The sequence below is a fragment of the Bubalus kerabau genome, chromosome 20 (assembly GCF_029407905.1).
Source record: "Bubalus kerabau isolate K-KA32 ecotype Philippines breed swamp buffalo chromosome 20, PCC_UOA_SB_1v2, whole genome shotgun sequence".
NCBI classification, from domain to species: Eukaryota; Metazoa; Chordata; class Mammalia; order Artiodactyla; family Bovidae; genus Bubalus; species Bubalus kerabau.
This window is the reverse complement of record NC_073643.1, coordinates 13812027-13948682: the sequence shown is the minus strand read 5'-3', so window position 1 is coordinate 13948682 and position 136656 is coordinate 13812027. Positions and strand designations below refer to the sequence as shown.

Sequence of the window (136656 nt, the reverse complement as noted above, 5' to 3'; positions counted from 1 at the left end):
GTGTGTGCAGTCACTCACCAGGTGGAGCCCAGGCATCTGTGCCATAGTGGGGCAGAGGAGTGCTTGTTCCCAGAGCTAGGGCACTTTTGAGACAGGGCCAGAGGGACTCCCAGGCAGGACTGCAAGTGCTGTGTGGAAATCACCAGTTCTAAAACCACAACCAGTCCTTCTTGAGGCCCTGGGGATTACCTACAGCTTCCTTAAAAGGGGCCTCCAATTATGAACTCTCGGTGTTTACAGATTCCTACCAAGTTTTCTGGAAAAAGATGGTTGGTCATGATTCTAATAGGGATACCACCTGGCTGGAGTCTGGAAGGATATGGTCTTGCCTATTCCATATTACAATTTAGGGGCTTGAGTATTATCTGTTCTGTGCAATGACTTGTGCCCTTGGCACACACAGCTGTCCATCCCCACATGGTCCCATGTCACTAGTGCTGGATTCCTGGAGCCAGCTCCTGGGGAGAGACAGGATCCCTCTGGCTTCTGCAAGAGGCTGAGCCTCACCTCCTCACTAGATGGCAGCAAATGCCCGACACGTTCTTTTCTAAAAGTAGCACAGCATCTCTCTGTATGAGCCTCCCGCTCAAAGAGCCAGAAGGTTAAAGAGGGGTGAAGGAAGTGGTGAATTAACCCTGGATGGATGCTAGAAAACTCACAGAGATGGCTGTCACTGTGCAAGGATCCAGGATACCCACAAGAGGCAGAGATGTTTGTCTGGATGTTGGTCTCCATGGTAGACAGTCCTGCAGACGCATGAAGGCAGCCCCCTGTCTTCTGAGACTTCTTTTCCCCAGGCAAATCAGTCCCTGCTCAGTTCAGTCGACAGACTGGAGGCCAGTGCAACACTGCCCTGTGCAGACTGCTTCTAACCAATGGGTCTTCACCTCAAGGGCATATGTGCTAACTGGGAGGGGCATTAGATACGTGTTTGTGTGATGATAAATAGAATGCAAAATAACAAGAGCATGGACACAGCTGTCGTCTCAAAGCTGAGTGGAGACAGGCTCACAGGAAGGCTTCGTAAGATAGAAGGGAGCATCTGAGATGAGCTGGGTAATGTGTGGGACTGTGATGGGTAGAGGTGGTTCAGGAGGGTGTTTTAAAGGGGAGGAGACAATAGAGGCAGCATCCTGGAGGGTAAGGAGTGTCAGAAGTGGAAGGGAGTATGAACTCCCCCATTGACTGGGCTCAGAGTATAGATAGTGGAGCAGCAGCAACTAAATCTAGAAATGGACTGTTTTGTGGAGAGCCTCCAATGCCACAGTGAAGAAATTCTAACATTTCAGAAATAAGGAAGAACTGATGGTGTTTGAGCAGGGGAGAAAATTAGCTGGACTGAGTGTTCAGGTGGAATGGAGGAGAAAAAGACCAGAATGCTGTTTCTGGTGTGGAAGAGGCACTGAGTGAGGATGGAGGGGTGGGGCGTGCAGTGAGATCCAGATTCTTGCACTGAGTGCCTGTCCATGGGGCGAAGCATCTAGAGAGGAACCTTAAGATTTGGGGCCAGAGTGACAAGATAACGTGACAGCGCAAGTTACCAAATTAATGCCTAGGAGGAACAAGGCATTTTTTCATTTATTTTTGTTTGTTGTCATGAAGGAAGAAGAAATCTAAAAGCCAGTTCAGTTTTGAATGTTTTGAAGATTTTAACGATGCCAGGTCCAAGTGACAGTGTTCAGCCAGGCCTGGAACTTGAGGACATGGCCTGGACAAGAGCCCTCAGAACAAGGGTGATATTTGAAAACCTGGGAGCAGATGAAATCATGGAGGAGTGAGAATATCCAGCTCTAGAAGGAGGCAGAGGACTCGCCCTGGGGGTCATGCTTTCAGAGAATGAAGGTGAGGAGTGAGATGGTTCAAAGAAGGGTGTGGGGAGGTAGGTGAAGGTCACACCACGATACACAGCGTGGGCACAGAGCAGGCTTCACAAGAAAGTTACAGATGACAGGATGAGCTACCTGGTCCTACCTTTACATCGCTCCCACCAGGAAGCATGCAGAAAGCCATGGCGCAGAGCCATGGTGTTCCAGGAAGGGATCCCTACCCTTTCATGGAACAAGTGTGAGAGCTTGCCTTATAAATAATCCAGACTCAGGAGTCAGCTCTTCCGGGGAGCTGTTTTGGAATGTCAGCTTCTGGCACCCAATGCCCTTAGGGAAGCTGAAAGCCTATACTGCTCCTCCTGCTCAAGGAGAGGGAGCCTCTGGTCCCTGAAGGTTGTTGCCTGGCAACTCAGATAGAACCTCCAGGTTCATTCAGTGGGCAATCCTGTCCTTCCCTGCCCAGGAGTCATCAAAGAGGCAGTGAGAAAACAAATGCTGACATTTACTGAACATTTATTCTGGACTCAGTAGCCACTTTCCCAGTATTACCTTGTTTAATCTTCACAACAGCTCTATTAAAGAGAAACTATTTTTGATCTTCATTATTCTGATGAGAAAACTGAGGCATGTGGGGGAAATAACAGGCTTGTCCAAGGCCACATAGCCAATAAGTGGCCCTGACAGAATTTAAGCCCAGGCTACTCCAGTGTTCTTGCCTGGAGAATCCCAGGGACGGGGGAGCCTGGTGGGCTGCCGTCTATGGGGTCGCACAGAGTCGGACACGCCTGAAATAACTTAGCAGCAGCAGCAGCAGCAATCTGGCTCCAGTGCTTAAGCTATCACTACCGTACCACACAGAGATGATGTGGTTGAAGTGAAGGGAGAGTGCAGAATTTTCCTGGTTATGTCTGTGCTTATGTCCATTTAGTCAAAGCTTTGGTTTTTCCAGTAGTCATGTACAGATGTGAGAGTTGGACCATAAAAAAGACTGAGCACCAAAGAATTGATGCTTTTGAACTGGAGAAGACTCTTGAGAGTCCCTTGGACAGCAAGGAGATGGAACCAGTCAGTCCTAAAGGAAATCAACCCTGAGTATTCTTTGGAAGGACTGATGCTGAAGCTCCAGTACTTTGACAACCTGATGTGAAGAGCCAACTCATTGGAAAAGCCCCTGATTCTGGGAAGGATTGAAGGCAAAAGGAGAAGGAGGTGGCAGAGGATGAGATGGTTAGATAGCATCATGGACATGAATTTGAGAGGACTCTGGGCGATAGTGAAGGACAGGGAAGCCTGGCATGCTGTAATTCACAGGGCCTTAAAGAGTCAAACAGAACTTAGCAACTGAACAGCAATGTCTGTGGATCTTTTACCATCCGTTTCTTCGCCTCTGGAGGCAATGCAGGTATTCAAAGTTCTTACATTGTGGAAACATGCTCTGCATGGGAGCTGCTATGCTCTGTCTCCAAAGTCAGCGTCCTCAGTTCTGTCCATGTACTCCATTTCCTAATACTTGGATTTCGCTTCAATCCTTTTATCATTTTCTCCCTCTTTTTCCAGGCAAACTGGTTAATCTATCTCCTCTAGCCCCTGGCACCCAGAGAGCCAGAAGGAACCTATCCCCCACTTTTGGACAATATACTTCTATTAATGTAAACTTCAGGTGTGCCAGTCAGACAATGGTGATATCAAGAGGTGTGACGGTGCCGACTGTTTTCCTTAATATCCATCAGTCCCCCAACCAAGCCGCCCTGAACAAGCATACAGTCTAACTAAAAGCACTGTATCTTCTGCATTTTTAGCTGCAGTTACAGCTTCAAGTCCCCTTACCTCCTTCCCATGTTCTAAGCTCTTTCTGTATTTTAAAATCACTTTTGGAGCCAAATCACAATGATAGCTTAAACTCTGTATTTTTCCCTAGCTTTATTGAGGTATAATTGACAAATGAAAGTTGTATATATTTACGGTGTATTTACAGCATGATGGTTTGAACTACATATACACTGTGAAATGATTCCCACAGTCAAGTTAATTCTCATATCGATCACCTCACATAGTTAACCTTTTTTTTTCCTTCTGCTGTGCTGAGAAAACTTAAGATCTACTCTCTTAGCTCACTTCTAGTGTACAAAACAGTATTAACCGCACTCGCTATACTGTATGTTAGACTTACAGAACTTATTCATCTTATAATGAAAGTTTGTACCCCTTGACCAACATCCCCCTAATTTTCCCACCCCATCCCCCCTGCCAGCTGCTGGTAACCACTCTTATGCTCCCTGGCTCTAAGGGTTTTGCTTTTTTAGTTTCCACATTTAAGTGCGATCATTCAGCATTTGGCTTTCTGTATCTGGCTTATTTCACTTAGCAAAATGTCCTCCAGGTTCAGTCACATTGTTGCAAATGACAGGATTTCCTTCTTTTTCATGGCTAAATGGCATTCCACTGCACACATATACATGGCAATTTCTTTATCTCTTCATCCATTGTGGACATTGAGGTTGTTTCCTTGCTTTGGCAACTGTGAATAATGCTGCAATGAACTCTGGAGTACAGATATGTCTTGGAGATTGTGATTTCATTTCCTTTGGATATATAATCTATAGAGGGCTTGCTGGATCACATGGTTATCTGTTTTGAAATTGAGGGACGTCCATATAGTTTTCCATCTTAACTATACCGTTTTGTTCCCACGAACAGTATGCAAGGGTTCCCTTTGCTCCTCACCCTCACCAACACTTGCTATGTCTTGTCTTTTTTATAATAGACATTCCAATAGATGTGAAGTGATATCTCACTGTGGCTTGATTTGCATTTCCCTGATGGTTAGTGATGATGAGCACTTTTTCATGTACCTGCTGGGCATATGTATGTCTTCTTTGGAAAATGTCTACTCACTTTTTTTTTGTCCATTTCTCAATGGGTTCTTTGGGTTTTTGGCTATTGAGCTGTGTGAGTTCTTTATCTATTTTGGACATTGGCACCTTATCTGATACATGGTTTGCAAATATTTTCTATCGTTCCGGAGGTTGCCTTTTCCTTTTGAAAGAAAATGTAACCTAGTGAACTGTTATGGCAGAAAGTAAGTCACGGGTAACCTGGGGGTGGGGAAGAGTTGGTAAAAAGGGAGGATAAAGGGGCATGAATAAATTTTGGGGGATGATAGATTCGTTTACCATCTTAATAGTGGTGATTTTCACTTGTGAAACTTGATGGTTTTACAAATGAATAGTATGTGTCAAAATTTATCAAATTGTACTCTTCAAATATGTGCAGTTTGTGGTATGTCAATTATACTTTAATAAGCCTGTTAAAATAAAACCCTTGAGTTTTTGAATTCTAATAGAAATCTCAATAAGCCTCTGGAACTATTATTTTAGTCCTGAAACTGAAGGAGGAGGCTGCTGGGAAGACACATCAAACAAAGGTGACATTTTGCCTGGGGGTTCAGAGTGGCTGCTTCAAGGTATTTGGAAAGAAACCTTAGGATAAGGATGGGGATATGCTAAGTCATTTCAGTTGTTTCCGACTGTTTGCATTCTATGGTCTGTAGCCTGCTAGGCTCCTCTGTCCGTGGGATTCTCCAGGCAAGAATGCTGGAGTGGATAGCCCTTCCCTTCTCTAGGGGATTTTCCCAACCCAGGCACTGAATCTACATCTCTCATCTCCTGCTTTGGTAGGTGGGTTCTTTACCACTAGCACCACCACTGGGGCTTCCCTGGTGGCTCAGGGTGAAGCATCCACCTGCAATCCAGGAGAGGCAGGTTTGATCCCTGGGTAGGGAAGATCCCCTGGAGAAGGAAATGTCAGGCCACTCCAATATTCTTGACTGGGAAATCCCATGGACAGAGGAGCCTGGAGGGCTATGTCCATGGGGTTGCAAACGAATCAGGCATGACTTAGTGACTAAACAACACCTCCTTCATTAAGGTAAAACATTTCAGGACATCATCCTTTCCAACTCCTCATTATACAGATGAGAAAACTGATGCCCAGAGGTTGGTCGTGATTTAAACCAGGTCCATCATGGGGCAGACTTAGGGACAAAAATGTGAGTGGACATGGTCAGGGGGCCATGTGAGAAGGGGGCATTCCCTGTGAGAAGGGACTGAGTCCTCTGTCTCTTCTCCCCGCCCCTACAGTAGACACATTGCACAGGAGGGCTACTGAGTGGGTGATCTTATCCCCAGCCCCCTACCCCCAGATTTAGTTAGAACCCGTTGGCCACTGAACACTCAGTATCTTGGCCTGCAGTCTCTTCATGGGCTTCACCCTTCTTCTGTCTCCCAGGGGAGGGCTCCATCCTGCAGCCTGGAGGATAGGCTTTTCTGCACCCCAGACGCTGCCCCAAGAGGCAGGAAATGCCAGGCACTCTCCTTCTCCCTACAGACCTTGTGAGCTCATCCTGGTAAAAGTTTAATGCCTAAAAGTCAATTACACTTAAGAACGCTCTATGGAGCCCCACAACAGTCTTTGCTCAGAGCCTTTGGGGCCTGCAGCTGCCTTCCCGCTCCCTAGACGAAATGCTGAGAAAACTTCACTGCCCTTCCTCACAGTGCAGCCGGTTACAGCTCTGCTTTGCCACCGAATTGCTATGACCTTGAGCAACACCCATGCCCTCTATGAGCCTAACTTTGATACTAACAGAAAGGAAGGGCTATCTTGGATGCCCTGAGATGTATGCTCATTGCGTTTACCCTTGCAGCCCCTCATGTCTGGGTGAGCAGAGAAAGAATAGGGAGACACATTCAAGACTGGAGGTCTGTAGGTGGTCTGCAGGAGGTCTGCAAAATGCCCCAAATCCCCTGAATGGGCTCTGAAATGGGTTGCGCAGCCCCCAAGTCTTGAGATGACTGTGGCCCCTATGAAAAGCTGGGTGGCAACCTCATCAGTCAGAATTAGTGAGAAGCACCCAGCTAAGGAGCTTACAGATTTTCATCCCTGAAAAACTACATGAAAACACAAATGTATATTGGTTTATGTAAAATGTTAAGGTAATTTTAGTGGTAAAGAATCTGCCTCCCAATGCAGGAGTTGTGGTTCAGTCCCTGGGTCGGGAAGATCCCCTGGAGAAGGAAATGGCAATCCACTCCAGTATTCTTGCCTGGGAAATCCCATGGACAAGGAACCTGGCAGCTACAGTCCATGGGGGTCGCAAAGAGCCAGGTACGGCTTAGGGACTAAACAACAACAACAATTTGTGACACAGCAGTAGGTAAGTGAAGCAATTGCATCCACACCTCTGTAGACAGTCCTTCATTCATGTTTCCTGAACCATCTGAGGTAGATTCTGCTTTCTGACTAGTACAGGGGCTCAAGGCAGCAGCCACTCAACAACTGGCATAGAATATTCAAAACTGATGGCTTCTTTTTTTCAAGAACAACAACAAAAAAATAACACAGGCCTTCTATTTGCTCTAGGCCCCGGCTGCTGTGGCTGTACTGATGTGTTCCATCTGAATATCTTCTGATCTGTGCATCACTGGAAGATCTGGGCATCTGGAGCAGAGCTGCTGTCCTTAGTAAGGGCCTTGGACCAGGCAAGCCTATGGATTGAGAAGGGAAAGGACCTGGGGAACAGGGGAGAAGGGGAAGGAGGAGAAAGGAAGTGAAAAAGAAACAGATAGGGAGCTAGATGGCAGAACAGAAGATTCAGGCCTGAGTCAATCCACAAGGAACCAGGAAGACATCTTTTGGGTTTCCATCAGCTCATCAAATGAGATCAAGATGAGAGCCAGAGCAAGTCCAGCAAAGGTAAGAGCCCCTGGACTGGCAGTTTTGTGTGGTTAATTTAGCATTATTTCTAGGTGAGTTTTCCTCAAGGTGCCAGACCTTGTAGAAGACCCTCAGCCTCACCACCAGCGCTCCAGCATCCCTGGGCCCTTCAGAGAGCCCCAGCCTAAAGAAGACAGCGACCCCCACCTCTTCCGTGGGCGGGGCACTCGCCTCCCGCAGTAGGTTGGTCAGCAGCCGCGCATTACTGCGCAGGGGGCCCCTTGGTACAGCTGAGTGGCCTCGGGGCGCCCTCTGTGAGTCATTTCCTGTTATTCTCCTCGGAGAAGTCCTGCCATTCTTTAAAGCAAGATTTGACATTTTTACAGGACTAACTTCTGGGGCCTTTTGGTCAAGAAAAAAAAAAGCAGGGATCCTTTCTTTTATATTTACAAAGCCATTAATTGGTTTCTTTATAAAATTAGACTCCATTATAAGCTCAATCTGAGTGGGAGCACAGCTTTATTTAGTCCAAAACATCCAGCAGTTTTAAAGGATTCTTTTTAATAACGCAGCGCCCAGGGGCAAGAAGACTGGTGAGGTAGGGCCCTGCCTCCTCCTCTTGCTGAAAGCTGGCAGCATTGACTCATGGTACATTCTCTGCTCACCTGTGTACCTCAGGTGTGCCCACCTCTGCCCTGGAGAAGGGAGAAGGGGAGGAAGGAGGTGTGGTCCAGAGCCATCCCCAGAGCACTCCCTGCAGCTGCACCTCTGGATCCAGGTACCCATCCGTCTCCACAGGAGAAATCCCTGATGAGGAAGCCCCAGCCTGATCCCAGCTCTAGACCTAGCCCAGGTACCCTTAGTACCAGCCTCATGGCTTGCCACCCTGTGCTCTGCCAGCCACTGCACTTTCAAAGGGAATTTGTCTCCACTCAGCCCAACCCAAGAAGCTCCAGGAGTCAGTGGTCTCCCATCATTCACAGTATAGGCTGGGACCCTGGTACCAGTTGCCTAAAATGACTTTGAATCCTCATTTTAGAGCACAGAGGGCCTCTAGGACAGGGTTTCTCCAACTGTAATGTACAGATGCCTCAGCTGGGGAGGCTGACAAAATGCAGACTCTTCTTTAGTCACTCTTCCTGGGCTGAATTTCTGCATCTCTACCAGGGCGATGCTGATGTAGTTGATCCAAGACCACACTTTGTGGAGCAAGGGTCCAGTGCAAACACCTTCTCTAACAGGTGGGAAGACTGAGCTCAGAGAGGGAGAGTGACTTTCCCAAGATACTTCATCATGCTGGAGGAAGTGTCTTAGGTGAGCTCACCTGTCTCCTGGACTCCCTTGTGATTCAGGCCTACTGCTTTAGAGCAGGGGTCCCCAGCCTCCAGGATCTATTGTCTGATGATCTGAGGTGGAGCTGATGTAATAAAAATAGAAATAAAATGCACAATAAGTGTAATATGCTTGAATCATCCTGAAACCATGGTAAAATTGCCTTCCACGAAACCGGTCTGTGGTGCCCAAAAGGTTGGGGACAGCTGCTAGAGGGAAATGCTTCCGAAACGTTAATGTACCTGAATCACCTGCAGCCTGATGAAAATACAGATGCAGCAGGGCTGCGGGGCGGTGGGGGTGGGGGTGGACTGAGAATCTTCATTTCTAGCAAGCTCTCAGATGATGCCAGTGCTGCTGGTTTAGTGGTGAGATCTTGGCCATCACAATCTATGAGGTACTGTTACATTCATCGGCTCCCCTGAGCTCACAGCAGCCACTGGACATAGTCAAGCCAAAGGTATTTACTCTCCCCCAACACAGGTGCTTTCCTAGCTGAGGCCAGTCCAGACAGGCTGTGCTACTGAGGCTGCTGCTGGGAAGATTTTAGAGCAGGGCCAGGCTCACCTCGGGTTTCTCATGGTCAAGTCACTTACAGCTTAGTCACTATGAAGGTGTGCCCCAGGGCTGTCCTTAAGCTACTGAGACCAAAGTAATTAAGGCAAAGTTGTAGCAGAATTGGTGAGCGGCTCACCCAAAATCCACTCTCCTCTTTTGTTAGTAAAAGAAATCTGATTATATTAGAGGTGTCAAAGTGCTCACCTTAAAAATACACAGTTTTATTTCTCCCTTGAAGCTAGGAATAGACTTGCTGTAAGTTCAGGCCAATAAGTTATGGTGGACATTGCTGAAAGAGGCTTCTAGACAAACTCCTTAAAAGAGGGGGCTAAATCAGTTGATATATGCCCTTTTTTTCCTTTACCACCTCCTCTTCCTTCCTGCCTGGAATACAGATGTGATAGCGGGGCTTTAATAGCCATAATGTGACCACGAGGCACACTAAAAATTAGCAGCTACACCCTCAGGATGGCAGAGGAGAAAGATGAGAGAGTGGGACCTGCCAGGATCATGGCTGTGCTGCACTAGCTCTGAAGCACCCGCTGCTGCGTTTCCAACTACATCAGAGAAAGAGAAATGCAGATTCTTTAAGCCAATTTTAAGCCTCTGTTTCAAGCAATTGTGGGGAATTTCTAACTGATGCAATGGTTCTGTCAACAACCTTGAAGGGTGACACAACACTTCCTATGTATTCCGTTCCCAGAATGAAATAATGGAATTCAAATTGGATTTAAAATGACCAGAAATAGATAAATTTGAACAGGGTGAGCCAGAGAGGGTGCCACTGGTTCTGTGATTACGATCTGCTCCCAACTCTGTACCAGCCTCATTGCAAGGACTCTGTTGCTCTCTCTGGGCCTAAAACATGTCACACGATGGCAGCTGCATGGCTCTCACATCAGTAACGACCATGCCTATTTCATGAGGCAACTATGAAACTTAAGTGAGATACAGTTCAATTAGTATTGGCATTACTATGTATTAAATATTTACTGAATGTGTATTGTTAGATTTTGAAGGGTCAGGATTGGGGTACAAAAATGACAAAAGAGTAGTCCTGTTCCCTCAAGGAACCCCAATCTCACTCCTTTACTCTTCATTCTTTGACTCTTGTTGCTTACCTTTCATTATTAGGAAATCATCTGGATGCTGCCAAAGAAACAACCCTGTGTGTGGGCCTGTATCCTGGGACCCAGCCCCGCAAGCCTCTGGATGGACATCCTCCTGGGAGTCCCTTTCCCAGGGTCCCTGGGGACTCTCCAAGGTGAGTTCTGAATGGGTATCTCTAGTGTCGTGAACGATGCAGAGGTCTTTAAAGAACTGGTCGCCTCAGTGTTGCGCCTGATCTTTCCGTTTTGACTTAGAAAATTTTGCCCCTAAGTCAGTTTGCCTGGTGTTAGAATGAGAAAGATAAAACCACTAGCCACTCGGGGCTGCTGCAACAGCCTCCGGAGCTTTGTAGGTGAGAGGCTGAGCGTGCTGCCCATCGTTTGGGGACAGTCAGTGTCCGTCCTACTTTCGGTGAGTCTGCTTGTGGGTGCGGCTCCCACATGGCCCTTCTTCTCTGGCAGAGAGGCCACCTGCCTGGCCCCCTGCTGCGGCTCAGAAGGCCGGTCATGGAGAAATTCAGTACCCCCCTTGGTGCCAGGCCTAGAGGAGCAGGAAGAAGGAGGGTCACATGAATAATTATGGCAAACTGACACCCAAGTAAATGAGTCACTCCCTGACAAGGCAGTGAAGGCAGCGCCTCGGCGCTTCTTCCCACAGAAATACCTGCGCAAGGGGACTCTCCAAGGTGAGCATGATTTGGGGGCCAGAATCAACCTCCTTCCCTTGCTCTTTCCACCCTGGTTATAGAGCTGTGGCCAGAAGGACACATACACACACTTGCTTTCCCAACCAGTAGAGGCTCACAGCTCATGGCTGAAGGGTTTTGAGGGTGAGTTCAGGGGAAGACCCAGAACTTGCTTGGAACATTTCATCAGAGGAACTTGGGGGCCGCTCACGCTCCTCCTGGCCCTCCCAGCCCCACCCCACCCCCATGTCACTCGCAGCCCCCTTCTCCTTACCTGCAGCTCCACCACCTTTGTCCCCACTTCATTCTGGGAATTAAGTGAGGTAACCATGTAAGGCTCTTGGCACGTAATGAGCAGTGTTGGCTGGTGTCACTATTAACGCTGGTGCTGTTCCCTCTGTTCCCACTGACCGTCGTGGCCTCAGCCTTCCTCGTTGGGTCTGAACAGCTCACTGCAGAGGTCAGTGCTGACTATATTCATGCCAAGGGCAGGACACATGGCTTTCCGGGTCTCAAAGAAATGCACAAATATGCTCCCCACTTTCCTAATGGCTCACAGATGAGGTCTCAGCTAAGCACTGTGGGTTTAACACTGCTAAGGGAGGGATCTATGGATCTTCTCCACTGCGTTCTGGTGGCCACCCATTCCCATTCTGAGCTTGATGGTGAGGGCTGGCTGCTGTGGTTCACACTTGTCGTTAGGGGAGAGGAAGTGCGACATTGCTCCCGTGGGCTGGGCACCAGGCCTCTGAACTGGGGATTTTCCCCCTGTCCTGGGAGAACAGGTTTCCCAGTGCTGACAGGGGTTACCTTGGAGTCTGGAAGTGTGTGCACATGTGTGTGTGTATATGGATGCATATAGTTTCCCTAGGGCTTTAGGATCTACTGCACATTTTCTGATGAAGTACATAGTAATTGTATGGTTAGTAGAACCAGGTAAATAATAAAATACAGTTGGAGCAGACGAACCAGGCCCACATCCATTGAGAATGAGAAAGGCAGAGCCAGTGTGGGACTCATGGATCTGGGGGATCTGTTCCTGTCCTGGAACCAGCCTGCTGTAAGACCTTGAGCAAGTCCCTTCCCCTCTCTGGGCTCTGTTTCCTCATCTGTAAAAGAAGGAAACTGATTCGATGAGCTCTCAGTTTTTGGCATTGGCATTCTAGAATCTTCTCATTCTGATGGACATGCTATCCATCTCTTTTGACCCCATTACTTTTCAGACAGGAAATATACCCTGTGGCCCTTTCCTGCTTTCCAGGGTTGGGCTGCTGCTGCAGTTGCTAAGTCGCTTCAGTCGTGTCCGACTCTGTGCAACCCCGTAGACAGCAGCCCACCAAGCTCCCCCGTTCCTGGGATTCTCCAGGCAAGAACACTGGAGTGTGTTGCCATTTCCTTCTCCAATGCATGAAAGTGATAAGTGAAAGTGAAGTCGCTCAGTCCAGGGTTGGGAGAGCCTGCATATTATGCATCATGTTCTGGAGACCTGAATACTCCAAGGGAGCTGATTGGGATAGGCCATTAAACTCTGCAAGGCAAGCTCTCAGCTTCCACCAGATCACCAGCTTTCACCTGTTCCTTCCAAGCCCCAACCAAGAACGAGGGACAGCATTGTTCCATCACAGACCTACTGGGCACAGATCATGGAAGTTCATGTGTCCCAGAGCAGAAGGCATGGAGTGGTGTAGGATCAATGACCTGGGACTGAGAATGAAGTGGATGTTCCCTGGAACCAGGAAGGGGATTTTGAGCGTTAGAGATGTCAGTGCTTTGTGCAGTCTCTTCAGTTTGGCTGGGAAGAAATTTTGAGCCAGAGGAGTAATGAGGCCGCTCAGGGGTCAAGGCAGAACCAGAGGAAAATCACCTTGTCATGTTAAAGGGAAGTTGCATTCCAGGTCCTGGGTGTCCCAGCCCTGGCAAAAGATGTCTTACGAAGCAGGACACCAAGGAGTCACTTGTCACCTTCAAGAGACCATGCAGGTTTAAACAGCACAGCCATGGTGACTGGTGTGGTGCGAGACTAGGGCAGCTTCTCCAGGTGCTCCAGACCTTGTAAGGAAGCCTAGAGAGATCACTCACCCCTGGGAGGAGGGAGAGAGAAGAATCACCCCAGGGATGACTGAAAGTTCTTATTCCTGGAGGGCTGGAGGATCACAGACATATGTCATTTAATATTAGAAAAATAAAGTCATATATAACATTACTTGTGTCATAGTGTAGTAAAACCCCTGCTTGCTATGTGCTGATCATCAAATGGTCTGAAAGAGGAGACAGATCTGATATCAGTCACCTCCCTGCAAAGGATCCTTTGCCAGAATCTTGGCCCATCTCACTGAACATCTTCCACCATCATCAACCAGGTAACCAGGCCCCACTCCTCTTCCACAGGAGTAGGTACCCTCTATGGACTGGTTTGTGTCCCCTGAAATTCATAACTAGGGCTTCCCAGGTGGCTCAGTGGCAAAGAACCTGCCTGCCAGTATAGGAGACACAGGTTCAATCCCTGGGTCGGGAAGATCCCTCGGAGGAAGAAATGGCTAATCTACTTCAGTATTCTTCCCTGGAAAATCCCATGGGCAGAGGAGTCTGGTAGGCTGGTAGGGACTGCAAAGAGCCTGACATGACTTAGCTACTGAGCATGCACCCACGCAAATTCATAGTTTGAAACTCTCAATGTGACTGTATTTGGAGATGGAAGATAATTAAGAAGATGACCAAAGTTACATGAAGCCACAGGATGAGGCCCTAACCTGATAGGACTGGGCTTCCTGGAAGAAGAGACCCCAGAGATCGCAAGTGCACAAAAGAAAGTCCGGGTGAGAACACTGCAGGAAGGTGTCCGTCGACAGCCAAGAGGAGAGCTCTCACCAGAAACCCAACGCTGCCAGGTTCCGTCTGAAACTTCCCAGCCTTCAGAACTGTGAGAAAATAAGCTGCTGTTGTTTAAGCCACCCAGCTTGTGGTATTTTGTCATGACAGCCCACGTTAACATAGTAGCCAAAGTCTAATGTTTGACACGCTGCAGTGGAATCATCCAGGGTACTTGTGAAAAATGCCGATTCTTGAAATCATCTCCAAATCTACAAAAGGAGAAGAAATCTCTAGGAATAGGGCTCTGGACTATGCATTTTAGGATCACTCCGGGGCTGCTGGACAGGATACTCCTGCCAATGACATTTGGTGGCCACTCCGCTGGTCCATTGCTGGGTCTCCATCCATCCCTGCTCTCCACCCTCCCCATCCAGAGGACCCTCAGATGCAGTCCTGCCCCTTCCAGGAAAGCTCCAGCCTGCTGTGACCTCTACTCCAGTGAAGTCCTTCGATGAATTTTCTGCTATGAGTTCCAGGAAGATTGGAGGGACTTACTCTAGGGAGATTTGAGCTGGTTTGTCAAATTCCAGTCATTTCTAACCGTGAGAGTAGTTGTGGGCCAGGACGTACCCTTCTCCTTTGCACTAAGAGCTGTTTCTCAACACAGTTCCCACCCATCTGCCAGCCATTCTTCTTTAGCTTAGATGCAGCTCTGCTGTTTTATTGGCCACAGACCCAGACAGATTGTTCTAGAATTACATGTAACAAGTGCATGAACCTTCACAGCCAAAACTGTGAGTGTGTTCAGGGAGAGGCCACCTGAGTGCCTCCCCTGGAACACCAGCTCCACGTACAACCCCTGACACAGAGAAACTCAGTCCCAGATGGTTCACCACTCCAGCCTTGCTGACCAGCGTTTGTCTTCATCTTTTCCCCATAGTTGGGTCAAAGGTCAGGAGGGCACCATCTCTGGCCTGGGAGAGTGAGTATCTCACTGGCCCCTCAGGAAGTTTTCCCCCAAGAGGACAGATTCCTAACCAGTCCCCAAGTCAATTCCAATCTTGTTCTATTGAAGTGATTTCTTTTCACTGTAGAAAACCTGGAAAGCACAGGAAATTAATTGCATTATTAAAAGTATAGTTTCAGAAACCTCCTCTGCCAATACTTCCCTGGTGGCTCAGTCAGTAAAGAGTCTGCCTGCAATGCAAGAGAGCCAGGTTCAATCCTTGGGTCAGGAAGATCCCCTGGAGAAGGAAATGGCAACCCACTCCAGTATTCTTGCCTGGAGAATTCCATGGACAGATGAGCCTGGTGAGCTACAGTCCATGGGGTCACAAAGAGTCAGAAACGACTGAGTGACAAACACTTCTGCCAATGCAACTTCATTCATTCCGCAAATACATGAGCCAGCAGTTCTCTCCCCAAATAAGCATTAAAGAGGGAGAAAATGAAGGTCACAGAGCAATTCTCATTCTGCATGGAATCACTAACATCATTTTTGATTTAAGATTTGTAGTTCATTTCAATTAAATATATATTATATTGAAATGCTCCTTGGAGTCATATTTCATCTTGGATTGAAATATCCATTAACATCCATTCTGTATTTCCTTTGTCCATTTAGATTAAGTCGTATTCCGAGCTCCCAATTCTCCAGGGCATGGCATAGCTCTTAGAGCACACCCTGCTTCTTCCAACCCAGCTCTCAGTCTTCCCTCCAGCCTGGGGCTAAGAGGTTCAAGATCCAAAATGTTTTCTCTTCTTATAAGAATTTCTCTGGCCAACTTCTGCTGAATCCACATCAGGTGATGCCTTTTCCTCTAAATAGTGTTTCGTGAAGTGTTTCTTCTGATTTCACTGCCCTTGCTGTTATAGGCATCTTTTCTTCCGCCTATTTTTTTTCTCTTACTTTAAAATTATGAAAGCAGGTATCAATTATGATTCTAAGACAATTGTCATTTTAATGAATGTGCCTCTATTTCAGAGATAATGTGAGCAAGAGCATACCTCTCCTGCCAGCACCGCCCCCATCCAATCCTATTGTAGCGAGGAGCTTGGGTACAAAATAAAATCACACCTCCTTTAGGATTCAAATTCATATAACTCCAAGCTCTGTTCTGTTCCCAGGGAGGGTGTCTTTCTTTTCTAGTGCCACTGGCTCATGCAGAGTTCAAGAATCTCAGTGGTGTGTTCACTGTACTTAGTCCATCCAATCAACTTGGAACCCCAGGGGAAAAGTCTTGGTATCAATCCATTTCTCCCCAGACAACTCCTAGACCCTAGGCCAAGTGTCCTTCTTTCATCCCATTGACCTTCCTGTCTCAGGAATTTGATTGGAAAGTGATTCAATGAATCTCAGGGCTGCAGAGCTCCAGACCTCCCAAACAAATATCCTGTTATACCTTCCCACAGAGCAGTGGGCATTCCAGGTCCTGAAGGGCCTCCTTAGTGCCTATGCCTTCTCCTCTTGGACCTCAGCTAAGCTCCAGTGTAAACTCTCAGACCATGTCTCTGATATCCAAGCTTATTCTCTATATTAAACTAATACAATTATGTAAAGTTTAAAAATAAAATAAAATTAAAAAAAAAAAATAAAGTTGGTGCAAAAAGCATATTGAAAATGGCAGCCACTCCCAGTCATGGCTCCTGGAGCAAGAGGGTCATTTCTCCCCTGCCTGAGTCAGCAGTGGCCAGCCCCAGGGAGGGGGCCCTGCTAGGGAAACTGATCTCGGAGTCTCAGAAAGGCAAACCAGTGCTCCTCATAGTAGGATTGGGATCTGCAGCATCAGCATCTCCTGCAATTATTAGAAATGGAGAATATGACCTGCCCCTGATCTCCCCTCCAGAGTCAGAACCTCTCGGGTGGAGCCCAGGAATCGAGTGAAACATGCTCTCCAGGTGATTCTAATGCACACTGAAGTTTGAGAACCATGTTCTAGACCATCTCATCTCATCTTTCCCCTACGACCGCCTCCTTGGCCATTTTATACCAAAGAGACTCAGCCACAGGAGACCAGGTTCCCTGAGTCCCCAGTGGGGTGTCATTCAGCAGTGCATTCTAAACCCGCTCTAAGACCCCCTGTATGGGTCACCAAGCCACTCATCTAGATGGCCCTTTGCCCACTCCTCCAAATCCCCTTCTCAAGATCCTGCTTCTGAAGCTCCCCTTGCTGTGGTTTCTGGAACAACCAGTCCCAACATTCCAGTGGCTCTGTGTGCCTTTCCTCTCCTTCCTGCTGTGGCCCACAAGACTACATCCTTCTCATTAGAGAAGTCCCCTTTACCTGAACCCAGTCTCGATCCCCTCAGCACCATGGGTGAGCAGATAGATTGGTTAGATTCAAGTCCTGTCTCACCATGGCTGTGTGACTCAGACGAGTGACTAAATGCATGTGGGGCTCGAGTCACCCCTCTGTGAAATGGGGAAGACAGCCTCCATCTCCCAAGGCTGTTGTGAAAGTGAGATGATGTCGGGGCATAAGCCTGGCCTGTCCTGGTTGCTCAGTAAACGGGGCCATCTTGCTAAGGAATCAGCTGTCAGGAGGTGGAGAGGGAGGAACAGAGTCCGCCTCATGGACGGTACTTACAAGGGGAGAGAAAGGGAATGCAGGCACTGGAGGAAGACTACCAAGTGAATTACATCTCAGGTTCTTAGTACTTGGCTCCCGACTCCTCCCCAACTCTGACAGAATAGATCTCTGCTCTAAACCCAACGAGTGCATTTCTCAACAAGGGCGGTATCCTTTCTCTTATATGTCACTGTCCCAGGCCCTTGCCCTGAAAGCTTGAGTTGGCAGTAGGCGGGTGAGGAAGCAGTTCTGTAAGCCTCCCCCTGTTACCTAGGGCTCCCGGCAGAGAGCAACAGCTTCCCGACTGGCGTGCACTTGTGTGATGGTCACATCATCATCCCCTAATCTTCGCATGCAGCTGTGGGAGCTGCTATGAGGAAGGAGAGCATTCCTCCTGGAGGTGAGACACGGTGCACAAGGGCCAGACTCTGCCACTGAGGGGCTGGGGACCTGGTCAGTTACCTCTCTGACCCCTGTAATCTCCTCTTCAGAGTGGGACAATAGGTTTGCCTGTCTCACAGGATGAAATGAGATGATGTAAGTAGAGTGTGAAGGCCTGTAGTCTGCCCTAGTGCTATCCGCACTCAATAACGATGGTTATTTTTTACTGTTATTAACATCTCCCTGACTTGGGAGGTACCAAGGACAAGAGGACTTTCTAGACCTCCTAGTCCAGGCCTATCCATTTTCCAGCTGGGAGAGCTACCCAGGGAGAAGCCATGAATGTGGATGAGGTCTGAAGGAGCCACAAATCCCCTTCAGTGAGAACCCACCACCCAGCTCCAGCAGCCCTGGAGGTGGATGCCGCTGTCAGCTCTTGGGACAGTCTTGGCAGCAGGCAGCTACTTCCAGGTCCTGCGTTCTGAGGATGACCCACCTCCAGGAACCCACTGAGGTGGGGGTATAAAGGCCCAGCCATGTGCCCCACGCAGGATGACTCCAAAGAGTATCTGAACTCCTGAGCTGCCCATGGGTCAGTCACAGCTGACCTCTCCTCCTGCCCACTCCTGCCACCGCCCCTTCCCTCACAGGTGCTGACCCAGGTGCTCTCCTCTGCAGGCTGACCTCCCTCTCTGAGTCTTCCTGACCTGTGGCAGGATGTGGGCAAGACATCTGTCAGCTGACAGCCAGATCTCCAGGCTTCAGGTTCCCACCATCTCCACATGAAGGTATAGAATAGATGCCCTTGAACACACCTGTGGGGCAGGAGGCCCCTGACACTAAGAGATTAGTCACCAGCCTCTGTCATCTCACCAGGATTTCTGCAGCCATCTCATTGTCTTCCCCACTGCTAATCTTCTCCTCCTTAAATCTGTCCTTTCATGGCATCCTTGGTGACCATTAAATCCAGCCACCCTGCTTTCCTGCATGAAATGACTCCTCTTTGTTGGACGGTGTTTCCCAGGTGGCGCAGCAGTAAAGAATCTACCTGCTAGTGTAGGAGACACAAGAGACCTGAGTTAGGAAGATTCCCTGGAGGAGGAAATGGCAATCCATTCTAGCATTCTTGCCTGGAAAATCCCATGGACAGAGGAGCCTGGCAGGCTACCGTCCATGGGATTGCAAAGAGTCGGGCACAACGAAGCACACACACACCGTCCCTGTAGGACAAAGCCAAGTCTCTCTTTTCCCAGCACTTGGAACTTTGGTATTTCACACAGCATATTCTTTCCTCTTACATTTTTGCAGGAGCTCCTGCCTGTGTTTGGAATACCTCCCACTCCCCTTCTTAAATTTTCCCCAGAGTTGAGCAATCCTTCTGGTTTCTTGTTCTTAGTCCCACTTTGCTGGGCCTCACTGCCCTGTGATTACTAGCTTGATGGACTGTCTTCCTTGTTCCTCTTGAGGGTGGGGACAGTGTCTCAGTCATCTTGGTGTCCCCAGGCCCTGGCACCGAGGGAATGCCCTGTACCTGGCACAGCCCCACAGTGCCAAGTTCTTATATCTATCTTTGGATGAAGAGTGGGTTAAAGGACCAAGGCATCTGAAACTCATTCTTTCTTTCAAAGTCTCTGAGCCCGAAGAAGAGCTGCCTGAATTGCAACGCAGTTCTGACCCGGTGATCTGACCGCAGGCAGTGTGTGCCCACAGCCGTCCCCATGGGAACCATGTCAGGCAAAACTCCAGCTCAGAATGAACAGCCTGCCTTGGGCCTGAACCCGGTGGGGGCCGACGTGGGCACAGGACTGGCTCAGGTCACCCACAGCCCCGCCTCAGGGGGCCAGAGAGGGGCTGCAGCTGCAGGGACCGGGTGGGAAGTCTCCATGGAAACCAAGCTGTTCTCCTTTCCCTGGTGCTTGGAGTTCTGACAGGGAGGCCAGACTCCACCGAGCGCCCTCGCCCCTGGGCTCCTCCTCGCCCTCTCAGCCTGTGTCCAGGGCACTTCACGGGCACAGAGATGGATGGTGGGGACTTGGAGGAGAAGGAAGAGCAGATGAACCAAGAAACTAGCAGGGATTCTTCCACTGTGTCTCACTGCTGCCATGATTCCCGGGGATGGCCACTGCCTGGAAGGAGTTGGTTTGTCTGTGCAGCAGTAATGGAAGGAAGCAAGAGTCACATCTGGAGAACTTGTGGTGTCAAGAGCCTTGGAGTGGGAGACCTTGTGCTCCCATCCTTGTCCTCAGGCTGCAGAGCTGGGAGTAGAGCTCTCCACACCCAGCCTCCCCACATATAAACAAGGACCATTTGATCCACCGGTTATCTATCAAGTATCATTATTCAAAGTAAAGGGCGAGCGACAGAGCCCTTGTATTATAAGGAATTGGTGCAATAGCAGGCTAAAAACATCATCTGTATTCAAAACAATTGGATAAATGAAAGCATGGCACCTCACTGATGGATTAAAAGGAGCAATTCCTTTACTCCTTCCGTTAGTCTGAGCTTAGTACCTCTCTATCCACTGGCAGGGTGCTGGAAGCTGGGGACCTGGCATAAGTCCTCGGACCTTGTCCTGGAGGGACTCTCAGCCTCACAGAAAGGGTCTTTGTTGACCTACTAAGGCGCTGTGAAGCATGCCAGAAGAGACGGTCCCACTTTTCTCAAGGAGCACAAATAAAACTTCTTAGGGAGATGAGCACAAGATATGTGAAACACAGAGGGAAGGTAGTATGGATTTGGGAAGAAGACCTTTGTAGGTGTCTACTCAGTACAGGAAGGTTCCTGAGATGAAGAGGAAATTGCCTTAGAGGGGGTGAAAATTCTCTGTTTGTCTAGAGCCAAAGAAATCTTTGCAAAATATGTTACTTTCCGGAAAATAATTCTTCTCCTTTGATATGCTAAAAGTGAGCACCCAGGTCCAATGTGTGTGTGGCAGGGGGAGGGGAAATTTTCCCTCGAATTCAACAAGCAAGTCTGTGTTTGACACCCAATAAACTGGGTGTCTCACAATTCAACTCAATTCTGACACCATTTACTCAGAGATAGCATCAGATTCTGCAAGCTAAGGGCTCAGAACTGCAACAGTGCCCTCTTCTTCAGAGGCCAATTGCAAGCCAGGTTGTCACTTGCCCTTCTGACCAACTGGCTATTGAGCAGAGGTTCCTACCACCCTCATCCTTGGGTTCAATTAATTTTCTAGAATGACTCATAGAACTTAGGGAACCCATTTGCTCACCAGATTGCCAGTTATTATGAAAGGATATAACTCAGGAACAGTCAGATGAAAGAGATACCCAGGGCAGGATATGAGGAAGGGGCACAGAGATTCCATGTCCTCTCCCAGCCTGACTCTCTTGAATCTCCATGTGTTCAACAGTAAAGAACCTCCCCAGTTCCCATCCTTTTGAGTTTATTTTTATTTTTATCGAGGCTTCATTACAGAGGCATGACTGATTAAATCGTTGGCCACTGGGGACTGATTCAACCTTTAGCCCTCTCTCCTCCCCAGAGGTTAGAAGTGAGACCAAAAGTTCCAATCCTCTAATCCATAGATGGTTCTCCCTGCAACCAGCCCCATCCCAAAAGTCACCTCATTAACATAACAGGAGACTCCTTTATGGCTCTCATCACTTAGGAAATGTCAAGGATTTTACGAGCTCTGTGCCAGAAACAGGGGGATGAAAATCAAATATTTATTATTATTATAAATCACTTGTTTACAAAGCAGAAACAGATTCACAGACATAGAAAACAAACTTATCGTTACCAAAGGGGAAAGGTATGAGGAGGGGATAAATTGGGAATTTGGGATTAACATATATACACTGTTACATATGCAATAAATAAACAAGGACCTGCTGATTGTCACAGGGAACTATACTCAGTAACTCGAAATAACCCAAAATGGAAAAGAATCTGAAAAAGAATATATATTTATAACTGAATCACTTTGCTGTACACTTGAGACTAACACAACATTGTAAATTAGCTATTGCTATTTAGTCGCTAAATTGTGTCTGACTCGTTGCGACTCCATGGACTGTAGCCCACCAGGCTCCTCTGTCCATGGGATTTTCCATACTAGAATACTGGAGTGGGTTGCCATTTCCTTCTCAGGGGATCTTCTTGACCCAGGGTTCAAACCTGCATCTTCTGCATTGCAGGTGGATTCTTTTCTGCTGAGTGACCAGGGAAGCCCGAATTAGCTATACTTCAATTTAAAGAATTTTTAAAAATCGCATCACATAATGCGTTCATTAATTTCTTAGTTTCTTAGTTTCTGTGCTCCCCCCTTTTAGAATATAAGATCCATGAGAGCAGAAATTCATCTTTTTGTTTCTACACAGCACTCAGCAAAGATGCATCGTAGGTTCCTTTGAAGCACTAAGTAAACACACAATGAGAGAAGAGAGATATTGAACAAATGACTTGAAATGTTTTATGTTCTCAGTGATATAAATTGGTCGCATAGTAAAATCTTGACATCATAAGTGAGGCTCCAAAAGTTCAGTCATGTAGACCATGTGTTGCATTATCATGTCTCGCCAAGCGACCAGGGTGAGCCAGCCGCTGCCAAGGAGGAGTACCAATAGCTGATTGCTGTCTGTCTGAATTTGCATTATCACAGGATATGTCTCCACAAGGAATATTATCATAACCATTTTCAGAATTATTTATTCAGTGTCTGTCTCCTGATTAGACTGTAGGTTCTTGGCACCTAGGTGGTACTCAATAAATATGTGTTGAGTAAATTAAAAAATTTGTATCAGGGTATAACATGAGTTTGGTTTGGAGAATCAAGGAGTGTATTTTCTCAAGGAAGTAATATTCTGTCTGAGGAATAAGGATCATTAGTAATGAGTAAGTGAAGGGAAGAGGAGGAAATACATGAGAAAACAAGGAAGAACAACATCTTCAGAGTCTCCAAGTTGAAAAGAGTGTGGTGTGTTGAAGCATTTGTAAGTGGTCCATTATCACTGGGGCGTGGGCATGGGGGTAAGGCAGGGAATTGTCAACCTGAGGCTAAGAGATCATGAGAGCTCATGAGCTGCTTCTAGGATCTGGGACTTCCTGGTACCAGTGATGGGCAGACATTAAGGGGTTTTCAGCAGAGGTGTCTTCTGATCAGATTCTGTTATAATGAACATCCCAGGTGCTGTGTGGAGAGTATGTTGGAGAGTGGTAAAGTGGCAGTGGGGAAAAGAGGTACAGAGAAATTAGGTGGCTGGTCCAAGGACACAAACATGCCAGCAGCAGAGCCCACCTTCCCTGATATCAACCCAGAGCGGTTTCCTCAGATGGTGCCACTTTTGAGAACTCTGAAGCCTGGGCTCTCTGCTCGGAGGAGGAGAGAAAGCAGGGAAAAGGGTGATTTCTAAAAGCAGAGAGCAGCCCTTTTCTCACTGTGCAGACTCTGTCACGTAGTGGTGATGGTCTTAACATACACCTGAGGGGCACTCACGGAATACCACCTGAAGAACAAACTCCCTTCTCCCACCAGAACTCTTACCCTCTTACTCACCAGACCAGGACTTGCAGAATAAAGATCCTGGGAGATGGAGCCCTAGCCATGGTCCTCAAATATTGTTTTAAGTACTATGTTTGTCCTAGAAAAAAATTAATATGAAGAGAGGTTAAAAAAATGAAAAAAGAAAATTACTCATAGTTCTACAATATACATACAAACACATAAACTTTTGGTGTCTTACCTCCCAGACAATATTCTCTGTAGTTAGCTAGAATAGTTTTTCATAAAGCTAGATCAGTATTGTGTCATAATCCACAAAATATAACTACTGTTAATACCTTTGTATGAATATGTTTTAAAAACTCCTTCCCTGGTAGCTCAGTTGGTAAAGGCTGCCTGCAATAAGAAGATCCGGTTCAATTCCTAGGTTGGGAAGATCTGCTGGAGAAGGGATAGGCTACCCACTCCACTATTCTTGGGCTTCCCTGGTGGCTCAGCTAGTAAAGAAACTGCCTGCAATGTGGGAGACCTGGCTTCAGTCCCTGAGTTGGGAAGATCCTCTGAAGAAGAAAAAAGCTACTCTCCATTATTCTGGCCTGGAGAATTCCATGGACTGTATAGCTTGAATCAAGATAGCCAGGAGAAATATCAATAACCTCAGATATGCAGATGACACCACCCTTATGGCAGAAAGTGAAGAGGAACTAAAAAGCTTCTTGATGAAAGTGAAAGAGGAGAGTGAAAAAGTTGGCTTAAAGCTCAACTTTCAGAAAACAAAGATCATGGCATCTGGTCCCATCACTTCATGGGAAATAGATGGGGAAACAGTGGAAACAGTGTCAGACTTTATTCTTTTGGGCTCCAAAATCACTGCAGATGGTGATTCCAGCCATGAAATTAAAAGACGTTTACTATGGGGTGGGAGGAGGGAGGAGGGTTCAGGATGGGGAACACATGTATGCCTGTGGAGGATTCATTTTGATATATGGCAGAACCAATACAATATTGTAAAGTTTAAAAATAAAATAAAATTAAAAAAAAATAAAAGATGTTTACTCCTTGGAAGGAAGGTTATGACCAACCTAGATAGCATATTCAAAAGCAGAGACATTACTTTGCCAACAAAGGTCCATCTAGTCTTTGGACTGCAAGGAGATCCAGCCAGTCCATTCTGAAGGAGATCAGTCCTGGTGTTCTTTGGAAGGACTGATGCTGAAGCTGAAATTCCAGTACCTTGGCCACCTCATGTGAAGAGTTGACTCATTGGAAAAGACTCTGATGCTGGGAGGGATTGGGGGCAGGAGGAGAAGGGGACGACAGAGGATGAGATGGCTGGATGGCATCACTGACTCGATGGACATGAGCCTGGGTGGACTCCAGGAGTTGGTGATGGACAGGGAGGCCTGGCGTGCTGTGATTCATGGGGTCGCAAAGAGTCGGACACGACTGAGCAACTGAACTGAACTGATAGTCCATGGGGTCACAGAGCTGCACACGACTGAGCAACTCTCACTTAGATACCTTTATATGAATATGTTTTAAAAACTTAGATTTTTTTAATTGAAATATAGATGATTACAATATTATGTATTACAGGTGTATAATACAGTGATTCACAATTTTCAAAGGTTATACTCCATTTATAGTTATCATAAAATTTTTGGCTATGTTCCCTGTATCATACAATATATCATATACTGTACAATGTAACTTATTTTCTATTAATAGTTTGTACCTTTTAACCCCTTACCCCTATATTGTCCCTTTCTCCTTCCCTCTTCCTACTGGTAGGTACCCTATATCTTTAAAAAAAAATTTTTTTTTAATTTATTTATTTGGCTGTGCCAAGTCTTAGTTATGGACATAGGATCTTCCATCTTTGTTGTGGCATGCAGAATCTAGTTTCCTGGGATTGAATCTGGGCCCTCTGCATTGGGATTGTGGAGTCTTAGCTACTGGACCACCAGGTAATTCCCTATCCTATATCTCTGAATCTTCTTCTTTAAAACATTTTGTCATAGAGACTCAAGCATATGCCGAACTGGAGAGAATAGTGTAATAAATACTTACCTCAATGCCACCATTATCTATTCATGGTCAGTCTTGTTTCATCTTCACCCTCCTCCTCTTAGGTTATTTTACAGCAAATCCCAGGCCTCATGTCATTCCACCCATAAATACTTTAGAAGCTTCATCTTTTTAGGCAGTCCAGATGCCACTGTCTGGATGGACCACAGGAGAAGCATCCTGAGGAGGTTGCCAAGGGCGAAGAAGCACCACCCTCCCTCCGTACACCCACAGAGCTGTTGTGATGCCCAAACCCACCAGCCTCCAATCTTTCTATGATGTATGCCTTAGAGCCAAGATGTTGGCCCTTCTTGGCCTGTTCCACTGAAAGTTTTGGTTCCTGCATGGAGAGACCAGCACTTCATCAGAACTGAATCCTGACCTGAAAAAGCCGCTTTTTGTTTGATTTGGGAAATTTTACATAAATGAAGTTATAATGCAATACAACATCCAGCCAGTTTTGCAATATAAACTAGCCTTGAGGGATGACTCCCACCCCAGCAGCCCAGGGTGAACCAGGCAGCCTCAGAGCAGTCCGGAGGGGCTGGGACCCCTCAGCTTCACTCTTGGTCCCATGGCCACATGGACAGGTTATTTTCTCCTGCTCTTTTACAAAATCTGAGGTCTCAGACCTTTTTGGCAATTTCATTTCAAACTGTTCTTTCACAAGATCTGGCCTATTACTGAATATACTTGAATAAGAAAACTACTTCAATTTAATGTTTTCAAAGTATGAAAAATAAAATGTTAAAGTTTTAGTGGGGAAGGGGCACAAAAACATTGAAATAAACGTGAGTGTTTGTCCTGGAAACAGAAGGTAAATACCCCTGTGAATGGGTGCAGCCCTGCTCTTTGTGGTCAATGGTGGGGTGTTGCCTGTCTGACTATTCAAGGCAGCCTTGCTCCAGGCTGGGCGTCTATCGTGGATGCCGGAGGCACTGCGATCTAAAGTGCAGCTTCTTGGCTTCCTCGGGTTTCAGCATTTCCCATGAGATCATTTAAAATCACATTTGTTACTTTACCATCTAATCACACATAAGCTTCCCCGCCCCCTCCCCACGCCCTGCTTCCATCCAAGGAGAGCACTTTCTGGAGCACCAGCAGCCAGGGTGGATCTTGTGATGGGAAATGGGAATGCCACCCAAGAAAGGAGGATTCCTTGCAGTTCCTGGTAAAGGACAGTGAGATTCCCAGCAGACGGACTGAACCACCTCCCTGAGGACATACAAGTGTAAGTCTTTGCAAAACTGGGGGTCCTGGACTTTTCTCCTTTCCCAGAGTTGCTTGTAGCCTCCGGGCAGAACAGACATCAGTCAGAGTGTCTTCTGGCCATGCTTGATGTTAAGCTGAGCATAGGTTTCAGGAACTCATGGTTTCCAGTGGAAGCGATCTGGGATAGAAGAGGTGACCTCTCCACCTAGAAGACAAACAAGATTGAGCAGCAAAGGTTTGACTGTGGGACTCGGGGGCCTGTCTGTGGCTAATGGTGTAAAGATTTAGGTTTGGGGTGATTTGGAAGAATTACAGGTTTTGTCCATGATCCCAAAATGAAACATGTTTTATGGGCTGTTGAATACATGACTGTCCCCAAACACCCATAGTTCTTAGAAAATAGTTTTACAATTGATCTGTTTGTATCAAAGACTCTCCTGCTTCCCTTCCTCTGAAGGATCAGGGGAAAATATAGCCAAATCCCAAACTATCAATTCTATATGCCTCATTAATGTTGAGTTTACACTCTTCAAAGAGTCACATTGATATAAAGATGTTTTATTAGCAAGCGTAATTTCAGAAATTTTACCAAAGCTGTGGTAACAGAGGCCAAATGTCCTAGTAGTGTTGATGAAAATTTAAATAAGAATGGACACAGAAAGCAGAGAATGCATGGTCTGTGGGTAGGAGGTGATACACTCCTTCAGAGATAAGTTTTGCCTCAAACTTAAGCAACAAGTACTCCTGTTAGAGAAACACAAGTAAGGTTAAAAGTAGTGGGTTCCTCTCTTGGTCACAAATTAGAATTATCTGGAGAGCTTTTTAGAAGCAGACTCCTGGGCCCCACTCGAGGCCTAGTTAATCTGGTGTAGGAGTGACTGCTAAGAATCTATAATTTTTTTCAGTGCTGTCGAGAATACTGTGATGGGCAACATGGTTGAGAAATTCTTATTTTAGAATGGTGGTGAAAAAAGACAAACACAGATGATCAAGGGTGTTTTGCAAGCTTCTGGGGAGCATTTATACATGCTCAGAAAGCTGACAACAGGTCGAACCAAAGTTACCTCTGCTTTGTTTTTAGTCCCAAATCTGCAATCCACAAGAATGACTCATTCAGAAGTCTCTATGGTTCTGGCTTTGTTTGGCTTTTCTTCCCCCTTCTTAGTTCAAGGGCACTTTGTGTACATTTGATTCTTGATCATGATTTGCTCTTTGAGAGTGCCTGTTGGGTCAGTGCCAGAAAAAGAAAACTCTTCTGTGATTTTAAAATGCAGTTTGAGTTGGCTTTCCTGGACTTGCAAAATGAAGCAGGTAGAAGCAACCCCACATATGTATTTTGAGTAACAGCAGCCTAAAGGTTGAGCTTTCCAGCCGCACGGCGTGGGAGGAAGGAGAAAATAACAGCATGAAATGAACTGCTTTTAGTTTGATGGAAGAATTTGTTTTGAAATGGCAGAAAGTTGGTTTCAAATGTTAGGAGGATTTTAGAATGGTCTTAAGAAATAATTTATGGGTTCCCTAGCCACTTACTTAGCAATCAAATCATGGTGATAAAAATAACAATAAGTAAGCATTTAATGTGAAACATCAGCATTTTTTTTTTTTTTTGCCCCAGATATATTTAAGAGTGGGTATTTGCAAGGATGGTTTTAAGAAAAGTGTCATCAAAAGGAAATGGAAAAAGAGAACAGCCTGTAATGATACATGGTGGATAAAAGTCTTTCACAAATAAATATTGCCAAGGAAATACTTTTCTAGGAGGAGAAAAAGCAGTGATCATTGATCTGGGTGTGCATTCCTTTGTGTCAGAACCCAATCACATCAAAAAGACTCCTGAGACCTCAGCTTTTTCATGAGCATCAGCCCATGGATTCCATTGGTCCCCTCTGTCTCAGAACAAACCCAGCCTGGGTCCCACATACAAACTAATATTGTGAGCTCAGAGTCCATGCCTCCTGAACCCATGAAAGAAATGCTATATCCCTTCCCTCTCTGCAATTTCTATGCCATTTCTGATACATTCCTTATTACTGGGCTCACCCTTTCTGCCTAATCACTTCCTGCCCAGATCTTACCTGCCCTTCCAAGTCTTGGATAGACCTCATTCTCCCACAAGGCATAATGCCCTCTCTTCCCTTCTCTGCTTCTGCCTCACCACTTCACTTAATGTTTCTTTGTATGACACATGTCCCTTCTACAGATCCCACCAGAGTGTCAGTTTCTGAATGGCAGGATCTCAGCCTGCTTGATTTGCATTCCCCCGTCACAACTTCGTACACACTGGCAGTTCAGCAAGTGCTTCCTGAGTTGAAAATCATGGCTTGGGGTTCTGGATCATATTGGGAAAAAGATTCAAACACAAAAGCATCCTCTCTCACACTCCCACTTCAACCAAATGTGTTGTCTCCCTTGCCTGCTGGCATCAATTCTGGGAGCTTAGAACTGTTTGTCCTTGGGGAAGATGTCACTGTGGTCCATCTTGCTCATTAGACTCCCGTGGTCACTCCTCTTTCCTTACTACTCATTGTCATGCTTTCCCCTGGGGCTCCAGAGAGGACAAGAGTCATGTTTCACAAACTGGATCAGAAGAGTGAGAAGAGGTCACGGTGACCACAGGTGGGTAGAGAGTACAGGGGCTAAGAGCACAGGCCTGCTGATGGAGCCAGACCTTGGGTAGTGTCCCAGCTTTATTTTATTAAGCTTTTTATTTTATTTAGCTTTTATTAAGCTAGCTTTGTATATGATAAAACTGAGGACAGAGTAGTCTAGTAACTTTCCCTATGTCCCACAGCTAGTAATTTGTAGACTAGGGATTTAAACCTAGATAGTGTGGCTCCAGAATTTAAGAACTTAATCATTACACATTGCCTCTCTACATATTGGTTTCTTAACAGTGGAAAATATTTCCATCAGGCAAACTCTCCCTGCTTTCTTTTGTTTCCTCAACTATGAAATGGACATAATAGTACCTATTTCACAAGATGATGGTGAAATTTAAACAGCAGAATGTATAAAGGACTTAGCCTAGCCTATTAGCTACTATTCCTAGAATCATTTAGTCCAGCACCCTCATTTTATAGATAAAATTCCAGGTCTCCAGTGGGACCTGGAATTTCAGTTTTAGTGACTTCTTCTGAAAGCCCACCCATTAGTCAAGTTTGCATAGCTGGTTACTGGCATGAAGAGCAGGGACCCAGGTTCCCTGCCGTAGGCAAGGAATTCCCCCTGCCATGTGGCACTGATTACCTTTGAGATGACAAGAAGGGAGCCCTCGTAGAGATACTTTGTTCATGTTCTATAGGGAGGGGCCAAGGCATTCAAAGCCCAGCATGCATGCATCAGCAGGTGTAAGTCTGACCTTGCTTTAGACAGAGTGAGTCATGGTGTTATTATTATTTGAAGGGCTCACAGAGCTGACAGGCAGGACAAGTTACGGATGCTACCTGAAGAGGAAGGCCTTGAATAGTGGGTGGGCTTTAGATAGATGGAGAAGGGGGCGGTTACCGAGCATGGGGGAAAGGAGGGAGCAGCAAAGACATAAGCAAAGAATCAGAGAAACCTGGAAAGTGCTGACACTGGCGACAGAAGTCAGAGTAGTGGTTACATGGGGAGTCTTCTGGGGTCCCAGAAGTGTTCTCCATATTGGTCTCGGTGCTAGTTACACAGGTGTTCACATATGGTAAAAAAAAAAAAGCATCAAACTGTAAAGTTAAGATCAGTGCCTCTTATTTCCTTTGTATGCTTGTTATCCCTCTATTTTAAAGAAATCAACAAAAATAATACCCCCCAAAAGAATCCATGTTGAGACTTCCCTGAAGGTCCAGTGGTTAAAACTCCATGCTTCTAATGCAGGGGTCATGGGTTTGATTTCCAGTCAGGGAACTAAGATCCTACATGTCATGCAGTATGGACAAAAAAAGAAAACAGAAAGAAACAGTGTTAATACTTCTATTCTTCACCTTCTGGGCAGAACAGATAAGAATAATGACTTAGGTCTCCAATAAGCTCTGATCTTGGCTATGTCAGCCTCAAGGCTTTAGTGCCTTATCTATCGAAATGGGTTAATAATGGGGTCAGCTTAGAATGTCCTGGTTGGCCTGCTAGTTCAGTGCTCGTCCAGACGCTGCACATCTCTTGTTCCATCTATTCCAATCCTAGCTCTGGTGAGCATCAGTATGAGGGCAGGAGAGAGTCTCCTGGGGAGACTGACAGCATGATTGGTGGATATCTGGGTTGTTGTCCCAACACTGCTTCTTTCTAGCTGGAGGACTTGGGCAAGATCTGTTATCCACCTGAGTCTCAGAGTCTTCACCTGTCGACTAGAGATAGTTGTCCTTCAGGGAGATTGTACAGTTTGATATGAAATCAGATGGATTGGGTAGCACTTCTGGGTCAGCTACTTAATAATTATGTTCCCTTGGGGAATACTGATTTTAACAGCAAAATTAATATATGCTTCCTATGTTCTAGTCATTGCTCTAAGCAAGTGTAGATAAGTGTTGTTCTAAGCATGTATTTAATTCTCATGATAACCTCATAGTGTTTTTATTAAGCTAGCTTTGTAGATGATAAAACTGAGGACAGAGTAGTTGAGTAACTTTCCCTATGTCCCACAGCTAGTAATTTGTAGACTAGGGATTTAAACCTAGATAGTGTGGCTCCAGAATTTAAGAACTTAATCATTACACATTGCCTCTCTACATATTGGTTTCTTAACCAATGGAAAATATTTCATTATATTGAAGGAGAAGTAAAAATATGTTAAAAATTTTAGAGAAATCAAGTATTAGATGAAGTAACATAGTGCATTTTGAAATATCTGAAATACTAACCATGTGCGATATAGGTTTTAAAAGTGACAATTCACTGAGATCTTGTTTTTGTCCAGTGACAATACTTCATGCTGTATACTGTGCCAGGCACTGGGGGGCACAGAACCATGGATGGAATAAATTTGTGTCTGTCCTCACAGGAGTTACTTGTGTCTGTCCTCACAGGAGTTAGAGTCGACTAGGGCAGACAGATAGTAAACAAACACATTAATAAATATAATTATAAGCTATGATAAATGTCAGAAAAGAATAAGATTCTTTGAGAGATCACCTTGAAGGTATCTAATTTAGAAAGGCAACATCACAGAAGGCCTCCCCGAGGGAGTGACATTTAAGCAGTGGCCTAAAAGGAGACATGCCATTTATGTCAGAATTTGACTTTTGAAAGCAGAATTTGAGGACCAAATCAGAATGTGATTTGTGGACAAAAGACGGATTCATTCAATGTCAAGAGCCACGCAGCAGCACCGGATTTTCTGAACACCTTTTGCTTCCCTGGAATAAACCAATGGGCTGCATTATATTGGTTGGCATTTACATAATATTCACAGTTCTCTTGCCGTAGAAACTTGTCCAAAATCCATTTCTACCTGTCAGCATTTGCATATATTTTCTTTAGAAACTCAGCAAAGAAAAAAGGGGATTATTGTTCATGAGAAACATATTTGACTCTAAAATAATTAATGTTTAAGAAGAAGATTAACAGCCATAGAATTGCCTCATGGAAAGGGGCCTCATATAGGTGCCACTGTTTTTAGGAGGTGTTCAACCAAGGCCAGACAAAGGGAGAAAATACTCCAGTGGGGGCTGTCAGCTTGGGTGTGAATTTGCATATTCTTTAGGGTCCCTTAGCCCAGTGTGCACTTGTACCTCTCCCAGCTAGAATATGTGACATTCATATTATAATACAGTCATAAAATTTCTAAAAACAGTAAGCCTTCACCAACTTCTCTCATCTAGGTTTGTCCTGCTCTTTTTCAATACCTTCAGGCGCTTGTCTTTATGATTTAAAACTCCATGGCCAGAACCATATAATTTAGCGCCCCGCCTTTTTTTTTACAATCATCTCCTAATTGTTAGGATTCTTTTCTCCCTGAAAATACTCAAAGGCACCCAAAGCAAGAAACATGACTTTTTGTTAAATGGGAAGGTCTGAGTGTACACTTAGACCAATTACCTCATTGTACAGAGGAGAAAACTGAAATCCAGAGAGAGAAAATACCCCAAGAATGAACAAGGTTTATTATAGACCTGTGACTGGGGCTCCAGTCTTCTAACTTTTGGCCCAGTGGTCTTTCCTCTGTACCACTGTATCATCCTTGACACCTTATAGGGCTAAATACACATTAAGCCTTAGCAGTTAGCAGTTACTGAGAAAGGAAGAATTTTTGAGTATTTGACAGAATGAGAAAGAGCAAAATCTTCCAGGCTCACCCTGAAGCCAGCAGTTCAGTTGAGCACTTCCAGGCTATGGCAATTTCAAGAGAACCCTTGAACCTTGAAGGCACAGGGCCATGTTCATATTTGACGATAGCCAAGGGAACACAGATGTGTTGCTTCTCATTCCCTAGAGAGTCAAGAAGCAAAATAAATACGAAGGACCATCATCTTATTCCTCAAACAGTTGCATCCAGAAGGCAACTAAACAGATCAGTCATGTCAGGGAGAAATACTTCTTCCAGGTGCTTGATCAAGCCAATTCCTGATGTTTTCTGCTGCAAAGTTAATCTGTCCTTAACTAGACAAAACCTTAGTTTCCTCACAAGATCACCCTCAGAATGAGTCAAAGCCATATTCCAGATTCATAAGACACCAGCACTCACAAAATCTCTAGCTTACTTAAATGTGCCTGGGCATGTTTTAAAAACTATAAGAACTCACAGTGCTTGCCAATCTCCCTCACCCAAGAATTCTGAAGGTCTGTTAATGATATACTCTGATAGGGACCTGTTGAATAGGATAGGAATTCTGTTGAGGAGAAAAATAGATTCTATATGTTTTTAATAAAAATTCTTATCCACAGCACGAATTCCCTTCAAATTCTTGACTATATTGTAATATATATTATCTCAGTAAATAAACACTTTCATTTTGGGCAGCTGAACCATATTCAAAAGTATCCATTCACTAAAGGTGGCAGATGGAGAAATAAAGTGGAAACATTATGAGTTTTTAATACTGTGTTTAATTGTAAATGACCTCAAATGTTTATTTAAATTGTATGCAGAGAACTAGTGGTGCAGAATTGAAATAGACTAAGTGGCTACTGGCTATTAAACCACATGTGTAATGGGAAATATTAAAGTTACATTGTACATTTGCATAGCACTTAGCTTACAAAATGCTTTCACATATATTATTCGATTCTCCCAACAGTGGCATCAGATTAGCAGGGCAGATGTTAGCATCTTCAGTTCACAAATTGTAGAAATGAGGGTAAGAACAATTCAAAAAAACCTAGTTAGTGTCAGAATTCAAACTTCCTTTCTCCAATTCCAGTGCTGTTTTAACAAAACCGCACTACTTCTCTCTCTCTCTCTCTCTCTCTCTCTCTCTCTCTCTCTCTCTCTTAGTAATTATAACTTGGAATCTCTAGAACTGACCAAATCCACCACCCTGAGTTTCTGGTTCCATAATACTCCAGATCATGTGATGAGGAACTTGATTTCTTCCTTACTGAAAAAAATATTTCCCCCATCCTTATTTTATTTTCAATGGGTTCGGGTTGGAAAATGAAGGCTCATAAGGAAAGAATATTTTCCTCCTCTTGACTTCATTTGGATCTCTGTTCTAGTGGGCAGAGATGTTTTGATTAAATGCTTATTAGGCACTTTCCCCAAAACTTTCAGATTTCTTTCTTCCTTGAATTACTCCTTTCTTCCACTTTATCTCCCACAGAAATTTGATTATTCTCAGCACTATAGCCAGACACACTCACATTGAGCGCTATAAACAGGGCAGTTATTCACCAAGCCTCATAGAAAACCATTCTCACTCAGCTCTCACCCATCCCCACAGTTCTTTTTCAGCACCACGGACAGCTCAAGGACGTACTAGGCATTACTTTGCTCTTTCAGCACCAAAGATGGTACACACCATTTTCTCCACACTGTAAGTAGTTTTTGTTGTTCTCCATCCCTGGACAACAGGTCACCTAGCTATTATCTCTGAATCATTCAGAGGTAAATTATACTCAGCAAGAATTCCCATAGCCCTATTCCTTTAGCACCAGGAGCAACTTAGGACCATTCAAGTTCAAAGACGATTCTGATATTTTTTCTGATGTCCCGGATATCTGAGGCTCAATCTCTGACTATTGAGCAAGAGCATTCATAATGTGGTCTCACTTTCATTACCACAAACAGCTTATTGCACTTTCCCAGTGACATCGCTACTTCAAATTGTATCTCTTCTCTGGATACCTTACTGGCATGTCCTGTTTCCTTGTCACTCCAATCAGATGCCTAACAATTAAATTTTTCAGGTCAATGGACATCTCAGATAGACACTTACCAGTATCACAACTATCTAAAATGCTGACACTTTAGAGACCACTTTAAATCTTGACTAGTCTGGCCACATCCCTTGAAACAGGAGACATTTAATTCCATGTTCCCATTAGTATGGAGACCCCAGCAATATCTGCAGTGCTAAAGTTAGCTAGGTTGCTCATGACACTAACAAAGAGCCCAAACACACTCTCAGCACCATGCACAATACAGTTTCACTCAGATGTGTCAATGGCTTAGTTACTACTTCGGAGCACCAGCCTAGTCACATTCACAATCTATCCATGAAATGTCCGACCATATTTTCTATTTTAGTGACATCCTGATAATATTCTTGTTGTTCTACCAGGCAGCCAAGTCATGGAAGCAGAACCTGAAGCAGCTTATTATCATGGGCCTACTCTTTGGGTAACCTCATAGTTAGTTTAATCATGCTTGTAGTTATACCCATACCCAACTACTCTCAGCAAATCAAGCAATCTAGTCCCATCTTTTCTACTCCACTGTACTTATTCATGCTCCCCCCGAATCCCCATGATTAAAACCATTCCCATCCCTAAAATAAGGTTCAACAGTTCTTCAAACTTCTCTTCCTGCTTTTCTATGACACTGACAGATCCTTGTTCTTCTCCCTTTCTGGCTGTAGCATCTCTGTAATGTTCAACACCTCTTTGCCCTCACAGCCCTCCAGTTTTCAGTCCTCACTGTTTTCCTTCCACCTTGGAGAACAAATTTAATCCAAATCAGGATGGACTCTGGGAATGCCTGCCTTAAGTTGTTAATGAACAGAAAAACCCTCGCACCACCACCACCACCACCCCCCCCACCACCACCGCCACCAGTAACATGGGATATGGTAAAAGTCTACCCATCCTGATCTTACTGTCCAAGTCCTGGTGCTTTCTCTTCCCTGTTTTCCTAAAACTCAAACCCACTATTAATTTAATAAATATCTACTGAGTATTTACTAAATGCCAGACACTATGCTACAGGCTGGAGAATCAATACTGAACAGGATAAATGTATTCCCTCACTGAGCTTACAATTTAGTGAGAGAAATAGAAAAGCAAATAGCAATTATGAATCAGAGGTTTATAGAGAAAATGCAGCAAGTTAGGCAGCATGAAATGGAAAAACTAACACAGATTTCATATAGGATCAGAAATAGAGGATTTATCCCAAGAGTCAAAGGAGGAGGGGTGGAGGAGTGATTTTAGGCAAAAGGAATAGAACGTGGAAAGGTCATAAAATGAAAAAGAATGTGTTAGGTTTAAGGGGAAAATAATAAAAATGGTATGCTTGTCAACCACAGTGATGGAGAGGTAAATACACAGTGAGGATCACCTTGAGTGTTGTAGGGAGCTTTAGAAGGAGTTTAAATAAGAATGTAGTATAGCCAGATTTTCATTTTAGAAAGATCATTTGGATACAGTTGGAAAATAGATGAAAAAGGACTAAAGGGGAAGAAAAAGGGATACATAGAAGGTCAGGAATTGGATGACAGTGATTTAACCACAGGTATGATGGAGAGGTCAAGGCTATGGTTTTTCCTGTGGTCATCTATGGATGTGAGAGTTGGACTGTGAAGAAGGCTGAGTGCCGAAGAATTGATGCTTTTGAACTGTGGTGTTGGAGAAGACTCTTGAGAGTCCCTTGGACTGCAAGGAGATCCAACCAGTCCATTCTGAAGGAGATCAGCCCTGGGATTTCTTTGGAAGGAATGATGCTAAAGCTGAAACTTCAGTACTTTGGCCACCTCATGCAAAGAGTTGACTCATTGGAAAAGACTCTGATGCTGGGAGGGATTGGGGGCAGGAGGAGAAGGGGATGACAGAGGATGAGATGGCTGGATGGCATCACTGACTCGATGGACATGAGTCTGAGTGAACTCTGGGAGTTGGTGATGGACAGGGAGGCCTGGCGTGCTGCGATTCATGGGGTCTCAAAGAGTCGGACACGACTGAGCGACTGATCTGATCTGATCTGATGATGGACAGGCTAAAGAGAATGGAGAGAAGATACTAGGCAGATGGAATTTATAGCACTCGATGTCTGATTGGATGTGGGAATAAAATAGAAAGGACATTATGATGATAGCTAAGTTGTGGACAGGCACTGCTGCTGCTGGTAAGTCATTTCAGTCATGTCCAACTCTGTGCAACCACCTAGGTGGCAGCCCACCAGGCTCCCCCATCCCTGGGATTCTCCAGGCAAGAACACTGGAGTGGGTTGCCATTTCCTTCTCCAATGCATGAAAGTGAAAAGTGAAAGTGAAGTCGCTCAGTCGTGTCCGACTCTTAGCGACAACATGGACTGCAGTCCACCAGGCTCCTCCGTCCATGGGATTCTCCAGGCAAGAGTACTAGAGTGGGGTGCCATTGCCTTCTCCGTGGACAGGCACAGAAACAGGCTATTGGTACCGTTCACAGAGGGAGAGAGCTTTGAGGAGAGGCAGATACTAGAAGGGGTGAAGAGATGATAATTTCAGTTTGGGTCATGTTGAGTTTGAGGTGTCCAGTATACATTCAGTTGGAGAAGGAAATGGCAACCCACTTTAGTATTCTTGCCTGGGGAATCCCAAGGACAGAGGAGCCTAGTGGGCTGCCGTCTATGGGGTTGCACAGAGTCAGACATGACTGAACCGACTTAGCAGCAGCAGCAGCAGCAGTATACATTCAAGTAGAAATACCAAATTAGAGTGATCCCCATGGACATAATAAGAGCTGGAGATAAAGACTCAGGAGTCATCTGCCTACAGACGAGAACTGAAGCCATAAGTATGGTTGAGACGCTCTCAGGAGGTGGTGTCAAACAGACCTGGGACTGAGTGCCTGTCCTGCCACTTATTAGAAATGTGGTCCTGGAAAAGTGAACTTTGCCACTCTGGTTTCTCATTTACATATTAGCGATAATACCTCATAGGGTACAGTGATGGTTAATATGTTAATGCATGCAAATTGCTTAGTTCGGAATCTGAAATATAGTGAATCTCTGTAAATGCTATTCTCATTATTATTATCACTATGCAAAAATTTTAAAAGCATAACATAGAGCCTCTAGAGTCACAGTCACATATGGAAGAAAGTGTGGAAAAGGAGACTGTGTCACAACAGCTGAGGAGAGACTGTGTTTCAAGAAGGAGGAAGTAGGCAAAATAGCCAATAGCCTCATCAAGATAAGAACTGAGAAGTTCTCCCTGAATATAGCTATAAGAAGGTCTCTGCTGTCCTTACAAGGAGGCATTTTAGTCAGGTAGTGGACATACAGCTTCTAAAACTGAAGAATGACTGGAGATAGTGAGCAGAACTCAGCAGAGAATGGGAGGAGAGAAGAGGGAAGTATTGGATGGGCTCTGTACCAGGTAAAAAGTTTTAAAGTTGAAAGAGGCTTGAGCATCTCCAAATGCTGATAGGAAGGAACCAGCCAACAAGTCAGGAGAGAGAAATAAGGTAGTAAGGGAATAAGGTCCAAAGTAGAAGGAAGACTGGTCTTAGCCAGAATGAGAGGTGATGTTCTCCTGATTGTGACAGGAGGGAAGATAGAAGGGTTCAGATGGTAGGTAAGTCAGAGGTTTGGGGGTATGAAGTTGAAGGAGTTCTGTGTTCTTAATGAGGGAGGGAATGTGGTTATTGTCTTACTGGAAGGGGAAGTAGGAGAAAGCAGTCAGGAAAGACAAACAGTATTTGAAATATCAGACTAGGAGAAACTGTTGCCCTGAGAAACCATATGATTCCTAAGTGGCATTGCTGTTCCTCATCACTCCTCAACAGTCCTGATTCACGGAAACCTGAGTTAGAGTCATCTAAGTTGACCTAGGCTGGATATTTAGAATAGGGACAGGGGAGTGGTTGTTCATGGAATTCTTATCTGGATATGGAGAGAACTGTTCAGTCATGGACAAAAAGAGAAAGCAGTCTGGAGGTCCAAATGGAGTTCAGAGAAGGGGAGAAGCATCAAAATTGTCAGCAGATAAAAGGTGGTGATTAGGACGTAGGATAAGACTCAAGATAAAGTAGATCATAAACCAAAGTCTTTGATGAATGCAGCAAAGTGCCTGTACTCAGTGGTCATAGAAATGGGGAGAGAGGGCAGTATGGCTGGATCTGGTGGTGGTGGGATACAAAAATGATAAACGAACAGTGGCTAGAAGCTCATGGACAGCACAGAGACTACTCTGAGGTACTGGCTTAGAGTGGACTGAACACTGCTGGGTAGTGGAATCCTAGGAGAGCTCAGTGTGAATTAAGGAAAGAACTAGAGAGGTGGGGGGAGGGTAGCTGTTCTAGCAAGCAGGGTTGGAGGGGTGAGCTAATAGGCAGGCTGTTACCTCTCTGTGGTTGTGTTCACTCTCATAAGAATATTCTTCCTAAAGAAGAATGAGAAGATGGAATTCCCTTTTGCGTCCCTGGAAACTACCAACTTCCGACGATTCACCCCGGAGTCCCTGCTGGAGATTGAAAAAAGAATTGCTGCTAAGCAAAAGACAAAGACACCCAAAGAGAAGTTCAGGAAGCGGAAGGACCAGAAAGAGAAGCCTCGGCCCCAGCTAGACTTGAAAGCCTGCAACCAGTTGCCCAAGTTCTATGGTACGCTCCCGCCTGAGCTGATTGGGGAGCCGCTGGAGGATCTGGACCCCTTCTACAGCACACACCGGGTAAGGGCTACTGGTGGGAATGGCCATTCTCAGCTCTGGGAGAAGAAGCCTCTGTCCCACCCAGTCCAGGAGTCGTCCTGCACCCTGGGTGTTGTGACTGTCAGCTGGACTCAGTTAGTGAAAAATACCTCTAACTCACCTCCTCAATGCTTTCTTTGAATCTCTATGGTATTCATGGTGGAGGTTAATTAAATTCAGATCCTCTAAAGACAACTGTTGTGGAGTTTTCAGATAAAGTTGGCCATTCCCTTGGTTGAGTTCTAGCCTCAGATCTCTAGAGGTGTTGGATCTCTATGCAAGTAGGGAGCAGAGATCTTCAGGCTGGAGGTGGGGCAGTGGGTAGAATAAGGAAGGGGAACCAAAATCAGGATGATTTAAACCAGTGGTCCTCAAAGTAGGGTCTCAAAACCCCTGGGGTTCCCAAAACCCTTCTAGTGAGTTTGGGAGTTCAGAACTTTGGCTTAAAGATCCTTAGATGTCATTTGTCTTTTCCACTCACATTCTCTTGTGAATATACAATAGTGAAAGTAGAGCCTATTAATAGAGGATCACATCAGTCTAACAGCTACAGGAATGTATGTTTATATACTCTTGTGTTTTAAAAGGCCCTTTTTTATTTCTGATATTGTATATAAATATATATATATATACACTTATATGCATGCATATATACAGACATATGCGTGCTTGCTAAATCACTTCAGTCATATACAACTCTTGTGACCCTATGGACCATAGCCTACCAGGCTCCTCTGTCCATGAGATTCTCCAGACAAGAATACTGGAGTGGATTGACATGCCCTCCTCCAGGGGATCTTCCCAACCCAGGGATCAAACGCATGTCTCTTATGTCTCCTGCATTGCCAGGCAGGTTCTTTACCACTAGTGCCAGCTGGGAAGCCCGTACCCACACACACACACACACACACATATACGTTCACACACGTAGTGTAAGAAAAAGGTATAAACATTAACAAAATATTTGTAAGGTTCTCAGTAATTTTTGAGAATATAAAAGGGCCCTAAAATTAAAGTTTGAGAACATCCAGTTTAAACTAGAACTATCTCGGACATTCTACACAGCTTAAAAAGGGGTGTGCGTTTGGGAGCTGGGAAGGGCAGGAACCAGCCATCTTAAATATGGTTTGTAGAGAAAAATAAGAAGGCACTGGAATGCCTTTCTCTCTCCTCTCACTTGCCAAGAACCCACATCCTCCCTAGATGTTCAGAGGAGTGAACCAGTAGAAGGTTTGAAAGGGGAGACCTAGGAGGTAGAGAACAGAAGGACCATTCCAGGGATGTTCCACTAATCAGAAGAGGAAATAAATGCAACCAGAACTCCACCTCCCTGCTGCCAGAATCCTCCCCCTTGTATGATATATCTCACCAGCCCTGGGTCAGTTTCCTATTCACTGGGCCGCCTCAGGGGCCCATCTGATGTACAGTCAGCCACGGGGGTCTGGGGTCTTTCTGGGAGTGAGGACATGGCTTTTAGTTCTTGATCCTCTCTGTCTGCCCCTCCATTTGCCTCTCATTGACTCATGGGTTTCAGAGCACTTCTCACTCATGAGCCTGAGATGATCTCACTTATGTTCAAATCCATGGTTGGGTGAGGATGCGTGTTTCTCACTGGAGGTCCGCTTTCTGTTGTGTTTTGTTTTAGACATTTATGGTGCTGAACAAAGGGAGGACCATTTCCCGGTTTAGCGCCACTCGGGCCCTGTGGTTATTCAGTCCTTTCAACCGGATCAGAAGAATAGCCATCAAAGTGTCCGTCCACTCATATCCTTTGCACAGTTGCTTCTTCCACATGTTAGAATCAGATGCTGCCATCTGTGTCCTGTACCTTCTTCAGGGGTTAACAACGGGGCCTTCCTCCAATTGAATCCTAAAACAATAGGATCATTAAATTGAAAAAAATGTTTGTGGTTTTAATGTGCTCAACACCTGAAAGCTGTCCCAAGACAGAGGAGGTATTCATGTAACCCACAGGTGGGTTGGGGTTCATATAGACCAGTCTGGGTCCACCTGTGGACATACAACTTGTAAAGGGCACCCAGGCACATTCTCACCATATGTGGCCTGCTCTTCCACAACATAATAACCAGGAAGGCTTTATGGTTTGGGCAGATGAGACAGGGGTAGGTTAGTTCTCTGTGGTCTAACCATGCTGGACAGTGACTGCTTATTTGGCAAAAAAGCAGCCCTTCCTAGTGGGTGAAGAGAACAGACTGTAATGGGCAGAGCGAAGATTGTCTCACTGGGATCCCACTGGTCATGAGGCACTGTCTAGAGCATTAGTTACCGCCCAAACTACCAGCAGGTTAAAAATGTCAATAGTCTGAGGTTCATGCCATTGGGGAATGCAGTAGTGATTCAAAACACACTGCTCAAATGTCTGTAATATATTAATTGCTTTAGGTAGCTTCAGAAGCTGTCTCCAGCTTTTGTTTTCTTTTTTTTTTTTTTTTTTTCAAGGCAAGCCAAACTAGGACAAACAAGAGACTTTGGCTTGGTTTCTAAGGCTCTTCCCTGGTGACTGTCCAAACTGGAAGCTCCTAATAAGGAATTCAGCTGTGGCTCCTAGGAGGTTGATTTGCAAGAACATCCTTGCCTTGACTGGCCTGGCAGATGGCAGCCAGCCTCCTCTGAGTTGAGGGAGGACAGTAAAAGAGCTCTCGTCTCCTACTCTGGGGCAGCTTGTTGGACTGCTGGCTGGCATTCAGTGAGCTTGTAGCTCACTCCATTACATTTAGCCTTTACGTGTTTTGCCTTTATGGCCAACCTGTGGGAATAACTTTCTTAATTCAGTCTTGTTGTTGTTTAGTTGCTAAGTCATGTCCAACTCTTTGTGACCCCATGGACCGTAGCCCACCAGGCTCCTCTGTCCATGGGATTTCCCAGGCAAGGATATTGTATTGGGTTGCCATGCCCTCCTCCAGGGGATCTTCCCTATCCGAGGACCGAACCTACATCTCCTGCACTGGCAGGTGATTCTTTGCTACTGAGCCACTAGGGAAACCCAATTCATTCTTAACTTTCCTAATACTACGGAAGGGCTTCCCAGGTGGTGCTAGTGGTAAAGAACCTGCCTGCCAATGCAGTAGACATAAGAGACACAGGTTCAATCTCTGGGTTGGGAAAATCCCCTAGAGGAGGGCACAGCAACCCATTCCAGTGTTCTTGCCTGGAGAATCCCATGAATAGAGGAGCCTGGCAGGCTACAGTCCATGGGGGTTGCAGAGTTGGACATGACTGAAGCGACTTAGCACAGCACAGCACACAATGCTATGAAAGAGTATTTACTGATAATAACAGCCTCCCACTGCTAAATACTTGCTAAGCATGAACACTGTCATAGGTACAAGAACCTTGAAGAAGGAATTAGCATCTCTGTCTTATATATGATGAAACTGATACTGGGGCGTTAAATTAATTGTGCAAGGCCATATAGCAAGTTAAAAAATCCAGACTACATCCTGCTTAGAGTAGTGTCAGCAATAAGGAAGTAGGAAGTTAATGGAAATGAATTACAGTAATTTTTTCTCTAAGTATGTCATCTCTATATAGGTGTTTTTAAAAACATAAATTACATAAAAATTACAAATAAAAACAGCAAATATGCAAACTCCTTTTCATCCATTCTGGTTGATTTACATCTATTTAAGTAGGCAATGGCACCCCACTCCAGTGCTCTTGCCTGGAGAATCCCATGGACGGAGGAGCCTGGTGGACTGCAGTCGCTAAGAGTCGGACACGACTGAGCGACTTCACTTTCACTTTCCACTTTCATGCATTGGAGAAGGAAATGGCAACCCACTCCAGTGTTCTTGCCTGGAGAATCCCAGGGATGGCGGAGCCTGATGGGCTGCCGTCTATGGGGTCGCACAGAGTCAGACACAACTGAAGCGACTTAGCAGCAGCAGCAGCAAGTAAGAAACAGCTATTTAGAAGTAAAATCCCGTTAAAGAACCAATAACAATATTTACTAGTAAATATTCTTTTTATCTTGAGATTTGATGAATTGCTGGGTGGAGTCACAGCTGGACAGAAAAGCTGTTAAGGGTCTCTTTCTCACTAAAGACTGCATTGATATATTTAAATCTCATGAACTTGGTAGCTCCAGCCCCCAGAATATTCTTCCAGATATGGAATTCTCAATCTCCTATTACTAATATTTCACCAAAATTATAATTCTAATCAAATTTGCTGTGAACATTTTCACAAGTAATATTATCAGAATATATCATCATTCTTTTAAAGGTTTGTGGAGTTGGAGATATAATTTTAATTTAATCCTTGGGTTAACATTTTCCCCCCACATGAACACATTTCTTAATTTAATTGCAAGTCAACAGGAAAATGTGGTTTAATTAGTAGAATTTCCTTTTTCAAAATAGATGGGTTCCGAAGTAACTGTAAAACAGAGTACATTAAAGGCATTTACAGAAAACTAAAATTGTTATAGATATTTCTGCTCAAATTGAAATTATGGAAGAAGAGTGATTCTCTCGCTCTCTGTAGGTCAAGCTTCTCTTCAGGTGTTGTTAGTCTTTAGGAAGTAACTGTTAGGAACCCTGCTAGTCCCCAGAAAAACGTCCAATGGGAGACATTTATCTTTGGACTTTGCCACCAATATTTCTGCCCCATCTATTTACCCTCATCCACTCACCTTCCTGTTCAGTATCTCTGTCCCCTTCTTGCAATTTATTTGCCCCTTTAATATTCTTTAAAGGGACAAAGATATTTTCTTTGCCTTTAATATTCTTCCCTCTTACTCACCAGAGTTCTCCTTGACAGCCTAATCCTGTTTGGAATCTTCTCCTTAAGCAAACATTTTACCCACCTGTGCCTGCCTCCACCATTCCTAACCAGATGTCCACTTCCTCAGTGTGACTGACCTCAGCTAAGTTAGAAACACAATCTGACTACCCTAATCCCATGAAAGCATGTGGCCCTCCCCTTATCTCTAACTTCCTCAGAGTACAGGTGTCTCCCCTGCCCCTGATCCATAGGACATACATTCCAAGACCCCCCAGGGGGTGCCTGAAGCCACAGATAGTACTGAACCCTCTGTGTTTTTTCCTATACATACCTACCTATGATAAAGTTTGATTTATAAATTAGACACAGTAAGAGTAACCACAGTAAGAAAGTAGGAAAATTATAACAAAGTACTGTAATAAAAGGTGAATGTGGTCTCTCTCTAAAAATGTCGTACTGTGCTGTACTCATCCTTCTTGTGATGGTGTGAGATTGAACACCTACAATGATGACATAAAGTGAGGCAAATGATGTAGCCCTTGGGACATAGCATTAGGCTACTATTGACTTCCTGATGATAAGTCAGAGGGAGGCACGTCTGCTTTGGGTGACCCTGGATCATGGAGCCATAATGATGTCAATGGTTGGGTGTCGGAAGCAGACAATGTTGATGGTTGGGGATCCCTGGCAAGATGAAGTTAGAAGGCTGAGATGTCACCACGCTAACTGAGAATGGTGGGTAATTTCACGCCTATTTTCAGACTGCCATTGACCACAGGTAACTGAAACTGCAGAAAATGAAACCGTGGTTAACGGAGGGTTAACTGCATTCTCTTTGTCTTTTAGGGAAAAAGAGACATTTGCAGGATGAAATTTCAAGCCGTACTCCATAGTTAAATGCAGGTGTCAGGGAAGAAGGACATTTTGGAGAAGGGATTCTGTTTCCTTTCATCTTGCTCAGTTGTTTTCAGACAATTTGAGGACACATCTCAGCACCATCATTGAGTAACTGTATGACTTTGGAAAAATATTTAAGCTTTGTCAGCCTATTTTCTTAGCTCCAATGTATAGATAATAATATCCGCCTATAGGTTAGTTGTATTAGAAATAATGTGGACGAAGTATTCAGCGAGAGTAGGCACTCAGTGTTAGCTGTTATTATGTGACAAGACCATAAAGTTGATCCTAGCGAAAGAGTTATTAATTTAATCAACTCAGTGTCAAGGTGATCAGTGGTGACCTCAGGAAGACATGGTGACTTTCAGCTTCTCCTTAACACAGCCCTCTCAGGTGGTTCAGTTTATTTATAACCATCACTATTTTGGTCAATTGTGTGGGCATGACCCAAACAGAACTTCCGGAGAGAATGGAGTGAGTAGATTTGCTGCCATTCTTGTGCCTTTCCTTTCTGTCCTCTCTTTCTCTTCCTTCACTGGGTGGCTTCTCTCTCTTATTCATCCTACTGGGTCTCATTTGGGTAATGTGGAATCCTATTGCCTATCTGACTTTGCCATGGATAAATATCTTCTTCTCTACGGACTCTGTTTCATAAACACACGTATGATTTTCAGCTTCAAAGAGCAATAGATGAGTGGTTCTCCCTGGGGAGATTTTAAAAATTCTAATACCTGGGTCCAAGCCCCAGAAGGTCTGATTTCATTGGTCTGGGGTGGCCTGGGTATATGAGCCTCCGCTTCCCCCTGCCACTGCCACACAGACACTTACCTGCTAGGTGTACATCTGAATGAAACTGAGGGAAGTCCTACTTGGAGAGAGAGGATGGAGCATAATGAGGCAGAGCTAAGAACAAATGGTCCTGCAACATATTCTAAAAATAACCCATGAATAAAACTGTTTAAGTTATCATGGGTCATATACCTCAAAGTGACTATAATATTCCTGAGATTATTCTATCTCCCTAGGTTAATGATGGAATCTGTAGTTTCAGATTTGGGGGCCTTTCTAAAAACATCCTGCACCAACATATCTAGGACAGTTGCCCCTCACCCAGTTCAAACATAACCAAAAAACATATTTTTGGTATAATAACAGGAGCTCTGTAGAGTGTTCTCTTTTTCCAACTTTTAGATTTTTGCCTTTTGCTGACTATAACATTAAATCATGCTGCAGTTGGAAATAAATTCTATTTCTATTTATCAATTGAAGAAGAAAAATCAAGTGGTCATCTTAATTGATGCTAAAAAGAATTTTATATAGTTTGACATCTGTTTATGATTAAAAACTCTTAGAAAAGTAGAAGTATAAGGGAATTGCTATACTCTGATAAAGGGAAACCACTTTAAAGAAAGAAGCAAACATCATACTTGATGTGAAACATGGCAAGCTTTCTCTTTATGATCAGAAAGGAAAAAAGCAAAGATGTCTTTTTCATCAGTTTTATGCAGCTTTGTAAAGGAGATCCTAATCAGTGTAGTAAAGCAAGAAAAAGAAATAAAAAGTATAAGAATAAGAAAAGAAGTATCAAAGATGCCATGATTTATAGATAATATAATTATGAACATAAAATAGCCCTTGTAATCTACAGGTAAATTATTAGAATTAATAAGAAATATAGAAAAGTAGTTAAGTACAAACTGACACATAAATCAATTGTATATCTATATATTGCAACAAAGAATAAAGTAGTTTTTAAAAATACCATTTACACTGGCAGCTAAAAATAACAAGTTTCAAGAAATAAGATTATCAAAGTATGAGTAAAATCCCTACAAAGAAAATTATAAAAATGTTAAGTAATATTACAGAAAACCCAATAAATGGAGAGATATATTGTAATCTTAGATTCAGAGTCACAATACTGTAAGACTCCCCAGAATGTTAAATTTAATGTGATTCCAATCAAAACCCCCAACAAGTTTTTTTTATATAACTTAACAAACTGACTCCAAGATTTATATGAAAATACAAAGAGCAAATTCCAGCCAAGACACTTTTGAGACAGAAAAATGAGGTGGGAGAAAATAACTGGCTCTACTGGATATCAAGATTTGCTATAAAGCTCCAATAATTGAAACAGAGTGCCATTGGCATAGGATTAGTCAGACCAGTGGAAGAGAATAGTTGGCCCATAAACAAACAGCGCACATACAGACCTTGAATTGGTGACAAAAACGGCATTGCAGAACAGCAGGGAAAGGGCATCTGGTAAATGATGATGAGGAATTAGGAATCCCAACAGAATAATTATATTGAACATCCAGTTCAGTTCAGTTCAGTCGCTCGGTCGTGTCCGACTCTTTGTGACCCCATGAATCGCAGCACGCCAGGCCTCCCTGTCCATCACCAACTCCCGGAGTTCACTCAGACTCACGTCCATCGAGTCAGTGATGCCATCCAGCCATCTCATCCTGTGTCGTCCCCTTCTCCTCCTGCCCCCAATCCCTCCCAGCATCAGAGTCTTTTCCAATGAGTCAACTCTTCGCATGAGGTGGCCAAAGTACTGGAGTTTCTCTACACCAAATACAAGAATCAATTCTAGGTGGATTAAGGTCTAAATTTCTTTGTGAAAGACAAAGACATCAAGCTTTTAGAAGGTTGAGAAAACCCCCAAAGAAGCAAAAACAAAACCACAGAGAAGTCTTCATGGCTTCAGGTTAGGGAAAGATTTACTACATGTAATACAAGGCTCACTAGCCACAGAGGAAAAAAACAGATACGTTTTAGGATGTTAAAGAATTTATGTTCATCAGAAGACAACTTTATGAAAGTGAAAAAACAAGCCTAGTAAGTAGAAGATGCAACACATATACCTCAAAAGTGTTTATATCCAGAATAATGTGCCCTTACAAATCAATTAGAAACATGTCAGAGCAACCAACTGGAAAAATGAGAAGATAAAGTAGATATTTCATAAAAGTAGAAATCCAAAATGGTCAGTAAGCATATGAAAATATTCTTAACCTTTTTCTTAATCAAGGAGTTGTGAATAAAATAAAATCATACAGAGAGATTCTAAATTGTGACTGTACCAAATATTGAGAAAGATATGGAGCAGCAGAAACTCCTATCTTGCTGGTGGGAATGTAAATTTGTACAACCCCTTTGGATGGCAGTGAATATAGCAAATAAAGGTGAAAACACATAACAGAAATATGTACTTATGACACCAGGATACAGCTGCAAGAACGTTCATGAACATTCCCCACAAAAATCAAAAATTGGAAATGACCAAAATGTCTATACATTTTTTTAATGTGGACCACTTTTTTTAAAGTCTACTAAATTTGTAACAATATTGCTTCTGTTTTATGTTTTCATTTTTTGGCCACAAGCTCTTAGTTCCCTGACCAGGGATTGAACATTCACCCCTGGCACTGGAAGGCAAAGTCTTAACCACTAGACTGTCAGGGAAGTGCCATATATAATTTTTAATGTATTAATTATCTCTGTTATTTTCTTAAAAGGGGATAATGTATAGCAATGGATATGAATAAATTATAATTCCATACAACAGTCTTAAGAACATCCGTCAATTCACTCGCTCAGTCTTGTCTGACTCTGCGACCCCATGGACTACAGCCTGCCAGGCTTCCTGGTCCATCACCAACTTCTGGAGCTTGCTCAGACTCGTGACCATTGAGTTGGTGATGCCATCCAACCATCCCATCCTCTGTCGTCCCCTTCTCCTCCTTTCTTCAATCTTTCCCAGCATCAGGGTCTTAAGAACATAATATTGAACAAAAAAAGCCAGACACAAAAGATTCAAAAATATGATTCCATTTATACAAAATTCAAAAACAAGCACAAGTTAACTACGTTGGATGTGTACTCAGGAGATAAAAATATAAACTAAAAACACAAGAAAACAGTACCAAAAGTTAGGGTAGTAGTAACCCCTAGGGCAGAAGAGGGAGGGAACTTGTGGGTGTTCAAAATGTTCCGTTTTGTGACATGAATAGTTGTCATAAGCTGCTATGGACTGAAGTGTCCGCCACCCGCATTCATATATTGAAGCCCTAATTGCCCCCGCCATGTGCCTATAAAGGAGAAGGGGCCTTTAAGGAAGTGATAAAGGTTAAATGAGGTTATAACGGCAGAGCTTTGACCCTGGTACCTTTGTAAGAGAGGAGTGGATACCACAGCCCTCTCTACCATGTGAAGACACAGTAAGAAATTTCCATTAGCAAGTCAGGAAGAGGACTCTCACCTGACCACACTGGCACCAGCCCCTTGAACTGTGAGAAAATAAATATTTGTCATTTAACCATTCGATCTATAGTATTTTCTTGTGGCAGCCTAAGCTGACAGATACACAAGCATTCATTTTACAGCTAATTTATATTTCATGTGCGTTTTCATTCTGTATGTTACATATTGGGCTTCCCAGGTGGCATAGTGGTAAAGAATTCACCTGCCAGTGCAGGAGACACAAGAGACTTGGGTTTGATGTCTTGGTCAGGAAGATCCCCTCAAGTAGGAAATGTCAACCCACACCAGTATTGGTGTCTGGGAAATCCCATGGACAAAGGAGCCTGGAGGGCGACAGAGCATGGGGTCGCAACGAGTCAGACACATATCATAATGAAAAGCTTTCAAACAAAATAAATTTAAAATAAATGACTGTTGCATTAAATGCAGAATACTGAAAAATAGTCAGAAGATAGTAGTTTGGTAGATAAATTGCTGTTAGAATTTTAGTTTATTCTTTCTCTTTATATAAAGTATATATACACATATACAGAGATGACATAGCATTATAGCATGTAAAATTTCTATCCTTTTTAACTTTTAATGCAAAAGCATTTTCTATCAAAAGTAAGAGTTATTTGGGGATTCTGGATAAATGTGGACGATAGCATGAATATGTTTTACCCCAGCCCCCTGAAAATGCCAATGGAATGACAGCATGGGAACAGTATAAATGTACAAGAACAAAAAGAAGTAGAAAAGAAAGCACAGAGGACAAAAGATGTCAAAACACTCTCAGGAAACCAAAAGTGGATGGAGGACGGTGAATGACTCAGCAGACCAGGGCTTGTTAAATGACAGTGCCTGCAGAGAAGGATAAAAATGAAGACCAAGGCATTTTACCCTCTAAAACGCCAGAGCCCTGAAAATGTTGATGTGGTACAGGTGGCAAAAACTGAGACTGGAATGAGGGAAGAACATGGGAGCAGAGAATGTTCACTTGTTGTTTTTCTAACAGCAAGAAATTAAAGAGCATTCTTTAAAGTTGATACATAGGAATGAAAAATAACTATATTAAACAGTGCAAAAGTAAGCAGGAAAAAAATGTTATTAACTACAGTCAGATGATGGATAAAAAGGAAGGGAAAGAGAATTAATGAGAGAACATAGTAAAGGCAATGTATTGTATAGCTTTATTATAATTATAAATGTATATTTTCAAGCAAGTACTAGAACTGAAATAAAAACTTCTAAATTCAGAATCATACAGAAAAATAAAGCAAATAAAACACATCAGACAATGAAATATTTTAAAAACTATTAAAAATGTAACAAAGTAATATAAGTAAACTGAGATCAAATCTATCATGTCAAGAAATATAAATGTATTTGACTCATCTGTTTAAAAAAGTCATATTATATAACAAAGCAGTACTGAATTCTATGCTGACTAAAAATATACCACTCAAAATGACACAGAAAGGTCAAAATTAAAAAATGGGCAAAGATATAGTGAAGGTAGGTAGAACAGGAAGCAAGATCTTAATATCAGAGAAGGTTTAATTTAGCCCCAAACTTAATAAACAGGATAAAAATGACCCTGCTGCTGCTGCTGCTGCTGCTAAGTCGCTTCAGTCGTGTCTGACTCTGTGCGACCCCATAGACAGAAGCCCACCAGGCTCCCCCGTCCCTGGGATTCTCCAGGCAAGAACACTGGAGTGGGGTGCCATTGCCTTCTACATAATGCTAAATAATCCATAAACAATAATGTATATTTTTGCAACAAATAATGTGGCAACAATGTTCGTAAATCAAAAATTATAAGAGTATTAGGGTAAATAGACAAGAACATTGGAAGGGGCATTCCCTGGTGGTCCAGTGGTGAGGATTACATGCTTCCACTGCAGGGGGGTATGGGTTTGATCCCTGTTCAGGGAACTAAGATCACACATGCAGTGCAGAGCTGCCAAACAAACAAACACAAAATCCACATTGTAGGGGATTCCAGTTCCAGTTCAGTCGTTCGGTCATGTCCGACTCTTTGTGACCCGAGGGACTGCAGCATGCCAGGCCTCCCTGTCCATCACCAACTCCCAGAGTTTACTCAAACTCATGTCCATTGAGTCAGTGATGCCATCCAACCATCTCATCCTCTGTCATCCCCTTCTCCTGCCTTCATCTTTCCCAGAATCAGGGTCTTTTCAAATGAGTTACTTCTTCGCATCAGGTGGCCAAAGTATTGGAGTTTCAGCTTCAGCATCAGTCCTTCCAATGAATATTCAGGACTGATTTCCTTTAGGATTGACTGGTTGGATCTCCTTGCAGTTCAAGGGACTTTCAAGAGTCCTCTCAACACCACAGTTCAAAAGCATCAATTCTTCATCCCATAGCTTTCTTTATAGTCCAACACTCACATCCCTACATGACTACTGGAAAAACCATAGCTTTGACTAGACAGACCTTTGTCCACAGAGTAATGTCTCTGCTTTTAATATGCTTGGCTGCAGTCACCATCTGTAGTGATTTTGGAGCCCCCAAAAATGAAGTCTCTGTTTCCATTGTTTCCCCACAGAAACAATGAAGTTTGCCATGAAGTGGTGGGACCAGATGCCATGATCTTAGTTTTATGAATGTTGAGCTTTAAGCCAACTTTTTCACTCTCCTCTTTCACTTTTATCAAAAGCTCTTTACTTCTTCTTCACTTGCTGCCATAAGGGTGGTGTTATCTGCATATCTGAGGTTATTGATATTTCTCCCGGCAATCTTGATTCCAGCTTGTGCTTCATCCAGACCAGCATTTCTCATGATGTACTCTGCATATAAGTTAAATAAGCAGGGTGACAATATACAGCCTTGATGTACTCCTTTCCAAATTTGGAGCCAGTCTGTTGTTCCACATCCAGTTCTAACTGTTGCTTCTTGACCTGCATACAGATTTCTCAGGAGGCAGGTCAGGTGGTCTGGTATCCCCATCTCTTTATGTATTTTCCACAGTTTATTGTGATCCACACAGTCAAAGGCTTTGGCATAGTCAATAAAGCAGAAGTAGATGTTTTTCTGGTATTCTCTTGATTTACGATGATCCAGCAGATATCGGCAATTTGATTTCTGGTTCCTCTGCCTTTTCTAAATAAGTCCAGCTTGAACATCTGGAAGTTCATGGTTCACGTATTGCTGAAGCCTGGCTTGGAGAATTTTGAGCAGTACTTTGCTAATGTGAGATGACTGCAATTGTGTGGTAGTTTGAGCATTCTTTGGCATTGCCTTTCTTTGGGATTGGAATGAAAACTGACCTTTTCCAGTCCTGTGGCCACTGCTGAGTTTTCCAAATTTGCTGGCATATTGAGTGCAGCACTTTCACAGAATCATCTTTCAGGATTTGAAATAGCTCAACTGGAATTCCATCACCTCCACTAGCTTTGTTCGTAGTAGTGTTTCCTAAGACCCACTTGACTTCACATTCTAGGATGTCTGGCTGTAGGTGAGTGATCACACCATCGTGATTATCTTGGTAGTGAAGATCTTTTTTGTCTAGTTCTTCTGTGTATTCTTGCCACCTCTTCTTAATATCTGCTGCTTCTGTTAGGTCCATACCATTTCTGTCCTTTATCGAGCCCATCTTTGCATGAAATGTTCCCTTGGTATCTCTAATTTTCTTGAAGAGATCTCTAGTCTTTCCCATTCTGTTTCTTTCCTCTTTTTCTTTGCAGTGATCACTGAGGAGGGCTTTCTTATCTCTCCTTGCTATTCTTGGAAACTCTGCATTCAAATGTGCATATTTTTTCTTTTCTCCTTTGCTTTTCACTTCTCTTCTTTTCAAAGCTATTTCTAAGGCCTCCTCAGACAACCATTTTGCCTTTTTGCATTTGTTTTTCTTGGGGATGGTCTTGATCACTGCCTCCTATACAATGTCACAAACCTCTGTCCATAGTTCTTCAGGTTATCTATCAGATCTAATCCCTTGAATCTATTTGTCACTTCCACTGTATAATCATAAGGGATTTGATCAAGGTCATACCTGAATGGTCTAGTGGTTTTCCCTACTTTCTTCAAATAGTGAAATTTAAGTCTGAATTTGGCAATAAGGAGTTCATGATCTGAGCCACAGTCAGCTCCCAGTCTTGTTTTTGCTGATGTAGAGAGCTTCTCCATCTTTGGCTGCAAAGAATATAATCAACCTGATTTCAGTATTGACCACCTGATGATGTCCATGTGTAGAGTCTTGTGTTTTTGGAAGAGGGTGTTTGATATGACCAGTGCGTTCTCTTGGCAAAACTCTATTAGCCTTTGCCCTGCTTCATTCCGTACTCCAAAGCCAAATTTGCCTGCTACTCCAGGTATTTCTTGACTTCCTACTTTTGCATTCCCGTCCCCAATAATGAAAAGGACATCTTTTTTGGGTATTAGTTCTAGAAGGCCTTGTAGGTCTTCAAGGAACCATTCAACTTCAGCTTCTTCAGCATTACTGGTTGGGGAATAGACTTGGGTTACTGTACTGCTGAATGTTTTGCCTTGGAAACGAACAGAGATCATTCTGTCCTTTTTGAGATTGCATCCAAATACTGCATTTCGGACTCTTGTTAACTATGATGGCTACTCCATTTCTTCTCAGGGATTCTTGCCCACAGTAGTACATATAATGGTCATCTGAGTTAAATTCACCCATTCCAGTCTATTTTAGTTCGCTGATTCCTAAAATGTTGATATTCACTCTTGCCATCTCCTGTCTGACCACTTCCAATTTGCCTTGATTTATGGACCTAGCATTCCAGGTCCCTATGCAATATTGCTCTTTACAGCATCGGGCTTTACTTCCATCACCAGTCACATCCACAACTATGTGTTGTTTTTACTTTGGCTCCGTCTCTTCATTCTTTCTGTAGTTATTTCTCCACTGATCTTTAGTAGCATATTGGGCACCTACCGACCTGGGGAGTTCATCTTTCAGTGTCCTATATTTTTGCCTTTTCATACTGTTCATGGAGTTCTCAAGGCAAGAACAGTGAAGTGATTTGCCATTCCCTTCTCCAGTGGACCATGTTTTGTCAGAACTCTCCACCATGACCTGTCCATCTTGGGTGGCCCTACACGGCATGCCTCATAGTTTCATTGAGTTAGACAAGGCTGTGATCCACGTGATCAGATTGGTCAGTTTTCTGTGATTGTGGTTTTCATTCTGTTTGCCTTCTGATGGAGAAGGATAAGAGGCTTATGGAGGCTTCCTGATGAAAGAGACTGACTTGAGGGGGAAACTGGGACTTTTTCTGATGGGTGGGGCCATGCTCAGTTCAGTTCTGTCACTCAGTCCGACTCTTTGTGACCCCATGAAGAGCAACACACCAGGCCTCCCTGTCCATCACCAACTCCTGGTGTTCACCCAAACTCACGTCCATCAAGTCAGTGATGCCAACCAGCCATCTCATCCTCTCTCGCCCCCTTCTCCTCCTGCCCTCAATCCCTCCCAGCATCAGAGTCTTTTCCAATGAGTCGACTCTTTGCATGAGGTGGCCTAAGTATTGGAGTTTCAGCTTTAGCATCGTTCCTTCCAAAAAACACCCAGGACTGATCTCCTTTAGAATGGACTGGTTGGATCTCCTTGCAGTCCAAGGGACTCTCAAGAGTCTTCTCCAACACCACAGTTCAAAAGCATCAATTCTTCGGCGCTCAGCTTTCTTCACAGTCCAACTCTCACATCCATACATACTACTGGAAAAACCATAGCCTTGACTAGATGGACCTTTTTTTGACAAAGTAATGTCTCTGCTTTTGAATATGCTATCTAGGTTGGTCATAACTTTCCTTCCAAGGAGTAAGTGTCTTTTAATTTCATGGCTGCAATCACCATCTGCAGTGATTTTGGAGCCCCCCAAAATAAAGTCTGACACTGTTTCCACTATTTCCCCATCTATTTCCCATGAAGTGATGGGACCAGATGCCATGATCTTAGTTTTATGAATGTTGAGCTTTAAGCCAACTTTTTCACTCTCCTCTTTCACTTTCATCAAGAGGCTTTTTAGTTCCTCTTCACTTTCTGCCATAAGGGTGGTGTCATCTGCATATCTGAGGTTATTGCTATTTCTCCCGGCAATCTTGATTCCAGCTTGTGTTTCTTCCAGTCCAGCATTTCTCATGATGTACTCTGCATATAAGTTAAATAAGCAGGGTGACAATATACAGCCTTGACGAACTCCTTTTCCTATTTGGAACCAGTCTGTTGTTCCATGTCCAGTTCTAACTGTTGCTTCCTGACCTGCTTATAGGTTTCTCAAGAGGCAGGTCAGGTGGTCTGGTATTCCCATCTCTTTCAGAATTTTCCGCAGTTTATTGTGATCCACACAGTCAAAGGCTTTGGCATAGTCAATAAAGCAGAAATAGATGTTTTTCTGGAACTCTCTTGCTTTTTCCATGATCCAGCGGATGTTGGCAATTTGATCTCTGGTTCCTCTGCCTTTTCTAAAACCAGCTTGAACATCTGGAAGTTCATGGTTCATGTATTGCTGAAGCCTGGCTTGGAGAATTTTGAGCATTACTTTACTAGCGTGTGAGATGAGTGCAATTGTGCGGTAGTCTGAGCATTCTTTGGCATTACCTTTCTTTGGGATTGGAATGAAAACTGACCTTTTCCAGTCCTGTGGCCACTGCTGAGTTTTCCAAATTTGCTGGCATATTGAGTGCAGCACTTTCACAGAATCATCTTTCAGGATTTGAAATAGCTCAACTGGAATTCCATCACCTCCACTAGCTTTGTTCGTAGTGATGCTTTCTAAGGCCCACTTGACTTCACATTCCAGGATGTCTGGCTCTAGGTCAGTGATCACACCATTGTGGTTATCTTGGTCGTGAAGATCTTTTTTGTACAGTTCTTCTGTGTATTCTTGCCACCTCTTCTTGATATCTTCTGCTTCTGTTAGGTCCATACCATTTCTGTCCTTTATCGAGCCCATCTTTGCATGAAATGTTCCCTTGGTATCTCTAATTTTCTTGAAGAGATCTCTAGTCTTTCCCATTCTGTTTCTTTCCTCTATTTCTTTGCATTGATTGCTGAGGAAGTCTTTCTTATCTTTTCTTGCTATTCTTTGGAACTCTGTATTCAGATGCTTATATCTTTCCTTTTCTCCTTTGTTTTTTGCTTCTCTTCTTTTCATAGCTATCTGTAAGCCCTCCCCAGAAAGCCATTTTGCTTTTTGGTATTTCTTTTCCATGGGGATGGTCTTGATCCCTGTCCCCTGTACAATGCCACGAACCTCCGTCCATAGTTCATCAGGCACTCTATCTATCAGATCCAGTCCCTTAAATCTATTTGTCACTTCCACTGTATAATCATAAGGGATTTGATCAAGGTCATACCTGAATGGTCTAGTGGTTTTCCCTACTTTCTTCAAGTAGGGAAATTTAAGTCTGAATTTGGCAATAAGGAGTTCACGATCTGAGCCACAGTCAGCTCCCGGTCTTGTTTTTGCTGACTGTATAGAGCTTCTCCATCTTTGGCTGCAAAGAATATAATCAATCTGATTTTGGTGTTGACCATCTGGTGATGTCCATGTGTAGAGTCTTCTCTTGTGTTGTTGGAAGAGGGTGTTTGCTATGACCAGTGCATTCTCTTGGCAAAACTGTATTCTATGCTCAGTAAATCTTTAATCTAATTTTCTGTTGAAGGGCAGGTCTGTGTTCCCTCCTTGTTATTTGACCTGAGGCCAAACTTGTAGGGGATAGGGAAGTGTAATTAATTTCTTTCAGCCCTATGACAGATCAAATATATAAAAAACTATGTAGGGATACAGATAACCAGAGTAGCATAATTAATAAGATAGATCTAATTAATATATTTCAAACTATATTCCTTGAAAAATAACTGTATAAATTGGCCAAATATTAAACAAAAAAATCTAGACAAGGTCCAAAAAGTATAAATAATAAAGAAAGTATTCTCTGATCACACTGCAATAAAATGAGAAAATAATAACAAAATCAGGGGGAAAAAATGATCCCTCCATTTGATAATTTTAAAAACCTTTCTTGGAGAACTCTTAGATGGAAAAAAAAAAACAAGCCAAAATCATATAATTTCTAGGGAAGAAAAAAATTTTTAAATAGCACTTTGTATGTATGTATGTATCCATATCATAATTTGTACTGCTATACAATATTCTGTACTGTATTCACCTGTATTTCCTTCTTAAAGTCATCATATTTCTTCTGTATTTAGATAATTCATTCCCTCAGATGCATGTGTGTGCGTGTGTGAGATATGTGATAGGCTTCTAATATTTTCCCATAAAGATTATTCCAGCACCATTCTTAGTAGGTTATCATTTCTCCAGTGATTCCTCCTACCACCTCTGTCATACACCCAATTCCCATGCACACTCAAGTCTGTCTCTCTGACTGATCTGTTTGTCACTCCTTAAGTCAACACCACATAATCTAAATGCTTTATGGTAGGATTTAATCTGGTTGATCATTTGACCCCTCCTTACTTGTTTTTGTAAAAATTATCTTGGTTCTTCCCCTTTCTTTACTTTTCCATATCAATTTAAGGGTCAGATTTTCAAGCTCTTTTCTTACAACTCTTAAAACTTCATTTGTAAGTGCATTGAATTTATCTGTTACCACAGGGATTCCCTGGTAGCTCAGATGGTAAAGTGTCTGCCTGCAACGCAGAAGACCCAGGTTCAATCCCTGGGTTGGGAAGGCCCCCTGGAAAAGGAAATGGCAACCCACTCCAGTACTCTTGCCTGGAAAATGCTATGGATGGAGGAGCCTGGTAGGCTACTGTCCATGGGGTCACAAAAAGTCAGACATGACTGAGCGACTTTACTCTACAGGAAAAATTGCCACTTTTATAACATATATAACTGTATCTCCCAATTTATATAAGCTTTCTTTTATATTCTTCCATAAGAGTTGACATCTTCTGTAAAATTCTTACGTATCTTGTCTCTAGATACATTACCATTTTGTTACTCTTTTGAATATTTCTATTGCTAAAATAAATTGATGTTATTAAATTTATGTATATTGGTTTTGCATTCAGCAACCTTGCAGAACTCCTTAACAATTATTATTCAAACAGTTATATCATCTGCAAATAATGAGGAAATTGCTTCTTTCTTTATGATTCTTATACCACTTGTTTATTTTTCCTGTCTTATTAAACTGGCCAGGACTTTCAGGACAATGCTGAATTGATGCTATAATAGTGACCATATTTCTTTTGTTCTTGGTTTTAAAGAATATGCATCTAATATTTCACTATTATCATGATGACTATGGGATTCTTATAAGATACTTCCCTTATCAAGTTATGGAAATTCCTGTTCACTTCTGGTTTAAGAGTTTCATTTTGAATGAGTATTGATTTTTATCAATATTTCTATTCTTATTATCATATAGTCTTTTATTTATTAATATAGTAGGTTACAGTAATAAATTTGCTAATCTCTTTTAATGCTTCTAGCTCGATCAATGCTGGATTCAGTTTGCCAACATTTCATTTGATCTGTCTAGGTAAATGAGGCTGACTTATAATCTTCTCTCATGAGCCAACCCTTTGGGTTGCTTTTCCATCTCTGCTTCACTGTCTTCCTTCTATATTGGCCCTGAGAACTCCAAATTCTCACTCTGCTCTGCAGAACAATTCAGCTCTCCATCCCCCCCATGGCATTTCTCAATAAGTGATCAAAGAATTTTCACTAAAAATCTCTCAGTAGCTTCTAAAACATTTGACAGATTCAGAAGAAAAAGCAATGTAATCATTTTACGCACAGATCATTTAAAAATCTGAAATGTAAAATTAATTGTCATTTACATAGAATTTCTGACTTTTCATGTTTTTTAGAGCAGTGTATGAACTTCAAGGACTGCCTTAGTTCATACTGGTTAACATGGAGTTAGTTATGGAATTAATCCTCTATCTTAATTAATGTATTTTATTGTCCTATTTCATTACGTTTACATTTGTCATTTACTTTTGTTAAACTTGCATTTTTTCATCATTACCATTGCATAGTATCACAATTCAAAGAATGAACTATCATTGTAAAAGTGATTTGCAAAAATATAATAGTGACGAAAATAGAAAAATAAATCCTATAAGTAATAAATGGACTTCGTCAAAGCAAAAAAGCTTGACTCTGTATGTCATAAGTGGACAATCAATGTGGATAATCACACAAAAGCAGACAAAAATAAATAAGAAAACAGGGAGATGACAATGAATAATGATAAATTTTATTGGATCAATGATCCTTTTGGTCAAGTGTGTGTGTATTAGTTGCTCGGTCATGTCTGACTCTTTGCGACCCCATGGACTGTAGCCCTCCAGACTCCTCTGTCCCTGGAATTCTCCAGGCAAGAATACTGGAGTGGGTTGCCATTTCCTTCTCCAGGGAATCTTCCCAACTCAGGGGTCAAACCTAGGTCTCCTGTATTGCAGGCAGATTCTTTATTGTCTGAGCCACCAGGGAAGCCCCTTTGTTCTAATACCTAATTTATTATCTCTTAACATTTTATCAAATAATAATAGAAGACTTCCCAAAACTTCCTTGCTATATTCTAATTTATCAACCTCACTTTTAAACCAACTGACTGTCCCTAGTACAAACGCAAAAAAAAGGATTTCCAGTACAATATTGTCAAAATTCCATGTTAAATGTTGAAAGATATAAAAACTATAGAGTTATCATTTGCCTTCATAGCAAAAATAAGTACAATTATACCTTTGCTGATAAGATATAAAACTAGCTTCAAAAATAACAAATATTGTAGTTGGAAAGAAAGCAAGAAATAATCAGTACAATTCCTTTATCAGAGCTATTGGATTTCTTATAATGTGACTGGCATTTAAAAATCAATGACTGTTATGTATGTAAACAAGCAGACACTGTACTTCATAGTTGAGTAAAATGATTGAATAAATCAGTTGTCAGTATAGATTCACCATATATGTGAGAGAGAAGTATTCGATAGCTTTTTGTCCTATTTATCATGAAGCCTGATTTTAAAAGAAGAGATTTCTGGTTTAATTAAACTTAGTTTATCAATTATGAAATAGACTTTAAAAAGTAGATTAACTCCTACACCAGTGTTCATAGAGGCATTATTCACAATACTTGAAAGGTGGTTTCCAAATGTCCCATCAACAGATAAATGGACAAATGTCCAAGAAATAAATGGTAAACAAAATGTGGTATGTATATATGATGAAATATTGTTCAGCCTTAAAAATGAATGAGATTCTGATATTTGCCACAACATGGATGAAGCTTTAAAATACTATGCTAAGTTAAATTTGCCAGATACGAAAAAGGACCAGTATTGTATTGATATGATTCCTCTTATACTAGGTACCTAGAATAGGCAAATTTATGGAGACAGGGAAGGTAGAATAGTGGTTGTCAGGGAACAGGGGAAGGAGAAGTGGGGAGTTGCCTAATGAGTTTCTGTTTGAGATGATGAAAAAGTTTTAGAGATGGATATACTTTGGTGATGTTTGCACAATTTTATGAATGTATTTAATGCTGCTGAATTGTATACTTAAAAATGGTTATTTAAAGTAGTAAGTTTTTTATTATATGTATTTTACCACAATGGAAAGAAAAGATAGTTAAATTGATATTAAGGAAGCTCTAGCTACATGAGCAGCAAGGAAAGGCATCACTATACCAATGGAAGATGTTGCTTCTAGATGCAGTATGGCGCTTATTGGTGAAAATAGTGGAGGTCTGTCTATAGCATGCCTCCAGACCCTGATTTGCTGTTGAGGGACATCATGGAAGTTGTGATTATAAACTGATTGTGGTCACTTAGTATATGTCTCCTCAGCCAATAGGACTGAAACAAAAAGTGAGTACAGGATACTTTTGCACAGTGAATTGCAAACAACAACAACAAAAAAAGGTTTTGCAGTGTTTTCTAATAAGAAATCAAATCTTTTAAAATGAGTATGTCTGTGGCTATGCATAGCATGTCTCAGTAATATATTTAGGATGTTGAATAGTCTGGATCTTTGACTTCAGGGTCTAAATACCAGAGTTTTTGAACGATTAAATATCACAACTTCTTAAAACTGAACAGTGGTGCAAACAGCTCAGTGGCTGAGAGTTCGACACTTTCCCAGTACCAATGATTTTCTTCACTCATCAGGAAAAACACTTAAGGTGTGTTTTTGCATATTAAAAATCACATCCAAATGCTGCATCTGAACATGCAAAGATACCCTGTGAGGCTAATGTCACCAGAGAGAGGATGTAACTCCATCAGCTGCTGTCTCCCCAGCTGAGACCTTTTACCTAGCTTGCAGTGGCACTAAGCCGGGGCTCTTCTCCTCTGGTGAAACTCTGAAAATAGTCTTTAGAGAGAACTCTCTCCATAATTTCTAAATCTGCATTTGATGTGAAAGGCCAGAAATAATCCGTCAAAGCTTCCCAACAACCTATAATTCTGAGTTAAGATTTTCTAATTTAGAAAACATAAAGAGCGGGGGGAAACCCAACAAGCTATGGGAGTTGACAGCTCAAGCAGCTCCCCAGCCAGATATAGATTCTTCATGAATGATTTTAAACAGCATTTCTTCTCTCACAGATAGGAAAAAACGTTACTGCTATTTGCTTTTTAATCTGATTTTTACTTTTAGTTAAGATACACAGATACAAGGTTTAAAAGGTCACATAGCTCCATAAAGATTCAAACAAAAACAGCAATTTCATGTTTCTCATCTTCTCACACCTAATCTGTATTTTTAGAGGCAGCCACTCTGTTTGTGTTTTTTTCCTACTGCTTTCTTTGATACCTCTCATTCTCTAATAATATGCTCAGACTACTATTTAAAAACATTTTTCCACATTAGATATTATCTACTGGCTTTCTGTTATAGAAAAGAAAGGAATTAAGTCCACATATAAACACTTATTTTCTCTTTCTTAAAAGAGAAAATATTTACACTTATTTTTTCTCTTTCAAAAATTATAGCTATAATTTTTGGTTAGAGAATCAGACAATATGGACACTGCCTGACTATATATATGATGATAGAATAGTATTGCTAAGCAAATACTACTCACAACTGTATCATGCAGTATATTTTGCTTATATATATATATATATACACACACACACACACACACACACACACACACATATTGCTTTCTCTGGAATTAATAAGGACTTCATTTCTTCCTTTGCTCAGTTTTCTATATATTTATCACTAATTTGTACCCAAAGTCTTCTCCAGAGGTTTAATTATTGCTTAAGTTTACTTGAATGTATCAGATTATCCATCGATTTCTATTTTTCTTGGGAAAATTCCTCTTAGAGTCCTTCAACTGCTGCTTCAGTTTGGTCTAGATGTTCCCTCAATGTGATGAACAGATCTTTTCCAGAGATTTTTCTTTCTCCATCCTCTTTTGGATCCCATTTGTCACTTCCCTGCATCCCATATCCTCCTCTTTATTGATTACTTCCTTGTTTTGGTGGGACATATTATCTAAGCAATGGTACCCCACTCCAGTACTCTTGCCTGGAAAATCCCATGGGCAGAGGAGCCTGGTAGGCTGCAGTCCATGGGGTTATGAAGAGTCGGACACAACTGAGCGACTTCACTTTCACTTTTCACTTTCATGCATTGGAGAAGGAAATGGCAACCCACTCCAGTGTTCTTGCCTGGAGAATCCCAGGGACGGGGGAGCCTGGTGGGCTGCCGTCTATGGGGTCACACAGAGTCGGACAGGACTGATGCGACTTAGCAGCAGCAGCAGCAGCAGCAGCATCTAGTAACTTTTTTAGATGGGTTGGTGGGAAATAAATTTTCTGAGACTTGGCATATCTTCATTCTACCCTCATCGAAACAGTTTAGTTGGAGAAGCAATTCTATATTAAAAATTATTTTCCTCAAAAATTTAAGGCATTGTTCCTTTGTCTTATAACCTCCAATTTTTGCTCTGAAGAAATCTGGCGCTATTTTGATTCTCAGTCCTTTGTATGTGACCTCTGATTTTCACTCCTTCAGAAAAACTTAGGCTCTTTTGTTTGTGTAATATGTTCTCAAATTTTGTGATGTTGTGCCTTGTTATGAACATTTTTCGTTCATTTTCCTGAACACTCATGGATATTTTAACTGACTAGATCCTTCAGTTAAGGGAAATTTTCTTATATTATTTGTTTGATAATTTTTTCCTGTATATTTCCTTCTCTATTTCTTTTTGGATCTCCCTTTAATCAGACATTGTACCTATTGGTCTAATTCTCTAATTTTCATATTTTTAATCACCTGTTATTTATTTCTTTTTGTTCCACTTTCTGTGAGATTTCAACTGTATTTCTAGCCCTTCTATTAATGTTTTAATTTTGCTATCATATTTTTGCTTTCAAAGTGTTCACATTTGTCCTTTGAATGTTCTAGTTTGTAGCCTTCTGTTTGTACCCAATGTCTTCTCATCTCCTAACTCTCTAAAAATATTAATGATCGGGATATTTCCTAAATCTACTTCTATCTGCATTCTCTCTTTTTCTTTTTCTTTCCTGTTTCGTTCCTTTAGTCTTTAGTGTTAGAAGTATCCTTCAGATTCCTGATGCTCAATGGCTGCCTGAATATATTAAAAGGGCAGCATCTTCCTGAGCTATTAACCTGACTGCCAAGCTTGTAGGAACTTACTGAGGGGAAGAAGTGGGTGGGTGGCAGGGTTGCTGCCTTTTAGTACATATGTAAATTTTTCTTTCATAACCCTGTGTCAGGATGCAGCTCTCTCCCTCCTATTCAGTTGGTCTATTTCCAGATCAGAGGAGGCAGTTCCTCTCTGAATGGGTGGTGTGCGGTGGTATTTAGAAAGTCCAATTGCTTGTTAATAAAGACTTTCAAGCTCTCTTTACAAACCCACTTGCCCCTGTCTCCCTGGGCTCCACTTTCAGAGACATTTAGCATCCCTAAGTCCTAAGCAGCTCTGCTATCTGGGTTGGCTTGCTTCTGGGAACTCCCTGCTTCCAGCTTTCTAGGGTCTGCTCTGCCAGTTACCATTCATCCATCTTCACTCTAATTTCCAAAATGCTGTTGTGTTCTCCATTATCATTGCCCTAGTGAATGTATACTTTTTTAAAAGTTCCTTTTACTACCATTTAAGAAGAATTTCCAAAAGGTTGGAGGTAAATACATGTTCAATCTGCCATATTCAATCAAAAGTCTTTTCATTTTTCATACCAGTGTTTCTGCTGATGTATGGCAAAACCAATATAATATTGTAAAGTAATTAGCCTCCAATTAAAATAAATAAATTTAAATTTAAAAAAAATTAAAAAAAGAATCTTATAATTAAAAAAAAGTAGGGTATCTAAAATTAGGTGTGATTTATGCATGCATCTATGTCCCTTTGGGCAGTAGTTCTCAAAGGGTAGTTCCTCAGGCCAGCAGCATTAGGCTCAGCTGGGAACTTGTTAGAAATGCAAATTCTTGGGCTCTACCCCAGACTTACCGAATCAGAAACTCTGGGCTGACAACCTGGAAATCTGTGCTTGAACAAGCTTTCCATGGGGTCAGTCAGATCAGTGCTGGAGTCTGAGAACCACCGCTGTTGGTGAGTGAGGCATTCTGAACACTAGAGAAACACTCCCCTACTCTCAACCTCAGCTTCAGAGCCTTCTCCTCAAATCCAGACCCAAAATGTGTCCAACAGAATAAAAAGGCTCTTTTGAGATGACTTCCTCTAACAGGACCCATCCTCCTGAGAAAATGTGTATGAATTCAGATGCTTTTCTCTTCCATGACACCTAGTTATTTACTGCTTTAGATAGTAAACAGACCAGGATCCCTGAGGCCAGAAATGCCAGCAGGCCAAGCATGGCATTAGAAGAAAAGACAGTGGGAAGCAGAGAGGTCTGGAGAGGGGGGATGCAGTCAGATCTCCTCCCTCTTCCATATTTTCAGTCAAGTTGAGGGAGGAACTGCCAGCTTCCCTCAGGGCAGGGAGCCTTGAGGAACCTCATGGAACAGGAAGAGCTTTGTTTGGAACCCTGCGGTGGTTTCGTGCCCTCACCCTCTGCCCACCTTCAGAGCAGCAGAGGCTGCTAGTCATCCCAGCCACACACGTCCCTCCCCACCCCAGCCATCTCTGCGACTCCTCTGAGTTCCTCCATCTGTGGCTCATCTCCCTAGCTTCCCCTCATCTCCTTCCCCACCTTGGTGATGCTCTTTGCATGCTCTCCTTTGGAACAATCACAACCACTCTCCCTCTGAGCTCTCTCCAAGGTGCAGTTAACACTCCCTTTCCATCTTCCCCCCCAGATATGTCTTCACTGTCATCTATACCTTTGAAGCCTTGATAAAGATATTGGCAAGAGGATTTTGTCTAAATGAGTTCACTTACTTGAGAGATCCTTGGAACTGGCTGGATTTCAGTGTCATCACTCTGGCGTGAGTATTTCTCCACATTGATCTGTGTATGACATTATAGGTGTGTCCAGAAAAACATCTACTTCTGCTTTATTGATTATGCCAAAGCCTTTGACTGTGTGGATCACAACAAACTGTGGAAAATTCTTTAAGAGATGACAATAGCAGACCACCTTACCTGCCTCCTGAGAAACCTGTATGCAGGTCAAGAAGGAACAGTTAGAACCAGATATGGAACAACAGACTGGTTCCAAATTGGGAAAAAAAAATACTCCAAGGCTGTATATTGTCATCCTGCTTATTTAACTTATTTGCAGAGTACATCGTGAAGTGCTGGGCTGGATGAAGCACAAGCTGGAATCAAGATTGCCAGGAGAAATATCAATAATCTCAGATACGCAGATGACACCACCCTTATGGCAGAAAGTGAAGAAGAACTAAAGAGCCTCTTGATGAAAGTGAAAGAGGAGAATGAAAAAGCTGGCTTAAAGCTCAACATTCAGAAAACTAAGATCATGGCATCTGGTCCCATCACTTCATGGTAAATAGATGGGGAAACAATGGAAACAGTGACATACTTGTGTTTTGGGGGCTCCAAAATCACTGCAGATGGTGATTGGAGCCGTGAAATTAAAAGATGCTTTTAGTTTTTGCTCCTTGGAAGAAAAGCTATGACCAACCTAGACAGCATATTAAAAAGCAGAGACATGACTTTGCCAACAATGGTCCATCTAGTCAAAGCTATGGCTTTTCCAGTAGTCATGTATGGATGTGAGAGTTGGACTATAAAGAAAGCTGAGGGATGAAGAATTGATGCTTTTGAACTGTGGTGTTGGAGAGGACTCTTGAGAGTCCCTTGAACTGCAAGGAGATCCAACTAGTCAATCCTAAAGAAAATCGGTCCTGAATATTCATTGGAAGGACTGATGCTGAAGCTGAAACTCCGATACTTTGGCCACCTGATGCGAAGAAGTGACTCATTTGAAAAGTGACTCATTTGCTGGGAAAGATTGAAGGCAGGAGGAGAAGCGGATGACAGAGGATGAGATGGTTGGATGGCATCACCGACTCAATGGACATGAGTTTGAGTAAACTCTGGGAGTTGGTGATGGACAGGGAGGCCTGGCGTGCTGCAGTCCATGAGGTCGCAAAGAGTTGGACATGATGACTGAGTGACTGAAGTGAAACAGGCTGTCATTCTGGGGGTGTTATCCTTATCTCTTTCCAGCTTCCTCATTTGGGACTCTGTGGCCCAGGGTCTCTTTGCCAAAGACTCTTGCTTTGGGAGTCATTTTCCAGGGTTAGTCCCATACCCTCAGGGAGAAGTTGGAGACCTTAAATCTGAGCTGATAATTGGCCTGTCAAAGTGGATCAGCTTCGTACCTCCTGAACATGAAGATCTTTCCCTGAGGAACCAGTGCCCAAGGAGATGGGTTGGCCACACACCATCTGCATGGTAGTACACAGAATCTTCTAGATCACAATGGTGTGGTGGTGGTTTAGCTGCTAAGTCATGTCCAACTCTTGTTATCCCATGGACTGTAGCCCACCAGGCTCCTCTGTCCATGGGATTTCCCAGATAAGAATATTGGAGTGGGTTGCTGTTTCCTTCTCCAGGGAATCTTCCTGACCCAGGGATTGAACCCAGGTGTCCTGCATTGCAGGCGGATTCTTTACCACTGAGCCACCAGGGAAGTTTTTGCATCTTCTCAAAGAGGCCACTCTGAAAAATATTGCCATAATTAAATCAGGGTTCATGTCAGTCCATGGATGCAAGTGCCAGTAGATTCTCAGAGTCTGTTCTGGGTACTTCCTAGGCTTGGGTTGCCCAAAATTGTCCGTGTTTATGCTGCATAAATTCCCAAGACCCTCTTCATGCAGAGATGCTGACTGATTTCTGGTCCTACAGCTACGCTGGTGAAGTGACAGATCTCCGCGGGATCTCAGGCCTGCGGACGTTCAGAGTCCTTAGAGCTTTAAAAACCGTGTCTGTGATCCCGGGTGAGTGGCTTTAACCAGCATATTTACTCATAGAGCTTATATTGGTTTCTACAGCCTAACATCCCACTTTGATTTTCACAAACGGCCTATAAATTGCCAGAATATGGACTATTGTCCTCATTTAAGAGAGAAACTGAGGCCCAGAGAGTAGAAAACACAATCCCAAATCCTCATCACTAGAGGCAGTTGTGACCTGGAAACCTCGTGTCCTGATTCTTAGCCAGCGCTCTATCCAGAGTAACTCATGCTGTCCATAACAGACAAAAAGGTCAGGTCTTTGTTTTACATTCTCATTGTGGGATTCAGGCAAGCCTCCAGTCAGATTCTCATTTATACTTGAAACCCAAATGTAAGCTTGGAAACAGAGAAGAAGGGAAAAGGCAGTCCCAGGCTCTGGTGGTTGTCTTCCCCATTTTCATGAATCTGAACATTTAAGCCTCAGCCCTGCCTTCAGACCCACAGAAGAGAAAATAATTAGACAATTCTTGATTACAGACAATTCAGAAATGGAAATAGTCCCCCAGGGCTGATCTTATTGGGCCTCCAATATCTCTGTTACCACATGATACTCCTCAACCCCCTCTGGGTTGATGGAGGGGATGGTGAGGCCTGAGACCAGGTAATGGCCTTGAGATGGGACTCAAGGCTTCCCCCTTGTGGCCTAATGGGTTGTCTCCCCTCCCTCACCCAAAAACCCCTGCCCTCACCTGGAAACAGAAATACTTATGCTAGAGTAGAAGTCCCTTTCCACAGTTCTGCGTCTGGCTCTGCAGGAAATGACTGGAAAGTCTTTGCCAACTTCCACTGAACGAAGAAAATCATGAAGAATCATTTTCTTCATGAAGAGAATCACAGCAATAAGTAGTCAGTTCTTCCCCTTAGTATGTCTCTCACCTACTCAGCCAGGAAGACCCTGAGTTTTGTGTACAACACCTGGCCTATGGAGACTCCCCTCCTGCCTCATCTCTCTCCTGTACCCACCTCCAGAAGCTTCCTGTGGTTCCACAGATACTCATAGCTTTTGCTCATCACGCAGCCCCAGGCCACATTGCTCCTCTGTTAGGAAAGTCCCTTCTCCTCTTCACTCAATTCATACGCATCCTCAGGGTTCTGCCATGCTCTGACTTCCTCAAAGAGACTCCCTGGTCCTTCCCATCTTCCTCAACCCCCAACCCAACCCTACTCCCACCCCCAGGCTTCTGTGATGGACTGTTTCTCTGTGTGCCCACCTACTCACTAATGCTATCGAGTTCTCTCTCACTCGTCAGACAGCCCCACAACAGACCAGTGCCTTAACCATTGCTTGGCTCCTGAGAGGGAACCAAGCAGGGCAGAGGGTGCTCAGTGGATTATTTGGCCAAAAAGACAAGGCAAGGCTAGATCGCAGCTTGCTTCTCTGCTTAGAGCTCTTTCTGTTACTTAGAAATCTGCTTTTCCAAAGAAGGTGATTTCCTTTGCCAGAGCAATAAATTATCCTTCCTTAAACAAGCAGGGGCCCCATCTGAGCAGCTATGCAGCTATGCTGCTCAGATTCTCTGTTTCTTCCTCAGTGGCTCTCAGTGTCTCTCATGGCCTCACTCTATTGCTGTGCTCATCCCTCTGTCTTTCTGTCCCTGTCTTGTTCTATCTCCCTTGTATCTCTCCCTCCCTCCCTCCATTTCGTCTTCTTCCTTTTCTTCCACCTCCTCCTCTTTCTTTCCTTTTCCTCCTCTTCCTCTTTTCCTCCTTTCTTCTTTTCTTCTTCTCCTCCTTTCTCTTGCTCTCTCTCACACACCAATGTTCCTATGGCCCTAAGCCTCAAGCTGCCTCCCAGGACTGAGATAAGGACAGACTAATAGATACCAAATGACTGGAGTGAAATTGGCAGCCTCATGCTAGGGCTAGTACCTGGAGCACAGCAGGTACTCAATAATTATTTTTTCATCAAATTGCTACTGTCTGGAATTTATTCACTTTAAGAAGATTTTAATAATGCATAGTCTGGGTCTCAGTTGCCTCATCTTTACAATTGGACAATATTCTCTTCCTATCTGCCTCTCAGGCTTATGGCAAGGTTCAAATGAGGAACTGGGCTTGAAACTGCCCTAGAGTTTGTAAAATATCTCACACCTGTGTGTAATGAAAGGGTAGGAAGGCTAAGATGCAAGCGTGCCAGGCACACGTGTGTGCTCTGTGTGTGCGACGTCATCCACGTAGAAGTATCACTGTCATCTTCCCACAGGGCTGAAGGTCATCGTGGGGGCCCTGATCCACTCGGTGAAGAAGCTGGCTGACGTGACCATTCTCACTGTCTTCTGCCTGAGTGTCTTTGCCCTGGTGGGCCTGCAGCTCTTCAAGGGCAACCTCAAGAACAAATGTGTCAAGAACTGCACAGTCGTCAATGAGACAGCCAGTTACTCCTCTCACAAAAATCGGGAGTGGAATTACTGCCAAGAGGACCAAGGTCTGGTTGGTGGGGAGTTTGACGCCTCTTCATACCTGTGCAGACATATATTTTGATTGAAATTCTTCGCATGAGTTGTGTTTTACTTTGGGGCCCCCCCATTCTCGGTTGTCCAGTGTCCCTTTCACAAGGAAATGAGTCCAGAGGCAAGTCATTCTGCCTCTGCTGGAGGATTCTGCCTCTGCACAAGGTTGAGGCCACAGCTCAGCTTCTCTCTTCCCAGATGAGACATTTCCCCTTCCCAGCTCTCAGCATACCCACGGAGGGCGCGCAGTCAAGAATATCCTCCTTGCTCAGGCAGAAGTCTCAGCAGGTGTTGCTTTCACCACTCAAGGCTTGAGTTGAGGGTTGAGAACCATATGTGAGACTTCTGCTTCTTCCTTTATTTTGCAGATTACTATACCAACAAGGAAGGCACTTCTGACCCCTTACTCTGTGGCAATGGATCTGATGCAGGGTGAGTGTTCAAGCCATAACAAAACACCAGTGCCCAGCAGCCCTTTCTCCTTTTTGTCATCAGTTCTTTCTGGGTGAAGCCTACGTTGAAAGTCCCGAGGAAAATGTGGAAATTAATAAGCCATGGCCTCTGCCATCCCAGGTTCATGAGAAGAGAGTATATGAGTAAGCTCTTGTTATGAAACAAACATTCCCCAAGATTTTTGTGACTTAAAACACCAGCCATTTATTTAGCTCAGTATTCTGTGCATCTGCACCTTGGGCTGAAATCAGCCTGGTGTTCCTCTGACATTGACTGGACTCATTCATGCATCTGCAGACAGTGGACAGATTAGCAGGGGTCCAGCTGATCCAGGATGGCCTCAGCTTGGGTGTCTTGTCTCTGTTCCTCATGGTTTCTCACCCCCCAGCAGACTAGCCCAGGCTTTTTCTCCTATTGGAGGCAGGATTCCAAGAGAGAGAATGGAAATGTGCAAGGTCTCTTGAGGCCTAGGCTTACAACTGGCATAATGTCACTTCTACTGCATCCTGTTGACCCAAGTTGCAAGGCACAAGTGAGTCCAGATCCAAGAAATGGAGGAACAGACTCACCTCTTGATGGGAAAACTTGCAACATCATATTGAAAGGGGTATGGAGACAGGAAAGGGAATAATTGTGGTCATTTTTGCAAACAATCTGCCCAAGAAAGGAAGTAATATTTATTAAATATGTTTTGTGTCAAATGCTCTTCATTTAGTTGTCACAACTCCATCACATGGGTTTCATTATCCTCATACAATTGAGGAAGAGACACATGCCTCAGACTGGGCAATTTCAAATTCTTTCAGCGGCCAGACACAAAACAACATGTGTCTAGAATGTGAGGAATGGGCTGGGTGGGTACCAAGACCATGAGAGTTCACGCGCCAGCCAAAGTGGCAGCCACTTCCCAGTTCAGCTTTTGGTTATCATGTGGAAACATGGATCCACTGCTTCCAGATGATCCAGGTTTTTAAAAGAGAGACAGGAAATTTCGATTTTTATGTAAACTTTCTTAACTATAAACATTGACTACAAATTCCAAAAAATATCTACATATGGTGGGCCAAACACAATATTTTAGCAATGCAAATTCAGCCAGCAATCTGCCAGTTTGTGAGCTCTGATGCATATACATAAAGATGCTGTGCTCTGGAGAACCAGTACTGTCCTAGAGGCTCCCTGGGCTGGAAAAACACAGCAAGATGATGGTGTGAGGCAGGGAGGATGTCAAGGAAGGTTTCCCAGAGGTGGTGAGGTTGAAGGGCAAACAGGATGTCTCCAGGCTGGATGAACAAGAGATGGTTTGGATGGTACCATTCCAGGTGGCAGAATAGAATGTGAGACAAAGCAAAGGCACATGGGACTCCTTAGGTCTGCCTGCTGCTTTGTGGAGCAGGTATGAGTAGAAAGAGATTAGGCAACAGATGAGAAAGGCTCATCCCTGCCCATCTCCATGGCAGGGGTGTCTGGAAGCCCAGGCCCACACAACCCCTTCCCCGAATGGCTAACAGCCCTATATTGCGTAAGTAGCACAGGGTGGGGCATGTTGGAGTTCAGCCTTCATCAGTTCCCTAAGAAAACAATCTCATCAAGAGCCGAGGGGTGGGACTAACAGAAGAATTTGAGCAACACAGGCCCCCTGGCCTCTTTCTTCATAAATGCACTTGGCATTTCGTTCTAGAGCTCAGGAAGAGGGTTGTTCTGATGTCAGTTTTCATTTGCCCTTGACTTAATTGAAACCGAGGATCTGTCAATGTCCTTTTCCCATCTGGTAATGACATTTCTCACGAGGATGGTTCCATAGTAACCCATACACTGACTGTGGTAAAGCTGTGAGGTCCGCCCGTGGGGCCCCGCTCTGACTCCGAGAGAGACCAGCTATCCTGACGGGTAGGTCCTGGCCAGGCGGGAAGAAGTGGAAAGGGCTGGGAAAGGCCTGGGGTGTCAAGTAGAGGCCAGCTTAGGTGACGAGCAGAGAGAACCTTGGTGGGCATGCTGTGAACACCAAGCCTGGGTTCTGTGCTGAGCCACAGAGAAGTCAGAGACCTGAGCAAAAGCCCATACTGACCAATGGCACTGCAGGGAGAAAGTCTGAGGTCTCAAGGTGGAGAACAAGTACCAGGAAATACTTGATGGTTTTCAGCATTCTTTCACATGTATTATTCTAGTCCATGTTTTTGGTAGCTTCTGGTTAAAAACAGCAAGAATTTTAATTCTGCATTTTACATATAATATTTACTATGCTGAAGGTACCTTGCAAGAGCCTTTGCACCATGGTCTCATTTAATTCTCTTGAGCAGTTAGCTGTTGATGCATAGCAGCTATAGTGGGGTTCTACAGGAGGCAGAGATAGGCTGCCTTAGCATTAAGTAGCAAACCTACAGGTAATGGGTTAACTAGCTCCTTGGGAAAGTGAAACCAAGAGAGTGTCCTTATATGTGGGTCTACAGAGCCTGGGAACTTGCAAATCTCCAACCAAAGTTGGAGATAGATAGAACTGGGATTGGGTTACAATCAAGTTGTCAGGCCCTAATCAATTGTATGGGTTCCTGCCTGTGTGTCTGCATGAATGTCTGGAGTAAGAAGATCCCTCAGAGACGGGTGTTGGTGGAGGAATCCTAAAGTAGAATCCCTAATTAAGAAAAAAAGCATTACCGTCTCCTCAGCCAGGTCATCCCACACAGGTGGAAAGGATCACTCACATGCCTTGAGCTTAGAGATGCTTCCCGACATCAGCTTAGCTGCTTATAATGAGAAAGAGGGACGTGGAGCCTTCCCCACCCCAGGACTCAGCAGGCAGTCATCTTCAGTTTGGCCTTTCTTCATAGATCAGTCTTCATAAGCTACTTGACAATTTTATTTCTCCTTTGAAATAAATCCATTGGCATCTGTGTGGTTTTAGACTACTGACTTCTTCTTTCTGAACCCCAGCTTCTGCATCTGTTTTTTTTTTTAAAGGATTATTGAGATGATTAAATTATAGCATTTGTGAAACACTTAGGAGAGGGAGAGGCTCAGTTATTCGGAAGTGGTGTCTTTATTGTTACATCTAATTGGTCAGTGAACTTGGCTAATGTGTGTCCTCCTTTGAAAGACAACTCTGCAAGTGATGCCAACTGACTCAGGTTTTACTGACTGTCCCTCTTGCAGTGTGAATTTGCAAAAAGCTTATGAGGTCTTGTCTGGGCCAGCTAGTCTTCTCCAGGCCATTTCTCTCTGCATGAAACTCTGAATTGAAGGTATTATGTTACTGGGGCAAGGCCAGGCTGTGTGTGTGCGGTGGGGAGTCGGGGAGACAGGGGCAGAATCCCCTACTAGGCCCAGAAAAGTGGACTTTTGTCTAACACGCAGACATAAATTTTCTGAGGAGATACACACATACTGACAAAATGAAAGACTTTTTTTTGTAAACGAGTGCTTGAGCAGAGCATTTTTTTTTTCAGCAGAGCATTTTTTTTTTTTTGTAGATGGGTGTTCTTCCTATGGCTTCCAGTCTCAGGGTTTATGCAGGTGGTGCTGGTTTTCCAGGTTGCCTCTGGCCAATCATTTTGCTCATGCCCATATTTGGTCTGCCTCAGGGCCCTTCCTGGTGGTGCACACATCTCTCAATCAAGACGGATTCCAGAGCAAGGGTTTCTGGGAGGTTTGCAGGATTATTAGGGGTTGGTGTCTGCTCCCTCCTTTTGGTCCCTCCTGAATTCTTCCAGTTGGTTTTGGAGGCAGTTTGTAGTTTCCTTAGTGTGACTTCTTGTCGTAACTCATGTAACAAGTTATTTTTGTGTCTGGCCATGGTGGGCAGTTTTGGTGAGTGGTTTCCTAACATTATTATCCCACTTAATGGGCAAAAGAAACTGAAGCCTAAAGAGGCTGAATGTCCAAGGTGACTCAGCTAATGAGAATAAGGCTAGGCCTTGAGCTCCAGTCTTTGACTTCAAACCCTCAGGCCTTCTGGCAGCCCTGGACTGTCTTGGCCCCAATAAACAGAAGTCTGTGTGATTGACAGCCTTATCTGTTCCTGCCGCAGCCACTGCCCTGAAGGTTACTTCTGCCTTAAGACATCTGACAACCCAGATTTTAACTATACCAGCTTTGATTCCTTCGCTTGGGCTTTTCTCTCACTGTTTCGCCTCATGACACAGGATTCCTGGGAACGCCTCTACCAGCAGGTATTGATCTGCATGTCTCCATACACACTCGGTTGGCATTTGGAGCGTTTGTTGCATGGCTACGTTTTTTCCTGGAGGGCTCTGACCACGTCAGGGGGCCATGTTATCTGCGTACACATTTCTCTTTTTTTTCTCTTGAATCTGCAGACCCTGAGGGCTTCTGGGAAAATCTATATGGTTTTTTTCGTGCTTGTTATCTTCCTGGGGTCTTTCTACCTGGTCAATTTGATCTTGGCTGTGGTCACTATGGCATATGAGGAGCAGAACCGGGCAACCATTGATGAAATTGAAGCCAAGGAGAAGACGTTCCAGGAGGCCCTGAAGATGCTCCGGACAGAGCAGGAGGTCAGTGAGGGCTGGACCTTTGTGAAGTCTGTTGTAGGCCTTTCACAGTTGGGCAGACATCTGGACCAGTGTCTTACATTAAGGCTGTCATTTTAGGGAACCATGGCAAGATTCATCTTATCTCAGGGACTATATTAGGTTAGATTTTCTCAAAAAAGAACCTAAATGAAGAGCCTGTGCAAGTGATTCACTGAGGGGTGCGCTTAGGCGGAGATCAAAGTTAGCAGGATGGAACAAGGGAAGAATTAAATAAGGCAGTGGCCTCAGCTAGAGACTGCTTTGACCTGATCCCACGGGGAACTCCAGGGTATGACTTGTTCCACAGAGGTAGCCCTACCTGGAGGCAAGAGGACTGGCCCTTCATACCTCCATGCTTGCTCAAGCCAAATGTACAGTCAAAGGAAATTTTCTGCAGAATCCTGCAGCTGTAACCCATTTACTAATGGGTTACTAAATTAGTAATGTTTACTAACATTCAAGCAGCTGGAGATGAGGGTACTGACCTGGTAAAGGAAACCTGGGCAGGGCATCAACAGAGTTTACTACAAGGGCATGAATGAGGGAAGTGACCTAGAGGTGGCTCTTGCTGCTATGTCTCAATCCAACCACCGCTCCGGTCCTGAACAGGCCTCCTCTGTTGAGAAGCCCTCACCCACCGTCTGGGGGACATGCGTTTATGCTGAGCACATCCAGATACTGTCGGCTACAGCTGCTATTCTCTCCCCTCAGGTGCTGGCAGCGCTGGGGGTCGACACAGCCTCTCTCCAGTCTCACAATGGATCCCCCTTGGCCTCCAAAACTGCCAGTGAAGGAAAACACAGAATGAAGTCAAGGGTGTCAGAGGGCTCCACAGACGACAACAAGTCACTCCGGTCTGAGTCTTACAACCAGCACCGAACGGTAAGGCACTCAGGCTTGTGCCTGAAAGATAACCCACTTTTGCAGCTTCCATGCACAATACACTGAAGTGGAAAGAGGTTGGTAGCAGAGAGATAACTGGAGGCACAGAGCCTAGGAGGATGTTTTGATAATCCACCCCCTATCCCCCCACCACCACCAACAGTGGCCTAAACTAGGGCAGGGATATTATGGATGGGGAAAAGTGTGGATTAGAAAGACTTTTATGGAAGCTAGAGGGAATCAACCAGACTAGGACTGTGGAATGTTGCAAAAGAAGGGAGAAGTCCAAAATGACTCGCAGGTTTCCAGGTTGGCCACTTAAGTAGGTGGTGATTCTAAGAGAGGCACACCAGAGGAAGAACTCTGGATTATAGATAGGCCAGGTGGTTTGAACATGCTGACCATGAGGTGTCTGCGAACCTGCTGGGCGTCAAGGGTCAGCTTCCTTCTGACACTCTCATCTGCAGTTCTGGAGCAGGAGAGGGGTCCTTGTGCATGGTGCTGAAATCATTTAAAAGCTTCTTTCTAACCTCATGCCTCAGCTCCTCCAGCTCAAGTTCTCACCTACTGTTGGCCCAGGAGATTCTGGCACCTGTCTCATGGTAACAATCCAGCCTGGGAATACCTTCAGGACCTCGTTTCAGACCCAGTAGCAATTTTCCCTCTCATCATCACCTGCTACCTCCCACTCCAAGAGTCGCGGTACTCACCTGGTTTCCTCCCATCAGCTCCCTCTCCCTTGAAAGTCTCGTGTACCCTAGATGTACCCTTTCCACAGGCCTGAGAGATAATAACCCCTTTGTGGTAGAGCAGGCCCCACACTAGCAGTATGCGAAAGGGGCTTGACATGGTTATTTTTCAGAGCTGCTGGATCTCGCTTCCCTCTTGATCTCTTGTCCTGGTGCTCCTCTGAAAGATGCGTCATTTTTGGAATAGGATCTCGACAACCCCCAGACTTCTGTGTGCATGTCCACACGCAGACACGCTCCCACGCACTCTGGCCTCGGTGACACCCACACACCAGCATTTATGAGGGTCTGCTCTGCCTCTTTTGTGCAACACCTGGCATGAACAGGGCACAGTTCAGAAGCTGTTTCAAACTGGGGTTTGTCTGGAGCTCTGACAACCTCAGGGCAGGATGAATCCCAGCTTCTGTGGACATGTCAGTGACACTCTGAACTGGGCTTTAATTTCTGGCAGTCAACTCCACATAGATTAGCACTTGGATGTCCAATAATTGTCTGGTGTATGTGTGTGCTTGTCTCTCTAGCTAGATTTACCTTCAAAGGGCAAAAGAGGAAACATCCCTTTCTAATTCAACAACACTAGGTGCTTGGTATAAAGAGTTGACTAAAACATGGCCCATTTTTCAAGAACTTCCACTTGGGTGGAGGAGGCAGATATAAAAACAGCTATGTGTTGAATACTATATTAGGGACAGATAAATGTTGTTTGGGGAATAGGAGCAGGAACATCTATTCTTATGAGGGTGAGAGTGTATCAGGAAAGGCTTCATGAAGTAGGGGATAATTGAAGTTCTTAGTAAATAGTAAGTCCTCCAGTAACTGAGGACTGGGAGGGTTTGAGAAAGAGTGTTTTCCAGGCAGAAAGATCATGTTTGTTCTAAGGACAGGGAGATGTTGTTTGGGTACTTCCTTAGTGCTAACTGGTTGGAGTTTCTGTTTGTTAAGGCATTCCCTTCCTTCTTTCCCAGGTGCGTTATTGTAGTAAATAGACCATAGGCAGTTTTAATAAAAAGCCATTTTCTGATCAGCAGTAATGAGAGGGAGATTGGGGTAGCACTTAGCAGAGAGATGCAGCAGGGCTTTCAGGGAACACACAGGAGACCAGTTGATCTGCTTGAATGATTTTAAGGCAAGTCCAGTATTTAGATTCAGAGGCCATTGTCCACCATTTGCCAAATAGGTTAATTCTGAAATATTAGGTTGTGGCCAAGGAGACACGGCTTGATAAATACAGGACCAAAATTTTCTTCTTAGTTTCTTGGTTTGCTTAGTGCCCAAGTGCATATGACTCAGTTGTCCCATCTTTAATAAGGACTTGCCAATTTTGCTCCTTTGCTTCAAAAGTAGGAAGGATACATAGATTTTATGAGTTCACAGTCCTTGGACATATATTCTAGACAAAGAGTGCTATATTTTTAATACTGAATTATAATGAAGATTGTTGTGCAGGACTAGGCTCCATCTCATCAAGAAAGCAAACTTCAATTCTGAGGGAGATGGGGATAGGTCAAGAGGGCTTTAAGTGACAAAGTGTCCCAACTTTAATAATTTAGTAAGTAAAAGAAATTAAGTAAGGGAGGGGAAATTCAGCAATATGATCTGAGTTTGATAGGAAGTCAACGTTTAGATTTTAGAAACACTTTCCATGAAGAGAAAACCAAATATTATATATTAATGCATATATGTGGAATCTAGAAAAATGTTATAGGTGATCTTATTTGCAAAGCAGAAATAGAGATACAGACGTAGAGAACAAACCAGTTCAGAAGGGTGGTGGGAGGAACTGGGAGGTTGGGATTGACATATATACACTACTATATATAAAATAGATAACTAATGAGAACCTACTATGTAGCACAGGGAACTCTCCTCAAGGCTCTGTGGTGACCCTAAATGGGACGGAAATCCAAGAAAGAGGAGATACATGTACATGTATAGTTAACCCTGGTGACTCAGACAGTAAAGAATCCGCCTGTGATGCAGGAGACCTAGGCTCAATCTCTGGGTTGGGAAGATCCCCTGGAGAAGGGAATGGCAACCCACTCCAGTATTCTTGCCTGGAGAATCCCATGGACAGAGGAGTCTGGCGGGCTACAGTCCATGGAAAGAGTTGGATGCAACTGATAACTAACACTTTTTCTTTCACAGTTGATTCACTTTGCTGTATAGTAGAAAGGAACACAACATTGTAAAGCAACTATACTTCAATAGAAATTAGTTTAAAAAAAGAAAGAAGCACTTTCTATGAGCTGAGGACAGAACTGATAAGTTGTCTGGTCAGGTTCATGGTTGTGGGAACCAGCCAACCCAGCATACTAACCCTCCAGGGGCTCGAGGCCTATGAATTAGCTCCTTTCCTCTGGCAACTGTACACCATACGATTCCCTGGGAAGAAGATTTTGATGGGAAATGTTTATTGATTTGGAGGAATGGCACTATTCTTCCAGGAAATTAGACTGCAACTCTCCCTTCAATCTCCCCATTGTTGACTGTTCAACGCTTGCCTCGAGGGATCCTGGAAGCTCATTATATTACAAAGCTCTTGTCTCCTCCTTTGCAACACAAACTCTCACACCCTTATAGGCTGAATCTAATGAATTGTCAGACCTAATTTTCAGAAAATAAAGAGCGCTCGTTCATTCAACAACCATTTACCAAGCTTGTTTCTGTATTGGTGTACATAACTGTCTCCTGAGGTCACAACTTTGCACTGAAGCGGGGAACTTAAGATACCTTTGTCCAGCCCCATGGCCAAAGATTGGCAAATAACTGACCCACCTGGGTGACAAGTTTGTCCTCTGACATAGCCTTGGCCATGATGGCCTATTTGCTGATCTTGAGCACCTTGCAGTCTCTTTTCAGTGTTGGCCTTTTCCCAGACTGAGTTAAGAATATTCTTTTCCTCTCTTCCTTCTCTGCGTACACCTAGAGCACTCCATAGATCTGTGTCTTTAATTTTGCATAGGAGGGTCATGAGGCTGAAGGCAGGGAAGTGGGAGTGGGTGGAGGGAAGTGTTGAGTTCCAGATTTGCCTGCAGGATGATCTTCCAGGCTACCTTCTTTCCTGCTTTTTTGGGGCAATGCCCAGTCTTTCCTAGGCCTCACCACTGGGAGACGCCGGGCTAGCCATGGCAGTGTGTTCCATTTCCAGGCCCCTGGCCGAGACATCTCATTCCCTGATGGGGTCACAGATGATGGAGTCTTTCCTGGAGACCATGAAAGCCATCATGGCTCTCTGCTGATGCTTAGGGGTGCAAGCCAGCAAGGCCCCCTCCCTAGGAGTCCACTGCCTCAAACCCTCAACCATGGCTCAGGGCGTGGAGAAGATGGAGCTCCCAAAATGACCACTGGAGAGCTTGCCCCTGGAGTCGTCGAAGTCTCGGTGAGTTTGTGAATGCTCCAGGCTCTCTGGGGCTGCTCTGCAGCTAGAGGCCTCAGGCCAAAAAGCCTTGTGTGTTACCCATGGAAGGATCATTTAGACATCGCTCTGCCCAACTCCTCCCAGTTACCCTCATTCTACAGGCAGGACAGGTGAGACCCAGAGGGAGTGATTGGATTTACCTGAAATCAAACCTGTCTTCTGGTTTACTCTGTAAAGAATCTGCCTGCAATGCAGGAGACCCAGGCTTGATCCCTGGGTTGGGAAGATTCCCCTGGAGAAGGAAATGGCAACCTACTCCAGTATTCTTGCCTGGGAAATCCCATGGATGAGGAGCCTGGTGGGCTACAGTCCATGGGGTCGCAAAAGAGTCAGCCATGACTTAGTGACTAAACAACAAGTGATACAGACTATTTTCCAACTGCTCTAATTTCTTTCCCCCTGGAGTTTCTCTGTCCCTCTTCCCTATCACTGCTTTAGAGATAGGCCTATTTGCTCCCTGGATGAGTATGAAAAAAAAAATGAAATGTTCTTCTTTTCTTGCCTGCAACTCTGTGCAAACTATCTTGGGCTTGACAATTAAGACTCAGAGAAATCCTGGGAGGAGCCCTGGACAGATCTTAGCAGAAGCAGAGTATCCCTAACTTGACTTGGAGAAGAAAGAACTTGGCAAAATGCACAAATTAAGCAACAGTGACTAACTGGCCAACACTCTTAATAGAATAATCACAGAGTTTAATGGCAAATGAGAGACTCCTGCTCTGATTGGAGCTGTGATTTAATTAAACTCTCCCTCCAGCTTCAACACTTGCTTGTCTGTTTTTCTTTTGCCCTCTGGCCAGTCCAGGACACAGGGTGGTTTGCACACAGACTTCTGAGCTGACCATTATATGGCTCTAGTGACTCGGCTAAGTCTCACAGAGTTACCTTAGCTCCAACCCTGACTGGATGTATGGGATTCAGAGTCCCAGCAAGAAACAGATAAGCCACTGCAGTGGGCAACTGGAGTTTATGGAAGTTTATTGAAGAGGTGTGCTCTGGACTCAAGAACAAAGAAGGGGCAGTGAAGCACTGAGAGGCTAGCCACAGTGGGAAGCTGTAACCCACCTAGGCTGCAGGAATGAGGGGAAGAACCAGAGCCCAGCAAGTGCTGCCACTTTATGTGAGAGGCGGCCTAACAGAAGGTGGCCCAGCAACAGCCCAGCAGAGAAGTAGCCAGCTGGCAGATAGTGACTCCTCCCTCCTCTCAGCCTCTGATCTCCTATCTGTGCCTCCCACTGGCCAGACCTGACCAGAACCAGAGGGTGAGGGTGATTCAGTTTGCCCAGGTCACCCTCCCCAAGTATGGAGCAGGGCAGAGATGGTGGAGGGTAGGTCCTCTGAGGATCAACCGAGAATCGCCAACCCGGAGCCCTCAGGTCAGCTCCAGGCTGTGGGAGGTACTTTAACACTCTGGAAAATGCCTCATTCAAGAAACCTGGTTGTTATTCTGTGGATTGCCACTTTCCTAGATATTCCAGCCTTGATTCATTTTAGTGAAATTATCAACTAGTGCAAGATGAACTCCTTAAGCCCTTCCACGTCACATGGACCTGAACTTCATTCACAGTTGTGCCATTAGCAAGTCCCTTAAATTCTTCAAGCCTCCATATTTCCTCTTGTAAAAACCTTATTAAAAGGTTTCTAAATGGCTAGAGGGTTAAGTGGAGTCACAGAGCCCTTTCATTTATATATTTATATATATATATATGTCTGATCAATAATAGCAGTAGATGCTAGAACCTTCTGTTGAGTCCTCATGGTTGAGAACTTTCCAAACTTTCTTTGTATGTATGAAGTACTTACTATGAGCTTCACCTACAGCAGGTGCTCAGTAAACACTTGTTGAATTTGTATTCTGAATGGTTTGTGCAGTGCTGAGTCAGCATCTATGAACCTGGGACTCCCCACATCTAGGGTATGTGTGTGACTAGAGTTAGGGGCCTGGCACAGAACCCAGACAGAACTTCCAACAAAGGCCCAGAGAGGGAAGAATCAAAAGGATTGTGTCAGAAACGAAGAACTGGACAATCAAGACACATAAGCATTCCCTCAGAAAGAGACCATGTAGAATTGGAACCAGGTCATGTACTGGGGAGAGATACGGGCCTCTTAGGAGGGAGGTCAAGGAGCCCTATTGTGGTGTAGGAGTTCTGTGTGGATGTCACATACACATCCCAGCAGAAGTCCAATAATGACTGCCTGGCCCGATGCCTCTGATTGCCCACCTCCCTTTGGTAAACACCTCAGAGACCCTTGAAGCATCTCTATCTCTGCTCTGGTGCTCAGGTACCTATCCTAGAACAAGAGTCAGCAAAGCCTCAGGTGAGCCCAGGTCATCTGTCAACTCGAACCCAGGCTCCAGTTGGATCCCAGCTCTGTGTCCTATTCTTCATGCCTGAGCTCTTATCCCAAGTTCATGCAGCAGACCCTTTACTCCAGGCGTGACTGCAGAGGATCATAGCTTCACTGGGCAGCTTGCAACCATCCAAGATAGGCCAATAAGAGGCTGAGTGATCAGTCTTTGCCACTCTATTTCTGTCCCAGCAGGCATCTGATGCAGGACAGAAGACTTTCCTAACAGCAGACTACTTGAATGAACCTTTCCGAGTCCAAAGGGCAATGAGCGTTGTCAGTATCATGACCTCTGTCCTCGAGGGTAAGTATTGCTCATTGGAACTTCTTTTCAGTATGCCATGATAAGGCCCCTTATATGCAGAAGATGGGATGCCCCAAACTTGTGTCGAAGGGCACTCATCTCTGTGTCCTGGGATCATAACTATTACTCTTTTTATGCTCTCATTCCATTACCCTTTATCAGTGTTTTTTTTTTTCAAATTTATTTTTAATTGGAGGATAATTGCTTTACAATGTTGTGTTGGATTTCTGCCCTACAACAACATGAATCAGCCTATCAGTGTGGTTTTTTAAATGTGGATAAATTTTCAAAAATAATAGAATCCTGTGAATGAAATCCTCTAGTTCCTTTCATATTCAAATTAACATCTGCTTTATTTTGTTTTTGTTCAGTTCCTAAGTTGTGTTTGACTCTTTGTGACCCCATGGAATGCAAGATGCCAGGCTCCTCTGTCCTCCACTATTCCCTGGAGTTTGCTCAAATTCATGTCCATTGAGTTTGTGATGCTATCTAACCATCTCATTCTCTGCCACCCCCTTCTCCTTCTGCCTTCAATCTTTCCAAGCAACCAGGTCTTTTCCAATGAGTCAGCTGTTCGCATCATGTGGCCAAATTATTGGAGCTTCAGCTTCAGCATCAGTTCTTCCAATGAATACTCAGGGTTGATTTCCTTTAGGATTGACTGGTTTGATCTTGCTGTCCAGGGAATCTGAAGAGTCTTCTCCAGCACTACACTTCGTAAGCATCAATTCTTTGGTGCTCAGTCTTCTTTATAGTCCAACTCTCACATCTGTACATGACTACTGGAAAAACAATAGCTTTGACTATATGGCCCTTTGTCAGCAAAGTGATGTCTCTGCTTTTTAATACGCTGTCTAGTTTTGTTATAGCGTTTCTTCCAAGGAGCAAGCATCTTTTAATTTCGTGGATGCAGTCACCATCTGCAGTGATTTTGGAACCCAAGAAAATAAAGTCACTGTTTCCACTGTTTCCCCATCTATTTGCCCTGAAGTGATGGGACTGGATGCCATGATCTTAGTTTTCTCAATGTTGAGTTTTAAGCCAGCTTTTTCACTCTCCTCTTTCACTTTCATCAAGAGGCTCTTTGGTTCCTCTTAACTTTCTGCCATTACAGTGGTATCATCTGCATATCTGAGGTTGTTGATATTTTTCCCAACAATCTTGATTCCAGTTTGTGATTCATCCAGCCCAGCATTTTGCATGATGTACTCTACATGTAAGTTAAATAAGCCTCGATGTACTCCTTTCCCAATTTGGAACTAGTCAGTTGCTCCATGCCCAGTTCTAGCTGTCACTTTTCTTGACCCACATACAGGTTTCCCAGGAGACAGGTAAGATGGTCTGGTATTCCATCTCTTTAAGAATTTTCTACAATTTGTTATTATCCATATAGTCAAAGACTTTAGCATAGTCAACAAAGCAGAAGTACATGCTTTTCTGGAATTCTCCTGCTTTCTTCATGATCCAGCAAATATTGACGATTTGATCTCTGCCTTTTCTAAACCCAGATTGCACATCTGGAAGTTCTTGGTTCATGTACTGCTAAAGCCTAACTTGAAGGATTCTGAGCATAACCTTGCTAGCACTGAAGTGAGTGCAATTGTATGGTAGTTGGAACATTCTTTGGCATTGCCTTTCTTTGGGATTGGAATGAAAACCGACCTTTTCCCATCCTGGGGCCACTGTTGAGTTTTCCAAAGTTGCTGCCATATTGCAACACTTTAACAGCATCATCATTTAGGATTTTAAATAGCTCAACTGGAATTCCATCACCTCCACTAGCTTTGTTTGTAGTAACACTTCCTAAGGCCCACTTAACTTCACATTCCAGGATGAGCTCTAGGTGAGTGACCACACCATCATGGTTATCCAGGTCTTAACACCTTTTTGGTATAGTTCTTCTGTGTATTCTTGCCACCTCTTCTTAACCTCTTCTGCTTCTGTTATGTCCTTGCCATTTCTGTCCTTTATCATGCCCTTTATTGCATGAAATGTTCCCTTGATATCTCCAGTTTTCTTGACAAGATCTCTAGTCTTTCCCATTCTGTTGTTTTCCTCTATTTCTTTGCATTGCTCATTTAAGAAGGCCGCCTTATCTCTCCTTGCTGTTCTCTGGAACTCTGCATTCAATTGGGTATATCTTTGCATTTCTCCCTTGCCTTTCACTTCCCTTCTTCCCTCAACTATTTGTAAAGCCTCTTTAGACAACCACTTTGCCTTCTTGCCTTTCATTTTCTTTGGGATGGTTTTGGACACTGCCCCTTGTACAATGTTACGAACCTCCGTCCATAGTTATTCAGACACTCTGTCTACCAGATCTAATCCCTTGAATCTATTTGCCACCTTCACTGTATAATTATAAGGGACTTGATTTAGGTCATACCTGAGTGGCCTGGTGGTTTTCATACTTTCTTCAACTTAAGCCTGAATTTTGCAATAAGGAGCTCATGATTTGAGCCGCAGTCAGCTCCAGGTCTCATATAGAGCTTCTCCATCTTCAGCTGCAAAGAACGCAATCAATCTGACTTTGGTATTGACCATCTGGTGATGTCCATGTGTAGAGTCATTTCTTGGTTTGTTGGGAAGGATGTTTGCTATGACTAGCATGTTCTGTTGACAAAACTCTGTTAGCCTTTGCCCTGCTTCATTTTGTACTTCAAGGCCAAACTTGCCTGTTTTTCTGGGCATCTCTTGACTTCTTATTTTGCATTTTAACCCCCTATGTTGAAAAGGGCATCTTTTTTTGGGTATTAGTTCTATAAGGTGTTGTAGGTCTTCATAAAACTGGTCAACTTCAGCTTCTTTGGCATCAGTGTTTGGGGTATCAACTTGGATTTTTGTGATGTTGAGTGTTTGCCTTAGAAACAGAATAAGATCATTCTGTCTTTTTTGGGGTGACACCCAAGTACTGTGTTTTGGACTCTTTTGTTGACAATGAGGGCTGCTCCATTTCTTCTAAGGGATTCTTGCCCACAGTAGTAGATAGAATGGTCATCTGAATTAAATTCTCCCATTCCCATCCATTTTAGTTCACTGATTGCTAAGATGCTGATGTTCAATCTTGTCATCTCCTATTTGACCACGTCCAATTTACCTTGATTTATGAATCTAACATTCCAGGTTCCTATGCAATATTGTTCTTTATCTGCTTCATATGTATTCACAAATTAAATTTTTTAAAGTGATGCAGAACTTCCCTGGTGGTCCAGTGGTTGAGACTCCATACTGCCACTGCATGGGAAGGAGGGGCATGGGTTCAATTTTTGGTTGGGGAATTTCCACATACCATGCAGTGTGGGGGAAAAAAGTGATCTAACATGCACTGGAGAATTTCAAGCTACCACTCAGGTTTGCAATAAATTTAACAGTCTTGAGTTTTCAAACATGGAAAAATTGTTCCAGTATATTTCATGGCTGTAACTTTTACATCTTATAACCTAATTTCTGTCTCAGGCTCATGCTGAGTGTTAGAAGGCAATTTCAGTAAATTAATTGTTAAGTTTACTAAATCCTTATTAATTCAGGGTTCCATCAATCAGGTAGGAATCCACTCAGTCTCCCCAAGGATGGATCCAAGTTCTAATTGCTGACAGCAAACCAAGAGATGGAGGAAGAGAGTGGCTACCTGGCACTTGAGTTCCCAAAGAGTATGGCCGTATCTTTCTTGCCCTGAGTATAAGACCTGTCTTCTTATCCAGCCTTTGTTTTGCCTCAGGGTGTGGAAAGCATGGCCTTAGTCATATCCAGTTATTTATCCCCTCTGGACAATTTTAAAATGTCCTATGCTGGAGGAGGGAGAAGGGAGCTTGGATGTTGGTGTGTCCCTGAGAAGGGGCCCTGGCTCTCCACCCAGTCCTGGGCTGAATTCTCACTGCAGGGGAGGACATGGTGGACAATAGACACCCAAAAAAGAAAGAAAGAAAAAAATCTGAGGGACTTGAAAACGGAGCCGATCAGTGCCTTACTTTCTAGGTGAACCCAGAGGTAGCAAGTCTTAGAGAGAGACTTGCATACCTGGCACAGCATATCTGTAGGGTAGAATGGGCCAAAAACATATCTGCATAGAGAGGGCATGAGGCAACCTCACAGGTTGCCGTGTGGCCCTGGCATTACAGGAGAGTATTTGGATGATCCCTTTGTTCCCACTTAAGGCTACAGAAGGAGATGAGTGAGAGTTAAACAGGGAGTAGCCATTTCCGTGGCTCTCCCACCAGCTACCAGATGGGAACATTGATGACTCATGTGAAATACACTTGGCAATGACTAAGGACCAGCTCAACCCTCCGCCAACCTTGAGATCCCCAGAACTCAGACACAACATTAGATAATGAGTAGTAACAGACTTTGAATTAACCAAAATTAAGTCCCCTAGTTGGGGACTTGACGCATAAATTGAATTCAGTTACAGGGGAAAAAAACCCTTAAGTCACATTTTTTGCCTACCTGTGTTTGTGTTTTGAAAAATGTGTACCTTTTCCAGTAACAACGGTGTGTATGCACTCTCATGTTATCTTTCCTCATAGATAACTATTTAATAATTACTCTTCAGCAGAGAGTGAGAATTAGAGAGGAGGAGGGAGAAGTTGGAGGAGAGGGGAGGTAGTGAGAAATGCAGGTCTGGAAGACTGAAGGACTGAAATGGAGAAACACGGCAGGATTCTGGGCGGTGACAAGCTGGGAGCAGTCAACATAGTTTTGTTGTTTTTTTCTAACCCAGTTTAGTAGGTTGGGTGCAGGTACAGAGTTGTCTGCATGTTGGGTTTGTTCAGAGTTGGGGTTTTGCCAGGAAAGTACGATGGAGGAGGAGCTGGCAAGGGAACTCAGAGTTGCAAGGGAGTATAAGGAGGGATAGACATGAAATCTGATCTGGGTAAGTTGAGAAGCAAAGACATGACCTCTATGAAGCAAAGCAGTTAAAAAGTGTACAGTCCATGGTTTGAAGGACCAAATGGGGACAGAGGTTGGGGTGCACTTGCTAGACTACAGGAAACGGCAATCAGAGCGAAAGAGGGTGAGCGCTGAAGTGGAGGTGGGAGGTGGTAGTTATTAGTAATTACAAGGTCTGGGGGCTGGCCATGGTGTGGGGTTCTGAGTCCAAGCCTGGCTGATAGTTATCACTGACCACACCTGTGATGCAGAACTGGAGGAGTCTAAACAGAGGTGCCCACCCTGCTTGACCAGCTTGGCTCAGAAGTATCTTATCTGGGATTGCTGCCCCACATGGGTGAAGCTCAAGACGCTTCTCTTCGCAATTGTGATGGACCCCTTTGCAGAGCTCACCATCACCCTGTGCATCGTGGTGAACACCGTCTTCATGGCCATGGAGCACTATGGCATGAGCCCCGCCTTCGAAGCCATGCTCCAGATTGGCAACATTGTGAGTGAGTGCCCTGGCAGCCGCTGCCCACGCTGTCAGGGCTGGGGCGGCTCTGGGTAGGGTGGTGGCATGCCCTCAGTCCCTGGAGTGTTGATCTAGCTGGCTGAGAGCAAGGGAACAGTGTGGGAGATGTGTAGACACTGAGCACAGAAAGTCAAGTCTGGAGGACCAGGCTACGCTGGTGGGAATTGCTTTCAGATAAACAGTCCAGGGAGGTGGACTGCGAGAGCCCTGACTGAGGGGCAGCAGCTCCCCCTCCCCCCTTTACAGAACTTAGGAAACCCCACCCCCACCCCGCTGAATTCTCGGGATTGCAGCTGCCTCTACCTTGAAATGACGATAAATGCCACTTTCCCATCTAGAGGCAGCCTACGGACTTGCAAATTTCCTTCCAACTCTATGGCTTTTGTGACTGCAAAACACAGTGGCTGCTGTTTTTCAGTTCTGTCCTTTAAGAGCCAAAAGGGGCCGGGAGGGAGGGAAAAATAAAGAGAGGGCGGGGACCTGGGACTGTGGTTGCTGCCATCATGTAAGCGTCAGGGCGTCCAAACTTTTTTTTAATCTGGTTTAGACAGGACTCTCCTTTAAATTTTCCTCCGTAACTTTTTAGTATTATTTCCTTTTAACAAGATAAAATCCGTACCAGATTTCCCTACATGCTGAGTAAAGTATCAGACTCAAGTATCAGCCCGTGTCCCCACAGTAATAATAGCCAACTTTATTTGACCACCTACTTCAGACTCCACATAACCTCAGATGCTTCTCATGGGTTATCTCATTTTATTTTCAGAAAAAAACCCGATATAGTAGGTGCTATTATTATGCCCTTTCACAGATGGAAGAACCGAGGTGCGGGAGGTTAAATAATTTGCCCAAGGTCCTAGAGGTGAGCAAGTGGTAGCATCAAGATTTGAACCCAGGCCAACTGGCTCTGAAGCTCACACTTCTCAACTCTTGAGTGTTAATCCCCTTTACAGGACTGCGTGTGTGTGTGTGTGTGTGTGTGTGTGTGTGTGTGTGTGTGAGGGAGCGATTGTGCATGTGAGTGTACGTGTGTGTATGTGAGTATATGAGAATTGCACCAGAGCAAAGGGCCACACACATGCACACAAGGAAAGCGGAAGCTGAGAGGTCGGGGTCCTGCCTCCATGTCCCCCACAGTGTCCACTCCACTCGGTGGCTGACTAGGTCCACCAGGACCGTACAGCTCTTCTAGCTCCTTGCAGGCTGCAGACAGGTAGATGGAGGTGTCCCAGAGGAAATGTGACTTCTCTAGAAATCTCTCCTCTCCCCAGAATTCACGGATATAAAAAGGAGGCTGGTCAGTTCTGGGAGCCAGCTGTGCCTTGCGTTTCAGGAGCAAGCAGGCTGCTGCACTGTGCTGCCCTGTGCTGTGCTAGGCTACGCTCAGTTGCTCCATCATGTCCAACTCTTTGCAGCCCCATGGACTGTAGCCCACCAGGCTAGAATACTGGAGTGAGTTGCCATGCCCTTCCCCAGGGCATGTTCCCAACCCAGGAACAGAACTGGGGTCTCCTGTGTTGCAGGCAAATTCTCCAGCTGAACTACCTGGGAAGCCTCAGCATGCAGGCTAAGGAGACATATTCTATTTAAAGTTGATCTGAAAAGGGGAAAGGGAAAGAGAAGGGAGAGCTTATTGCCAAGAGTCATCATAGACCCCAAGGGTCCTATGGAAGAGATCTCTGAGCTCACATCTGATTTTACAGTTGGAGAAGTTAAGGCAGGAAAGACCAAAGGCCTTTACTGCTGTGACAGAGTCCAGAGTCGTTTTTCAAAAAGAAAGGCAGGCACCGTGTGCTGTTTATTATAAGTCAGGTGCTTTATAAATGTCATCTCAGCGTTGCAACAGGGCCATGAGATTATCACCATCTCACAGCCCAAAAGAGAGCATTAAGACCCAGGGAGGTTAAGTATCTTGCCAAGGTAACACAGATGGTGAGAGTGGAGCCAGAGGCGACCAAGGTCTCTCTAGGGCACAGGACCTCACCCTCCAACACACCACACCACACCACACCGACTGCCTACAAAGGACACTCATGGGTGCTCTTTGCATCTCACAGGTGTAGTCTTATGGCATCAGGAAAGTCCCTTAAACTCTCAGTCATTTCCTTCTCTGTAGAAGAGATGTAGCTGCCTCTGTTTGCCAGGCTGGCAAGAAGCTCTGATGAGAGCAAATGAAAGAAAACTCCTGGCCCTGGTCTCCGGTTTCTTCCTTACCTGTCTCCTCCTTTCCCTGCTGGTTGTTGCGTGACCTGAGCCTGGCCCTAACCTCTTTCAACATCACAATTCTGTCCTGCCTAAGACCATTAAAGATACTTAGAGCTGAAAGAATCTTAGAGACAATGTATCATTATTGTTTCTGCTAATAGCTATTATTGATTAATGACGAGCTATCTGCTGGGACCTTTGCTAAGAACTGCATATGCATTATCTCACTTAAGCCCATCACAGTGTTGTTGCTCAGTCGCTCAGTCCTCTCTGACTCTTTGTGACCCCGTGGACCGTAGCCCGCCAGGCTCCTCTGTCCATGGGATTTCCCAGGCAAGAACACTGGAGTGGTTTGCCATTCCCTTCTCCAGGGGATCTTCCCAACCCAGGGATCGAACCCAGGTCTCCTGCATTGACAGGCGGATTCTTTACCAGTGAGCCACCAGGGAAGCCCAAAGCCCATCATACAGATGGGGAAAATGAAGTATAGAAGATGCATTCCTTGTCCAAGCTCATACAAGCTAGGAATGGCTGAGTTGGTGTTTTTATCTGGGCCTGTGTTGCCCCACAATCCCTGCTTTTAAACAACTGAACCAGATTGACTTCTTATTTACATAATTATATAATAATTATTGTCCTAATGATTATCCACTTACTCTGTGTCCAACACTGAAGCCTGGAAACCCTAATGCATATTACCTGAGCACTGGTCCACGGATTGCTCTATGCTGCCTCACTGAGTGTTCCCATCCCTCATCCTTTAGGAGTCTGCAGATGATACAGAAAGTGAATAAAAATGAAGTAAAGGGATTTGCCACTCTATCAACAAGACATTTCTCCCCTGCCCTGTTTGTCATTGGCCACAACCTCTCAGACCCCGCTGAGATGAATCCCTGTTTCTGTCTGCAGGTGTTTACCGTGTTTTTTACTGCTGAAATGGTCTTCAAAATCATAGCCTTGGACCCCTACTATTACTTCCAGAAGAAGTGGAACATGTTTGACTGCATCATTGTCACCGTGAGCCTGATAGAGCTGGGCGCGGCCCGGAAGGGGAGCCTGACGGTGCTGCGGACCTTCCGCCTGGTAACGTGCTCTTCCGGCGATTTGCGGAACCCCCGCCCTGACATCCAGGCAGGCGCTCTGCTGGAAACAGACTCTGTCCTTTGGGGACCCCACCTGCCGGCTTCCTCTTCCTCTTCCGTCCCTGTGGGAGGATGTGGGGTGCGGCTCCTGGGAGACTTGGTGCTTTCCACTTCTCAGAGTGGGGCCGAGCCTTCCCTCTCCTGGGCCCCCTCATCTGCCCCAAGAGGGGAATGCTCAGCACCCCGTTGTTCTCTTATCAAATACAGTAGATGATAATCACAGCAGCTACTGTTTCCTGAGCCCTGGCAATACATGAAGCACAAAGCTAAAGCCTCGACATAACTCGCCTCATTTTAGGCTTACATCACCCGGACAGAGTTGCTTTTACTATCCCCACAGAGATGAGGCAAACTGAGACAGACTGGTTAAGTGCTGACCCAGTCTCCCCACTGCTGAGTGAGCCTCAGATGTGCATTTCGAAGCCAGGCTGCCTAACTCAAGTCCCCCCCCCACCCCATCTCAAAAAAAGGCTACCATGGCCCCTGTACTTCATACTCATTTTAGAATCAACTTGCCGAGTTACACACCACACACACAAAATTGTTGTTGTTTTTTTTTCTGTTGGGATTGTAATAATACCTAGATCAGTTTGGGGAAAAAAATGTAACCTTTATGTTATGTAATCTTTTGATCCATGAAAATGGCACACAATCCATTTATTTTAGCCTTTCAATAGTTTTATAATTTCTCCATGAGGGACTTCCTGCATATTTTTGGTGAGATATATTCCTAGATATTCCCTACTTCATTATGCTATTTCAAGTGAAATCTCTTTTTAAATGTTCTTTTCCAGTTTTTTTTTTTTTGCTAACATTTTGCTATTTAATATTTTTGTATCAGATAGCTCTCTTATTAAGTCTCATGATTTATCTATGCAGTCTTTTAAATTTGTTAACACAATCATATCATATGCAAATGATGAGCTTTGTTTCTTTTCTAATCTTTATGCCATTTGGTTCTTTTTATTACATTACTGTGCTGGTTAGGACATCCAGTACACTATTGAAAAGAAGTGTTAATAGCAGACATTCTTGCTGTTTTCCTGATCTCAAAGAAAATGCTTTCAGTATTTCAGCATGTCTGATATTTGTGGCAGATTTTTTTTTTATCAGTTTAGGAGGCTCTCTTTTGTTAAGAATATTAATCATGACTGGATGTTTAATTTTATCAGACAGTTGTTCTGCATGATTAAGATAATCACATGATTTTCACTAATCTGTTGAAGTGGGGAATTATACTAATTGATTTTCTAATGTTAAATCAGCCTTGCATTCCTGGGACAAACCCAACTTGATCCTGATATTTTTTTATATATACATTGGAAAATTCAGGTCACTAATAATTTTTTTTAATTTGCATCAATATTGATGAGTAATATTTGGCCTGTAATTTTCTTTACTTTCATTGTCCTTGCTAGATTTTAGTATCCAGGTTATCAAGGTTATCCTTGTTGTTCAGTCACTCAGTGTGTCCGACTCTGTGACCCCATGGACGGCAGCATGCCAGGCTTCTGTGTCCTTCACCATCTCCCAGAGCTTGCTCAAACTCATGTCCATTGAGTCAGTGATGCCATCCAACCATCTCATCCCCTTCTCCTGCTTTTAATCTTTCCCAGCATCAGGATCTTTTCTAATGAGTTGGCTCTTCACATCATGTAGCCAAAGTACTGGAGCTTCAGGGTTATCCTAATCTCCATAAAAATAAAGATTAGGATATCAAGGTTATCCTAATCTCCATAAAAAGAGGTGAGGAATATTCCTCTCTCTCTACACCCAATCTTTGGGTAAGATTGGAATTATTTGCTTCTTATATGTATAGTAGAATTCAATAATGAAACCATCTGGAGGTCAAGATTTTCCATTACTGATTTAATTTTCTTAATGTCTGTGAAACTAGTCAGATTTTCTGTTTCTCCAATTGGTTTTGGTAAGTTATGCTTTTTCTAAAACTTTCCCCTTCTTATCTGAATTTTCAAGTTTATTGACATAAAGTTGTATATGCTATGCTGTTATCTTTTAATGTTCCATATCGTGTGTATTTGCTATCTTTTTCTTTTTTAAAAAATAGTGATTTGTGCTTTCTCTTATCTTTATTAGTCTTGCCAAAGATCATCAATTTTATTAGTCTTTTCAAAGAAGCAACTTTCATCTTGTTGATCCTCTCTACTTCATTGATGTTTTCTATTTCAATTAATCCTGCATAATTGCATCCTCTGTTCTACATATTTTATTTTTTCTAACTTCTTAAGACAGAATTTTTAACCTTTTTTCTTTTCCAATCTATTCATTGAAAACTTCAATTTCCATCTAAGAACTGCTTTAATAGGTAGAATTTTCCATATTTTTTATTTTAAATATTACCTAATTTCAAATTTGATTTATTCTGTGATTCAAAGGTTAATTAGAAGCATGGTTCTTAATTCTGAATGTATGTGGTAATTCTTTATGCCATGGAGTTCCAGCTTGATTGTATTATGCTCAGAGAACATACACGGTATGATTTCAATGCTTTGAAATTTATTAATAATCTCCTTTTGGCTCAGTACAGTGAAAATATTCCTTATGTGCTTGAAAAGAGTGTCTTCTGCAGTTGTAGGGTGCAGTATTCTGCATATATATCCACTGGGTAGAGAAAGTTCATTATATGGTCCAGATATTCTATATCCTTGCTTATTTTTGTCTGCTTGTTGTAGCAATTACTGAGATGGTCATGTGTAAAAATATCTCCCACTGTGATTACAGCATGGTATGTTTCTCCTTATGGTTCTGCCTTAAGGCTATGTTCTTAAATGCATACATATTTTAAGTTATTATATCTTCCCAGTAGAGTAAAATGTTTATCCAAGAGAATGGACCTTCTTTATCCCTAGAAATGCTTTCTGTTTGATATTAATTAAGCAACTGGCTCAGACGGTAAAGCGTCTGTCTGCAACGCAGGAGACCCAGGTTCGATCCCTGGGTTGGGAAGATCCCCTGGAGAAGGAAATGGCAGCCCACTCCAGTATTCTTGACTGGGAAATCCCATGGATCACGGAGCCTGGTAGGCTACCGTCCATGGGGCTGCAAAGAGTCAGACACGACTGAGCGACTTCACTTTTAGAAGCAACTCTGTTTTCTTCTAGTTTAGAATTTGCCTGATATATCTTTATCCATCCTTTTACTTCCAGCCTTTGTATATCTTTAAGGTTTTTATATGCCTGTTATAAATGGTAGACAGATTTTAAATTCTTATTCAGTTCTGACAATCTACTTTTTGTCTTCTAACCAAAGCATTTATCCTGCTTATTTTATGGTGAATACTGATATATTTGGATATGTGTCTATCATTATATTCTGGGTTTTCTATTTGCTTCCTCTGTTCTAGCATTTTTGTTCTGTCTCTCTTCTTGATTTATTTTGAACTGTTTGTTTTGCCTTGTTCCATTTTTCTCTTTTATTGGTTTGGAAATACTCTGTTTCTATTCTTTGAGTGGTTACCTTAGAAATGAGAGCAGGTATTGTTAACTTAATCAAAGTCAGAAGTTAGCTAAGATCTTTACTTTCCAGGACAACTTTTATTCCAGTTCCCCCTTCCCAGCTTCCTATTTTATTAAGCATTTTAATTTTATCTTGTTTTTTTAAAGCTGTATGACTTAATCAATTATAAATTATTCAAGACTTGTGCAAGCAATACCCAAAAATTCAGTAGCTTAGCCCAATAAAAGTATATCCCTCACTCAAGTTGGGGTCTTACGCAATTCAGTCAGCTCTCAGTGGGACTCCTCCTAGAAGGGACTGTGCCATGTATGAAGAAGGCCTGGACAACCTTCATAGCTTGCCTCCTCCTCGTGGAAATGCGACCAACTTACACAGTCAAAGGCTTTATCAGGCAGGCCTCATGATTTCTTTTGGAATACAATTTCTTCAAAACTTAGATGAATTCAGACCTCTCTGTATGTCATACACTCAGAGCGCTTTCTTCGGCAAAGTTCTCAGTTCTGCTCTGTTTCTCTGCTTTCTTGTCCCCACACCTCTCTGCCTCAAAGGGTGGCTACACCATTAATATGATCTTTGCTAAGATGTGCTTCATTTCACCGAAACCTTTAACTGGTCTTGAGCACATAAAGACTTAATCTCATTGCTTACTCTTTGAGGTCTAGAACAGTGTACTTCCCTAAACCTTCAAGACTCTAAACTGCTGGGTTCTTTTTTTTTTAAATTGAAGTATAGTTGGTTGGCAATCTTATGTCACTTTCTGCCATACAGCAAAGTGACTCAGTTATACATTAAACTTCTGGATTCTATTTCCTTTTATTTATTATCAATGAGCCAAATATTCCCAGACCGCATTTATTTCTTATAAAGTCTTTTTAATCAATTAGTTAACTTAGGCTGTGTTCATCTTAGTTATGGCATGCAGGATCTTCCCTGTGTCATGTGGAATCTTTTGTCGATGTGCACAGACTTATACACAAACTCTCCAGCTGTGGCTCAGAGTGCACGGGCTTCAGTAGTTGTGGCCTGTGGGCTTGGTTGCTCCGTAGCAGGTGGGGCTTTTTAAAATTTTTATTTTTAATTGGGAGATAATTGCTTTCCAATGTTCTGTTGATTTCTGACATACAACATGAATCAATCATAGGTGCATATATGTCCACTCCCTCTTGAACCTCCCTCCCCTCCCACCCCATACTAACCTTCTAGATTGTCACAGAGCTCTGGGTTGAGCTCCCTGCATCATACAGTGAATTTCCACTGGCTATCTATTTTACATATGGTCATGTGTATGTTCGGAGAAGGCAATGGCACCCCACTCCAGTACTCTTGCCTGGAAAATCCCATGGACGGAGGAGCCTGGTGGGCTGTAGTCCATGGGGTTGCTAAGAGTCGGACACGACTGAGTGACTTCACTTTCACTTTTCACTTTCATGCATTGGAGAAGGAAATGGCAACCCACTCCAGTGTTCTTGCCTGGAGAATCTCAGGGATGGGGGAGCCTGGTGGGCTGCCGTCTATGGGGTCACACAGAGTCGGACACGACTGAAGCGACTTAGCAGCAGCAATGTGTATGTTTCAATGCTACTCTCTCAATTTGTCCCACCCCCACCTTCGCCCACTGTGTCCACAAGTCTCTTCTCTATGTCTGGCATGTGGGATCTTAATTGCCCAACCAGGGATCAAATCTGTGTCCCCCACATTGCAAGGCACATTCTTAACTACTGGACTACCAGGGAAGTCTGCCTTATAATATCTTAACAGTTGGTTACAAGAAAGTTGGTTAAAACGTAGCCACTTACAACTGATACTAAGTTTCTGTTCAACAGACCCATCCCCTAGGGCTTCTAGCTCATGATCCACCCCAAAATTATTACAGGCAATCATTTTGCCCATGCAACACAAATGAACACTTTGCAAGCCTTCTGTCAGTTTCCTTGCTATCCATCATGTGATCATTAAGCCCGTGCCACATATCTGATATTGTTGAAATGGTTCTCTTCAACATACAAATTTCTCCATTAATCAAGAGAAGTACAACTAGTTGGAGTGATAGTCTCTAAATCTGTGAGTTAGCATCAGATCATATCAGATCAGATCAGTCGCTCAGTCGTGTCCGACTCTTTGCGACCCCATGAATCACAGCAAGCCAGGCCTCCCTGTCCATCACCAACTCCCGGAGTTCACTCAGACTCACGTCCATCGAGTCAGTGATGCCATCCAGCCATCTCATCCTCTGTCGTCCCCTTCTCCTCTTGCCCCAAATCCTTCCCAGCATCAGAGTCTTTTCCAATGAGTCAACTCTTCGCATGAGGTGGCCAAAGTACTGGAGTTTCAGCTTTAGCATCATTCCTTCCAAAGAAATCCCAGGGCTGATCTCCTTCAGAATGGACTGGTTGGATCTCCTTGCAGTCCAAGGGACTCTCAAGAGTCTTCTCCACAGTTCAAAAGCATCAATTCTTTGGCGCTCAGCCTTCTTCACAGTCCAACTCTCACATCTGTACATGACCACAGGAAAAACCATAGCCTTGACTAGACGAACCTTTGTTGGCAAAGTAATGTCTCTGCTTTTGAATATACCATCTAGGTTGGTCATAACTTTCCTTAGAGGTTTATGTTTATAGCATATTCCATGCTGATTGGGAAACTCTCCTTGTGTGTCTGCTCCAAGTAGTGACCCGAGGATCCAGGACAGTGTGTATCTCCCATCTTCAATGGGTGGCCTCCATGGGGGCCATGGGAGAGGAAGAGAAAGTGCATGGTGTTTTATGGCTCTGCCTGAAAGTGGTGCATATTACTTCTGTCTCTATCTCCATTCCATCAGCCGGAACTCAATAATATGATCTCAACTATTTGCAAGTAAAGCTGGAAAACAGTATTCTTTTGTGGCTGAGAGGAGTAAAAGTGAATAATGCCATAGAGCCAGTCTCTGCCCTACCCCATGAGACTTTACTGTTGTGTCCATTCAGCGTTTAAGAGTCATTCTCATACTTAGCACTTCCTTGCTCTTTTTCCACTCTTGCGTATAATACGTTCCTTCTGGGATCACTTTCTGCCTGACGTACATCATTTAGAATTTCTTTCAGTGAGTGCCTCTGGCAGGAACCTCTCTCAGTTTTATCTAAAATTTGCCATTCAATTTGCCATTCTCTTGAGAGATATTTATTATGGGACCTTTCCTTAATGATGGGAGAATTCCTGTTACACTGTCTACCTTAGGCAGCACTGGGATGTTTCCTGCTTGCTACGCCTCATGAGACTATTAAAACTTATGCTCAGATTCACTCAGTTTTACAAATGCCTTTGGGTAAAATTGACTTCAGAAATCTAGTTATATCTCTGAATTCACATAATTATTTAATTTTTGATCAAAGAATTACTTTATTGACAGATGATCAATGCATTTAAGATTTTATTATCTAGCATTTTTAGTAACTTTTTGATGGAAAAGGGAACCCAAGGGAGACCCAATATAGTCTTCCATATTGCTCTATCTTCTGATATTCTTCACAAGTTCAAGGCCATTTCCTCACCAAATGGTGACTTCTTTAGTAGAGGACAGATGTTAGACTTACTTTGCATTCTATTCCAAAAGAAAAGCATCTTCATTAATAGAAGTTCCAGATTAAATCTAAAGTGAAAGTGAAAATGAAAAAGTCTCTCACTTGTGTTGGACTTTTTGCAACCCCATGGACTGGAGTGGGTAGCCTTTTCCTTCTGAAGGGGATCTTCCCAACCCGGGGATCGAACCCAGGTCTCCCACGTCTCAGGCAGATTCTTTACCAGCTGAGCCACTGCTCTAAGGTAAACACAGACTGCCCACCCCCACATCACATAGAAAAATAGATATGGAACTCCCTGTATAAGGGGATTAAACCCACTCCCTCCGGGCTGATTGCTGTGTTGAGTGATCAAACTGCTGCTGCTCTGTCCAGCACAGCCTCCCAGCACCTTAACCAGAACCTGGCTCTTAATATTGTATGTTAGTCACTCAGTCATGTCCGACTCTTTGTGACTCCATGGACTGTATCCCGCCAGGCTCCTCGGTCTGTGGAATTCTCCAGGAAAGAATACTGGAGTGGGTTGCCATTTCCTTCTCCAGGGGATCTTCCCGACCCAGGGATCGAACCCGGGTCTCCTGCATTGCAGGCGGAAGCTTTACCACCTGAGCTACTAGGGAAGTTACTAGGCTCTTAGTAAGTGCTCCATAAATACCCCATGAAAGCTGAGCTCACATATTTCTTTCTAACAAATTAGAGAACCACACAAATATATTTTTTTAATGTTTAAACATCTTTATGCATGGCACTCTGCTCTCTTGTGGGACTTAGCACATTTGGGTTTACAGTGAAGACTTTCTGGGTCTTTGCCTTTATCTTTACAACTAATTCATTGTTCCCATGAGGACAAGAGCCTGCATGCCATTTTCCATATACCTCACAGGCTAGTACAGTGCCTAGTGTGTATGTGGCTGGTGTTCAGCAAAGTAGGTACATTGGTTGGTCAAGTAAATAAACCTCTGAAATCACAGGTATTTGCCATTTCAGAGCTGGTGGGGATTAAAGGTGTTGTTCACAGCCTCAGGACCAGAAATGCCCTAAGACAATGGTTAGCCAATACCTATCAAATGCAGTGGATCGTGCCCTACCTGCAGGCGGCTAGCCTCTATTCAGGTCAAACGTGAGCTCTTCTCACTCATTTGTGAGCTCCATCATACCCCACTCCACCCCATAGAGTAGACCCACATTAGGAGGCTTGTGGCTACGGAGCAGAGTACCTGTCACAAGACCACGACCCCAGTATGAGACCCCTGACTTGGCCACAATCGGTGGAGCACACTAGTACATCGAGGGTTGGTCATATTTTTGAGTAACAGGTAACATGGGGAGGAAGGTCTCTGAAAGCAGTTTCTGGGATCAACCCATGCTAATGGAGTGAGTTGCCATGTGTTTTTCCCAGACCTTTGGTTTCTGACCAGGTCTTGAGAGGAAAGGTGATGGTCAGCTTCCAGGACCTGACACGGTGTCTGTTTCTCTGCAGCTGCGGGTCTTCAAGCTGGCCAAGTCCTGGCCAACCTTAAACACACTCATCAAAATCATCGGCAACTCGGTCGGGGCTCTGGGGAACCTCACCATCATCCTGGCCATCATTGTCTTCATCTTTGCTCTGGTTGGCAAGCAGCTCCTGGGGGAAAACTACTGCCAAAAGCGGAAAAAAATTTCGGCACCCAACGAAGATTGGCCACGCTGGCACATGTACGACTTCTTCCACTCCTTCCTCATCGTCTTCCGGATCCTCTGTGGAGAGTGGATTGAGAACATGTGGGCCTGCATGGAAGTTGGCCAGAAGTCTATCTGCCTCATCCTTTTCTTGACAGTGATGGTACTGGGCAACCTGGTGGTGAGTGCACGGGCAATGCAGGAGACTTCAGGGTTACCCTAGAAAGCTTTGACGTTGCACATGTGCTGCCACATTGTGCCTCCCTGACGAAAAAGCCTTCAAACCTTTCAGAGAGGTGTGGGGCACGTCATGAGAACTGTCCATTGGGAGGCAGCAGGAATAAGCTTATGTGACAGAGCAGGAAAGACCTGGTTTAGAAGCCCAGCTCCACCTCCGGTAAAGTTGGGTGATCCTGTGCAAGAGACAATCTCCTGAGTTTTAATTCCCTTAAAATAAAAAAAAAAAAAAATAGTGCTTACTCATGGGCTTACTGGGAGAATTAAATTATAGGAACAATATATGCAAATTGCCTAGTGTAGCATCTGAGCTATGGCAGAAAGTCAATAAATGTTAGCTGTTAGTTGTTGAAGGAAAATTTCCCTTCCCCACTGTAGGGGATATCAGGAGATTTTTTTGTGGGGGGAGGGGGTAGAGAATAAGAACTGACTGATATCTCGGAGCTATATGGGTTCTAGCTAAGAGCATGAGGGCAAGCACAATGGGACTAGAGGAAGGAGCTAGGTCATAGATAACATCCAACATCATGATGACAATAACAAAATCCTCTCCCAGGCTTGGGGGAAGCCCCTCTGGAGGCCTTTATCCCAATTGGCCCCACCACCCCTTCTCTGTCCCAGCCTGGCTCCTCCCCCTTAGCTTGTGTCCACTCTCTCAAGTTCTGGGTACCCTTGCTCTCACCTCTGGCCTGGGTAGGGGGAAGGTGTGACTTCTAGGAACCTTTTTCTCTCTCTCTCTCTCTCTTTTTTTTTTAATTGAAGTATAGTTCATTTACAACATTGTATTAGTTTTAGATGTATAGCTTAGCAATTTGGTTTTTTCCCATTATAAGTGACTACAGGATATTGAGTGTGATTCCCTGTGCTATCCCTGTAAATTCTTACTGCTCATCTGTTTTATGTATAGTCATTTGTATCTGTTAATCCCTTACTCCTAATTTATTGCTCCTCCTCCCACCTTTCCCCTCTGGTAACCATAGTTTATTTTCTATGTCTGTGAGTCTGTTTCTGTTCTGTATATTCATATTTATTGTTTTTTAGATTCCACATATAAGTGATATCATATAGTAAGTTTCTTTGTTTGACTTATTTCACTAAGCATTATATCCTTTAGGTCCATCCATGTTGCTAAAAATGGCAAAATATATTTTTTATGGCTGAGTAATATTCCATTGTGTATATGTATGTGTGTGTGTGTGTGTGTGTGTGTGTGTGTGTTTATACACACCGCATCTTCTTGAGCCAATCATCTGCTGATAGACATTTGGGTCACTTCCATGTCTTACAGGAGCCCCTTTCTTATTGCCCTGGAAGTCAACCAACCTGAATTCTTTTCCCATAAGAATTTTACCGATAAGGGAAAACTAAACCATAAGAGGGGATGACAAGACAAATCCAGGCTCTTCAAAGTCTTTCCCACCAGGGTTCCTGGGCCAGAGCAGCCTTCTACCTGCTGTCTGAGTAGGGGCTGGACAGACTGCCTCTCCTCCCAGCTGAGCTCCCCATCCTTGCAGAGTCACAGGGGCCCCTGGCCCTGAGGCAGGAACTTTGCCTCTCCGAGCATTTTTACATCCTCATGTCATTTCCTCTTCACAACCACTCAGAAAGGTAGGGGACCCCCACTCCCTGCTGATACGGGAAGGACATGAAGTTGGAAGCAGAGAGGAGATGTACCCAGGATTCCAGAGTGAGCAGCTGAACCAGAGTTTGGCTGATAAGGGTGGTCCTGGGGCATGCCCAGGCCTGCTCCTTTTGTTGTCCCTTAATGTCCCTTTGCTCAGCAGGGGTGACCTCCTCTGTGGTGGAGAATGCTTCCAGGCCCTGTCCATGTGGCATGGGCATGGACATCTTAAGGGTATCCCTGAGGCTCCTCTCAGTTGCTGTCAGAATGTCCATTCCCCCATGAAGACAAGCATCTTGGGTGGGCAGAAGAGGCCCAGGTGTGGCTGTCCTGCCATCCAGCTGCCAACCTGGTGGGCTGTGGAAGGGCTCAGCTCATTGACATGATCTTCCCTGCTACACCTTCTCTCCAGGTGCTTAACCTGTTCATCGCCCTGCTGCTGAACTCCTTCAGTGCCGACAACCTCACACCACCTGAGGACGACGGTGAGGTGAACAACCTGCAGGTGGCCTTAGCGAGGATCCAGGTGTTTGGCCAGCACACCAAGAGGGCTCTTTGCAGTTTCCTCAGTCGGCCCTGCTTGCTCCCCTGGTCCAAGGCAAAGCCCCAGTTGGTGGTGAAAATCCCACTTTCCACCTCCATAGCCAAGAACCACATTGCTGCTGAGGGAGCCCTGGGGAGCCCCGGACGGCTCCCGGCTCTCAGAAGCCCCAGGGACGACCCCGGTGACTTCATCACGGATCCTAACATATGGGTCTCTGTGCCCATTGCTGAGGGCGAATCCGACCTGGATGACTTGGAGGAGAATGGTGAGGAGGATGCTCAGAGCACCAGGCAGGAAGTGATCCCCCAAAGGCAGGTGAGAGTTCTCCCATGGGATAACCACAGGAAGCAGGGAGGGCCTCAGGGCTGGAGTGACCAGGGGCAGTAGGGAAATTTTAATAAGAGGTTTTCCAACCTCAGGGCTGGTGCAGCCTTGAAGAGCCCCAGGCAAGCCAGGTATAAGAGCCCTAGACATTAGGAAGCACAGGCCATGCCAAGTTCTCTGGAGAAGGTTGCGTTTAAGCAGGGCAATCAGAGAGCAGGGGAAGTGTCTGATCCCCAGACCACCTGGAGATGCTTGAAAGTGTCTTTCCTACAGCTGCCCCATTCATTCCACCCAACTGGGCTCTGTGCAGGAGATGCTAATAAGATTCCTTTAAGAACAGGATGTTGTCCAAAAGCAAGGCTCCTCTCATCTTCACCAGCAGCCTAAATGATCACTATGTGACTCATTCATCCAACTTTTCCCGACAAGGGATGTCACAGGGAAATGACATTTCTCCTTTGGCACCAAGGAATTTAAAGCACATTTTTGGGTAACGTATATTTTTAAGTGCTTTGCACAGCTCCTTTCTACCTTAAGGTATAAATCAACCCTTGTTAACCTCTTCTCAACAACTGAGCACATGCACCTCTCCACAACGTGGAAAGGCAGGGGTGCCTGTGGGACCTGGGGACAAAGAGTGCTGCTGGCCAGGCCACTAAGTGGCCTCAGACAGCTGTGCTTTGAGTCTACAGCTCTTCCCTAGCCTCCTTCCCTTGCAGCTGTCACTGCTCTTGTGTTCCAGCAGCTGCTGTTATCAGCTGTCATATTTTACATGCCTTTGTCTGGGTGACAGCCGAAGGCAGGCCATCAACATCCCCAGAGTAAAGGACATGAACTCTGTCACAGCCATCTCCACTCAGAGTCATTTTCAATTACTTTTGGGGTTCTTGGGGTCTCCAAAGGGCCAAGTTCATGACCACTCTGACCCCAGGACAAGTGACAATGGTCATGGCTAACATCTATGGAGCCAAGCACTACTTGCTAAGTGCTTTGCAAGTATGAACATATTTAGTCATCAAAATAACCAAATAAAGTAGATCTTGCCTTCTCAAGTTTGCAGATGGGAAAAATGGAAATAAGAGAGGTTAAATAACTTGCCTAATGTCACACAGCTTGTAAGTAATGATGCCAGGAGTCACACACAGATCCATCTGGCTACATGTATATACATTAATTGTATATATCAAGTCCTTGGATCTGGCAGACAATGCTGTGCAATATCTCTTCAGAGTTAGAAGTGATCAACTGAGGGTGAGCCCAGGTACCCAAGAGAGGACTTTCTCTCACTATCAGGAGCAGCTGCAGCAAGTTGGGAAGTATGAGGACCGCCTGCCACCCAGGACCCCAGGGTCTGGAATATCCTCTGAAGACCTGACTCCAGGCCTAGGTGAGAAGTGCAAAGGCGAGGCTCCTGCTCAGGGCCCTGCAGAGGTAGGTATGTGAGCTTCCTGGAGAGGTTGAAAGGCCTGCCAGACACTGACCAGTGGGATGGTGGGGCCTGGAGGATGGGGCCAGGCATGAGGCGTTCCAGACCACACTCAACCAAACCTCATGTCTCATCTTGGGAGTTTTTAAAGTCCTTCCTAACCTCTGGGCTAATCAGTACGATTTTATCGGGAAGAAAGAGGTTCCATAGACTAGGGGGCCAGGACCCATTCCTCAACCTCTCTGAGCCCCTGTGCCTCCATCTGGAAGCCGAGTGGTTATGGCTACTTGGTAGGACTCTCTTGAAGCTTCCATGAGATGCTGCTTGTCAAATGTTTAGCTCCTGCCAGAAACGGTACAAGTGCCCAGAAAATGATAGGCAAGAAAAAGGGAAACAAAAAGACAATGCACAGAGAAAGCTGAGTATCTTTCAGAGCCAGCAGATAAAAGTCAGAGCTGCTGTGGGTGAAGAAGTCTTCCCCGTGACCACCCCCGCTTTCTTTTGTCCATACCATCTTCTCTGGTCAAAACCGGACTGGTGCTGGGGAGAGGCTGTCTGTACTGAATGGTGTACTGACGGTCTCACATAGACCGAACAGGAAGAAGATCTTATAAGCGGTAAAAATAAACTTGGTGGTTTCATTACAAATCTTTAAAGAAAACAAGTTACATTGAAAGAGGTATCTCTAAAGATTTAGCATCTGTAATAGCTCCATATTACATTCAAGAATTTAACTTGACACCTAACCACTGAGTTCCAATGGTGACAGGCACCAGGGAGGCAAAGATAAGGAAGACATAATTCATCCTGAAGCTATCAAGCCCATCAGCTTGAGGAGTGCCGGCCACTGGCTGTGTGCCTCTGGGCAAGGCTGGCCCAGAGGGGTGAGAGAAGAGGGTGGGCTGAGGTGGGATTTGAGGGCCCTGGATGAACACCGGCCTCTTGGTTCCAGCTGGGTGAGGGGTACTCTCTTCATGTGGACAGCATATTTCTTCTGAGCATTGTTAGGACTCCCCTGGCTAGTCTTCTCAACTCGATGTTTTCAGTGCATTCCTGCTGGGGGTTGTTTTTGTTTTTGTTTTGTCCATGACCCTGGCCAGGCAGGGAGGGGCCTGACAATGACAGATGGGACCCACCCACCCCCATTTGGGTCCATTAGCCGAGCGATCAGGTTTACTAATATGAGAGCAGCTTCAGCTCCTAATTGAATTCATCTGGAGACATTACAGGGCTGAAGCTGCCAGGAGGGCAGCAGGGCCCCTGCAGCATTGCTCCATGATTAAATATTCAAGCCCAGTGAACGCTGAGAGTCTTGATGGGTGTAATTACGGTGTCTCGGGCCATCGCCAGCCCTCCATCAGGGGCCTGGAGGTTTAAAGCCTTGCACGGCTGAACCTCTGGGGCTCTGCAGAGAGCACTGCTGTTCTGGGGTTCAGCTGGCGAGGCACCAGAACAGAAGGGGCGCCATGGTGGGTCCAGCCCCGAGGGGCTCTCACTGTATCTCAGGGCATCTTGGAACTCCAGGCCCGTTGGGCTGATGGTGACTGTGTGCAGATTCACGGGGCCCCGTGGAGAGCTGGGTTCACTGCTGGGGCTTTTGCCCTGCAGGGAGCAGACGACACGAGCTCCTCGGAAGGCAGCACTGTGGACTTCCTGGACCCCGAGGAGATCCTGAGGAAGATCCCTGAGCTGGCAGACGACCTCGATGAGCCAGATGACTGCTTCACGGAAGGTAGAGTGGCAGCCACAGGCCTCCTCCCCTTGACATTCATTAGGGCCAGAATCCAGTTCATCTGGACACTTCTGTGTTCAGGGCTCTGGCCTGGGGTCCACGGGAGACAGACAAGCAGGATCTTTTGCTCCTTACTCTCAGGCTTGAGGGCCCAGCGTCAAACACGAATGCCAGACTCCCAGAAGTTGAGCAGTGGAATCTGTATCTCCTGCCACATTAGACACAGCAAACAGATGCTCTGCCTTCCTCATCACCTTTGAAAACACCTCACTGAGTTATAAACCTGCCCTGTTGAGAGTGAAAGGCAAAGGTAGCCACTGCCATGAACTCTTGATTGGGGACGTAAAGGACCCAGAGGAGGGTAGGATCATCTGTGTCCCTCTATCTCTTGTGTGACTCTTACAGGCAGAACCTGCATCTTTTATTCTTCTTTTTCCTCAGTATTTAGAACAGCAAGGCCTGGTATGTCCTCAGTAGATATTTGTGCAATAAATGAATAAACATATTTCATATGATGAAAGTAATTGTGGCCTAAATAAACAAATGAACCATTTAATTGAGTTTCTACTTTCACATGACCCTGGGCTGGGCTGCCCCCTGGCCCCATCCCAGCTGTAAGGACCTCCAAGTTCAGCACAGGTTCAGGCATGGCCCCTCAGACACCCCCAGGCCCAGGCCCCATGTCTTGTCCAGCTACCAGAGAGGGTGGGATAAGGACAGGGACCATGATATCATCTGTAGGGAGGAAGATGCCTTGGAGGAGGTGAGAGTGAGCGAGACCAGTGGTGGAGAGGAGGAAGGGCAGGATGGAAAGGCTGCCTGAAAAGGGACCCAGCTTCTCTCATTTCCCAGGAAAGAATTCTTTTCCAAAGGAGCAGCAAGTGGCTTTCCCAGCAGAGCGGTTTCCCTGCCAGGGCTGGAGCCAAATGTGCTTCCTTTACCAGTGGAACATCACTCACCCCCAGTCCCTTCTCCCCACAGGCTGTGTTCACCACTGTCCCTGTTGCAGAGTGAACACCTCCAGGTTTCCCTGGGCCACAGGCTGGCAGGTACGCAAGGCCTGCTTTCGCATCGTGGAGCACAGCTGGTTTGAAAGTTTCATTGTCTTCATGATCCTGCTCAGCAGTGGAGCGCTGGTAAGGGGGGATGGGGTCCCTGCCCCAGAGTCCTCCAGGTGTGTGATCTCCCACCATCCAGAGGCCCTGGGGCCCCAACGCTGGGCTCCTTTGACTCCTGGGCTGGAAGTCCCCAACCTGTGACTGAAAGGTGATCTGCAGCCCAGCATGAGGGCTCCTCTTAGCAGGAGTGCATGATCTGTGCTTGAGGTGCCCAGGTCATGGCCTGCTACACCTGACTGTGTGGATTTCAAGCCATGAGTATGGAGATCCCCTTTATAGACAGGGAAACTGACACTCAAAGGCTTTATGGGACTTGTCCAAGGTTACCCAGCTTTTCAGTCATAAAACCTAACTTTGCCCTCATTTGATCCCAAAGTCCCTGATTTTTCACCTTCTGGCCTCCCAAACACACCGCCCTTTTCTGAGGGCCCAGAACCAAGAGGACCACCCTTCCCTGCACTATCAGGTCACTTGCAAATAACTGTCGTCATTCATTCAAAGCTCATGGAAAATCATCACAACAGCACTTCTCAAAATTTAATCGCCCAGGGAGCTTCTTAAGATGCAGATTCTGATTCAGTAGATCTGGGGTGAGGCCTGAGAATTTGCATTTCCAACAAGCTCCCACATGGTGCTGATGCTGGTCCACAGGCCACAGTTTGAATAACGAGGCCTTACAGTCAGAGAGATTCTGAGTTGAGACACTTCCTAAACCGGTTCAGTGGTAAAGAATCTGCCTGCCAATGCAGGAGATGCAGGTTCGATCCGTGGGTCAGGAAGATCCCCTGGAGGAGGAAATGGCACTCCAGTATTCTTGCCTGGAGAATTCCATGGACTGAGGAGCCCGGCAGATTGCAAACAGTCCACAGACGTGCGAAGAGTTGAAAGCAACTGAACACACACTCATCCTAAGCCTCTTGCTGAATGCCCAGCTTTGTAGCACACGGAAGGATGTTTCCCTCTGCACCATGCCTTAGGCTCACCATGCAATCTCAACTCATCTCCCCAGTGAACCAAGGTAGACATGGACACAGGAAGGGATTTATCATCCTCAGGGGTCCACATTTATGGATGAGGACATCACAGCCCCGAAAGCCCCCAGCTCGTTAGTTAAAGGGAGTACTCACACCCCAGCCTCTTGACTCATAGCCCCAGTGGTTCCACTTGTCTTGCTCCCCAGGTGTCACTTACTCCCTGAAAGCAATATGCTGACCATCTGGGCATGCACTCCAAAGCCACATTTCCCAGGAAGGGAGGCCAAACTGTTGAGGGTTTTGTCTCAGCATTCAGGAGGAGCCAAAGAAGGTGAGAGAGTCTGATGGGAGGAAAGCTAAGCCAGCAAGGGCCCAGAGCTGAGGGAGGAGAGTCTCGTGCAGCAGGGTGGCCTGCCATCTTGGCTGAGTGGAGAGGGGCTGGCAGCATCTGGCGGTGCCCACTGCCCCAGCACAGGGTGGTGAGGTCTCTCTCAAATAGCAGTCTCAGCCTAGTGCTAAGTGCAGAGGCCACACTGCAGGGCAAGGGGAGGCTAGGCAGTGCGTTCGCCACACATACGCTTCCCTCTATCCTGAAAAAGATAACCGCATTCATTTGATGTGACTATAACCACATTTGCTAGGGACCAGGTGCTTTCTTCATCATCTCCTTCTCTTCTCTCTCTACTCCCCTTCTCCTCACACCCGAGCTGCTCCCCTGCCCTCCCTCCAGGCAGGGAGCACACATCCCACACCAGCTGCTGAACCCGCCCCAGCTTTGCTCTCCCATCCCCCTCGCCTTCCCCAAGGGACTGAACTGGCTGGCACCAAATTTAGTCTTCCTTATGCTTTTACTTTGAGTACATTTTAAAAAAAAATAGCATGAGTTTTTATCTGACAAAGTGCAAAAAAAAAAAAATACTTGGAAATTATGGGAAAATGCAAAGAAAAAATAACACCCATTTTTCTATCACTCGGAGAGAATCTCACTTTGAAAACATTTTGGTGCACTTCCTTCCCATCTTTTTTATGCATGTAATACATAAGTATTACAAAATGGAAATCACACTTGTGCATTTCATAATTTCTCAGTAAATTTTCTTGGTAATTTGGTCTTCCTGTCTTATTGACTGGCTGCAGTAGCTAACCCCCACACTCACTCCTGATAGCATTGAATCTGCCTACAATGCTGGAGACACAGGAGACCTGGATTCGACCCCTGGGTTGGGAAGATGCCCTGAAGGAGGGCATGGCAACCCACTCCAGTATTCTTGCCTGGAAAATCCCAAAGACAGAGGAGCCTGGTGGGCTACAGTCCATGGGGTCACAAAAGAGTCGAACATGACTGAGCAACTGAGAGCACACACACATCCTTATGTACACTCCTTTGGAGGTGTCGGTTTTTTTCCTGTCTTAGATCCAGCCTTAGAAGCAGAACTGGAAGCAGGAATTCTTGTGCAATTTGTGGAGGGCACCCTCTGGGACTTCCCTCATAGCTCAGTTGGTAAAGAATCCGCCTGCAGTGCAGAAGACCCCGGTTCAATTCCTGAATTGGGAAGATCCGCTGGAGAAGCAATAGGCTACCCCCTCCAGTATTCTGGCCTGGAGAATTCCATGGACTGTATAGTCCCTGGAGTCACAAAGAGTCGGACACGACTGAGCGACTTTCACTTTCCTGTGGGCTGGAGCACGTGAAGGAAGTAGGACAGAACAGGGAAAGGGGCAGGGAAAAGATGTGTTTCCCATGAAGCCCAGCCTCACCCTGATCCCATGGGCGCTCTGAAGCATAAAGGCCATTGCAGGACTGTCCCACCTTGAAGCAAGGGGTCAGTCAGACTCTGGCTGCAGCTGCCCCCAGAGGGGTAATACAGTCTCCTAAGGTGGAGTCCCTTCCCTTCAGTCCATGGACGTGTTCTCAGGCAACAGGCATCACCAGCTGTTAGCAACCAACATTCACAGTAGCTGGAGATGGTCACACTGGTCCCTTCAACAGGATCTGGGTGGGAACCAACAATAGGTAGTGTCCTTAGGATACGTTCTTGAAGGCAGAATTGCTGTATTTCTAAAACATTTGAGTCATATTACCAAGTTAGGGGTCCAAAAAAACTCAACTACTTTTTACTCCACCCAGCTGTGTGTGAAAGGAGCTGCTTCCCCACAGTCAAGCTGACTGGGGGTTCCCCTCACCCCATCCACACCCCGACCCCCTATGCCTCTTCCTCTTCATCAAGCTGATGAAAGAGAAATGGCATCTTTTTCTTCATTTGGATTTCCTTGATTACTGGTGAAATGCAGCATTCTTTTTCAGAGTTCATTGGTGAATCTTACTTTCATTTTCATGAACATCCTTTGTTGCTTTTATTTTTAAACCAAGTCACTGTTAAAAAAATCCCTTTGGTTCACTTCCAAAATCCAATTCGAGAAGGATTCCTTTCTCACTTGTGTTCGGCTTCCCTGCAAAGTATAAGCAGAACTGTGTGTCTCCGCTGGCTCCAGGGAAGTCCTGGTTTGGATCTCGCAGGGCCTCCTCCACTAGCTCACGCTACCTCCCCACAGCAGAGAAAACAAAATGATGCAGGTGAGCTGGTTCCCAGAGCTCCCCAGGGGCTGTGGCCAGGGCTGGCTAGATCCTTTCCTCTCCTCGGACCCCACTGCTGTGGGTCTCGGCCACCTGTCAACTTGCTTCCTTCCTTCCAGGTCTTTGAAGATGTTTACCTTGACCAGAAGCCCACAGTAAAGGCCTTGCTGGAGTACACCGACAGGGTGTTCACGTTCATCTTTGTGTTTGAGATGCTGCTCAAATGGGTGGCCTATGGCTTTAAGAGTTACTTCACCAATGCCTGGTGCTGGCTGGACTTCCTGATCGTGAACGTGAGTGACCCAGTGGGCACTTGTGGAGCTGGGGGTCCTTTCCTCTGGCTGATGGCTGTAGCTAGTGCAAAGAAAGTTTAGCAAGGGATCTGAGAATAGCCCTGTATCCCTGTGATCCAGGTAAGATCTAAACAGTACATGATTCCAACACAACAGTGACCTTCGAGTGAGTCTTTAGGTCCTTGGTCTCCATCCAGAAAGACCACTTTCTACTCTCTGTATTTTACATTCAAAGCAAGATAGACATGACCTTGAGTCCACTGGCAGGGCTTCCGGACCTCAGGATGCTAAAGACTGCCTGGCACAGAGAACCTGCCCTCCCTCTGACTCAGTGATCTCCAGCCCTTGCTGTGCTTTAGAATCACTTGGGGAGCTCGTAAGAATACAGTGAACAAACACTCCTCTTCCCAGAGATTCATATGTTTCTGGCCCTAGATGGAGTCCAGGCGTCAGTGTCCTGTAAAAGTTTCTGGGCATGTCCAGTGTGCGGACAGGATGGAGAACCACCGAGCGTGCACCACCGGCACTTCCGCAGTGGCACTAAGAGTGAGAGAGGCCCCACTGGAGAGGTGATGCCTGGAGCTTGTGTGTTCAGATGGACTTGTAGCCACTGGCCCTGCCTTAGGGGATTTACCAAGGGCCTCCCACTCATTAAACTTGAGATTTTCAAAGCTCTGGGGAGACCATACTCAATAAAGTCTCCTAATAGTCCTTTTAGCCCCCAGAGCCCAGAGAGAGTGCCTCCTCTTCTTGACCATACAGTCCTCCATCTGTCCAGGCTCTTGCAGCCTTGGCTTTTCAGGATGGCTGCCTGGGCTGTTTGTTCACTGCTGCATGTCTGAGGGTCCCTGCAGGCAGGGGGAGGCACGTGCTAAGTTTGTCTCTGCTTCCCGCACTCCCACAGCCATCAGTGCCAAGGTCTGCACATCAGAGGTGTTAGGAAATGTGTCTGTATTTGGTGCTTGCCTCCTGAAGCTGGATGGAGTCCAGTTCAGAACATTCTGTCCAGCCTCCTGTGTTGGCAGGTCCCCCACAGCAGGCCTGGACACCCAATTCTCTTCTTTCCTGATACCAATGCACTAGCAGCATCAGGCCACTGTATCACAGGGATTAGCTGTGAGGCCTGAAATCTGAGTCACAGGTGATAATTTTGTAGGTTATCAAATAATTATTCATAGATGAGGGATAAATGTTTAATTCCAGCCACCCACCCTTGTGAGGGGCAGTCACTCCTAAGTAGGTCTCACTAATTTCAGTCCTGATCACCTGAAATGGTCACCCACTCATCCACCCATTTTCCTACTAGTTCTCCTTCTGACAACCCATCCCTTCTTCCATCTATCCGACCATTCACCCTTCCCTTCTTCCTTCCTTCCAAACATCCGTTCATGTTTACGTCTCCTATTTATCCTCTGTCAGTCCTCCCCCTCCCTCCCTCCATCCTCATTCTTCTTCCTCTCGTCCCTTCTGTCCCTCTGTTCACCCTAACTTTCTATCCATCCATCAATTGATTCTTAACCCTTCTCTTTCTATCCTTTGATTTCTCTTTCTATCAAACTGTCCAGTCATCCAACTTTCTATTCATTCATTCAAGCACCTTCCATCCAAGTATCTTTCTACTCATTCATTTCTATCTTTCTATTCTTCCTTTAATCTTCCTTAACCACCTGTCCTTCCTTTCTTCCACCCATCTGTCCATTCATCCGCTTTTCTTCCACTCATCCATCCTGTCAACCTTCCATCCATCCTCTCATCTCTTCCATTCCTCTCTCCATCTATCTTTTCATTCATCCATCAGTCATTTTATCCAGCCAGCCATCCTTCCCCAGTCCATCCACCCCATTTATCCACTATGTCAATTCTTCTTTGCCTTCTTTCTTCCATCGTCTCTTTCAATTCTATCATATCCATCCTTGTATCGTTTAATCCATTCTTCTATCCAATCACCCTTCAACTTTCTATCAATATATCTTCCTTCTTTCTTTCCTTCCTTCCATCCACTCATCCCAACATACTCTGTCTTTCTTTCAATTTGTCAAAATGCTTATTTATAACTACAGAATATAAGATTGCCTTATGAAGTGCTCTGGGAGAGATAGAAGCCAAGAAATAAAAATTCCCTATCTCCAGAAGTTTATACTTTAATCCTCCAGCAGATAGGACACACAGAGAGAAATAAACATATGATGATTGAGGATGCTGTGAGCACTGCTGGAAGCAATTAGTGTCTTAGGGACATAGAGACATAAACCTGCATCCACTCTGGGGGTGGCGTAGCTGGGAAGGCTTCATATAGAAGTTGGCATTAGATACAGAACTTAAAATGAGTGGGAGCAACAAGATACAAAAAGGGGTGGAGTGGCCAATTTAATTAAAAGATGACCCTGGGCAGAGGCACAGACACAGGTACATTTAGGGAATGATTTGATTTGGGTAGGATATATGGATGATACATGATTGGCAAAGCAGGCTGTGGCCATATAATATAGGCTAAGGAGTCTGGAGCTTGTCCTAAGATGCTAAAGCATCAGGGAAGGTTGGGAGTAAGGGAGAAACATGATCATAATCAAATTTGCAGTGGAGAATGGATGGGATGGATGCAGCAATGGGGCCTAGAGATCAGTTGGGAGGCTTGTGGCCTGAGCTGTAGGAATGGAGTTGGACTTGAGCAGGAGAGCTTTGATGGAGAGGCCCCAGCTACTGATTGCCCCAACTGCAGATTTTGCAGCCCTCCTGGGGACTGAGCAAAAGACTGAACAGGGTCCAGGATGGAACTGACCCCAGACCTCCTGCTCTCAGTCAGCCAGGCAGCTGGGTGCCACCTGGTGACGTCTGGAGAGTTGCCTGGATGAAGGAAGGGGGTCCTTCCCATTCCATTTTTTTGTCCTAGTGGAATAAGCTACAGTTCAGAGAACAGGCATTATTTGGGGCTCTAGCACCCAAGTGTAAACCCTTTCTTTTCTGACACACCCACCCAGCTCTCAAGACAGGCTGAGCCTGAATTCAGCCCACCAGTCATGGTGCCGTTGGGGTCTCCCAGGATTGGGTCACAGTCTCTGGCAAGCTCATGCCAATGCATAAGGTATCTCTCTGGAACCTTCAAAGTTCCTGGGAAGCGTGACCATTTTTCCATGTCAGTTTGTGTCATTTGCAGTCCTTGGTCCAACACTTGAAAAATGCAAAACTGACTGACCAACAGGGACTCACAACTCAAGTCACTGTACTCAGCTGTCTGTCAAAGCTGAATCTCCTGACCCCATGCCAGTCATCCTTCCTGCAAAATTGCAGAGCTGTGAGGGCTTCAGAGTTCTCTTAGTCTGACTCCTCACTTTACAAAGGGTAACAACTTTTGTGAACCTGGACTAGCAAGGCACTGACTGAAGGTCGCAAAAAAAATCAGTGTTGAAAGGGAACTAGACCCCACCCAGCTTCTCCAGTGGCTCAGTGGTAAAAAATCTGCCTGCCAATGCAGGAGACACAGGAAAATTCCCTAGGTCAGGAGGATCCCCTGGAGAAGGAAAAGGCAACCCATTCCAGTCTTCTTTCCTGGGAAATCCCATGGACAGAGGAGCTGTCAGGCTACAGTCCATGGGGTCAGACGCAACTGAGCGGCTAAAAAACAGATCTCACCCAGCCCAGGACTCTTTCCTTCCTCTTTTCTGAGCACATACAATTGAGAATCACTTTATATTCCTCAAGATGCACTTTCAGCGTCACCCCCATGAAGGGCCAGCATCTCTATCCAAGTCTTTGAAAGTCAATCAAATGATAAAGGCTGTTGGGACCTGGCTAATGCCCCTAGAAGGGAAAGGGAAGGCTGATTTACTCCACCAGGAGCTTGACTACCTACAACCAGGGGGTGGCAATGTGAGAGACTGAGATTTTCTTTAACAGTAGTTCAGATTAATGTTGAATGAAAGCTTTAATGAAAGTGAAGAGATTGGACTCTTGCTTAACCTCTCATTCGAGTTCAGAATAAGGTGGAAGCCAGGATGATGGCTCCTACAGAGTAGGGAGTGGGAGGGATTCCCTGTCTTCTTCCACCAGGGCCAACTGAGGAACCTTAGGGTGATGCTTTTGCTCTCTGCCTGCTCTCTTGTCAGATCTCATTGACAAGCCTCATAGCGAAGATCCTGCAGTATTCTGATATGGCATCCATCAAAGCCCTTCGGACCCTCCGTGCCCTGCGGCCACTGCGGGCTCTGTCTCGATTTGAAGGCATGCGGGTAAGGCTTACCTCCTAACTGCTCTGGTCTGCAGCATTTGGTTTCCACGCCACCTTCATGCTCTGTGTACCACTGACCCTGAGCGCTGGGCCCCGCCCCACAGAGCCCCACTTTCTGCTGTCACACTGGTGGTCCTGCAGTGTCCCAACTCTCCTGGTTCTCCTTCAAGTCCCTCTGTAAGCGCTCTTCGCTTCTCACATCCAACAGGACCCAGACCTCACTCTCTCTTGCTCTCAGTGAGGTGACCCTGCTTCACGCCTTTTGTCCTTATTGTAAAAATCTTCACAACATCCCAAGCTCTTCATCTTTCATGACAAATAAGCCTTGCCTCTGACATTCCTTTTAAATGCGGTGACACACAGCAGCTTAGCCACCACCCACCTGCAGGGATCGTTTCTCCAACCCAGCCCAATCATTTGCCCTCTGGATTCTCTCCTTTGATGCATCCCTCTCCTCATCCATGGCTTCAGCCTCCACCTTGCCCTCCCGTCTTCCTCAGAAGGGAATGCTCACAAGCCTGGCCCTTGTCTCACAGGGGACACTGGACTGCTCATTCCCGCCCCCTCCTCATAACCATGGAAGTCTCCTGGTGCAGAAGGCAAGGTTTGCTTCCCTCTTCCACCATTGCCTCAAAAATACACAGTGCTTTCAAAACAAGTGTGGACTTTTAAAATTAACTTGTGTCTTTACAAACATTAGGAACTTATGACTGAAATATTTTGATATTTATTTTATCTCCAGGTTGCTGATTTACAAATCAGCAAGTTTGTGAATATGAATTTGGGTTCTCACTGATTATTGACCAAAGTACACTATATATTTTATAAAAATATACTTTATAAAGTTCTAGAAGTCTGTGTGTACAAGTACAAAACACACTTGCACCCCCAACTGAGCATGTATGCACTTATAAATGTGTCCTCAATTTTGAGGAGAGACAGTGGGCCCTGCCCTGAATGACCTTGAGAGAGAAGGTATAAACCCATCTTCAGCTGCCCAGTGCCTCTGTCTTCTGAGTCTGAATTTTGGCTCTGATTAACCCACTCCTCTTCCTTCCAAAGGCCACTGGCTTGTGACGCAACCTGAATAAATGTAGAAAGAATTGGAATTTAGCAAGAAAAGTGGAACATTGGTGGGGCTCCAGGTCTTTTTGCCTTTCTCCCCAGGTGGTGGTAGATGCCCTGGTGGGTGCCATCCCATCCATCATGAATGTCCTACTCGTCTGCCTCATCTTCTGGCTCATCTTCAGCATCATGGGCGTGAACTTCTTTGCGGGGAAGTTTCAGAAATGCATCAACAAGACCAATGAAGGCTTTCTTCTCGTGCCTTGGTCTACTGTGAATAACATGTCTGACTGTGAACGTCAAAACCACACTGGAAGCTTATTTTGGGTCAATGTGAAGGTCAACTTTGATAATGTTGCAATGGGCTACCTCGCGCTTCTGCAGGTGGTGAGTCCTGAGATCAACCTTGTCTCTTCCTTTGGCTGCTCAATAATGTGGACAGTCTGGGGTCTCCCAGAAGGTGCTATGTGGAGACTCTGCAAGGGATAGCACTCAATGTGAACTGAGATTATTCCCTATTCCTACAGAGGACACTGTGAGGCTAGAGGAGCTTATCAGTGAGTGCGACCTCATAGTGGTGCAATTAGACCAATGTGGGCTAACAGAATAAAGGGATGGGCTTACCATGAGACTGTATTGGGTGATAATTTAGAATTCAATACTTTCACAGAATAGACCTGATTTAGTCACATAGACTAAACAGTCTTCTACTGCAAATCATCTCCTAGAGGGTAATGAACTATGTTCCAGGTCTGTTGTAATGACAAGTAATGCTGGCTTGTGAATGTCACTAACATTCACACTTCCATTCATTCATTCATTCATCCCTTTTCATCCACTTGTCATTCAGTGCTGCTGGAATTACTTATGTTTGTCACGCAGTTACCCACGACTTTCTGCACCCACCATTTGTTCACAGATTTGTTCCACAACTAGTCCCTAAGTAGCTATGGCATGCCAGGCTCTGAAATCAGAGACGTGTCAGAACTGGCTCCGGGGAGTGGCGGGCGGGGAATGCTGTATGAGAAAAACAGACAAATAAGTGAATCAAAATAGAGGCCGATGGAGATGACTGGGCGGACACTGAGTGGCCTCTGCTCCTTGTTTCCAGGCAACCTTTAAAGGCTGGATGGACATCATGTATGCGGCTGTCGATTCCCGGGATGTGAGTCTCAGCCTGCAGCCCCTCCTGCTTCTCCCTCTGTGCATCCCACCCACACTAGTCTATTTGAAATGGACTGAAAGCAGCCTTGGTGCTGAGAGAGGCGATCACCCAGCAGTCTGGCACTATCCCACAACCCGAAACAGCGGCCGGCGGGCCCTCTGTTGGATATTTAAACCAACCTAGTCTTCTAGGCTTCCCAAGTTCCTCCTCTGTTCACCACTGAGGAAATTATCAGAGAACCTCTAAAAGACTGCGTGTGAGGGTACTCCCTGGGCAGAGGTGGGGCCAAGGGCAGTGTAGCTAGAACAATGGAATTCCAGACACCGTCATGGCAGCTGATGGGTGGAGATGGGTGCTGTTGGGGAAAGACCCTTTCCTGCTGGGGCAAAAGACACTACTGACAGTCCGTCCCATGTCCCCTCGGCCCCTCTGAGTTCGCCCTCGTGCTATGTTGCTGGTTTTATCTGAGGTTTGATTTTCTTCAGTGCCTCAGAGTTTGCTCTGCAGCTCCTCCTGCAAGCGCAGAGGACCGCAAGTCCATGGGGGTGACCCTCACACGTCAGCTGTGGGAGTCTGTAGACACATGCCCTTGCCCCCTTGTCCCTTCGAAGCACAATTCTGAGCTGTGTTCTGCGGTCCTTAGAGGATGGCGTGCCACTTGCCTGTGATGATTGCGTGGCCTTTATCCTGTTCCTGCTTCCCCTCCCCCGGCCTCACTTCTGCTTCCTGGGATCACCTCCCAAATAAGCCCCCTGCACCCAGGTCCTTGGCTTGGGGCTCAGGGTTCTTTGGGGTTACCACAAGCTAAGATGCCCCCTTGTTCCCATGCCACCACTTGTCTGCTCACAGGTGAACCTGCAGCCCAAGTGGGAGGACAACGTGTACATGTACTTTTACTTTGTCATCTTCATCATTTTTGGCGGCTTCTTCACACTCAATCTCTTTGTTGGCGTCATCATTGACAACTTCAACCAACAGAAAAAAAAGATAAGTGGGGCTCAGGTGTTTCTGAGGTAGTGGCAAATCTTAGACTTCCCATCTGTCCCCTGACCTCGTGACTGAGGCACCCCTAGTCACAGCGCCCACGCCTGACCAGGAGCCCAGTCTTGGCCTTTAGCACCAACACTGACCCTGTCTGGAGTCAGGCCCAGAAAGGGCTGAAGGCTGCCACTGGGGGCAGTAACAGTAGTGTGTATCATCCTGTCTCTCTGCACTTAGGGGGCCAGGACATCTTCATGACAGAGGAGCAGAAGAAGTACTACAATGCCATGAAGAAGCTGGGCTCCAAGAAGCCCCAGAAGCCCATACCACGGCCCCTGGTGAGCCCCAAATCCCCCCACCCCCTCTAGCAGAGCATGTCACTCCAACCTGACAGCCCATGCCTGTGTTGGTAGGGGTCTGACCAGAATTCTGTGTGGAGGAGGACATCTAGTTGAGTTTGGGGATGAGCTAATGAGAGTTTCCAGGCCCTAGGAAAAAAGGTCTGCAAGAAGCAACTCTGGTCTTCTGGAGTGAACATACTCCTGTAGATGTTCCAAATAGACCCGTGTAGGGAAGTAGTGAATTGCCCAACAGGCTTAGGGTTCCAGCACCAGATCGAAAACAGATTAGGCTAAATGATATTAAGGATGGTTCGAGACCTGAGATTAAACATTTGTGATTATGAGTCATGATGTAGGTTGCAATGTATCTCCAGGCTCACCGCCACATTCCACCCTATGCTTACAGGTAGACAGAGAGAAAATGGCCAAACCTAGCCCAGCTGGGATCCTGGGCCCAGTTACGGTCATGGTCAGGTGACACAATAGGAACCAAAAATTATCCCACTTTAGTGTTTAAAGACTGACCAAAGCTTAGCACCATACCCCTCTTTGATTCTTTTGTTCACTAAGAGCCATGGCTCAAGCCCATTAGCCCTTCCTCACACAAGGGCAAAGCCTAAGGACCTTCAGCAAAGGTACAGGCCTTTTCCTAAATGAATGAGGGAAACAAACATTCTGTTGGTCAAGGGATTAGGATTTCTAAATCAAGGCATGGGGTTTGCATAAGTTACTAAAAACTTCATGAGCACAAAGTCTTAAAAACATTTACAGGAGGGGAAAATGCTGTGACCTGTCACACACTTTACTTGGAAACTGTGATCACAAATGTATCACTACTCTCAGTTCTGATAAGAGGTGTTACAGTGGGGAGTGAGAGGATGTTCAGATCTCTGTAGGGGCAGAGGTTTCCTTCCAAATCCAGTGTAAGATCAAGATAACTGGGGTTGAATTAACCTGAAGTGAGTCCCTAAGGTTCAGCGAGTATCCCTCCAATGTCCAATGAACAAGTTCAAACTTAGAAGATGTAGATGAAAGGCTGAGCCCAGCCAATCATACTCAAGTAGGGGTTACGGGCGAAGGCTCCTAAGACCTACTGAGAAGCAAGCATCTGAGTCCTTGCTAGTCTATACTGATGGCTGGACTGGTTTTGAATCCACATTTGAACATACAGCAAGGTGTTCTCTGCTAGAGGCAACCCTTGGCAAAATCATGACAGCTTGGGGTACCTCTCCCTACATACTTGCTCCATCTCTCTCTAACATCTCAGCTTCTCCCCTCTCGTCAGCCAATCCCACATGCCAATCACAGCTTTCTCCTCTCAAGGAGGACAATTTCCTTGGGACAGAGTGGGTTGCATTTCCAAAAGGGACCATGGAGAGGGTGCTGTCTGAATACAAAGGTAGGACTCTAGTGTTGAAATTCCAGACAGTGCGATAGGGGTGGAAGTCAGTGGTTGAGCAGGAAGACCTACAACAAAATCATCATGTTTCCTAATTGTGTGCACCATCCCCAAGGTCCTCCAAGGCGGGCGCTGGAGGAGGCCTTCCATGTGGGTGAGAAAAGTAAGGCCTCATAGCCCAGCTGAGTTCCTGACATGAGTCATCCCTTTGGATGGGGTGGGGGTGTATCACTAACTATCAGCAGTAATGGCTCTAGTGGAGGAGCGTGACTCTCTCCTTAATATTCTGGTCCAGGCATGGCCGACATTCTTTCCTTTATTCCGTTCAGCATAGCTGAGGCAGGGTTGGAACATTTAAACAAGACTTTGAGGCTTAGGGATGCCAAAAGGGAAACTGGCAGAGCAGGACCCGAGCAGCAATTGCATCTGGCTGGTCTCCAGGACCCACAAGCCTTGGCCCATCCTAGCTCCTGGCTGGCATCCATATGGCAGGCGACATCTTGGCACCCACTACCCACTGGGACAAAGCTGATCATCTGCCCTCCACAATGTCCAGAGCCAAGAAAGAAGCCCAAGCCCAAAGAGAAATGCCTGCTCCCATCTGAGACTCACCTTCCCAGGTCCGGTCTCCTCCTCATCAGATTACTAGCACTGGAATGGCCACCTTCTTCCCTAAGGGGTCCCAACAGGTGGAGCTGGCCAGGTAAGGTGAGCACTGGCATAGGACTCTGCTCCACAGGTGCACGTGTGCCAGCTCATAGCAGGGCCGGGCTCGGATGACATACAGACCTCCGACACACGCATGTACATAGTACTCCTTGCCTCAGGTGAAGCCCAAGTTCTAAATCTTATGCTTCATTATAGCAAAGACAAAACCTTCCACAAAACTGGTAAATTTTATTCTGCAACATTCCCTACTATAGAAATCACTAAAAGTAGGTTTCATATACTCCACTTTATAAGAAAATAATAGGCTCCAGAATATCACATCATCAGTCACCCACTTCATCATCTCTGAGAGCACCGAGGGTTGCAAAGAGGTGATCTCTGCCCACAAGCTAAGCCAAGAGCAGCTAGAAAGCTGCATCATTCCCCAGCAGCTGAGTATCGAGGACAAACATGATGTCCGGAACTTAGCAGTGTTGCCTGCTCTGTTTCATTAGAAGTCATGAATGGGCCTGTATTTTTTTTCACCATTTTCAGTGATGAAATAAAAACTACTAGGGGCTCAGCATCCCAGAAAAGACATGAGCCAGCAGCTATGCCTGGAGCCAGGCCCACTTGGGTCTGATTCTTTGCTCAAACCCTGCAGGGTAGCATCCCATCCCCACTGTGAAGCAGAAAGCAGGAACCAGCCTCTATCACGGCCCTTCTCCCCTCTGCCTGCTTCGCAGCTCCTGGGAGCTCCCTAGCGAGACTCACAACAGGTTCCTTTCTCCCTCACAGCCACTCATGCAGAGCCCTGCACATACTATGCACTCAGGAAGTCCTTCTTGTACAGAAGTAAATGTAAGCAACCTAGTGGAGTGACTTTATAATTCTATTTGAAGTGTAATTCAGTTGTCCATTCTGTCATCCATTCATTCAGCTATCTATTGATCATCTATTGCATGCTAGATACTATGCAGACACTGGGGATAGAGCAGTGAGATGTTCCTGCCCTCACAGAGATGGCAGTCCAGTGATGCAGGAAAGCAATTAGCAAAATCACACACATATTAGTTCACAGGCTGGAGAAATTGCCAGGAAAGAAAGAATGGGGTGAAGAGCAAAGGGTACCTAAGACTGAGCCTGGAGGAACTCTAACATCTCAAGGTTGAGTAAAGAAGACTCAAAAAAGAGCAGCCAGAAAGGCAAGAAAAGAATCGGGGAAGTAAGGCCTGCTAGGAACCAAGTAAGGAGCGTTTCAAGGTGGAGGATGTGCTAAATGATATCAAACAAGTGTTTTGGGATTTTGCAGCATGGAGGTTATGAGATCTTAACAAGAGACATTTTAGCGACAGGAGGGGGACAAAAGCTATGTTGGAGGAGGCTGAGGAGTGCATGGGAAACAATGACTACACATAACTCTTTCAAGAAATTTAACTGTGAAAGTGGGGAGAGAAGTAGTCTGGTAGCTGGAGAGAGACATGAGGTTCAAGATTTTTCTCTAAGGAAAAGCTAGATCATTAGAGATTTAGCTAAGGAACTGAGAGCAAATAGCCAAGAGTGGTCAAGTGTGGCCAAGAGTCTCACTCATCAGTAATAAAGCAGAGGGACCAGGATGTAGGTAAGTGGTAGCAAAGAAGAGGGGGTGAAGGTGGGCTAACCTGATGATGCAGGTGTCAGAGGAGGAGAGGTTTTATGAGACACAGGAGGAGCAAAGGTCTGGGATTGACCGTGAAGAATTAGAGGGACTTCATCTCTGTCCCCAGCCCTGGGGTCTGTGGAGTGGGGAGAATAAGCAGCTGGTGAGTAAGAGGAGAAGTTTGCCGATCAAGACAGGTGAGTTCCAGAGAGCTCAGAAGTGTCAAAGACAAGGTGAGGGAGGAGAGTAAAGTTGGAATCAAGAACTCACATAACAGTAAGATGTTAACAGCACAGGAAAGACTAGAGGGCCACACAAGGAAAAATTTTTTTTAATGCTATAAAAACAGCCCCTATCCAAAATGATCTTTTGGTCCAGGCCACTCTGCCTTCCTCTAAGAAAGCAAATAACCAAGACCTGACTCCGTGCCCTGCTTAGACATCTATCCAGGAATAAAAATAGCATTTATAAGAATCAGTTGTACCACTGCACTTGACTTTATATGTGTGTGCACTACTCGACTTGACTCTCAAATAATTTTTCAAGAAGTTCTTGAACTCTATGCAGGGCACTGCAGGAACACAAAATTAAATAAGACATGACCCCATCCTCAAAGAGCTCATTTTCTAGTAGAAAAGAGAGGTATACATGAAACACTAGAGCTCTAGACCGACTGTAAAGGCTGTTCAGTTCAGTTCAGTTCAGTTGCTCAGTTGTGTCTGACTCTTTGTGACCCCATGGATTGTCCATCACCAATTCCCGGAGCTTGCTCAAACTCATGTCCATTGAATCAGTGATGCCATTCAAACATCTCATCCTCTGTCATCCCCTTCTCCTCCTGCCTTCAATCTTGCCCAGCATCAGGGTCTTTTTTTTTTTTTTTTAATTTTTTATTTTATTTTTAAATTTTACAATATTGTATTAGTTTTGCCAAATATTGAAATGAATCCACCACAGGTATACATGTGTTCCCCATCCTGAACCCTCCTCCCTCCTCCCTGCCCATACCATCCCTCTGGGTCGTCCCAGTGCACCAGCCCCAAGCATCCAGTATCGTGCATCGAACCTGGACTGGCAGCTCGTTTCATATATGATATTATACATGCTTCAATGCCATTCTCCCAAATCTTCCCACCCTCTCCCTCTCCCACAGAGTCCATAAGACTGTTATATACATCAGTGTCTCTTTTGCTGTCTCATACACAGGGTTATTGTTACCATCTTTCTAAATTCCATATATATGCGTTAGTATACTGTATTGGTGTTTTTCTTTCTGGCTTACTTCACTCTGTATAATAGGTTCCAGTTTCATCCACCTCATTAGAACTGATTCAAATGTATTCTTTTTAATGGCTGAGTAATACTCCATTGTGTATATGTACCATAGCTTTCTTATGCATTCATCTGCTGATGGACATCTAGGTTGCTTCCATGTCCTGGCTATTATAAACAGGGCTGCGATGAACATTGGGGTACACATGTCTCTTTCCCTTCTGGTTTCCTCAGTGTGTATGCCCAGCAGTGGGATTGCTGGATCGTAAGGCAGTTCTATTTCCAGGTTTTTAAGGAATCTCCACACTGTTCTCCATAGTGGCTGTACTAGTTTGCATTCCCACCAACAGTGTAAGAGGGTTCCCTTTTCTCCACACTCTCTCCAGCATTTATTTCTTGTAGACTTTTGGATCGCAGCCATTCTGACTGGCGTGAAATGGTACCTCATAGTGGTTTTGATTTGCATTTCTCTGATAATGAGTGATGTTGAGCATCTTTTCATGTGTTTGTTAGCCTTCTGTAGGGTCTTTTCTAATGAATCAGTTCTTCGGATCAGGTGGCCAAAGTATTGGAGTTTCAGCTTCAGCATCCATCCTTCCAATGAATATTCAGGAATATTTGATTTCCTTGTAAAGGCTGGGGGAGCCCAAAGAAGGGATGAAGTGATGTGGTATGGTGTAATTGAAGATTCCCTGAGGGAAGTGGGGATTAAGAGAGATAGATCACTCAAGGAGATTTAGATGGCCAAGAGAAGGGACTGGAAGGGCACTGTAAGTGGAGGAAAGAGCATAGACAGGGACAAAGTGCCTGGTGATTTTATGGTGCCAGGAATGGCAACCAGGACTTGAACTGAGGCACTGAGTTAGAATCAACCACAAGTGAGATTTTGGAAGATCAAGACTTGGCTTCTGTCAGGATGTGGAGTGTGAGGGAGATGAAAGAGACAGACTTTAAAAACCCTTCTGTAAAGAACACTGCCTCTCCAGGTGCCTGGTTTATGTTGCCCAAAGGCCTTATGTCCCATCTCTTGTTTTCTCAGAATAAGTACCAGGGTTTTGTCTTTGACATCGTGACCAGGCAGACTTTTGACATCGTTATCATGGTCCTCATCTGCCTCAACATGATCACCATGATGGTGGAGACTGATGAGCAGAGTGAAGAAAAGACAAAAGTCCTGAACAAAATCAACCAGTTCTTTGTGGCCGTCTTCACGGGAGAGTGTGTCATGAAGATGTTTGCCTTGAGACATTACTACTTCACCAACGGCTGGAATGTGTTTGACTTCGTCGTCGTGGTCCTCTCCATTGGGAGTAAGTGGACATTGCATGTGGTTGGGTCACCCAGACTCTGCTTGGGGTCATTTTGACCAGTCTTTCAAAACCAAAGGGACAGCTAACAAACTTCTAAAAACCTATGTTGTATATTAGAGGAGTCCAGTATTTGCTGCTTTGCAAAAGCAGCGGATTTAAAATGCCCCCGCGCCTCCCAATGAAAGGGAGAGGTTCCACTGGCTTTCTCCATGCTGCCATGAAGAGTATTCCAGCGCGTGCTGTGTGCACCCCCATCGTCAGAATGTGGGGGGCTGGGGGCAGTAGGGAATGTAAGATGACAGAGTTTCCAGTGGGTCTTATCTTTATGGCCTTCAAAGCAGAGAGTGGGTGGTGTGGTGGTGTGAGGTGAGTCATAAAATACTTTCTGGAAAAGGAGGTGGTTGCCAGAAGAGTGCAGAAAGACTAGAAGGAGATTGTTCAAAGGAGATTCTTAAGTCAAGGGTTTGGAATTAACTCTCTGTATAACTATCCACTTAGGGAATATGAGTGACAGAAAAGTCAAGGGACCAATGCCAAGAGATCAATGCTGTTATGACCTAGTCTGGGTGTTGTTAAATGACAGGCCCAGTATTTGGGGGTCAATGTTGTTCAGAGAAAATGAATGGAATCAGAGGCTCAAGTGGGTAATGCAGCCACCATATAATTGAGTGCTTGCTGAGTTCTGAGAACTGGGCTGGGATCCATGGATCTCCATGGCAGCCCTGGGAAGGAGTTTACTATAGTCATTTTATACATTTAATATGGAGCTTCAGAATTAAGGAAGTTATATGAGGTCATATAGTTTGTGAAAGGTGGAGCTGAATTTAGACCAGGGGCAATGGTACCCCACTCCAGTACTCTTGCTTGGAAAATCCTATGGACAGAGGAGCCTGGAAGGCTGCAGTCCATGGGGTCGCTGAGGGTTGGACATGACTGAGCGACTTCACTTTCACTTTTCACTTTCATGCATTGGAGAAGGAAATGGCAACCCACTCGAGTGTTCTTGCCTGGAGAATCCCAGGGACAGGGGAGCCTGGTGGGCTTCCATCTATGGGGTCGCTCAGAGTCAGACACGACTGAAGCCACTTAGCAGCAGCAATGTTCTTTTTAACAAACTAACAGCCTCCTACCAACAACCAAGAGACTGTCCCTGGCCTTCGTGTGATTTGCCAAAATTTGGCCCTATAAAGGCCAAATCCCAGCACAGCAGCTTTACTTTGTGTTATAAATATATCCTGACCTGTTATATCATGACCTGCTTACTTTTCATGTCAAAGCATAGCTATAGATTTAATTTTCCATTGATTTACCATCAAGAGCTAATAGCCTCTAAATACAACCTGGCAGCACTTAATCAGTCTCTCTCTCCTGGTGCTGAAACACAGCCTTGGGTTGTGCTTGTTTGGGGAGCTGAAATTTATTTTTTTTTTTTTGTTTTGTTTTCCTATTGCTGCTGGGTTTTCTGGGGGTGGGAGGGTTGCTTTGTTTGTTTTCCTTCCAAAGTGAGAGACTTTGAAAGCCATTTTTTATTTTATATTAGAGAAGGGAGCTTGCTCATGTGACTTCCCATATCAGTACCATAGCAATAAAAGATACACAAAGTGCTCCGTTCTATCTTGGGGACACCTAAACTACTAGTTCCTTTGACCTACACAGCAACACCATCACTGGCAGAAAAGACAGCTTGAAAACAAGTGCAAGAACCCTTCAGCCACGCTTCTGTCCTCTCTGCCTTTCTTCCTTCCTACCGATAAGACATGTTTGGAGTATCTAGTTGTTAGTATGAAGACTCATTCCCCCTTGTAGAGGTAGACTAGTTGGTTGGCAGAATCTTGCTGCTGCTGCTACTGCTAAGTGGCTTTAGTCGTGTCCAACCCTGTGCGACCCCATAGACGGAAGCCCACCAGGCTCCCCCGTCCCTGGGATTCTCCAGGCAAGAACACTGGAGTGGGTTGCCATTTCCTTCTCCAATGCATGAAAGTGAAAAGTGAAAGTGAAGTAGCTCAGTCGTGTCCTGACTCTTCGCGACCCCATGGACTGCAGCCCACCAGGCTCCTCCGTCCATGGAAGTTTCCAGGCAAGGGTAATGGAGTGGGGTGCCATTGCCTTCTCCGAATCTTAGTAGAGTATAAAAACACATAATGTACTGCACACTATGGGAAAATGCCCCAGTTAAACTGGACTTTAAGAGAGGGGCTTTCATAAAGATTTCATAGTACAAAATTATAATTATTTCCCAGTTCTCCTCCCATGTCCTCCTTCCTTCCAACATACTACCATGACTATCCATATTCATATGACAAAAGACAAGTAGGAGAATTGGATCAAGGGCACCCTGGCAAGGACAGTGAGCGTCTACCATACCCCCTCACCATTTCTCCTGAGAGGTTTTGAATCCTGTGTGACCTAAAGGCCTTGCCTAAACTTTGGTGGTCTTAACTGGCCTCTTCAGGTCCTCAAGACGAATCTTGGAGTTGGATATCACACAAGGAGACATGCAAACTCTGGTTCATAGTTTGGACTGAGGTGCTGTAACTGACCCTAAACAAACTCGTCTCTGGGCCCTAACACAGAGTTCAAACACAGCTGGAAATGAAAGAAACAAATAAAAGCCATTATGCAGACAGCTGGCCATTCAAAGCCATTCTGCTTTAGCTGTCAGCAAGTTGCCCAACTCCTCAGGCCCCTTATAATTTATTCCAGGCTCTGTGCAATTATCCATAGGACCATGTGCCAGGAACTGAGTTAATCTTCGCAGTAGGAGATAAGGATATGAATCATAGAGGGTCCCGGCTCTCACAGAGCATGGGACCAGGGTGGAAGAACAGGCATGACCTGAGGGCTGAGTGTTCAAGGGAGAGCCAGGTCTGTGTCACAGACAAAGGACTGTCAGCGTGTGGCACAGATGCAGTCACATCCAGCTGAACAGACAGCAGAACCACGGAGGTTGACTAGCAAGGTATCTGGATGTAGGGAAAGATAAGAACATGGTAGGAAGGGCAGGCCTGACTCAAAGGAGACAGATTTAGGCGATGGACACTTACTGAGCCCCTACTTTAGGCCAAGCACTGTGCCAGGCTCAGAGGGCCCAGGGTGCTTGAATGGAGATGCTCTCATGAAAGTCCACACAGGGCAGAGATGAGGGGGTGTGATCACAGCCAACTTTTTCAGGGCTCACGGTTGGATGTACTAATCAGACCATCTTCCCTCGCTTTTAAAGGCCTGGTGTTCTCTGCAATTGTTTCGTCACTTGGAAGTTTATTCTCCCCGACACTCTTCCGTGTCATCCGCCTGGCCCGCATCGGCCGCATCCTCAGGCTGATCCGTGGGGCCAAGGGCATCCGCACGCTGCTCTTCGCCCTCATGATGTCCCTGCCCGCGCTCTTCAACATCGGGCTGCTGCTCTTCCTCGTCATGTTCATCTACTCCATCTTCGGCATGGCCAGCTTTGCCTACGTCAAGTGGGAGGCCGGCATTGACGACATGTTCAACTTCCAGACCTTCGCCAACAGCATGCTGTGCCTCTTCCAGATCACCACGTCAGCGGGCTGGGACGGGCTCCTCAGCCCCATCCTCAACACGGGGCCCCCCTACTGCGACCCCAACTTGACCATCAACAACAGCACCAGAGGGGACTGCGGGAGCCCCGTCATGGGCATCATCTTCTTCACCACCTACATCATCATCTCCTTCCTCATTGTGGTCAACATGTACATCGCAGTGATTCTGGAGAACTTCAATGTGGCCACAGAGGAGAGCACAGAGCCCCTGAGTGAGGACGACTTCGACATGTTCTACGAGACGTGGGAGAAGTTTGACCCAGAGGCCACTCAGTTCATCACCTTCTCTGCCCTCTCAGACTTTGCAGACACCCTGTCTGGCCCCCTGAGAATCCCCAAACCCAATCGGAATGTATTAATCCAGATGGACCTGCCCTTGGTCCCTGGAGATAAGATCCACTGTTTGGACATCCTGTTTGCCTTCACCAAGAAAGTCCTGGGAGAATCTGGGGAGTTGGATTCCCTGAAGGCAAATATGGAGGAGAAATTTATGGCAACTAATCTTTCAAAAGCATCCTATGAACCAATAGCAACCACCCTCCGATGGAAGCAAGAAGACATCTCAGCCACTGTCATCCAAAAGGCCTATCGGAGCTACATGCAGCACCGTGCCAGGACGATCGCCAGCCCTGCGGGGGTGCCCAGGGCTGAGGAGGAGGCAGCATCACTCCCCGAGGAAGGCTTTGCTGCGCTCGTAGCAAATGAGAACTGTGTGCTCCCAGACAAATCTGAAACTGCTTCCACCACATCTTTCCCACCGTCCTACGACAGTGTCACTAGAGGCCTTAGTGGTCAAGTCAACTTGAGCACATCCAGCTCAATGCAAAATGAAGGGGAGGCTGTCAGTAGAGAAGCCACTGGGCCCTCATGTGGACCCTCCAGCGTGGGCATGTCCAGTTCTGATGTGCCGGCTGCTCTGTGATGACTTACCACCACCGACTCACCAATGATGCCCCCAGTCACAGTGCCACAACTGGGCAGGGAATGCAGTTGGTACCCACCTTTGGAGAAAGCCTCACACAGCAACAGGGGTCAGAAGCCAAGGGCATCTCCACAGTGACTTCCTTTTTCAATTTCAGTATCAGATGGTGGGTTCCCTTACTTTCCAGAAAATGTCCCTGGTCCTTTTATTTTGATGGTGACTAGAGCTTATCTTTACCAAGACAAACATCTCAGGACCAGAACTTTCAAAGATATACAGCAAGGATGTTACTAAAGGGCCAAGGTTGTCCTCTGTAAAACAGCACATAGAGATTGGCAGTGTTATTTAAGATTTTGCATGACTGCATGTTGAGAGCTGCCAGACGACTATTCTGGCCTAAGATAATACCTGTGGTCTATGTCATGAAAGGCCACTGAGCTATCCATTAAAATTAATATTTTTAAAGATATGTCAAAACCAATGTTATAACTTAAAGCATCATTTTAAAAAAATTATGTGACACTGATGTGTCATAAATCATGTCTCATTCACTTTCAAGTTTCCTGATATCTTGCAATTTGCAGCGAAAGCTGGGCAGACAGGAAGGAGCACTGTCCTGGGAGCTTGTTCTCATCCTAGCCAATTCTTCCACTGCTCGCCTGGCTGACCTGGGCCAAACTCTTTCACTTCTGACCCTCCTTCCCCATGGTGGCAGGAGGCAGAATGGATAGTCTCTGTAGCCCTTGCATTCCAAGTTGTAGAACTCAATAATGCTCTGTCCCAATTGAGATGAAGAAAACACTCTCTTCTGAGGCAGCAACGGCCAAACCTTTCTGCTGTCTAGCCAAAAGGCCGCTTTTGAATATATTCCAGAGCCTATTTGACATCTCATAGACTTTAAGGAGGAAGGTTTTCACATTCCCCTCCAGCCAGAACTCCATAATTAGCGTAAGTGAAAGAAAAGAGACATTTTGAGAAAGATGATCTGGGAGATAAAAGGTAAGGCCAATGCTTTGTTTAATTCATCCTACAAATGATATTAAGTACCCATTATTTGACAGCCCCTGCTCTACGCACAAGGCATAATGGGAATTAATCCCCCAAAGATTCATTGGATTTATGCAGTGGAGGGAGTAAGGGTTGTCAGAGGATGATATTCAGGTCAAGGGCACATGGCATGTCTTGAGATGAGAGAGAGTAAGAAGCTTGTGTGACAGCATAGGACATAAAGGCTCTCACTGACACCTGTGATCTTCTACTAACTCCTGGGACATTCTCGGCCATGATGAGACAAGGATCACGTCGATTCATTGATATGTGCTTGATCATTTCTTAAAATTTCCCATGTATTCAGTTACGAAACCTAAAGACTGGTCCAGCTTACATGCTTCACAGACACAGAGTTTCTAGGGCCTCACTTTCCCTATCACAGTTGACCCATCAGAGACCAAAGAGGCTTCCCAAATGCTTGTGGGGGTTTGCAAGCACCCACAGAAGCAGATTAGTAAGATGATTATTTATTAATAAAAGAACACACAACCTAATTAGGAATCAGGGAAATGCAAATTAAAACCATAGTGCTCTATCATTATGCATCAATCAAATCTGTAAAACTTATAGAATCTATAACAAAAATCAAGTGTCAGCTAAGATATAGAGCAACAGGAAGCTTAATGCACTGCTGGAGCGTGCGAATTGGCATAAGCATTTTGGAAAACAGTTTAACTTTACTAAGAGTTTACTATGTACTTGACTAAAGTACCTATACTCATCACGTGGGTTTTCCACTGGTAGGTATGAAACCTCGAAAAATCCATGCACACAAGCTCTAGGAGACATGAACAAGATTCCTTATTATCATTGTTCATAACAGACCCAAATTAGACACAGCCTAATGTCCATCAGCAGTAGAATAAATTAATAAATTTTGGTGTATTCTTTAAATGTAATTTTATGCAGTAATGAGAATGAATGAGGTATAGCCCTGTACAAGTCTATAGATGAATCTTAAAGACATAATACTTAGTGAAAGAAGCCAGACACCAGACTATATATATACTATATGATTTTATGAGGTTCAAATCAGGCAAAATTAAATATACTGTTTGGGGAAGAATAAAGAAAAGCAGGAATTAGTCCATGAAAGTCAGGGTAGAGGTCACTGATGAGGGGAAGGGGGCATTTGTGACTAGGTCTTTGGCAGTGTTCTAAATTCCCAGCTAGCCGGTTCTCTTTACAAGTATTGTCTTTATAACCATTGACACCATATGTGTCAAGTTAAACATATATATCTAATGGACTTTTCTGTGTGTATACAGCTCACAAGTTAAATTTTTTTAATATCTTGGGTTGGATTCTCCTCCCTTTTCACAGAAGTATTTACTATCTGCTGCTTTGAGTTGTGGTTATTTCTATCTTGGACTTGGATTATCTGAGCTGATTTTTAAAAGGATTAGGAGTTCTATCTTAGGTAACAGAAAAGGAAATTCTAGAGAAAGGAAACTTTCAATTACCAACTTATTCAAGGAACCATTATCTCTCACAAGTATTATTTCAATAGCCTTCCAACTGGTCCCCCATTTCTACTCTTGTCCGCAGCAGTCTATTCTCAAACAGCTGCCGGAGCTCAAAATCCACCCGTGGCTTCTATGTTCTCCAAGTAAATGTTATTACCATGTTTTACATAATCTGACCCTTATTCCTCTCTGACCTCATCTTCACCCCAACTCTCAATGCTTCTGCCACACTGTCTTCCTTGCTTTTCCTTAAATACACCGGGCATAGTCTTGCCTCAGGACAAAGACCCTTGGAACTTGCTTTTCCTTCAGCCATTGTATCCACACTGCGCACTCCCACACTTTCTTCAGTTCTTCCCTTACCAACCCATCTAATTACCAGGCCAACCCAGCATTTACCACCCTCTGAGATGTTATATATGTACTTGCTCATTGCCTGTCTTCCCCACTAGGATGTAAGCCCTGTGAGGGCATGGACTCTACTTGCTCATGGATGTATCCCCAGCACTGAGAACAATGTCAAAGTAAATTAACACTATTAGTCTAACTTTGTTCTTCTTAAACAGTCCAAAGTTAGCTCCTCTTGGCCCAGTCCCCAAAGGCTAGCCATCACACAGATAAGGCGTGCTTGCTAAGCTGTTTCATTCGTGTCCAGCTTTTTGCTGCCCTATGGACCATAGTGGAGAAGGCACTGGCAACCCACTCCAGTACTCTTGCCTGAAGAATCCCAGGGATGGGGGAGCCTGGTGGCTGCCATCTATGGGGTCGCACAGAGTCGGACATGACTGAAGTGACTTAGCAGCAGCAGCAGCAGCATGGACCATAGCCCACCAGGCTCCTCTGTCCCTGGGATTCTCCAGGCAAGAATACTGGAGTGGGTTGCCATGCCCTCCTCCAGGGAATTTTCCCGACCCAGGGATCGAACCTGTGTCTCTTATGTCTCCTGCATTGGCAGGCAGCTTCTTTACCACTGGCACCATTTGGGAAGCCCTCACATAGACAATAGTATAGGATAAATATGTTAACTTCAATAACAATCTCTATTAAGAAAAAGAGAAACCAGATCCAGAAGTGCCAGCCCAGAGTGTACCCGGAGCGTGTACTGCTGGCCTTGACAGTGGAATGATTTCTTGGTCCTGCCTCTGGGAGCCTTCCTCATCCTCTCTCCTACTCCCTCGAGACAGGAGCACCGGGAAGCAATTTCTCCTAAGGAACGGACAGCGTATTGTACTTTATCCGTGAGCCCTGCATGCTGTCTTAAGATTTGAGCAATCACGGGCCATTATTTCCCTGGACTGAAGTTTCTGCGGCAATACAACTCCCTCAAAGCACTAGTATGATTTCTATCTCTTGCATTTTGCCAACTCATTAGATCTTGTCGGGTTATGGTCTTTCAATCTAAAATTGGGACTGGACATTACTGCCTTTTAGCAATAGATGATTTGCCCTTCTTCATCCCTCAGCTGAATTGCGTGCATCCTGACTGCAGGCAGCCACCATACAGAGATATTGTTAACAAAAAAATTGGCTTGGGTGGAGAGGTACAGAGGAAGCTTACCTTCCCCTATCCCAGTCTGTATTCCATTGGCAGCTCTTTAGATTGGAGTAATAATCTCCTTTGCCTGGTAAGAGTACAGGGATGGGATCCTTTGAAGGAGGTGGGAGGAGGGGAGAGTGTTAGGCTTCTCCCAGCTCCATTCTTACCTCTGTCTCTAATTTTCCAATCATCGGTATGCTGGTAAATATTAAACAGTTAGCTCTTCAGGAGTAAAAAGAAATCCCTTATTTGTAGCATTTTCTGTTTTATCTGATGTAAACACTCCCACCACAGCCCATGTCAAGCTACCGATGTGACATCCCTGAAGGCAGAATTGGGAAGCGATGTCGACTTGAGTCAGTATGAGCTGGCTCTAGCGCACCACTGTTTCCAATTCTCCCCGCCTCTTCTCCACCAATATTAGCTTGGGACAGAAAGCTGGATTTTTTTCACTCTCCAAGGCATGATTATAAGATCTTGGGTTGCTGGCCAGTGTTAGAAAAGGCCTCCCTTTCTGTTTTCATATCAATCAAATCATATCAGCCAGTTGAGGCAAAGTTTGTTTTTTGTGTGTGTACCTTTACTAAACCTGCAAGAAGTAGCCCACACCTTTCCAAATTCTACAGATCTTTCTATCAAGGTCCTTCAACTCCTGCTGCACGAGGTAGGTGGTCTGAGTCTCCAGAGATAACAGGTTACAGCATGACAGAAATTTCTAGATTTAGACCAGGGGGATGGGAGATTCTCAGTGCTAGCCTAGCTCATCTTAACCAATGCCACACTTTAAGGTCTATTAATAATAACACCCATCTCCATGTATCAATTTCTGTGTCGGTAGGAGTTATTTGGTTACAAGCAACAGAAACCCATTCCAGCATAAAATGTACTGGATGACTGCGGGGAAACTCAGAATGGAACTAAAAAGCTGAGCACAGCAAGGAAAGCAGCCAGGGCTGGGCAGGTTTCTGGGTATTAGGCACCAATAGACAATCGCTTCATGGGGTCAGGACCAATCAGTATCTACTTTTCTTTTTTTTGGTTAGCGTCCAGTTAGGATTCAGATTTCAAGGAGAGAGCATCTGATTGGCCCACCTCCAGCAAGAAAAGGGAGGGGCATTTTGATTGATAGCTCCAGCATAGAAGAAGAAGGCTAGGCAGACAAAAATGCCCAGGGAGTATTCAACCTGAGAGTTAAATTCATATTTTCTAAAGATCTCTCTGGTAACAGTGACAGGTTACAGAAATTTTGAATTTGGGGGCAGAGATTAAGGAGGGGGTTGTGCCAAATGGGGACCTGAAGTATGGATTTGTGAGTGTCTCATGTTGTACATTGACCACTAGTCACCAAATCTACTCAAAAAGAAAGTCCCCCCCAACCCGACCCTCTGCCCCCCCACACCATGGACAAGGGTGCCAGCTTCCATCTGCATCTCTGTTGACAGTCCCCAGTCCTTTTTCTCCAGATAAATGCTCCCTAGGAGAAGGCAATGGCACCCTACTCCAGTACTCTTGCTTGGAAAATCCCTTGGACGCAGGAGGCTGGTAGGCTGCAGTCCATGTGGTCGCTAAGAGTAGGACACGACTGAGCGACTTCACTTTCACCTTTCACTTTCATGCATTGGAGAAGGAAATGGCAACCCACTCCAGTGTTCTTGCCTGGAGAATCCCAGGGATGGCGGAGCCTGGCAGGCTGCTGTCTATGGGGTCACACAGAGTTGGACACGACTGAAGCGACTTAGCAGCAGCAGCAGCAGGACCCAAATATCAGCAATGTTACTCTGTCTCTGGAAAATCACTCATATATTGCCTGAAGTGGAAATATGTTTCAAGCATCTTCCCCTGAGAAGCCCCAGATGACTTATCATCCAAGTGAGTTCAGGCAGAGAAAAGCTGGATTTGCCTGTGAGCATCGAATCTATACCCAGGAAAGTTCATGGCTACTCTTGGCCCTTTAAAACACCGGTCGAACCAACAACCACAGCAAAGCTTGGTCAATATGATTCATTGTGCAAAGAACAAATTCTAAAGGGGTATGCATGAAGAGGACTCATTACTTTATTTTTCCCTGAGCAGAACTGAGTTAATTGATTATTAGAAATGCAGCTGCTCTTGCTTACAGACCTAATCACATTACAAAGTAACATAAAGGCGTGTGTGTGTGTGTGCCTGTTGAATAATGATGCTTCTTGTAGTTAGAACAGGGAGCCCCAGCACCACTCGGAAGCTGAAGATGTCTGCAAATGATCCACACAGAAATACTCAACTTATCAGCTAAGTAATTTGGTGCTCCGGACCAAGTTCTGGATGAGGCCAGAGGTCCCACTTTGATTCCAGACCTTCTCTTGGTTACATATCATAACTTCTCTGAACAACCTTCTTTGTCTCTACAGCAGGAATAAAGATTCCTCACCAAGGAGGGTTAACAGAGATAAAAATGCCCTCTCTGCCCACTGAAAGAAGCAGAAAGAGAAAGGGGGAGAAAATGAGAGAACCCATTCTGCCTCTCTACATCCCAGGGTGTCCTCACATAGTGCCACACTGCACCCCACTCCCACTGAGTGCGTGTTAGGTGGGAAGCACCATGCTTCATGTGCAAAGGAACATCTCACCACACATGGGGTCC

General features: G+C 44.7%; 1 protein-coding gene and 1 non-coding gene across 5 annotated transcripts; both read left to right on the top strand.

The window, feature by feature from the left end:
• Positions 1-26598: 26598 nt before the first annotated feature.
• Positions 26599-130531, top strand: SCN10A (sodium voltage-gated channel alpha subunit 10). Of its 4 annotated transcripts, XM_055557093.1 has the most exons (29): positions 26599-26749; positions 29282-29346; positions 39428-39725; positions 41389-41516; positions 45780-45860; positions 65908-66036; positions 67925-68016; positions 70238-70459; positions 70853-70916; positions 74962-75103; positions 75251-75448; positions 76178-76348; positions 80183-80476; positions 83063-83171; positions 88310-88548; positions 91687-91860; positions 100431-100790; positions 102880-103326; positions 104629-104766; positions 106370-106493; positions 107475-107629; positions 111280-111453; positions 115557-115679; positions 116846-117130; positions 117855-117908; positions 118758-118895; positions 119123-119227; positions 125228-125498; positions 128719-130531. In XM_055557093.1, the coding sequence occupies exons 3-29, from the start codon at positions 39456-39458 to the stop codon at positions 129978-129980; spliced, it is 5949 nt and encodes a 1982-aa protein (XP_055413068.1). In that variant the 5' UTR covers positions 26599-26749; positions 29282-29346; positions 39428-39455; the 3' UTR covers positions 129981-130531. The 4 variants fall into 4 exon arrangements, with proteins under 4 accessions (XP_055413068.1, XP_055413067.1, XP_055413066.1 ...); XM_055557092.1 differs by lacking the exons at positions 26599-26749; positions 29282-29346; positions 39428-39725; ... (4 more) ...; positions 70238-70459; positions 70853-70916 and adding an exon at positions 73579-74176 and having other exon boundaries at positions 83060-83171; positions 106316-106493; XM_055557091.1 differs by lacking the exons at positions 26599-26749; positions 29282-29346; positions 39428-39725; ... (4 more) ...; positions 70238-70459; positions 70853-70916 and adding an exon at positions 73579-74599 and having other exon boundaries at positions 83060-83171; positions 106316-106493.
• Positions 58257-58328, top strand: TRNAC-GCA (transfer RNA cysteine (anticodon GCA)). Its single transcript has one exon. It is a non-coding gene; the product is annotated as a tRNA-Cys (tRNA).
• Positions 130532-136656: the final 6125 nt, after the last annotated feature.

Excerpts from the sequence above, each read along its gene's own strand:
- SCN10A (XM_055557093.1), top strand. The coding sequence starts at position 39,456 with ATGGAATTCCCTTTTGCGTCCCTGGAAACTACCAACTTCCGACGATTC. Across the intron at positions 103,327-104,628 it reads AAGTGATCCCCCAAAGGCAG|GAGCAGCTGCAGCAAGTTGG; the intron begins GTGAGAGTTCTC and ends TCTCACTATCAG. Across the intron at positions 119,228-125,227 it reads AGCCCATACCACGGCCCCTG|AATAAGTACCAGGGTTTTGT; the intron begins GTGAGCCCCAAA and ends TTGTTTTCTCAG.